The sequence below is a fragment of the Cornus florida genome, unplaced genomic scaffold, assembly GCF_030987335.1.
Source record: "Cornus florida cultivar Cherokee Brave unplaced genomic scaffold, ASM3098733v1 CherokeeBrave_3.0.0_Hap2_Chr03, whole genome shotgun sequence".
Classification (NCBI taxonomy): domain Eukaryota; kingdom Viridiplantae; phylum Streptophyta; class Magnoliopsida; order Cornales; family Cornaceae; genus Cornus; species Cornus florida.
The window spans coordinates 65,124,431-65,268,609 of record NW_026775573.1 but is presented as its reverse complement, the minus strand read 5'-3'; the positions used below and the strand labels follow the sequence as shown (position 1 = coordinate 65,268,609).

Sequence of the window (144,179 nt, the reverse complement as noted above, 5' to 3'; positions counted from 1 at the left end):
CCTTGGCAGAAGGAGTTCATAGAGGAAAGATCATTTGATCCGCCTTACCGGCCTTCAATGGCCACATACGATTATAGAAGTTTAGAAAGAAGATCTACAGATCAAAGGATTGTTATAAGGTTTCAAAGGGAGAATGAGGCCCTCCGTTCGACAACACAGATGGTTGATTCACCGTTCACTGACGAGATCCTGAATGCTCTGAATTTGAGGAATTTTTCCATGCCTGTTTTCATTTTGTTCGATGGAACAACCAATCCGATCGATCGCGTGTATCATAATCAGTTAAAAATGGCTCTGAACACGGAGAATGATCCCCTGATGTGTAAGTGCTTTCCTACAAGCCTGGCTGGACCAGCTCTCAATTGGTTCAAGAACTTGCCGAGAGGCTCGGTGGATAGCTTCCGGAGTTTGTGTGATAAGTTCATAAGCCAGTATTTTGGGAACAAACGCCCGGCCAAGGATGTCTCGAGCCTATTTACAGTGAAGCAGTACGAAGATGAACGACTTCAAGCTTTCTTCACCAGGTTCAACCTTGTCAAGAGCATGGTAATGGAGTGTCATCTATCCCCGGTAGTTCAAGCATTCAAGCTAGCCATGAACCGGGGAACACCATTCCACACAAGCCTGGTGGTGAATACGCTGAAGACTATGGATGAGCTAAATGAAAGAGCTGATGGTTTGGTGCATTTAGAAGAAGAAGAAGCCACTCATGTAAGAAAGACGTTGATTATCTCAACAGAGGAAAAGTCCAAAGTCAAGATCTGGCAAAAATGAGCTCCGCCGCAGCGTCAAGCCTCCTGGAAGGCAAAAAAAGAGGCCGACGGAAGAATAATTGGTCACTTCACTTAAAGTCACCTTGGTGCAGTTGTACCAAGAAAACAAAGATAAGTTTCGTTCTCCCCTACCAATTAGACAACCTCTGGAGCAGAGAGATCAGTCCAAGCACTGTGCTTTCCATAGTGATTTCGGTCACCTAACCAATAAATGCAGGAACCTAAGGAGGCAAGTGGAGATGCTGATAACAAGGGGGGAGTTCGCAGGATATGTCCAAGGGCCAGTAATGGAGCAGAACCGATTGGCTGAACAAGTCAAAAGAAGTCAGAAGGCGAGCCACCATAGCGCCCAACCTATATAGATTATAAATGCAATTCATGGCCGACCTAAGCAGACCGAGGAGTCAGACGAGTTACTCCAAACACGTCTCCGTCAAGCATAATTGAAGAGGAGAATAGGCAGTGTGAATGCTCTGCATCAATAGAGTGCATCAACGCAGATAAAGTTTGACAGAATAGACCTGCTGTGAGTTCAGATCCCCTATGAAGATCCTTTGGTGGTTAGCTTGACGGTGGCAGAGTGCTTAGTGCGAAGGGTGTTAATTGATCCAAGGAGTAGTGCAAATGTCATGCTAAGAATTACGTTCGATCGGCTCAAAATCAAGCCAGAAAAACTAAAACCTACTAGAAATCCATTGTTAGGATTCGATGGAAAGCGAGTAGAACCGATTGGCAATGTAGAATTGCTTATTTGAGCTGCTGAAAGAGAACTGACTGAAAGTTTTGTGGTAGTTGAGATCCATCCATCTTATAATCTTCTGATGTGAAGAGGGTGGATTCACAGGGTCCAAGGGTCCCATCGACCCTGCATTAGGTAATGAGATGCCTGGGCCCAGATGGAAATAAAGTAATTAATATCCATAGGGATTAGGTGGCAGCCAAGGAATGTTATTCTGTAACTCTAAAAGCCGCTGGGAAGGGGAAAGCTCCCCTCTGTTCTGCTAGCCTAAGATAAAAATTACAGGAGCCTCCACCCAACAAGAATGGGGTGGAGGAGCCTTCGGTCTTGACCAAAGAACTTCTCGTTGATGTGCAGATCGATTATGTGAGGTCAGACGGAACCACAAGGGTAGGTTTAGGGCTTGTAGAGGAAGAAAAATGCCAACTAGTCAATTTTCTATCCCAAAATGCAGATTTGTTTGCTTAGAGACATACAGACATTCCAGGGATCGATCCTTCTGTGTCTTGTCATTTTCTTAACGTATATCTGAATGCCAAGCTTGTACGACAGAAGCAGAGGAGGTTCACCCCGGAGCGCAATCAGATCATAGCTGATGAGATTGACAGGTTATTGGAAACAGGATTCATTAGAGAGGTTCAGTATCCATCCTGGCTCTTCAATGTGGTTGTGGTGCAAAAGAAGAATGGAAAATGGCGAGTCTATATCGACTTTACCAACTTGAATAAAGCCGGCCCGAAGGATACTTTTTCACTTCCGAAGATTGATCAAATGGTGGATGCTACAACTGGGTATGAATGGCTAACTTTTCTGTATGCCTATTCAGGTTACAATCAAATCCCTATAGATCCGAGTGATGAGGAAAAGACTTCTTTCATTACTGAACGAGGGACTTAATGTTATAAGGTCATGTTGCTCAGATTGAAGAATACCGGCGTAACATACCAAAGGTTGGTTAGTAAAATTTTCAAGACTTAAATGAGCAAGGCCGTGGAGGCTTATATTGATGACATGAAAAGCAGAAAGAAGGACCACCATTTGCAACATTTACAAGATGTGTTTAAAGTTCTGAGGAGGTATGGTATGAAGCTGAACCTAGCCAAGTGCTCTTTCAATATAGGTTCCGGGCAATTCTTGGGCCACGTGGTCAACAACAGAGGGATTAAAGTAATCCCAGCCCAAGCTAAAGCTCTACTTAAAAATGCAGAGCCAAACACAGTCAAGGAGGTGCAAGCACTCACCGAACACATAACAGCACTAAGTCGCTTTATTTCTAAGTTTTCTGACCAATGCAAACCATTCTTCGATACAATAAGAGGTCATGGAAAGGAATCTTGGAGGGAAGAGCAGAGGCAGACACTGACCAGATTGAAAGAATATATGCGGAACCCATCAGTGTTGACTACCCCAAAACTAGGTGAAAGGCTTTTCATGTACCTCGGGGTGTCTAGTATTGTAACAAGCGCCGTTCTGATACGATGTGAAGAAGGTAAGCAGTTCTCGATGTTTTATGTCAGCAAAACATTGACTGAGCCTGGGAAAAGATATTCAAGAGCCGAAAGAGTGATTTTGTCCTCGGTAAATGCAAAGAGGAGACTCAGGCACTACTTCGAATCCCACCTTATATTCGTTCTGACCACTTTTCCAATAAGGGTGATCCTGCATAAGCCAGATTTATCTGGAAGAATGAAAAAATGGGTAATAGAGTTGAGGTCTTTTAACATAACGTATGAAACCTAAACAGCCATCAAAGGACAAGCGGTGGCTGATTTCCTGCTGGAGTGTGATGTGGCGGACCTGGAGGAGAATCCTGAAGACTCTACATGGAAGCTTTTTGTTGATGGATCCTCGAATTAGCTGGGGGTAGGAATTGGTGTTAAGTTGGTGACGCCAGAAGGCACCGCCCTGAGTCAAGCAATCAGACTCGAGTTCAGAGTGACCAATAATGAAGCTGAGTATGAAATATTGCTGGCTGGATTGAAGCTGGCCAAAGAGCTAAAGGTCAAAAGTCTAGTTGCTTTTACTGATTCACAGCTGATCGTTTGGCAAGTAACTGGTGAGTATGGAATATAGGATGAAACAATAGAGGCATATCGTTCTGCTATTATGCGTGAAGTAAAAAGTTTTGATCAGATCAAGTTCATCCTATTGCCGAGGGAGTATAACGAGGACGCCGATTGATTAGCTTGCAGTGCGTCGAGTTCTGGGGAAACATTGGTAAGAGTGATTCTGGTTGGAGTGTTGTACCAACCGTTTATCTTTGAACAATCATCAAGCTCGGATCCTTGGCAAGTGAATGTCATACCGTACGAGCCAAGCTGGATAGTTCCAATCATAACTTATATACGAGATGGTGTTCCGCCCAAGCAAAGGGATGAAGCAAGGAAGATCAGATCCAATGCTGTAAAGTATGCCATAGTACATAATCAGTTGTATCAAAGATCTTTCTCTGGACCATACTTGAAATGTGTTACACCCACAGAAGCTTGGCAGATATAGCGAACTATCCATGAAGGTGTATGTGGTAATCATTCAAGGGGAGATCTCTAGCACATAAAGCGATGACGTTGGGGTATTTTTGGCCGAACATATCGAGAGATGCAGAAGAGTTCTCTAAAAGATGCGATAAGTGCCAAAGGTTCATACCATTGATCCACCAACCACCTGAAGACTTGCACGTAATGGCCAAACCATGACCTTTCGCGTAATGGGGGATGGATGTGGTTGGCCCATTGCCAATTGCCAGATCACAAAAAAAGTACGTTCTGCTCACGATAGATTATTTTACCAAATGGGTAGAGGCTGAGCCGTATACCAGTATGACCCAAACCCAAGTAAGGCATGTCATTTGGAATAATATCATTTGTCGATTCAGCATGCCCAGATCGATTGTTATGGACAACGGGACGAATCTTGACAGTAAACAAGTGAAAGAGCTGTTTGAGGAGTATGGAATCAATCAAAAGTTGGTAGCGGTCAGCCACCGGCAGGCAAATGGTCAAGCCAAGCTCACAAACAGAACAATTTTTGCTTGTATAAAGAAGACGCTTGAAGAAGAAAAAGGAAATGGTTGGACGAGGTTCCGAACGTCCTGTGGGCTTATAGAATAACACCGAGGTGACCGACCGGAGAAAGCCCATTCGCTATGGTGTATGGTACTGAGGTAGTAATACCGGTCGAGAATCTAGTTCCAACTGTTTGAAGCTTAGCGTGGAATCAAGAGCAGAACGATAGCATGTTGAGATTCAACCTCAATCTACTAGAAGAAAAAAGGGATGTTGCAACAGTAAGGCTCGCATCATATCAGCAAACGCTTATGAACAGTCACAACAGAAAGGTGACGCATATAGATTTTGCACCTGGTGATTTAGTTCTAAAAAGAAAGGTTAAAATTGTTAAGAAAATGATGTCACCTTGGGAAGGACTGTATAGAGTTGCAGAGGCCAAAGGAAAGAGGGCATATGTCTTAGAAACCATGGCTAGAAGGTTGGTCAACAAGCCATGGAATGCCACATCTTTGAAAAGGTATTACCAATAGAAAATTGAGTTCCAGTTTGGGCGATGTTCATTTTTCAATTGTGTACTTACGAATGTATAGAACCTTAAAGATCTATAAAAGAGTATTATCTTCTTTCATATAGTTGATCGAGCAAAAGCACTTAGCAAAGTAAGTGGCAAGTGGCACTACCAGACGAACGCCAAAAACTTGCACAAAAAAAAAAAAGAAAAGTGGAGTGGCAAGTGGCATTCTAGCCAAGCGCTAAGGACTTAGCAATGTAAGTGGCAAGTGGTACTACGAGCCGAGTGCCAAAAACTTACACAAAAACAAAAAGTGAAGTGGTAAGTGGCATTCTAGCCAAGTGCCAAACACTTAGCAATGAAAGTGGCAAGTGGCACTACGAGTCAAACGCCAAAAACTTGCACAAAAATAAAAAGTGAAGTGGCAAGTTGTATTCTAGCCGAGCGCTAAGCACTTAGCAATGTAGCAATGTAAGTGGCAAGTGGCACTACGAGCTGAACGCCAAAAATTTGTACAAAAACAAAAAGTGAAGTGGCAAGTGGCATTCTAGCCGAGTGCCAAGCACTTAGCAATGAAAGTGGCAAGCGACACTACGAGCCGAATGCCAAAAACTTGCACAAAAATAAAAAGTGGAGTGGCAAGTGACATTTTAACCGAGCGCCAAGCACCAAACACTTAGCAATGTATGTGGCAAGTGGCATTACGAGCCAAATGCCAAAAACTTACAAAAAACAAAAAGTGAAGTGGCAAGTGGCATTCTAGCCGAGCGCCAAGCACTTAGCAATGTAAGTAGCAAGTGGCACTACGAGCCGAATGCAAAAAACTTGCACAAAAATAAAAAGTGATGTGCCAAGTGGCATTCTAGCCGAGTGCCAAGCACTTAGTAATGTAAGTGCCAAGTGGCACTATGAGCCGAACGCCAAAAACTTGTACAAAAACAAAAAGTGAAGTTGCAAGTGGCATTCTAGTCGAGCGCTAAACACTTAGCAATGTAAGTGGCACTATGAGCCGAACGCCAAATACTTAGCAAAGTGATAAAATTAAAAGGTAATAAGAGGATATTCAAAATTCTTTTTGGGATAGGAGTTGGTTAATAAATCATTCATTTCATTTAATTCAATTCATAACCAGTTCAGAATTACAAGGATGAAATGTCTTGATGAAATAAGTACAATACAAAAGAAAATGAAACATCTGCAGGGTGTTAGCCTGTCCTGTCTACTCCCTGAGTCTCTTAACTGCGCTCTGCATTCTCTTCCCCATCAACAACTGTCCCATCTCCTCATGGGGGAGAGTCCAGTTGGATGATCACTCCATCTTACTGGATTTCGCCCTCAGCAACAGGCGTAGGGGGACTCACGGTGGACAGAAAAGGAACATCTGGAGGTTGGGCAGATGAAGGGATAGGAATGACTTTAGAAGATGCAATCTCTAGGCATTCCTCAAATATGAGCTCGGCAGAGTGGGGTCAGGGTCAGCATATACCCCAGGTGGGTTGATCGTTAGTTCTTTGTCAACATCATCAGGGTCGGCGTAAGAACTGGTTTGACCTTCAGCAGGAGAACGGTCAGTGTAGCCGTCTCTGTATCTTTCTGCATACCTGAGGCCCCAATCCAAGAAAAATGACCATGGAGAGCCCTCATCCCACCATCAACCCTGTCAATAATGCCAAGCAGGGCTTTATGTTCATCCAAGGCTTTCTTTACAAGAGCCAGTCGTGCAGATCGTTCGTCAGCCAACAAGCGCCGGAGATTTTCTCTTTTAGCCCTCAAGGCTTCCCACTCGGTCTGTAGAATGTTTTTCTCAATCTGGAGAGCATTCTTCTCATCCTAAAGAGAGTCCACTTCTTTTTTCAGAACATCTCTCTCTCTCTCTCAGCATTATTAAACTGCACCATTAGCTCGGCGTTCTTGGTGCTGATGATTTTATTTTTTTTGTTGGCCGTGTCAAGCCCATTGGCGAGCCTGCATGCTCGAGCATTGGATGACTTGACGTGCTTCTGCATTACCATTATCCTGAATAGAGTCTGCAAGCATATACATGAATACTAATCAAGCCGAATGTATTCTCAGATAATATAATATAAAGGCACTTCTAAATTAATCAAGTAAGGAGTAGAAAATTATCTCTATAGCAGCCAGAGGAAAGTGGCTGAATGTCTCCTTTTGGGTCAGAGCCTTGGCCACTTCAATGTTGTTAGGGGACCACAGGTGTTTGTAGTAGGCCAGAGCGGTCTGGCCCTCATTGAACATAGTTTCATTGGACCTAATGATGGACCTATCCGCTCGAATAAATCGTGGAGTCCATGGAACCGCCTCGGAGGGTGAAGAAGAGGCTTCATCAGCTGCGGGAGTAGTAGCAGTTCGGGTTTGGGAGGTTGTGGATACACACACCCAGAGGGTTAAAACCCTCCGTGACAGAGGAATATCATCACGATCGGGTTCGCTATCAGGTTGGGGCCTCTTCCCTCGTTCTTTGTCTGCAGTAGATATAAGGGCATTGGAAGGGTTACTTGCCCTAAGAGTATCATTTGGATTGGTAGGCGGAGCACTAATGCTAGGGTTGATAGCAGGCACGATGTTCGATGTGGTGCTAGAAGTAGTGGCAGAAGTAAATGCCAAGGCTAGAGAGCTAGGGCGGGAGTGGCGACATTCCTAGGAGGGTCTTTCCTTTTGCTGAAAAAAGGGATTCGGATCTGATTCATAGTAGTGCCGAGGAGTGAAATGTCACTGAGGTTCTCGGACATAAGGAGTTCCGAACAAGAAACAATGTTGTTCAGAACGTATTCCTTCAGATGGATGATCCTATCCCTGCAAATGCTGTAACTAAGCTCATCATGAGAATTACCTAAAGAATGGAAATGAAAAGTACAGAAGCGAGGAATGCGAACTTCATAAGGACAGTCATTCTTTTGATTTTTGAAATTCTTATATGAAGAAATAGAACATTCACCAAAGGCGTTCGGGATGGGGTAGTCCTTAGAAGCCGAAGCAAACCAAGCCCCCTAACCCCAATTATGTTTTTCTTCCAACCTTTTTCAGAGTCAAGTTTATCTGTACATATAGATCTTTTTTCAATAGAGTAAAAGTGATAGTACATGTCGTCCAACCTGATCTTGCTGACTTTGTAACAAAGGAGGAGATCTATAATATCAAGATCCAGACCCCTATCACGGTTCAAAAGTAGCAGAATGGACAAAGCCCTAACAAAATTGGGGTTTACTTAAAGAGCGGAAAGCTTCAATCTATTAAAGACGTGGCAGAGAAAAGGGTGTAAAGGAAATCTAATAATGTTCAGATGAAGGAGGGAGAACAAAATTTCACCGGGAAGAAGACCGGTACCAGTTCTAATGTTTATATTCTTGGGACACTCCCTAATATGAATATCGTTGGGGAGTTGAAGTTTCAGGCGAAGAATAACTAAATCAATAGGCACAGTGAAGATGAACAAGACCCCAAAGGAAGTGTGTAAAGATTTCAAAAGATAAAAGGAAGCAAAACTAACCACAAGAGGACTGGAGATCGTAAAGGATGCAGCAGGACAACTAAAAAGAGATAATCTTGCGCAAGAATTCATCGAGGAAGATTTGATTCGCTTGGAAAGAGTGAACAGTGAGTTAATTGACAATGATGTATGATAGAGATAATAGAGAAAGATTTGAGTATGATCGGTTGGTCAATCATACATCAACCTTCGCAATAGCACGAATCATTGTAAAATAGGGCTATTGGTCGGGTAAGTCGAACCACTGGGACTGCGCTAGTCTAAGGCAACCTAAATGTCTAGAATCGTTCTTAGAATGATGAAGGGGAAATAAGGAGTTGTTTGTTTGTCACTAAATTGAATATGTGAAGTGCATGAAATAGAAACTTACAATAATTGAAGCGAGATAAGATACGAGTAAGAAAAACTAAGGAAGTGAATCCGTCTCCATCCCTATACACATGCTAGGCTAAATTTAAATTCGGGAAATCAACATAAACGATGGTCATGATACATAACAACCCTTGGTTGCTATAATATCCTCAAGAGGGTCATTGAATAAAAAACAAGAATAATCCATCAAAGAAATACATGCTTAAACTACCTAAACTAGGGTGTAGTCTTCAACATGCTCCCTAAGCCAAAGATTATCAAGCCCTTAATTGAATGATAAAAGCACATAAAGTTAGGAATCAAGAATAGACCATCAAAGGGGGAACCTAAGCAATGGACTATCAAATTTCTCTAACTTCATGCCATTAAAACTATTCCATGATCTCACTACCATTGTCACCATGAGAGTGCAAGCACTATGATTAAAAGAATAAACCATCTAAGATAGATAATTAATTCAACAATAATCATTAAAATACATGAAGATCCATTACAAGAAGCAAAATGCTCTAGACCATGAAAAGACCATAGGTTATACATTGAAATCCCAAAATAAAATCTACACTAGAACATGCTTACAAGGGAGGGACTTCATCACCTCCCTAGAAGAAGAGTTAGTTACCCATTGGAGCCTTAGAATGAAGAAGAAGCTTGAAGACCTCCTCCATTTTCGTGCTCCCTTCTTCAAGCTTGGAGAACTCTCTTTCTTGCTCCCTTCTCTCTCCTCTAATCTTGTAGAATGAAGCTCATGAAATGTGTGGCCTTCCTTGCCTTATCTACCACCAAAAGGTCACCAACCAACATCTCCAACCACTTCATTAAAGAGGGAAGCAAAGTGAAGAAACCAAGGTGCAAGTGGGCTGAAATGAGCCATTTCCGAAGGGCATTCTGCCCAAAATTCGAGCACTCTAAGCAAGGCCTCGGGCACTCGAATTTAGTGTAAAAATGCCCATGCTTCACTTGCTCCGCCCAGACCTACTTTGGTTAAACAGCCATAACTTTGCACTCCGAACTCCGAATGATGAACCGTTTGAAGATTTAGAAAGCTAATTCAGAGCTCTAAATATTTCATGTTTTGGTGGAGATCCAATTCTCAAGGATGGTTGGTCGAAAATGAAGATCAAGGCAGAATTTCATTGCTGCCAGGCAGTTCTGCGCGCCTCTGGTAACAAGGCCATAACTCTCTGCTCTGAGCTCCGAATGACAAACCGTTTGAAGATTTGGAAAAGTGATTCAGAGCTCTAAATCTTTCATGTTATGAGAGAAGTCCAGTTCTCGAGTTTGGAAGGTCAAAATGGCGAGCAAAGCCCAGGTTCTACTGCTGCCAGAATTCAGCATTGGCACCTTTTGTTGCTCAAGATTCCACAAGGCCTTATTCTTGTTCCATTTTGGCCAATGAACCTGAAAATGCATAAAAACATAGAAATGAAGATAATCTACATAAATTAACATACAACGGACTTTACTAATGCAATTTAGGGCGCTTGAATATATAATATTCGGCGCTTATCACACCCCCAAACTTACATTTTGCTAGTCCCTTAGCAAAACTACAATGAAAAATTTAATGAAAAGACAACCATGGGCTTGCTACTGCAAAAATATCATCCATGGCAAAATAAGATATATACATTGCTCAAAAATAACTTGAAATAGAAAAAGAGCTGGAGATGGGGTCATTGGGAAGACTACCTTGCATATATGAAGTATTGATACAAAAATTGGCTAAATACATTTCCACATACATGCATCAACATCAAAGTCTATATAAATAACTCAATTATCATCTCTTGAATGGAAATCAACTCTAGCTTCAGTGAAAGTGAATTGGATTCTCAACATGCGGCTTTTACTTTCTTTTCCAATTCCAAAGCACAAGTTTGCAAATCATTAAATTCCCTTTTAAATGAGGTCCCTAAGGCATGATTTTATTTACAAGACAACTTTTGTTGCTTGTTGACAATTTATTGTAACTCATAAGCGAAACATAGAATGGTTGTGCAATGCTGAAGTCCCTTAAGCTTTCTAACCAACCTATGTAGCAAGCGTTAGGCCAACAACTCCCAAACCAGATGGCTTTAGGGTGTTAAGTGTAGAGACACTCCATAGGGCTTAATAGCTCAAGTTGGAAAGGCTACGAACTCCAACGAACCATGTTTATTACCAGTTTATTTTTTGAATGACCGTGCAATGTTTAAGTCCCTTAAGCTTTCTAACCAACCCTTGTAGCAAGCGTTAGGCCAACAACTCCCAAACCAGATGGCTTTAGGGTGTTAAGTGTAGAGACACTCCTAGGGCTTAATAGCTCGAGTTGGAAAGGCTACGAACGTCAACTGGTCATTATTTTCTTTCCTTTTCAGTTTTTTTTTTTTTTTAGCTCAAAATAAATCATGCCAAAGATATTCATCCATTAGGTTCATCAAATCAGATTAACTAGGGCAAGGTCAAGGTCAATCAAGTTGCATGCCTCACAGTTAAGTTTCCAATGTGCATCTGTGCATTGTGAAGCTTAAAAGAGTGTCAAATCCAGCGAGAATTTAATTGAGACATTTATACAGACTAATTTGAATCTACATGATCATTTCAACTCAAATTTTCTTTATTTTCAAAAATATCAGCTGCTTCTATACACAAAGTTTTAAACATATGCTTTCATCTCCAACAGGTTTCAAATTATATTATCATTGCTTAGCAAAAATGCAAAACCAAAAATGCATAAATGCACCCCCAAACTTAAATGTCACATTGTCCTCAATGTGAGGAGACAAGTAAATCAAAATAAGAGCAAAAAAGGGGGGAAAGGAACAATAATACCAAGTGGAGTGACGACGACGTAGATGGTCAGCCATGCGAGTGTGCAAATGCGTCCCCCAAACTTGGACATGAAGACCGATCAAAACACAACTAATGTACACAGGTAAAAATCAAAACATAAATAAAAAGAAAAACAGGACTTATTTATTTATTTTTATATATATATATATTTTTTGTTATAATATTATTATTATATATATATAGTATTATGTTTTTTTTTTTTTTTTTTTTTTTTTTTTTTTGGAATGAATGGCATGCATGAGTTGGTGGTGAGTGAGAAGGTGAGGTGGGTGAGGGTGGATGCCGAGGGTGAAGGGGATAGAAGCCAAGGTGGGTTGGTTTGGGTTGGGTGGCTGCATGGTTGAGAGTGGGGAGCATGCATGGTTTGCATGCTTGGGTGGGGAGGTGTGGGTTGTTTGGTGGAGAGTGGAGAGGTGGGGATGCCGAGAGGGTGGCATGAGAGAGTGAGGGGCATGCATGCATGGGCTTGCATGCATGCATGCAGGAGGGTTGAGGTTGGTTGGCATGGTTGAGGAATTTCAGCGAACACCTGGCGTGCACCACAAAAAGGAGAAGGTGAAAATGAGTGGGGTGGAGGAGGAAACCCAAAAAATTTGGCAAGATAACAAGCTCTAGCATAGAGCAACATCAACAACAAGCAACCCAAGCATCAACAAAATCACCGGCATGCAATCCCATCCTCCTTATGATGAAATAAAGACAAGGAAAGGAGAAAAAAAGGAAGCTCACATACCTTGGGACAGAATATGAAATGGGAACTGCAGAGATGTAGGGGTGGTGGCAATGTGGGTTGAGAGGGAGATGGAGCTGCGAGGGAGAGAATGGGTTTTAAAAGAGAGAAAAGAGAGCTTGGTTCGAGCACTCGAAGGCCCACTTCGAGTGCTCGGAATTGGGGCAGAGAGTTGGGTGATGGGCTAGGGTGCTGGCATGAGGAGTTCGAGCACTCGAAGCTTGGTCTTCGAGTGCTCGAAAGTGGAGCAGTGGGTTGCCGAGAGAAGATGGGTGTGAGTTGGTTGAGGTGCAGGGCATGGTGAGGGTTGATGGTGGTTGAGGGGTGGTGAGGTTGGTTGTGAGGGTTGGTAGGAGGGTGGTGGGATGCATGCATGGGTTTGGCATGCATGCATGCAGGAGGTGAGCTGGGTGGTGAGGTGGGTGGTGAGGTGAGAGGTTTGGTGAGAGGTTTGGGAGGGGTTTGGCATGCATGCATGGGCGTGCATGCATGCAAGGGTGAGAGTGGAGGGTGGTATGAGGGAAGATGGGTTTGTATGGTGGATGAGAGAGAATTGGTTTGGTGGTGCAGAGAGGAGATGATGTTGGTTAGGGTGGGAAGGTTGGTTATGCATGGTGTTGTGCATGCATGGGGGTATGCATGCATGCATGCAGGGTGGTGATGTGGTGCATGGCCGAGAGGGTAGATGGTGTTAGAGAGGGTGATGGAGGTTGAGAGGTGTGGCATGCATGCATGGGCGTGCATGCATGCATGCAGGGTGGTTGGGAAGGATGTGGTGGGTTGGTGAGTGAGTGTGGGTTTGGTGTGTGGATTGGGAGTTGGCTGCGAGGATGGGAGTTGGCTGCGAGGATGGGAGTTGGCTTTTCGAGTGCTCGATATTGTGGCAGAGAGTGAGGGTTGGCTGGGGCATGGAATTCGAGCACTCATACCAGAATTGAGAGTGCTCGAAATGAGGGCAGTAGGTTCGGCAGTATGGGTGGAAAATTTGGAGCAATCCAAATGGAAGCTAGAGTGCTCCAAAAATGGGCAGTGAGCTTGGGATTGATGGTGAAGACATTTGGAGCAATCCAAATGGAATTTAGAGTGCTCCAAAATGGGTAGTAGCTCATGGAATTTTGGTTAGATCATTCGAGCACTAGAATCTTGGCCCAGTGAGCATTTTGAATGGATGCAATTGCTGAAACAAATGTGTCAAACTTTGCAACATCTTGCTAATGCATGAATATAATTGGAAATTTTTTTTCAAAATGTAACACATTTCCAATGTATGGATGAATTTTGAACTTTGCAAATTCATTCCATTCCAATGCAAGGATGTAAAAAAAATTTTAAACTTGGCATGCCATTCCCATGCATGGAAAGATTTTTAAAGCTTTGCATGGCAGTTGGAAAAATATTTGAAAACTTTGCATGCCATTCCATGCATCGAAAATTTTTCATGTCATTCCCATGCATCGAAAAATCATTGCAAGCAGCAGCTTCAATTCAAGCCATGCATGGAAAATTTTAAAACTTTGCACATTATTCCAATCTAATGCATGGATGGATTTTTGAAGCTTTGCATGCATGGAAAGAAATTGAAATTTTGCATGGGACAATGCATGGGGAATTTTGAAAAATTTTCAAACATTGCAAATGCTTGGAAAAATTTTAAACAGTGCAAGAATTTCAATGCATGGATGATTTTGCGAAAATTTTCAAGAATGTATTACAAATGAGACATTATGCACATGAGTAGCATTCCCAAGATCCGATGAAATTGCTAGGAAGCGATGGAAATTTCCGGGAATGAAAATTAGAGTTGAGAAGGTCTAAGAAAAATCAAATTTTTGGCTTTTCTAAACCGTTTCCCAGAAAATTTTGCAAGGCACGAGCAATTTCAAAGAGAAGGAAGCTTGGAAATTGAAAAAATTGCTTCCCTTGCTTTGCTAAATTTAATGTCGATAGCTAGACGAAGTTAGAGCAGGTACTAATCCTCAAAAATCTCGATAGCTAGACACACCGAGATCAGGTTAGTCCTCATTACCCTATACCATGTCTCTCAAGAGATTCAAGCTTCCCCAAATAGGATAATTCTTTTAAAAGCGAAGGAGGAAGAGCTTGAAGACAAAAGTGGAAAAGAGGTAGCGGAAAGACCTCAACCCACTCTTCATCCTCAATGAAGAACTTTGGATTATGGGGCTTATTTGGATTATAGGAAGATGGAGTAGGCGAGAGTGCACCTAGCAAAGGCTTTTGGAGGGTCATATTGAGCACGGGAATGCTCGACAACTTATCCTTCAAAATTTCAACATCCTTCTCACACTTATCCGGCGGTTCGGGCTCAACAACTTGAGACAACTCAAGTGAGGGAATGGGATGAGATGCAAGCTCCCAAGAAAGAGATACATTTGATGTTGACCAAGGAAGAGAATGAATAGGTGGATGAATATTAAGCAAAGAATTCACCTCCGAAATGGAATTGTCAACATTAAAATCCTCACAATTAAAATGAGCCAAACAAGCTTTTAGAGGATCCTCCATTGAAGGAGGTGTATCAAGCAAAGGATTATGTAGGGGCTGTTTTGGAGTAGGGTAGACAATCTCTACATCATTATTTTTCCCATTTTGAGCCACAATTGCTTCATTTTGATGTGGGGCAACAATTTGATCTTCCACCACCATTTCATCATTTTCACATGTAATAACCACTTGATCATTCTCATGATGAAAGTTACTAGGAGTAATCTCATCATTCATAGAATTTTCTTTTGGATTGGCCATAAATTCAAATGAAAATGTTTCCTCTTCTTCATGATTTTTAGCATTAATCCTTTGTTGAATTTGAGATATTTGGTCATCTATCATTACACTAACTTGGGACTGGTGATATGGTACCACTTGATTGATAGACTCTACTGTGGATTGGATGCTAGCAAGGGAGGCCAATAGTTGATTGTTGGAGTCCATCATTTGTGTGTGCATAGACTCCATCATTTGTTTGTTAGCAACAATTAGCTCATCCAATGGAGACGGTGGAAAAGGAGAAGAGGGCTGGAAATAATGATCATTGGGTTGAAAATTGGCTTGAAAATGTTGCCCATGAGATTGTGGGGCTGAATTTTCCATGTCATGCCACAAGAAATTTTGGTGATCTCCCCTACCCGAGTCATAACCATTGAAGTATGGATCACTACACGGTTCAGAGAAATTTGCATTTGGTTGCTCTAGATAAAAATCTGAGAATTGTCTCGTTGGAAGACAATCTCTTGTATGATGTGTATTACTAGAGCAAAAAGCACAAAATGCATGTGGTGTGTAGAATTGAGTTGGGAGATAATTATCCTCCATCTAGGAGTAATTCAACAACACACAAAGCAATCAATACAACACTTCATCACCATAACCTCCACATATGATATTCCCTTTCTCCTCAATTATCAAGACAAAAATGTAAATGGCCACGACAAGGACCGATGCTTGGAATTGAAAATACACAATTGAAAAAGCCTCGACAAGGGCTTGCAATTTATCTACTTCTAAGCTTAACACATGCACGATATTCACAATTTGAAACTAGAAGTCACGAGACTTACCTGGGGTCCTCTAGACTTACAATTTGCTAGCATTCCTACGGCGAGTTTCGAGTCCCTAGAATCTCACAAACACGAAGATGATCAAAAATACACAAGGAGTATTCACAAGACACAATATTCACAATCAAACTAAAATTAACCCTAGAACTTTGGTCGCTAAACCGTTTGCAGTCCCCGGCAACGGCGCCAAAAATTGATCGGTTGGTCAATCATACATCAACCTTCGCAATAGCACGAATCATTGTAAAATAGGGCTATTGGTCGGGTAAGTCGAACCACTAGGACTGCGCTAGTCTAAGGCAACCTAAATGTCTAGAATCGTTCTTAGAATGATGAAGGGGAAATAAGGAGTTGTTTGTTTGTCACTAAATTGAATATGTGAAGTGCATGAAATAGAAACTTACAATAATTGAAGCGAGATAAGATACGAGTAAGAAAAACTAAGGAAGTGAATCCGTCTCCATCCCTATACACATGCTAGGCTAAATTTAAATTCGGGAAATCAACATAAACGATGGTCATGATACATAACAACCCTTGGTTGCTATAATATCCTCAAGAGGGTCATTGAATAAAAAACAAGAATAATCCATCAAAGAAATACATGCTTAAACTACCTAAACTAGGGTGTAGTCTTCAACATGCTCCCTAAGCCAAAGATTATCAAGCCCTTAATTGAATGATAAAAGCACATAAAGTTAGGAATCAAGAATAGACCATCAAAGGGGGAACCTAAGCAATGGACTATCAAATTTCTCTAACTTCATGCCATTAAAACTATTCCATGATCTCACTACCATTGTCACCATGAGAGTGCAAGCACTATGATTAAAAGAATAAACCATCTAAGATAGATAATTAATTCAACAATAATCATTAAAATACATGAAGATCCATTACAAGAAGCAAAATGCTCTAGACCATGAAAAGACCATAGGTTATACATTGAAATCCCAAAATAAAATCTACACTAGAACATGCTTACAAGGGAGGGACTTCATCACCTCCCTAGAAGAAGAGTTAGTTACCCATTGGAGCCTTAGAATGAAGAAGAAGCTTGAAGACCTCCTCCATTTTCGTGCTCCCTTCTTCAAGCTTGGAGAACTCTCTTTCTTGCTCCCTTCTCTCTCCTCTAATCTTGTAGAATGAAGCTCATGAAATGTGTGGCCTTCCTTGCCTTATCTACCACCAAAAGGTCACCAACCAACATCTCCAACCACTTTATTAAAGAGGGAAGCAAAGTGAAGAAACCAAGGTGCAAGTGGGCTGAAATGAGCCATTTCCGAAGGGCATTCTGCCCAAAATTCGAGCACTCTAAGCAAGGCCTCGAGCACTCGAATTTAGTGTAAAAATGCCCATGCTTCACTTGCTCCGCCCAGACCTACTTTGGTTAAACAGCCATAACTTTGCACTCCGAACTCCGAATGATGAACCGTTTGAAGATTTAGAAAGCTAATTCAGAGCTCTAAATATTTCATGTTTTGGTGGAGATCCAATTCTCAAGGATGGTTGGTCGAAAATGAAGATCAAGGCAGAATTTCATTGCTGCCAGGCAGTTCTGCGCGCCTCTGGTAACAAGGCCATAACTCTCTGATCTGAGCTCCGAATGACAAACCGTTTGAAGATTTGGAAAGGTGATTCAGAGCTCTAAATCTTTCATGTTATGAGAGAAGTCCAGTTCTCGAGTTTGGAAGGTCAAAATGGCGAGCAAAGCCCAGGTTCTACTGCTGCCAGAATTCAGCATTGGCACCTTTTGTTGCTCAAGATTCCACAAGGCCTTATTCTTGTTCCATTTTGGCCAATGAACCTGAAAATGCATAAAAACATAGAAATGAAGATAATCTACATAAATTAACATACAACGGACTTTACTAATGCAATTTAGGGCGCTTGAATATATAATATTCGGCGCTTATCATAGTACAGTTCCCTTAATTTATAAAGAGATGGTGGACCCAATAGCCAAGACGTCAGGAGAGTAAAGAGGTTTCAAATTCCAAAGCATTGATTACTGAGCCGACCGCTCGTTCCCCCATGTAATCATCTTGAGCCACTAAACCATGATTAGTTCCCATTAATAATCTCACCCTAATTAATTAGGGAGAGATTATGGGGGCAGATGAGGATGCTAAAAACGGTGCGGTCCGGCTACAACCCACACGATGAAAAATGGGCTAGGTATGTGATATTGATCTGAACCGAGCTCTCTCAAGATAGGCCCAAGATTGAAGAATCAGGCTGAAGGCCCGCTGAAAGCAATTTGGCCCACGACTGAAGAAGCCCGGAGAATGAGCCCACCGCAAGGAGATAGTTAGGAAGCTTCTATAACATTTGTAATAGTCTATAAATAGACTAAAAATAGAGGGAAAAGGGTTTGAAAATTTCTTTAAGTGTAAAGAGATTCTATCCAAATAGAGAGAAATTTCTTGCATCTTCACAAACCGACTAAAAATGTTCGTTTGAATGAACTCATCCACGACTGCATGATCGGCGGTTTTGGTGGCCATTGCTTCAACCCATTTAGACATATAATCATCAGCCACAAGAATGTATTCATTTTTATTAGATAGAACAAAAGGACTCATGAAGTCAATACTCCAAACATAAAAAACCTTAATAACTAAGATTAGAGTTAAGGGCAACATGTTCCTTCTAGAAATTGATCCTAGCTGCTGGCATCTAAGGCATGACCTACAGAACAAGTATGCATCCCAAAAAAGTGAAGGCCAAAAGAAGCCACACTAAAGAATTTTAGCTATAGTTTTCTTTGCACTGAAATGACCTCCACATGCCAAATTATGACAAAAGGTCAGAATACTATGAAACTCACTCTCAAGAACACATCTACGAATAACTTGATCAGTACAATATTTGAATAGTTGGGGGTCTTCCCAATAATACATCCTAATTTGGGAGAAGAATTGATCATTTTCCTGTTTTAACCAAGACAAAAGAATTTTGCCTATTACGAGGTAATTCACAATATCAGCAAACCAAGGCAAATCCTTATGAGAAACCTCGAACAGTTGTTCATCCGGGATGGAATCACAAACTGGAAGTGAAGTTGAGGTATCCTCAATCAGAATTCTAGAAAGATGGTTAGCTACAACATTCTCTGACCCTTTCTTATCCCGGATTTCGTAATCAAATTCTTGAAGCAAGAGGATCCATTGAATCAAACGGGGCTTGGTTTCCCTTTTGGAAAGAAGATGTTTCAAAGCAGAATGATCGGAATAGACTACGACTCTGGAACCTAATAGATATGATCTGAATTTATCCAAAGCAAAGACAACTGGAAGCAACTCTTTTTCAGTAGTGGTATAATTCAATTGTGCATCTAAAAGAGTTTTGCTCGCATAGTAGATAACATGAGGAAGTTTATCTACTCCTTGTCCCAAGACAGCACCCATAGCATAATCAGATGCGTCAAACATAATCTCAAATGGAAGAGCCCAGTCCGAAGGATTCATGATAGGAGCTGAAGAAAGAAGAGAGCGAAGCTTTTGGAAAGCTTCTAGACATGATTCATCAAAGACAAAAGGAGTGTCTTTTACAAGTAGATTGCACAAAGGACGGGAAATTTTGCTAAAATCTTTAATGAAGCATCGATGAAACCCGGCGTGCCCAAGAAATGATCGCACTCCCCTTACGGAGGTAGGAGGAGGCAATTTAGAGATCAAATCTACTTTAGCTCTATCAACTTCAATACCTCTCTTTGAAATGATATGGCCTAACACAATTCCTTCTTGAACCATAAAATGGCTCTTCTCCCAACTAAGAATAAGATTGGTTTCCCTACAACGCTAAAGCACTAAGGAAAGATTTTGGAGACAGTTTTCAAATGTGGACCCGAAAACATAAAAGTCATCTATAAAAATTTCAAGAAACTTTTCAAGCATATCCGAAAAGAAAGACATTATACACCTCTAGAATGTTGCTGGCGTATTACATAATCCGAAAGGCATCCGTCTATATGCAAACATACCGAATGGACAAGTGAAAGTAGTTTTCTCTTGATCCTTAGGATCAATGGCCACCTAATTATAGGCGAAATATTTGTCTAAAAAGCAATAATGGCTTTAGCCAGCCAATCGCTCTAGAATTTGATCAATGAATGGAAGTGGAAAATGATCTTTTCTAGTAGCGGAGTTGAGTTTCTGATAATCAATACACACACGCCAACCAGTGGTGGTACGTTATGGAACTAATTCTCCCTTGGAATTCTCAACCACCGTAATACCCATCTTTTTAGGTACTACCTGAGTAGGACTCACCCATTTGCTATCTGAGATGGGGTAGATTATTCTCGCATCTAGTAACTTCATAACTTCCTTCAACACCACCTCCTTCATATTAGGATTCAATCTTCGTTGGAGTTCCCGAGATATTCGGGAATCCTCCTCCAAGTGAATCTGATGCATGTAAATTATGGGACTAATTCTTTTCAAATCGGCCAGACTCCACCCAATAGCCTTTTTATTTTGCTCAAGAACTTTTAAAAGACTACTTTCTTGGGAACTTGTAAAATTGCAAACAATGATCACCAGAAGGGTGTCATTTAAACCCAAGAAAGCATACTTAAGCTTTTCCGGTATTGGCTTAAGCTCAAGCTTAGGTGGAGACTCTAAGGAAGGAACAGGCAGAGTACTAGAAAGTGGTGGAAGAGACTCTAATCTAGATTTCCATGGAGGGAAATCTATAATAGGAGTGGAATCGAGCAAAGAATTCACTTCAGCTATTGAAGAGTCGATATCGAAATCTTCATAATTAAAGTGATTCAGACAAGCTTCTAAAGGATCCTTGGATAAAATAGCTGGGAGTGATTCCTCAACTAACTCATCAATAACATCAAGGAAGAAGCATTCACCATCATCGTGGGGATGATGAATAGCATTGAAGATGTTTAGCTTGACTTTTATATTTTCAAAAGATAAATCCATGGCTCTAGTCCTACAGTTAATGCAAGCATTCGCTATGGCTAGAAAAGGTTGGCCAAGAATGACTGGAATATACTTTTTGGAATCGTGGACCAGTTCTGTATCAAGAACTAGAAAATCGACCAAAAAATAGAACTTGTCCACTTTTATGATTACATCTTCAACAATACCTCGTGGTTGTCTGCTAGAATGGTCAGCAAGTTATAGAACAACCGATGTAGGTTTTAACTTTCCCAAACCTAATTTCTCATACACCGAGTAAGGAATAAGATTAACATTAGCTCCAAGATCAAGAAGTGCTCACTCTATCACATTGTTTCCAATAACGCAAGAAATTGTAGGAACACTGGGGTCTTTAACCTTTAGAGGAGTGTTATACTTAAGAATAACTCTGACTTACTCGGTAAGACAAATTTTTTTAGGAACTTGGCTTTTTGATTTTCTCTTAAGAGTGCACAAGTCCTTTAAAAATTTGGAATAGGCTGGAATTTACTTTATAGCATCAAGTAGAAGAAGATTGATTTTGACCTATTTAAAGACCTCCATCATATCTTGAATTTTCTCCCCTTGTTTACCAAAGTGGGAGGATTCCTTGAGACGTTCAGGATAATGCGCTTTTGGCTCATAAGCTATCTCAGGGTTAAGAGCAGATGAAGAAGTGACTCCACCTTCAACTCCTCTTATGGATTGTGGAATAAAACTTGAGGAAACATCCTTAGGATATGAATTATGAATGATAGGAACAATGGGAACCCTAAGCCTTTCTTTTTCTTCCTAGCCTTTCTCAACTTGGTTATCAACCACTCTACCACTCCTCAATGTAGTGATAGCCTGAACTTGCTTATGATGAATACCTGAGGAATTGGCTTCATCAATCATATAAGTTTGCCCTTTCAGGTTGGCTATTGGCTGACTAGGCAGCTTTTCATCTTCTCTTTGAGATAGAGTACTCGCTATTTGCCCAACTTGTGCCTCTAGCTTTGCTATGGCTTGTGAATGAGAATTAAGAAGTTATGTATTGGCCTTAAGATCAACTAGAGCATTGAGTACTTGATCCTTAAAAGTAGAATTTCTAGGAGGAGGTGGAAGATTAGGAGCTTGAGTGGGTTGATTCCTAAACTGAGGGGGATGGTAATACCAAATTAGTTGAAAAAATTATTTTGTGGCATAGGATTAGATGAATTTTGATATTGCCCTTGTGACTAAGGAACAGTAGTTCCTTGATTTTGATTACGCTATGATAGATTATGATGATCTCTCCAGCCAGGATTATATGTAGAAGAATATGGATTATAAGCTGGACTAGAGACTACAGCACTCATTTGCTCTTGTGGGATCTTAGATGATTATCCCAGAACAGGGCAAGTGTCAGCAAAATGGTTGGGATTAACATAGATTGAACAAACTTCTTTGGGTAAGGCAGTTTGTGGATTAACAACAGGAACGAAAACAGATGATAAGATTTGATTGAACTAACGGTACAAGGCTTCTATTTGAACGACTAACTCACTAGATTTATCTACCTTATAAAGTTTTTCAACTTTATGCATTCTAGGTGAAGACCTAGACCTAGAGGAAGAAGTATGTTTCACTGAGTTTTCACTTAGGGCCTTAAACAGTTCCCAAGCATCAGCCGGACTCTTACGCAGAAAAGCTCCATTACTGGATGCATCTATTATGTTTCTATAAGAGTCAGTAAGACCATTATAGAAAATCGGTATTAAGTGCCATTGAGCAAGATCATGGTATTTCTTAGAAGATCATTATATCTTTCCAATGCATCATGAAAATGTTCTCTCGAGATTGGGAAAATGCCATGATTTCTCTTCTCATTTGTGTGGTTTTACCTATAGTGTAGTATTTCTTCAAGAACTTCTGTTGCAACATGTCCCATGTAGATATGGAATTTGTTGGAAGGGACTGCAACCAAGTTCTTGCTTTATCCTTAAGAGAGGATTGGAAAAGACACATTCTGAATTAATTATTGGATAGAGTATTTGTGATACCCCTCGGATCCGAGACACGGGTTTATCAGGCCCAGGCCCAAACCCGAGGGAATATCAAACAATTAATATTTTATAACGAACACGGAATACAAAATGAATTAAGAAATGAAAGTTTAAAGCTGAAAAGAAAACTAAAATAAAATCCTTAAATAATTAAATACTTAAATTTGATAAACCAAATATCCATAATTTGAACAACTCGGAAATCCATCTCCAGTGGACCCCTAATAAAAATCTCACACTGAATGAAAGTAAAATGAAAGATAAAATCCAAATCCAAGATCTGGAAAGAAATCCTACATTGTCGGTAGAATGGAAGATTGTCTCTGCACAGCACGAACAAGCTCAAGCCTGGAACTGACGTACACCTGAAAAATAGGAGTGGGTCAGGCCCACGAACAAGTTCTATCCTACTACAATCCAAGCAGAGACTCGATACGCATGTACATACTAAATAGTTCAACAATAACTAATAATCCGTACATAAATATATCCACACTACTGGACTCTCGCTAGGCCATGAAGGGGGTCTCAACCTGGATATAAGGCATCACACAATACGCACCTGAGTGGGTATGAGTACCTAAACCTAAACAGGGTATACCTCAACCTTCACAGTCAGCTACACATCCAACTGCATATACGCACCCTAACCATCGACACTGAGACTCAAGCTCATGACACGGTAACATAAAAATATATCTAAACTCCGTTTCTATCCATCCACAAGAAATCCAGTAAGTCACTCGGCGTATTCAACCGTACCGACTTATATATATAAGGAGGATTGTATTTTATAACCCGTGCCCTTACTCCAAAATAGGTAGGACTTAGCAATTTGAGCTAATCCAAACCTAGTATGTCACTGTCCCATACCGGTACATACAATCCAATCCGTCCAATAGTTGATAAAGCATCGATAATAATAACAACAATATCAACAATTCCATACTAAACATAATAGAATGCATTAGCAACCATTCTTAAAAATACCAATAATTGATTCACATTGAAAATATAAATATCAATGTCAACTACTCCTTACTATGCATATTGAAATAGATAATCAACATGCTTACTTACATTCACAGTTGATAAAATAATGACCATATAAATGTCAATACCAACAGTTCCAAACCAAACATGTTAGAACAAATTAACAAACATGCTTAAGTAAGCCAATTCAGAATCCATAATTTGATCATACAGGGCTTTATTTGTAATTATGACCTATTCCCAGTTTCCATAGAATTAACAGAGCCTAAATAGATATTTTCCCACTCAAATCTATAGCATGCAAAATAAATATAAGTAATCTATTATACTTATAGTTTCCTATCCAACAACTTGCCGCACTAACCGTTAAATTTAATCATCAACTAATTTTCAGTGAAATATAAATTTTTAGCATAATTTCTATTTCCATGAACATATAATTCGAGTGGACAAGCTCTCACAGAAAATTTCTAATATAATTAAGAAATTAGAAACTCCAAATCCACACAGTCTACAAGACATTCGTAATTAACTCCATGTAATCCTAATGATTAATGCTTTTTGTCCAATTCTATGTTAATCTGGTCTTTGCATATTTATGTTTACCCTAGACCACTCCTAAACTATCCATTACAGTATTCATTCTCCACTAAAACATATTAAAATAATCACTAGGAAGCCTAATCACTGAAAAATTGGAAAAACAACCAACAGAATCAAAAACCCACGAATAAACAACCTGGAGCCGGCTCCAGAATATTGGAGCCGCCTCCAATGGCCCTGGAGCCGGCTCCTAGACCATTGGAGCCGCCTCCAGTCCAAGGAGAGCCGGCTCCAATCCAATAGGAGCTGGCTCTCTCTGTAACACCCCCACATTTTCCACGCATAAGTTGATCAGGCTTATACACGAAAAACGAGGGATATCAAAAACAATTGGCAATATACAAGCATGGAATACAAAATGATGATAATAAAAGAATTTAGACCGGAAAGGAACACTAAATAATACAACATCCATCCATCCTTTATTTAATACAGTACTTCATTACAACTTGGAAATCCTACGTCAGGGATCCCTAAATATAACCCTGAGAGTTCAACGTCAAAAGTAAATAAAAACTGAAACTGAAATACTACATAAAACTTCTACCCTGCACTGGATCGTAGGAGTAGATGAGTTCGGATGATGGTCCCACACTGCTAACCTCAGCCTTGAAACGGATACTGACCGTATCCTGAAATAACAACAATGGTGGGTCAACCCCACGAGCAAGTCCTCTCTACTATGACCCAAATCAGAGAATCAAATAAATTAATCATTATGAATCGGATGAGTACTATATCTGTATACATCCTACGGGAACTATCCGATGTATAACATGACCTCAACCAGAATAGACGGTGATCACTTAGACTCACACTAGGTGGTCAAGTGTCGCCTTTCCCTACCCGGGAAATCAGCTATTATACATGGTGTACGGTACTGACAACACAGACTATAACGAACTACACAGTGATAACACCTCGCAAAGTACTGATGAATATACTGAGCATATAAATTAGGCAACACATGCCAACAATATTAATAAATGTACCGAGAATGTCAATTTAGGCAACACATGCCAATAATATTAATAAATATACCGAGTATGTCAATTAGGCAACACATGCCAATAATATTAAACCACATACCCCGACAGCCACACATCTGTCTATCGCAACGAATGCATAAGGTATAAATGAGTCTAAACTTATTAGCCAGCTCATATGGTTCTATATGGCAACACATCCATATAATATAAATGCGACATAATTAAACAGTCCATTTATTTCCTGAAATGCACACAGCATAATAATCATGGTTTATATATCAATTAACAGTATAAACATCCTATAAGATATCATGGATAATTTATCTGACTAAAACCATGGCCTTATTTAATTTAACAGTAATGTTTGATACCATTAAATACGATAATAACACTATTTATATTTAACAATGTCGTTAAATAAATCACATTAGTATCCGTACTGCGAACGAGCCAATAAATGCTTATAAAAGATTAATCGGCCATAAGAATAAGTAACGGGTGTTAAAATAATAATTTCGTGGCCCGTTAAACCCGTAATTACCAACACAGTACCTAAAAATCCAAGTTTAAGGTTCTGGAATTTACAAAACAGGCCCTAAGGGTATTTTGGTAATTTCCAGCAGCTGTAGGGACCCCACACGCGCCCTCACGCGCCTCCCAGAGCCTCCCCACGCGCAGCCCAACCTTCCCCACTCTCCCACGCGCCTCCACGCGCGTCTGGCATCAGCCACACGCTCCCACGCGCGCGCACGCGCTGCCACGCGCGCACTAAGGGTGCCTTGCTGACGTGTCACTTCCTGGTTGGTTGGCTGCATCCGGATTCCGTACTCGCGTCACACCGGATCATCTCACCCTATCTTCCCTCCATCCAACGCCCACAGATCCGGGTGTACCGCGGTATCATGGACCGCGATGCACCGGATCAATCAGACTCCACTAATGGCCAGGATGCGCGCGTACACCCTCCTATGGTGCGCCGCGTTGCACCGGATCACTCCGGTCGTCTCCCCCACTGCCGGCGACCGGAAAACTCGCCGGAAGGTCGCCGGAAATTGCAGAAAATGCCCGGAAAAATCTAGAAAATTCTAGAAAAATCCCTAAAGTCTTATTTAATTATTTTTAGCCATTATTAATTTCATAGGACATTAAATAAATATATACCATCCTATATAATTAAAATTCCATTAATTTAACAAAATAAAATTAATTATTTATTAACCTCCTAACCTTGGCTCTATGCATAAAAATAAGCTAAACAATTAATTTATTAATTCAAAGGGGAAAAGTAGATAATAACTTGCCTTTTTGGATTTAAAATAAATCCGCCGGTCTGCGCGTAGTCGGGTAAAATTGCCTACACCGGTCCAAACTTCTTTCTCTTTCTCTTTTCCTTTCACTCTTATAAAATAGCTCTCTAGAATTTATACTTTGCTTCTAACTCCCTTTATTTTCTTCTAAGGCAAGCTAGTTAATTTATATACAAAATATATAATATAAATACTACAAATATCTTATTTATAATAACTTCTCACCCATTTCTCATACTCCTACCTATATGGCTTTAAGACAATGCTATCTTTAATCAAGATATTTGATCCACCATTCTACCATAGTAAATGAAATTCTATCCTAGTATTTAATTTTTCATCATTACCTTGATTTAATACTAATATTATTATTACTAATATTATTATTAATAAAACTTTTATAATTATTATTATTATATTATTATTAATATTATTATTATTATTATTATTATTATTAAACTAATATAATTATTATTATTACAAAATAATACATTATATCATCATAATACTATATAACACAAATATAATACTTTACTTAACTAATAATGATTAATATAAGCATAACCAACAAATAAAATTATTAATAATAATACATGCATATTTACATGAACAAATTTACTATTTTAACATACACAATTAATTTACATGCACAATTAAATGAACCTAATATAATAATGTAGTATGCACAAATAAATAAAATTAATTAACCTAACACAAAATTAATTTAAATACATTCTTTAAAATTTCGGGGTATTACATTCTCCCCCCCTAATAAAGGAATTTCGTCCCCGAAATTCACTACATACCTGTATTAAAAAGTTCTGGATACTTGGCACGGATAATATCTTCCCGTTCCCAAGTAGACTCTGTAGCACTATGATGGCTCCACTGTACACGTACTAATGAAATAGTCTTCGTGCGCAGTATCTGATTCCTACGATCGAGAATACAGTAAGGTTGTTCCAAATAGGTTGCATCGGGTTGCAACTCAATCTCACCCACATCAATGTGTTGGTATTGATCTTCATCCCGTAGAAATTTTCGCAGCATAGATACATGAAAAACATTATGTACTCTATGAAGATTATCTGGTAGAGCCAGACGATAAGCTACTGCCCCAATCCGATCTGTAATCATAAAAGGACCCACAAAACGAGGCGATAACTTACCCTTTGACCCAAACCGCATTACTCCCTTCATAGGAGAAACCTTAAGCAAAACCTGATCACCAACCTTAAACTCCAAAGCACGAGTTCGACGGTCAGCATAACTTTTCTGTCTGCTTTGAGCTGTACGCATCCGATCCCTAATGATAGCGATCTTTTCTGACGTGTCCTTAATAAATTCAGGACCCAAAAAGCTGTTCTCACCAACTCCAAGCCAACAGACAGGAGACCTACACGGTCTACCGTACAAAGCCTCAAATGGTGCCATACCAATAGTTTTCTGATAACTATTGTTATAAGCAAACTCTGAAAGCGGCAAATATTCCTCCCAATTGCCCTTAAAATCAAGAACACATGCCCGCAACATGTCTTCTAAAATCTGATTAACTCGCTCAGTCTGTCCATCTGTTTGAGGATGATAAGCAGTGCTAAGATATAGTTCTGTACCCAAAGCCTGCTGAAAGCTCCTCCAAAATCCTGATACAAACTTCGGATCTCTATCTGATACGATGGACAATGGTACACCATGAAGTTTCACCATTTCTGCAATATACAGCTTAGCATACTGTTCTGACGTAAAGTTTGACCGAACAGGCAGAAAGTGAGCGGACTTGGTCAATCTATCAACAATGACCCAAATAGAGTTGTGATTATGCTGTGAAGTAGGTAATCCCTCTATGAAGTCCATGGAAATACTTTCCCATTTCCACTCTGGTATGGGAAGTGGCTGTAACGATCCTGGCGGTCTCTGATGATCAATCTTAATCATCTGACAGGTGCTACATTTAGAGACAAAGATAGCTATATCTCTTTTCATGCCGGCCCACCAAAACTGGCGTTTCATGTCCTGATACATCTTGTCTCCCCCTGGATGTACGGAGAACTGAGAAGTGTGTGTCTCTCTCATCACCACATTTCTCAAATTGTCAGCTGAAGGCACAATTAAACGTCCCTTGTACCTCAATCCTCCATCAGTCCCTATAGAATAAAAAGGAACATCTCCGGAGGCTAACTCCGAAACCCGATCAATACACTGTTGATCTAAGAGTTGCGCTTGAATGACCTGATGAATGATAGAAGGAGTTACTACCACACATGCCATAAAAGCGTCTGCTAACTCATCAACAGTCTTCAAAGCATCCCACTCTGTTGTAAACAAAGCTGAAAGGCTGACATATGGTCGGCGGCTGAGTGCGTCTGCTACAACATTCGCTTTCCCTGGATGATACTGAATAGAGAAGTGATAGTCTTTCACGAATTCCAACCATCTGCGCTGTCTCATATTCAGTTCCCTCTGTGTGAACAAATACTGTAGACTCTTATGATCGCTAAACAATCGAAAAGTCTCCCCCAAAAGATAATGTCTCCAAATACGCAAGGCAAAAACCACTGCGGCGAGCTCTAGGTCGTGAGTCGGGTAATTAAGCTCATGAGGCTTAAGCTTCCTAGACCCATAAGAAACTGGTCGCTCTTCTTGCATCAACACACAACCCAAACCCTTCAGAGAAGCGTCGGTAAATACTAAATACTCGATTCCACTCTGAGGTGTGGCTAAGACAGGTGCAGAAGTTAACTTACTCTTCAATTCAGCAAGAGCAGTCTGACAAGAATCATCCCATACAAATGGTACATTCTTCTTAGTCAGATGAGTAAGTGGACCCGCAATTTTGGAAAATCCCTGGATGAACCGGCGATAATACCCCGCTAATCCCAGAAAACTGCGAATCTCTGTCGGTGAGGTAGGCTGTCCCCACTCCATAACGGCCGCAACCTTGGCTGGATCTACTGCTAACCCTTCTTCTGACACTACATGTCCCAGAAATTTGACCTCTTTCTGCCAAAATTCACACTTCTCAAACTTCGCAAACAACTGATGTTCTCGAAGTGTCTGCAATACTGTGCGTAAATGTCTGGCATGGTCCTTCTCCGACTTGGAGTAAACCAGAATATCATCAATGAAAACAATGACAAACTGATCTAAGTATTCTCTGAATACTCTATTCATTAAGTCCATAAAGACAGCTGGAGCGTTCGTTAAACCGAAAGGCATAACACGAAACTCATAAGATCCGTACCTCGTGAGAAATGCTGTCTTTGGAACATCTTGTTCTCTGACTCGTAGCTGATGATAACCAGACCTCAAATCGATCTTTGAGAAGTAAGTAGCTCCCTTCAACTGATCAAACAGGTCATCAATTCTGGGCAACGGGTACTTGTTGCGAATAGTGACCTTGTTCAGTTCTCTGTAATCAATACAAAGACGAAGAGATCCATCCTTCTTCTTTACAAACAGTACTGGTGCTCCCCATGGTGAAGTACTCCTGCGAATAAATCCCTGGCTGAGCAACTGTTGAATTTGATCTTTCAACTCTCGCATCTCCACTGGTGCCATTCGGTACGGCGCCTTAGCAATAGGCGTAGTGCCTGGAGCTAAATCAATAACGAAATCTATCTCTCGACTCGGTGGCAAGCCTGGAATTTCCTGGAATACATCCTGGAATTCCTGTACTACCGGAATGCTGTCGAGAGATACCGCAGTCACTTCCTGTGAGTCCTCCTCAAGAACGAATAAATAAGTGCTAGGCCCTCTATCAGGTTGTGGTACAACAAGAAGATACATCTCCTGTCCTGGTATAGAAAATACAATAGACTTTTCGTAACAGTTAACCTGAGCATGGTACTGAGATAACCAGTCCATCCCAAGTATAACATCATACGAATGCATATCTAATACTAACAAATTTGCAAGAAATCGAAGCCGGCCCATATCTATAAGGATATCACCGCTATACTCTCGTAAAATTGCACCAACTCCCAATGGTGTATAAATATTAAGAGGTTGGTCACATAACTGAGTCGTCATACCAGATAAGATAACAAAAGATCTAGACACAAAAGAATGTGATGCACCAGTGTCAAACAGTATACGAGCAGTTCTACCATGTATAGAAAACATACCCTCAATAGCCTGAGGAGCCTGCGCATTATGTGGCATGAAGTTATAAACTCTGCCATGATGCAACTGCTGTGGAGGTTGTCCCGGAGGAAATGGTGGTGCTGGAAGTGCCGGAAAATTCTGAACTTGCCCACGTGGCATCGGTGGGGCCGGTAGAGGAAACGGCTGATTAGGTCTCGGCTGCCCATACTGTCCCTGCTTAGCTTTGGGACACATCTTGGCCGGATGCCCAATCTCTCTACAGTGATAACAACGTCCCGTAAAAGGACCTGCCTGCCTTCTCTGTTGATTTCCCGACCACTGTTCCTGTCCGGTCTGAGGTATCCCACCTTGTCTACCCTGATTAGGGACTCCATCCCTCTGCACATCTGGGTTTCCTTTGTTTTTCTTCCAAGGTGGATGTCCTTGAAATCTGCCCCGATCATTGGACTTGGCACCACTGCTGCTTCCTTTCTCCACTGTCTGGTAGTCTCGGTTAGTCCGCTTATCTCCCTTGGACTTCCGGTAATCACTCCTCATCTGGCAGTGCTGTAAGGCGGCATTAACCACCTGGATATAAGTAGTATATGCCGGACTACCTTAGATCACTACTTTAATCGGCCATATCAACCCCTTCACAAAGCGGTCTCGCTTCTTTTCTTCCGTATTGACCTCCTCTGGTGCAAATAATGACAAATTAATGAACTTCTGTTCATACTCAGCCACAGTCATATCTTCCTGTTGCAGATCCAGAAATTCAGTCTTCATCGCTGATCTTACTGACATAGGAAAATACTTGTCGTCAAAGCGAGTCTGAAATTCAGCATAAGTCAATCTGGTCCTATCTTCGACAGTAGTAATAGACTCCCACCACTGCAATGCATTGCCTATCAGCATAAACGTAGCCAGCATCTGTTTCTGCACTTCGGTACAGATTACCATCCGAAGATGACGCTCGCTCTCCTGTTTCCACTGATATGCTAACAAGACATCTGTGGACCCTGCAAATGTCGGTGGATTTCCCCGGATGAACGAGTGACGAACTTTGTCCCATGACATTGGCTGTGCCACTGGTTCAGGAACAGGTACTATCGGAGGAGGTTGCTGGTTTCGTAGAGCAGATGCTACTCCTGCTGCCACAGCTCGTGCAATGATGTCAGCAACTTGAGGAGAAAATTCCTGATTCTCATTTTGAGTTGGGGAGATACTGCGATGACGGTTCGCATTCCTTGTCCCACGCCGAGACATCCTTCTTTTAAATTCAGAAAAATCTAACGTCAGTACATTATCATGGACCGACTAAAAGAATACAAAGAACCCTAATACTTAGGCTCTAATTATCAGAATACACAACGCGGAAGTATAGTAATCACAGATCCCTAAGACACTCGAACCTGGAATGCTCTGATACCAACTGTAACACCCCCACATTTTCCACGCATAAGTTGATCAGGCTTATACACGAAAAACGAGGGATATCAAAAACAATTGGCAATATACAAGCATGGAATACAAAATGATGATAATAAAAGAATTTAGACCGGAAAGGAACACTAAATAATACAACATCCATCCATCCTTTATTTAATACAGTACTTCATTACAACTTGGAAATCCTACGTCAGGGATCCCTAAATATAACCCTGAGAGTTCAACGTCAAAAGTAAATAAAAACTGAAACTGAAATACTACATAAAACTTCTACCCTGCACTGGATCGTAGGAGTAGATGAGTTCGGATGATGGTCCCACACTGCTAACCTCAGCCTTGAAACGGATACTGACCGTATCCTGAAATAACAACAATGGTGGGTCAACCCCACGAGCAAGTCCTCTCTACTATGACCCAAATCAGAGAATCAAATAAATTAATCATTATGAATCGGATGAGTACTATATCTGTATACATCCTACGGGAACTATCCGATGTATAACATGACCTCAACCAGAATAGACGGTGATCACTTAGACTCACACTAGGTGGTCAAGTGTCGCCTTTCCCTACCCGGGAAATCAGCTATTATACATGGTGTACGGTACTGACAACACAGACTATAACGAACTACACAGTGATAACACCTCGCAAAGTACTGATGAATATACTGAGCATATAAATTAGGCAACACATGCCAACAATATTAATAAATGTACCGAGAATGTCAATTTAGGCAACACATGCCAATAATATTAATAAATATACCGAGTATGTCAATTAGGCAACACATGCCAATAATATTAAACCACATACCCCGACAGCCACACATCTGTCTATCGCAACGAATGCATAAGGTATAAATGAGTCTAAACTTATTAGCCAGCTCATATGGTTCTATATGGCAACACATCCATATAATATAAATGCGACATAATTAAACAGTCCATTTATTTCCTGAAATGCACACAGCATAATAATCATGGTTTATATATCAATTAACAGTATAAACATCCTATAAGATATCATGGATAATTTATCTGACTAAAACCATGGCCTTATTTAATTTAACAGTAATGTTTGATACCATTAAATACGATAATAACACTATTTATATTTAACAATGTCGTTAAATAAATCACATTAGTATCCGTACTGCGAACGAGCCAATAAATGCTTATAAAAGATTAATCGGCCATAAGAATAAGTAACGGGTGTTAAAATAATAATTTCGTGGCCCGTTAAACCCGTAATTACCAACACAGTACCTAAAAATCCAAGTTTAAGGTTCTGGAATTTACAAAACAGGCCCTAAGGGTATTTTGGTAATTTCCAGCAGCTGTAGGGACCCCACACGCGCCCTCACGCGCCTCCCAGAGCCTCCCCACGCGCAGCCCAACCTTCCCCACTCTCCCACGCGCCTCCACGCGCGTCTGGCATCAGCCACACGCTCCCACGCGCGCGCACGCGCTGCCACGCGCGCACTAAGGGTGCCTTGCTGACGTGTCACTTCCTGGTTGGTTGGCTGCATCCGGATTCCGTACTCGCGTCACACCGGATCATCTCACCCTATCTTCCCTCCATCCAACGCCCACAGATCCGGGTGTACCGCGGTATCATGGACCGCGATGCACCGGATCAATCAGACTCCACTAATGGCCAGGATGCGCGCGTACACCCTCCTATGGTGCGCCGCGTTGCACCGGATCACTCCGGTCGTCTCCCCCACTGCCGGCGACCGGAAAACTCGCCGGAAGGTCGCCGGAAATTGCAGAAAATGCCCGGAAAAATCTAGAAAATTCTAGAAAAATCCCTAAAGTCTTATTTAATTATTTTTAGCCATTATTAATTTCATAGGACATTAAATAAATATATACCATCCTATATAATTAAAATTCCATTAATTTAACAAAATAAAATTAATTATTTATTAACCTCCTAACCTTGGCTCTATGCATAAAAATAAGCTAAACAATTAATTTATTAATTCAAAGGGGAAAAGTAGATAATAACTTGCCTTTTTGGATTTAAAATAAATCCGCCGGTCTGCGCGTAGTCGGGTAAAATTGCCTACACCGGTCCAAACTTCTTTCTCTTTCTCTTTTCCTTTCACTCTTATAAAATAGCTCTCTAGAATTTATACTTTGCTTCTAACTCCCTTTATTTTCTTCTAAGGCAAGCTAGTTAATTTATATACAAAATATATAATATAAATACTACAAATATCTTATTTATAATAACTTCTCACCCATTTCTCATACTCCTACCTATATGGCTTTAAGACAATGCTATCTTTAATCAAGATATTTGATCCACCATTCTACCATAGTAAATGAAATTCTATCCTAGTATTTAATTTTTCATCATTACCTTGATTTAATACTAATATTATTATTACTAATATTATTATTAATAAAACTTTTATAATTATTATTATTATATTATTATTAATATTATTATTATTATTATTATTATTATTAAACTAATATAATTATTATTATTACAAAATAATACATTATATCATCATAATACTATATAACACAAATATAATACTTTACTTAACTAATAATGATTAATATAAGCATAACCAACAAATAAAATTATTAATAATAATACATGCATATTTACATGAACAAATTTACTATTTTAACATACACAATTAATTTACATGCACAATTAAATGAACCTAATATAATAATGTAGTATGCACAAATAAATAAAATTAATTAACCTAACACAAAATTAATTTAAATACATTCTTTAAAATTTCGGGGTATTACACTCTCCCTCCTCTTCTTTGTGTTCTCCTCTCCGGTCGCCGTTTACGCCTCCGACACTTCACAGTATAGGTTTTCAGGGAGTTTAACTTAATCCCAGAAGATTCCAAGCATTAATTTAGTCCTTATTATGCTACTAATATGGATTAAACCAAGAATTAAACAAGAAAGTTCAAAGTTTAAACAGTTTACAATTTTAAAGCAAATTCCGTTTCAGTGAAACTCTGAACATGAAACAGCTAACGTTTTATTTTTTTAAACATGTAATTCATCCTGGAACTATTGAGTATGCAAAGAACACGAGTATAAGGGAGAGAGTAAGGTTAGAACTTGCCTTTGAGATCTTTGTCCAAAAATCTCTACGCCGTCTCTAAAGTTCCGATGAAAACCAACGTGAACCCTCTCTGTTCTTCCTTTGTCTCCACAGTCGTATAGGTTTTGTTATGTTTCTCAAACCCTAACCAAACATCTAACATGTATTTATAGGATTTTACTAAACCCTAAGCCCCAACTGAAAACCTAACCGGCCCATCCAACATACTGAGAAACCTACGACGGCTTACACACTGATTGTAAAACCCTACTTATTAAATCAAGACACTTACCAATTTAAATTTACAATAAAGAATTAAATATAACACCATTTCAATTAAACACATAATTAATGTAAATAAATCAAATAAATTAATTAAACCCAAAGAAACAAATAAACCAACCAATTACTTCAAAGAACACAAATAAGGCAAGGAAATCAAATAAATAAAAACCAATTAAAACATATGAAAACATAATTCAAAACAATTAATGAACCAAAAACAATTAATGAACAGAAAACAATTAACCAAAATACTGAGACTATCCTTTTGAAAATTAGGGGTATTACAGTATTCAACTTGGCAGTCGAACACAATTCCAAGAATACATCCAAGTGCTTATAAGGATCCTCTGTTGCAAACACATGAAAGGTAGAAAGCATTTGGATCATAGCAGGTTTGATCTCAAAATGGGTTGCATCAGTATCTGGAAAAACAAACATGAAGGCCGAGGAAGTGTATGTGATAGGAATAAAGTGATCCCTCAATTGTGGTTGTGGTGGACGAACAGGGGGAACCCGTTCTCCATTACCATTACCATTATTACCTGGTGCATTACAATTATCAGCCATGTTATCAGAAAAACTACCTATTGAATTCAAATATCTTTTAAGTTTCCTTAATTGACTAAGAGTTCTCACGATTTCAGGATCATGCACTAAATCCACTAATCCTAACAGTAGCAAAAATAAAGTATTCCAAGTAACAGAAAACAGTAAAAACTCACAGATGGTTTAACAAACCGAAGCTTTTTACCCCTTAAGCGTCTTTGTCCTCACTTCTAAATTGTACCTGAAAAGAAAAAGAATTAAGGTGAGATATCAGAAAGTCCAAAGACTGGTAAACCAAAATAATCTAATTAAAAACTAAATTAAAAACAAATCTCCCTGGCAACGGCACTAAAAATTGATGTGTCTAATTTTACCACTAGCAATAAAATGATTCTGTGTAGGATAGCTCTATGTAAAGAGGATGTCGAACCCACAGGGAAATGAGATTTTGTGTTTAGCTTTAATTAATTCTTTTTTGTTCACAGGTAATTGGTTGAATTGTTGTATTTGTTGTCACAATTATAAACTACTGAGAGTAAACTAAATTAAGCTAAATTAAACTAGAGTGATAAGAGAAAGAGATCTTAGGGCTTTAACTTCACCACAATCATCATACTATGGTCAATTGTATTAACTCTGGGAATTTAACCAATTATGTTTGTAGATGAGTTGAACTTAATAACATTCGTTCAACTCGAGTTTTAAAGAGAGATGTTTTACAAAATTCAGTTAACTATAACCTATCTGCGGTTAGCATGGACTATCCACCTACCTACTCTAACTACTTTAACTACTTTGCAAAAAATCCATCTTTCCTAAGCGTAGATTATGAAAACATTCTTTTATAAACAACATTGGAACAATTATATGACCTCTATTCTCATGGGCGGTAGGGCTTTGCCAGATACCGTACAATAAGATAGGTTGAGAATAGAAGACAAACAATTACATTTAAGAAAAGGTAATAATAGTTTGTAATCTATTAAAGTATGAAAACCAATTGAGTTATCTCAATTGCTCATAGTCATATAATCAAGAAAATATAATATATTAAAATAATCCCAGAGTTAAGAACAATCAAATCATAATACTAGATTGGGTTACATCAGTGCCCTAAGAGAGGAATTAGCTACTCATGATGATGTCAGATATCATCTGTGTTGGAGTTGTCTCCATCTTCACGGACAGCATTTCTCTTCTCAGGATCTTCACTTCTAAGGTTATGGAAACCCTAAAAGTCACCACGCTACCAGCCTTCTGAATAACACCGTAAAAAGAACTTAAAATTTTGGACTTCTTCTATCAAAGGTTACGCCTTCTTTTATAGAAGAAAATAAAGATCTGGAGAGCTTTTAGGTCTTCTGGCCCATCTAGGATGAGATACGGCTGATAAAGAGAACAATCCCGTACTTTAAATCTGACATGTCATGGAAGGCTCGAGCTTTAAAAACAGAGGCACGAGCTTTAAGGTTCAGGCTCTAGCTTAAAGGACAAGGCTTGAGCTTCTCTGGATTGATGCTCGAGCTCCAAGAATTGGTGCTCGATCTTCACTTTGACACTTAGCCCATTTTCTTCAACTATTTTTCGAAGCGTCTTTTTCTTCAACACTCAGAATATTTTTGGGGTTGAAATATTTTAAGATTGCTCGATCTAAGCTTATTGGGCTCAAGCACTAGATACCAGGCTCAAGCATTTGGGACTCACGGCTAGAGCCTCAAGTAATAGTGCTCGATCCTGGAGGTGAGGCACAAGACCTGGGAGCATAGCCTTTCAATTAAAATTAACTCTTCAACTTCCGATGCCTCATGCTCGAGCTTGAGGGTCAAGGCTCGAGCACCCTTAGGTAAGGCTCGAGCACCCTAAGTTGGGGCTCGAGCATCCCAAGTTGGGGCTCGAGCACCAAGGTATAAGGCTCGAGCTTCAATGCCTTGTTGACTTTTCTTCTTTTCTTTGTTGTAATGCTCAAGCCTTAACACTTAGGCTCGAGCTCTAGGGCTTGAATTTCTTTAAACTTCACCATTTCAGGTCTCGGCTTGCTCTAAATGACCGACAAGGACTCTGTAAGCTTTGATATCACCATAAAATCCCAGTTTTAACCATTTCTCTGGAAAAGTACCTATAAACACACACTAAACATAAATTAGTGTAACTATGGATAGAAGTAGCACTTTAGGCCTTAACATACGTATATTTAGGGGCTCGAATATGCATATATTCGGCGCTCATCACCTCTCTCTTGCTATCAACAATCTGTTTCCTTATATCTTCATTCTCTCATTTTGCTGGATAAGCTCCTTTGCTAGCTTATTGATTGCTTGTTTTTCTTTCATGGTTTCTTTGACCATCTTTTTCAATCTTTCATCGTCCTTTTCAACCTCTTGTACCTGTTCATTATGAATTTCATTGTCTTCGCAATCTGAAATATCATAGTCAGATAAAGTAACAACATGAGAACCTCTATCAAGAAAAGTGACAAAAGAAAAATCATTAGTATCATCCTGAGGAGAATCGTTATCACTTAAAGTAGAATTTTCAGACATAGAAACTTTCATTGTTTTTCCTTTATTCCTATCTTTTTGTTCTTTCCTAGGACTAAGACAAACATTAGATGCGTGACTTTTGCCACCACAATTCCAGCAAGTGAATTCAGTTTCTTTTGATTCTTCTACTTTCTTTTCATTAAACCTAACCTTTAACGTCTTGTCAAAATTTTGAGGATTAGCCATGTTGTTATTCCTTCTCCTTTGTTGTCTTTACAAGATCTGAGTGAATTTCCTTGACAAAAATGCAAGATCATCATCATAGTTATCATCATAGATTTTAAAGCAAGATTCTTCTCCTTCTGATTTAAATCAAAGTTCTGCATCAAAAAAGATTTTAATGAACCTACCATCTCAACAACTTTACAGGTAGTCAAATCCCATTATTCAGTGATGGTTTCAACTCTAATCTAGAATCTTTTAGTTAAAGACTTTAAAATTTTCTCACAAATTTTCTTGTCACTAACTTTTTTACTTAACTGATGCAGTTCGGAAATTGTTTCAAGAAGTCTAGAATAAAAATCAGAAAATGTTTCATCTTCTTTCATCACAATGTTCCCAAAGTTATGAGAAAACATTTGAATTTTGGATAACTTTACTTTTGAAGTTCCTTCATGAGTAACCTATAAAATATCCCAAGCTTCTTTAGCAGTTTTACAATAAGATATTCTAGCATATTTAGATGGAACAACAGAATTAATAATTGCATATAAAGCTTTGCCATCATTACGCTCAGTTTTAACAGCAGTAAAAACAAAAACATCTTTTAACTCTTTAACTACTTTACCATCCAAAGTTGTATCTACTGTAAGTGGTATATAGCCAGATTCAACTATTGCCCAAATTTTACCACCAGAATTTTGCAAATAGGCTCTCATCTTTGATTTCCAAAAATTGTAATTATGTCCTTCAAATAAAGCACCACGTTGATTAGAATCGCCTTCTTTCAATGCATAAGACATGAATTTGAAAACAATTTTTAAAAAGTAAAACAAAACTTTCCAACAATAATCAACTTAATGTATAGAGATTGGCTCTGATACCAATTTGTGAGTCGTACGCAGCGAAAAATACTTAGAAAGTTTTGATTATTTAAAAACAAATCTGTGTCTTTACCAACTTTATTTATTTTAGCAATTAATAAATCAATATCATGCCATAAAAAATAAAGCAAAGTAAAGTTAGAGATGACACCAGGATTTTAGCGAGGAAACCCCAGTTGATAAAATATGTCAACTGTTTGTATAGGAAAAACCTCATGGACTATGCAGTCCAAAGTAAATTGATCCATTATGCTTGAAACAAAATGCACTGAACTTTGACTCTGGCTCACACCCTATCGTTCTCCCAAACACCAATTACAAACAATCCACGCGCTTTGCGACTTCCCATCCAATAGCAACTTGACCTCAAGTTTATGCTTAATATTTGTAGAAGAGTAGCAGGTAGATTAGACAACACTCCACAAATGCTCCAACCCTTTCAAAGTGTGATCGCTTTTACTTCTGTTCTTCAATCATCTGAATTCGATGTAGAAGAAGATCTGCTTTCGTTTGATCAATGTAGATATAACTGTATGATCACAATCAGGATTTGAACACCATAACTCTAAACTCACTATACGTTTATATGCATGTGTTCTAGAAAGATGTTAGAAAAATCAACTCTGATTTTCTGCAAAAATAATCTTCCTAAGGCTTTTAAGAATAATGAATTTATATAACAAAAGCCGTGAATAAACCTATGTGTATGACATGGTTTATATAAAGGTTTGTAAAGTCCTATTCCTTCTGAAAATAAAGGAAATTTCATGCATAGGACTTGGAAGGAAAGTTGGATAAAAAATGAATCAAACAGAACAAGGTAACTGAAAACCTTTTGCAAATAGGACTTCTGGAACCGGTTCCCAATCTTAGTACCAGTTCCTAAAGGACAATGGAGTTCTTCGAATCTTAACTTTTGAAACTGGCTCCCAAATTCAGGTACTAGTTCCCACTTGACAGAATCTAATTTGGACTTGGATTTTCTGTTTTTGGAACTTCCGGAAAATATACCATATAGGTATTTGTGTTGTAAGTGGGAAACGATGTCCTAATATGTTGTTCTTTCCTTTTCGATGATCAATAGTACTTTTCTCTTCTGAACAACCTTTGAATTCCGCAGTCGATGTCGAATCTGATATGGTAACTGAAATTACAACTCGACTAGGACTTGTTTTGTTACTGAAATATGTCAATTATAAAAATATATCTCACAAATATTTCTAACACTTGGCTATTGTAGGGTTCTTAAAGAATCCCAATGTTATGCTATAATGTTTTCCAAAGATTTACAAGGTACTTTTGGGATGCTATATCAACATCTGGAATTTTGTGATCCATTACATCATTGATCGAAGAAAACAGAGGATGATTTTTTGAGTTCCAGATGACGTACATCTAACAATTCGGATGATGCATGTGGGATTTACGAATCTTAGGTTTTCTATTTTTATTTTTTGGATCTTGACTTCGGATGAGAGTCTCTTGTGGACATGCAATTTACGAATTTTGGATATTTTTTTATTTTTGTTTGTGCATCATTATTTTATTTTTCTTTCTTTATTAATTTTTAGGTGATCACATAATCATATTATGGTGATAACGGGAGGCGTTGTTCTAACAAAGTGAAGGTAATGTTTATTGTACATTTTTCTATTATTATTATTTTTTAAAATTATTTCATAGTGTATATGAATCTTGTTAGTAGAAACTTTATAGACATTTTATAAATTATTAATCATATATTTCCTATTTAAGTAACATGCATTACTATTTATTTGCATTTAAAAAAATTTCTGTCACTATAGAGTCTACCTCAATTTGACTAATTTATAGTGTATGTGTAAATTCCCCACCTCCTCTTTCATCTTCATATAATAATTACGCAACACCTTTGTATCCTTCTCCACTTAGCCAATTTTACCAAAAACATTATTGTCGGACTCAAAATCTACTTTTAAAATTGTGAAAATAGAGTTACGCGGGTGTAGAAATAGTTAGTTGATTTTAATTGTGATTAACTCCTTGAATGACCTAGATCTGATTATTAGGTCAACTTGCTCAATTTATGATTGAATAAATTATATGATCAATTTAAACATTCACAATCACAAATATAAATACTGTAAAGTAATGTAAGTAAAAGTTTACAGAGATTGCACCAGGATTTTTAGCGAGGAAACCCCAGTTGATAAAATACGTCAACTGTTTGCATGGGAAAAACCTCATGGACTATTCAGTCAAAAATAAACCGATCCACTGTGTTTGAAATAAAGTATATCAAACTTTGACTCTGGCTCATACACTATCGTTCTACCCAACACCAATTGCTGACAATCCTTTGGCTTTGTGACTCCCCGTCCAACAGCAACTTGACCTTAGGCTTACACTTAACAATTGTAGAAGAGTAGTAGGTGGATCAAACAACACTCCTCGAATGCTCCAACCCTTTCAATGTGTGATCGCTTTTACTTCTGTTCTTCAAGATTTGAACTTGATGTAGAAAAATTAAATCTTGCTCTTCATATGGAATATCTGAATCTTCAATATAGCTCCAATTCCGATGAGATAGAGAGCACTACTAAATCACTCATGAATATATGTGTATGCTCTCATAAATAAATTCAGAACAATTAGATTTGATTTTTTGAATTTTCTCTCTCTAAAAGATTTTCTCAATATAAAGAATTGATTTTCCCTAAAGCCATGAATAAACCTAGAAGACTAATAAGGTTTATATAGAGTTTATAAAGTCCTAATCCCTCTAAAAATATGAATAATTTCGTGCATAGGACTTGGAAAGAAGTTGGGATCAAAAAGGAAACATTCAGCAAAAAGGAAACTAAAATCCAAGTGCTACTAGGAGACCTTAAATCGGTTCAAAGGGGTTGAATCAGTTCAAGATGACCAGTAAAGAATCCCTTGGATTCTTGAACTAGTTCAGCTCCCTTGAACTGGTTCAAAATGGCCAATCTTGAAACTTAGGCAATTCTGTTGATGTTGAACCTGTTCGATAAATCTTGAACCAGTTCAAGATGGGCAGAATGTAAAATCTTGTTTAAAACCTTTCAAAACCCTTCCTAAATGTTCTCACTACTTCTCAAACCTCCTTAAAGCATTGTTCTCATCATCTCAGAGTGTAGTATATCATAAACACTTTAACTTCTTCAAATCCGCATCCTATCTTCAATCTTCAAAATTTTGAACCGAAAAATTACAACTCGATCGAATTTATTTTGACAACGAAATTAGCCAAATATAAAATATATATCTCACAATCTCCCCCTTTGGCAATTTTGTGAGAAAATCCTAAAAATAATTCAGCAATCTACCCAAGCAGGAAAGTAAATTACAAAGATTATTAAAGGAAATAAACTGCATAATTTTTTTCTTAAACTTCATGAAACTTCAACACATGTATCAACCTGTAATCTGCACATTAGCTCAAACACAACTACCCATGAAGCTTAATCAAGAAAATAAACACAAGCATAAAAACAACAAATTTTAATTAATGCCTGAATATCAACGCAATGTAAACACAAGTAATGATAACAATGGTTCTTCTCCCCCTCAATACAAAAAGTTCTCCCCCTTAATGCAAAAAGTATCTCTCCACCGGAATGATAAGACTCTAAACTCTCTCCCCCTTTTTGTCACAAATGAACAAAGGTCACAAAGAAGAAATATCTTAGAAGTAGGAAGCAACCAACTATATAAATCTTGTAAATTGAAACCAATGAGAATGTAGACTCCATAAGATTATATGTATCAAAAGAAATAACCAAGATAAATTCTTTTAAGTTCCACAAACTTAGTAAGTGTAGTAAAATCACCACCAAGTTCCAAAAACATATGATATGTCAATTGTTCAGATTTCAGATAATAAATCAATGATATCACATATCCTTAGAAATCAAACAATCAACATGTGCAAAAAACCATTTTTTTTCTCCTTTTGTGCTCCGTTTTTCTTCTTGCACATTGGCGGCTTTCATGCTTATGGGCAGTCAGCTCTTTCTCTTATTTCCATTTGTTTCGAGTCAAGGTAGCTTTCGGACAAATTCCAAAGGTATCCTTTTTTCACCTTTTTCAAAACAGCTAATATTTTTCTTTCTTTTTAAAAAACATTTTATTCCAAGCTGTTTTTCAATTTTCTTTTCTTTTCACTCTTTTAGTCTAAAACACATAAATAAAGTTTAAATTCCAAGACAATGATCAATCATATCAACATTATCTTTGACCAAGACAATGACATCATACATAAGTAAATGTACTATCAATGATTCATTTACAATACGAAATAAGTAAGCAAAACCAATTTCATCAATTCATAGCCATTGTACGCTTTCCACAGATAATCCATGTGTCATTAAACTCCTTGTATTCAACATACTCAATCAATATGGTTTGCTTAACTTTCCAAAAACATAATCTAGACTCTCAATATATGCATGAAAATCCTTTTTAGACTATATTTTTGAAATGCGTCTAATCAAGACAACATACACCAATAGATTTCCTAAAATGAGAAAAATTAGGAGCATCTAATGGTTTAGTGAGAATATCAATCAAATTCTGACTAGTATGCATTTTTTCCGACGACACGACATTTTTGTTCAACAAGTTCCCTAAGAAAGTGATGTCGAATGTCAATGTGCTTAGTCCTAGAATGCAAAACTGGATTCTTTGAAATATTAATTGTCCTAGTATTATCACAAAAGATAGCAGTAGTACCTTGATCAACTCTATAATCCAGAAGCATTTATTTCATCCAAAGCAATTTTGTGCAACAATTCCCAACAACAATGTATTCAGCCTCACAAAATGATAAAGATATGCAATTTTGCTTCTTGCTGTACCATGAAACAAGATTAGTACCAATATAGAAACAACCACCTGAAATACTCTTTCTATCATCCTTGTTACTAGCCCAATTATCATCAATATAACCTGCAATCTCAGAGTTAAATTTAGAAGAATAACGTAATCCATAATTCAATGTACTATCGAAATAACGAATAATGCGTTTGACTGCAAGAATGTGTTATTCTCTAGTGTAATATTTCTGAAATTCATCACTTTCTATTTTTCTAGAATTTTCCGTTCATGCGAGGGCATTTTTGTCTTTTCACGTTTTACGTACCGAACACCGTGTGGTGTGCCGGGTGTGTCTAAGAGATGATTGGGATAATTCATTAAGTTTAGGACTCTTTGAAATGTAAGGATTGCCATTTCGGCATTTTTCTATTTTCCGAACCGAACGGTCCGGTGTGACCCACTACCGGAATTGTTGCATACAGGGATTTTAGTTGGGTTCATTGGCATCTCATGCATTTTATTTAATTTAATTTATGTGGGTTTTATATAGTTTGTATAAATATATTTTTGTGTGGTGCAAAAAGGTGATGAAGAAAAAAAAATAAAAGAAAAAGTGGTGGGACCCACCTTAACCAATTGAGTGGCCTAGAGACCACTTTGGTCTCATTCCTTCTCTCTCTCTCGTAGCTCACCCTCTCCCCCTCTTATTCTTTATTTCTTTTTCTTTTTACAAGATTCAAACTTAGATTTCTCCCTTACCAATTGGAGTTTTTAGATGCCGTTTGTGGCAAATTAAAGAGCGCGTCGAGATCTTCAATTTGATTGGAGCAAAAGTAGTTTTGGTGCACCCTAAAAATTTCAAATTCTAGGGTTTGGATTGGGCAAATTGGGGGTTTTTCATCTAAGTAAGGTAGGGGTTTCTAATTCCCAATTTCTTGTTCCTTTGTGAATTTTCTTTCCATAATTGTTGTCAAGCATGTCTAATTTGAATTGATTGCTTTAAAAATGATGTACTTGTTGTATTTGAAACCTATTATTATGTGTATTGATTGAATTGTATGAAAAAATGCCTAAATGTTAATTTCAATGCCCATGGTGTTTATTAGCTTGCTAGAAATTGCTATGTGGAAGCATGTTAAATTGGATAGTATATACTCCTTTATTTTCGTAGTAATGGCAAAGTATGTGACATACATTCATAGCATTGGGCACGAAGAAGGGCAAAATGATGTGATTTGAAATGAAAAAGGGCTTGGGAAAATATTTTGATAAAGTGGTTTTTATGAAAAACTCGGATACCAAGGGGGTACCGAGGGTCCGTGGCGTTAATGTAGCCTAGAGGAAACTAGTGAAATCACCCTAGCGTGGTTAAGCTATATAGGCCCCAAATGACGCCGTGGGGTTACCAAGGGTCAGGGACAATAGCCAATCCTTCTTTCGTGTCGCCAAGGGGTCACCGAGGGACGGGTTATGTTAACGGTTTGAAAAGTGATGGATTGATGGTTTTGAAAAATGGGGACTGACATCCATGGCACTGCATTCTTGGCACGACATTGTTTGTTTTGAACTTGAAAACTTGTGTTATATTCTTTCCCGGTATAGCATGACCCCCAATCTCTATTCCTATTCATTGTTTGGATTCACGAGGTCACAAGAGGTGTGTCTTAGGCACCACCTACTAAGCAAACTTTACTCACCCCTTATTTAACATTTTTCAAGACTCAGAAAGGAAATAGTAGACGCAAACCCTTCACAAGGCTAAGGAGGATTAGAGATCCATTTTTATTACCTTTTGTGTATTTGGATCCATTCTTTTATAAAGTCCCAAAACCTTAGTAAAGTGTATTCACTTTGCAAAATATGGCCGTGTATTGTAATTACAACTTCTGATGGTATTTTGGAGTAAAGTGAGACTATGTAATTATTTTATAATGAATGGGAAAATGAAGTATATTTTGATCAATTATCGATGACCTTTAATCATATAATGCTATGCTCTATTGCCGTGAATTCGGAAATTGGTTGCAAAATAGGTCCAGTGTAGGTTTGGTTTTCATTGAGCACAGTCAGGGACATTCCAGAGAGTTCAGGGGTATGGAGCCTTGTTTCGGCCGGCTAAACCTCACCATCAGTCGACCGAAACCCTAGGTTTGGCTGACTAAACCTCCTTCACCAGCCGACCGACAGACCATTTTGGAAAGTCCCGAGAGCATATTAGTTTGAGAATCATTTCAGCCGGCCGACCATGTAGGTCAGCCGACTAGTCCAACCTCATCAGCCGGCTGACCAGGGGTTATCAGCCAACTGATTCTTCCCTTTTGACTTGCACATTGACCATCTTTGTAAAATGGTGCCTTTAGAGTATTTTGGAACCGGAACAGACTCGTGTGTTAGGTTTTGACATAGGTTTGGACGGTGTTACTCCTAGTTGGCCTCAGGTTCGGGTAAAGACCCGGTTAACGGTTCGGACCTACGGGTTCGGGTCGTTACATCTAGGATCAGCTTAATACCTAGCATAAACACCTACACTAAATGAAATATCTAGCCTAGTTGCTGCCAAATATAATAAGCTACCAATCATACTCTTATAAAAGAAATGATCAACCTTGTTAGGATCAGAGTCTTTATCCAATTTGGATGAAGTACTCATAGGAGTTTGAACACGCTTTGAATCTTTCATACCAAATTGATTAGCTATCTCCTTTGCATATTTTGATTAAGATATGAAAATCCTATCATCAAGTTGTTTCACTTGGAGACCTAAAAAGAAAGTCAATTCACCAGCCATGCTCATTTCAAAAGTATTAGTCAAATCTTTAGAAAAATTATAAACAAGGTTATCACATGTAGCACCAAAAACAACATCATCCACATATATTTGAGCAACAAGAAAATCTTTTCCTTTCCTAAAAATAAACAATGTTTTATCTAATCCTCCTCTTCTGAAGCCCTTGTGCATTAAATAAGAAGTTAACTTCTCATACCATGCTCTAGGTGCTTCCTTTAAACCATAAAGAGCCTTTTTAAGATGAAACACAAAATCAGGATTATGTGGATCAATGAAACCTTTTGGTTGTTCTACATAAACTTCTTCCTACAAAATACCATTTAAAAAAGCACTTTTCACATCCATTTGAAACAATTTAATTTTTTAAAGTGACATGCAAGAGCAAAAAGAAGTCGAATAGACTCAAGTCTAGCAACAGGTGCAAAAGTCTCATCAAAATTAATTCCTTCAACTTGAGTGTATCCTTGTGCAACCAATCTAGATTTATTTCTCATCACAAGACCATGTTCATCAAGTTTATTTTTAAAGATCCATTTGGTCCCTATGATATTAATATCACTAGGTCGAGGCACTAATTCCCAAACATCATTTTTTACAAATTAAAACAATTCTTCTTGCATAGCCATAAGCCAATCAGAATTTTGAAGAGCTTCATCAACATTCTTAGGTTCAAACTGAGCCATGTGACATGAGTGTCCTATGTCATCTACAATGCATGAGTGTCCTAAATAATCATGAACTATACTTCTAGTACCATACTGATCCCATGGACCTATCACTTTGTCAACTGGATGACTTGATCGAACTCTAGAACTGCTAGATGTCAGAATATCTAAGGATGGTGCAAGAATTCCTATAGGTTCATCAGTGGTGACCTCTAATTCTTCATCCTCATCTTTTTTAACCTCTTCACCTTCTCCACCTAAATTCTCAACTCTTTATTCCTCATGAATTGTAGGTTTTTTCCTTTTTCATGCAATTTCAAAATTAGTTTTTTCTTCATCAAGTTGAGAAGAGGTTATCTTAGATTTTGTATCATCAAATACCACATTTATAGACTCCATAACCACTTTGGTTCTAAAATTAAAAACACTATAAGCCCGACCTTTTTGTGAATAACCTAAAAACACGCATTCATCACTTCTAGAGTCAAATTTTCCCAAGTATTCCCTATCTCTAATGATATAACATTTACTTTTAAGGACTCTAAAGTATTTAATAGTGGGTTTTCTATCATGCCACAATTCATATGAAGTCTTTTTAGTTCCAAGCTTAAGATAAACTCTATTTAGGATGTGGCAAGCAGTACGTATTAATTCAGTCCAAAAGTGACTTGCAATTTTATTCTCATGAAGCATGGTACGTGTCATACCTGTAATTGTCCTATTTTTCATTTCCACTACATGATTCTGTTGTGGTGTTTTAGGTGCTGAAAATTCATGCTTAATGCCATTCTTATCACAATATTCAATAAACTCCATAGGTTTGAATTCACCTCCATTATCGCTTCTAATCCGATTAATTCGATAACCCTTCTCATTTTGAATAAGTTGGCTAATAGACCTAAAATTCACAAAAGTATCAGATTTTTCTCTCAAATTGTGATACCCCCGGATTTCCGAATGCGGGTTGGCCAGGCCCACGCCCGAATACCCGAGGATATCAAAACAAATTGATAATAAACGAACACAGAGTACAAAAGAATAAAGAAGAATAAATAAAATGCTGACAAGAAACTAAAATGATAATCCAATAATAAACCTCAGAATACATTTCCATTAGTTAATAAATTCTTCCGATACAATTAATCCTCCATTAATACAACTCGGGAATCCATACTGTATGGACCCCTAGAAAAAAATCTGAACTAGAACAAGTGACAGCAATAACTGTCTACATCAGAAAACTGAAACGTAAAAGAAACTCCTATGTAGACTCCGGAATAGTGAATTAGACTAATCCCTGCTCAGCAAGAATAACCTCTACTCCTGACGAACACCTGAAAAATAATGGTGGGTCAGACCCACAAACAAGTTCTACTCTACTACAGTCCAAGCAGAGATTCGATACACGTATACATCCTAATCAATCCAACAATAACTAGTAGTTCGTATATATATATATACACACACTAAAGGAACCTCACTAGACTATAGGGTTGTCTCAACCTGAATAGTAGGCAACATGCAAAATGCACATATAGTGGGCATGAGTACCTAGACCTACCAGGGTACACAACTATACTATATCTAGCTACACATCCCTGGCGATATACGCACCCTAACCACTGATCCTGAGACTCAAGCTCATATCATGACACCATACTTATATATATATAATCTAGTAACCATCCTATCCCATATAAATTAATCCTCCATAAGTCATTCAACTTGTTCAGCTGACCTTACTTAAATATAAGTAGGACTTAACATTTTAGTTAATCCATTTCCTTATATAAAATAGGTAGGACTTAACTGATAAGTTAATCCATCCATAGAATGCCACCGTCCTATACTGTTGCATTAAACCACACAATCCAACTATTGATGTAAAAATTAAAGAAATACATAAAACATTCTAGAAATAACTATGATAATATGATATCAAGTTATCACATAATATGAATGACTTATTATTTATTTAAGCTTCCTATATCATATGTCCTACACAAACTGAATCTTATATATGATGATATTTTATTATACTGTCAAACAAGCATTGTCCATATCCAATTCATCCTACATATTTAATCTCAATTACTAAAGCATTTTAAAAGATTAAATCCATTCGTTTGTTTAAAACATTCAAATAGCAAGCATCATTATGATTGAGTGTATTTAAATTTATTTAAACCCAAACCTAGTCCCTATTTAATGTTCAGGAATTCTAGGCATGTTTCTATATTCCATCATTTTACAGATATGAAACATACATAATTCAAACATGTAAAAATTCACACCAGAAATCAAATCAAAATCATGCATTTATCAATTCATAACACAAGAACAAATATGAATCAATTTCATAAAAACCTATGTTTTAATCCAATTAAACATTCATAATTATTTAATTTTATGTGTTTAATAAATCCTGGGATTTCGTAGGCATGTACAGCAACACGAATCAAAGGGAAAGAGATAGAAGAAGAACTTGCCTTAAACTTTCGGATCGAAAGTTAAACTTCTTCTTCATTGATTTTCTCTCTACATGGTTTTTTTCCTCATTCTTCATTTTCCTCCTTCCCTCTTTAATTCTCTCTCTAGAATATATAACGTGAATATTTCTAGCCCCCTTGTACAACCTATAGCTATATATTTATAGGTTAAATAAAATAACCCTAACCCTTTTCCCAATCCAAGTCAACTTAAAAAAAAAAAAATATTAAAATATTAAAAAGGTAAGTAAAATGTGTTACGTATATAATTTATGTATATCTTTATTAAATAAATAAATTATACACATCCCATTATTTATTAATAGATTATCCAATAATATTTAAGTTACCATAATATTATAAAGTAACTTAAAACATAACACGTATCAAATCTATGTATATTTTTATTATTTAAATATAAAACATATATATAAGATTAAATATTACTACCCAAGTTACCATAAAAGTAATTAATAAATTATTTTCCTTTTTATATATATTAAAAAGGTAAGTAAAATATGTTACGTATATAATTTATGTATATATTTATTAAATAAATAAATTATACACATTTCATTATTTATTAATGGATTATCCAATAATACTTAAGTTACCATAATATTATAAAGTAACTTAAAATATAACACGTATCAAATCTATGTATATTTTTATTATTTAAATATAAAACATATATATCAGATTAAATATTACTAACCAAGTTACCATAAAAGTAATTAATAAATTACTTTCCTTTTTATTAATGTATATAATATAAATCTATATATGTACATACACAACTATCCATGGGTAATAATCCACACACATCCAACCTCATATCCAAGTAGTCCATTGGACCCAATTGGTTGGCCCATTACTACTAACCATAACCATAAAAGAAAAATAAAATAAAACAATAAAAGAAAAGAAAACATTTAATTTACAATTAATCAAAACACCATTTACGCACATAATCTAATTAAACAATTAACACATAAACAAATATAAATAATACATAGACACATAATCAAATAATCAAGAAATACCTAATTCAATTAAAGACATAAGTAATTAGTTAAATAATCAATTAAATACAATTAAAACAAATAAATAAATACCGAGACTATCCTTTTAAAATTAGGGTATTACATTCTTCCCCCTTAACAAAAGGAATTCCGTCCTCGGAATTCGCCCTTACTTTCTTTTATTATGCTTAGAAACTGTGAGCGAAATACATCCTCATATTCCTAAGTAGATGCAACCTCACTATAAGGGCTCCACTTAACTCCAATATACCAAGTACTATACAGGGTTCCTATATTTTAAAAAAACACAATAATCATACGATGCGTATGTTGTATCAACGTAATCCTCCTATGTCGACAAGAAAATGATTTACATACCTCCAAGTGTCATAGAATATACGCACAAACTCCTATGCACCCAACGGTAATAATTTGGTAACGCTAATTCAGAGGCAACTGCCTCAATTGCGAAACACGATCCTCTAAAAGTCAATATAATAAGTAAAATTGACATTTCTCCAAAAATCGCCGTTCTTCCTACATGGAAAACAAAACGAGCAAACTACTCCCTGATAGAAAAACTCTAGTATACGAGTTCAACTATTTACAACATCTCACTGTCGCCTCCCAACTGCACGCAGTTCAGTACGAAGGGAAGTATCTCTTTTCGACATATTTTTAAATGAAGTCAAGGTCTGATTGTACAACCCTTACTTTCATTTCCAACCAACAAATGAGAGGTATGCATTGTGAAAGATACAAAACCTCCAAAGTTGTCACACTAACCACCTTGTGCCAACAATATCACAGATAAAATTCTGACAAGTGAAGTAAACACTTCCAATTGTCCATGAAAATCTAGGATATACGCCTCAAACATATCCTTTATGGTCTAATTTAATCTCTCGATTAATTACTCCGTCTATTGATATGAAGTAGAGCTGCTGCTCCAAAATCTTCATAAAGCTCCTTCGAAATAGTACTTTGCATCCACTAATATGGATATCCACATGTTATAATACCACTATCACTGAACTATAGAACTACTATAAAGTTCTAAAATAAGCATCACTCAAATTTATGTCCTCAAGCGATCTTTCTCACTCCACCACTCGGATTTCATATGGAAAATTAAAATTTCAAATCAATGTCGATCCTTCCCACGGACTGTCACTCCTATTTAATTCAACTTCCATATTTGTTGTAGGAAGTGGCTAAAGATTCCTACGATATCTAATGATCAGCTTTCCACCTTTGTAGCAGGTGTTACACTTAGGGCAATTATATATGCATCCTTATCTGTATCTATTCACCAAAACCGACATTTGATGTCATGATGTACCTTCTAACCATCTGAGCACACCGAGAAAAATTATAAACTTTCCAGCTCAGTCGCCCGATTGTCATATCACTATTTACAGAAACTTCTAAATCCTCCTCGAGTACCTTAAACTCCATCTGAGTAAGGTAATACCGTCTCTAAGGTCAACTCCAATATTTAAAGTTGACATTCTCAACTATCGTAGTAATAACAAGTGTTATTATTACACTTGCTATAAATGCATCTGATAACTCAACAACTAATCGAAAGATTTAAATATTCTATCGTTTGTTGAGAGCATCCATTTACATCATTGCTTCCACCAGACGGAACTTGATATAAAGTGTGAATCACCACTGTAATCTATCTAAACCGTCTCGTGATCCATTCTATTCCTATGAACTGAAGTCCTACCAATTTGAAATAAACAAGAATCAAGCTGACCTAATGTATCAGTCAACTAATATCCCATCCAGAATCCTGACCCCTTGTGTAAAATTAGAAATCTCGCAACTAAATCCGTAAAATGCTCTCTCATTTCCACTTTAGTATAGGAAATGGCTGCAAATGATCTAGTGATCTTTGATGGTCCATCTTTACTATCTAATAAATATTAGACGTGGAGATAAATCACTATGTCCTTTCTCTTGCCTATCGTGAAGCATTATGTTTCCACCAAGATGATGAACTAAAAGTTGTGAAACTCAGTCCGTGCATCCTCCATCCAATTTGTCTATAGAAAGTACCGTTAGTCTGGTACCACCAGCTTTCGTCTGTACCCAACGTTTAAATTGGAGCATCTTCAAAAGCGAATTATGTAACTAAATCTATCCACCACTGATCCGTGATAAAACTTGCCGATATTGAAAATCAATTGGTAATTATATTTATCAATAGTCAACTATGACTTTAACTTAACAAAAGTCAACAAACTATAACATTTCCATACATACCATGCACCTCATCTTTATATAAGTGTTTGTTCTCACCATCTTGTCTTTGACACACCCTGCTTCTTTAAGACAAGTTAATGATAATCCGACTTCTTTGTCTAACTTCAAAAGAATATGAAATCTTTCCATCCTCTACATAAGTCATTAATTTCCTTGCAATAGCTAATTGTTGCAAATTGTGACTAAAAAAAATAATAATTCCATATTATTTATGGAAATGAAGAGACTTAGTTTCCTCCTCCTTGTGCAACACCGGCAAATTCCTCCTAATGACAAACCCTCTTGAATAAATTCTTGATTAAGAATTTACTGATGAATATTTATTCAGTCTCCTATCCTCACTCGGTGTCATTCCAATAAGTACTTAATCCAATACTAAATCCTCCTTCCGACTTGGTAACAACTTCTGAAATTTTCAAGAAGATGTTCAGCAAATCCTGCATCTTAGATTAATCATCGTGACATTACAATGATCTTTATTTACCACCATCTCACGCATCCCAAAATATTAACAACCACCATTATCATGGCGTTGTAATATGACACAAATCCATACCTAGAGTAAAGTAAATCAAACTAATCATACTAGATTATTTGACTCACAGTGATGGTTTAACTATCCCATCCCAAACAATATACTAGAATGACGCATGTCCAGGTCTAATTGATTGGCTAGAATTATGAGTATCTACCATATCCTACGATCGCATGCTCATAAATCTAGCGTAAATAATGTTATTACTCCATATTATTAAAACAATAATTGGTTGATCACACACTTATGTCCCTAACTAAACCACATACCAAATCCCGAGTAATTAACAAAAATAATTAAAAAAAAAAAAAAAACACGTATGATAAACACAATAAAACAAAATATATTCCTACTTAAGACATCGTTCTTTCTAGAAAAGAAAGTCTCCTTTGAAATCAACCTTACCAAATTGTTTCACAATCTCTTTTTATAGTTTCGTAAATATACATCCAACCTCGAAACATATCCTTTAAAACATAGCTTAAAAACATAAATGTTTGCCTAAGCAAATATCAATGGCTTAACCCTCATCCTTCTTATATGCGGAATGTAAACTGTCTAACTTGGCTTTTTAAAGCGAATTAGAACGTCACAACATAATACTAATGCCTTCTTGTATGTGATTTAAAAATTATGTATTTCATTCTGATAAGAACACATCCAATCCCCAAACTCCTGAACAATACTTCTTATATACCTTTTTAGAGATGATAAGAAAACTTAATTATTTGTAAATTGATCAACCCCAATTCTACTAATAACATTCGCTATACTACTAGTAATTCATATCACCTCGCGCGATCATCTATCTTCAAGATTTAGTACATTCTCTATTGGATACACATAAATCTCCTCCATTAGGATCCTCTTCGGCTTCCACTCCTCGTTTGTCTCCTTTTTAAGATCTACTGAAGTCGTGTTGGCCCCGATATGCGGCGACCTATCATGTACACCTAAATCCTTCCTTGGCTTATACTTTTAAAGTTATGCCAAACGAACCAAAATCATCGATCCCTAACTCTGCCTTCTGGTAACGAAATCGATAACGTACTCCTTCGGGTCTTTATCGCTTTCGCCTTAAACCCATCCTTTTCCTAGTGCCAACCATTCCATAACTACAGAATATGATTGACATCAGCTCCTCCTAACAAACCGTAAATAGAGTACAACGAATCCTAATATGGGCTCTAAGTTTTAAGATACGCAACGCAGAAGTCACATAACGAAAGACACTCCTAAAAACACTTGAACCTGGAGTGCTCTGATACCAACTGTGATACCCCCGGATTTCCAAATGCGGGTTGGCCAGGCCCACACCCAAATACCCGAGGATATCAAAACAAATTGATAATAAACGAACACAGAGTACAAAAGAATAAAGAAGAATAAATAAAATGCTGACAAAAAACTAAAATGATAATCCAATAATAAACCTCATAATATATTTCCATTAGTTAATAAACTCTTCTGATACAATTAATCCTCCATTAATACAACTCGAAAATCCATACTATATGGACCCCTAGAAAAAAATCTAAAATAGAACAAGTGATAGCAATAACTGTCTACATCAGAAAACTGAAACGTAAAAGAAACTCCTATATAGACTCCGGAAGAGTGACTTAGACTGATCCTTGCTCAGCACAAATAACCTCTACTCTTGACGAATACCTGAAAAATGATGGTGGGTCAGGCCTACAAATAAGTTCTACTCTACTACAGTCCAAGCAGAGATTCGATACACGTATACATCCTAATCAATCCAACAATAACTAGTAGTTCGTATATATATATATACACACACTAAAGGAACCTCACTAGACTATAGGATTGTCTCAACCTGAATAGTAGGCAAAATGCAAAACGCACATATAGTGGGCATAGTACCTAGACCTACCAGGGTACACAACTACACTATATCTAGCTACACATCCCTGGCGATTTACGCACCCTAACCACTGATCGTGAGACTCAAGCTCATATCATGACACCATACTTATATATATATAATCTAGTAACCATCCTATCCAGTATAAATTAATCCTCCATAAGTCATTCAACTTGTTCAGCTAACCTGACTTGAATATAAGTAGGACTTAACATTTTAGTTAATTTATTCCCTTATATAAGATAGGTAGGACTTAACTGATAAGTTAATCCATCCCTAGAATGCCACCGTCCTATATTGGTGCATTAAACCACACAATCCAACAATTGATGTAACAATTAAAGAAATACATAAAACATTCCAGAAATAACTATGATAATATGATATCAAGTTATCACATAATATGAATGACTTATTATTTATTTAAGCCTCCTATATCATATGTCCTACACAAACTGAATCTTATACATGATGATATTTTATTATACCGTCAAACAAGCATTCTCCATCTCCAATTCATCCAACATATTTAATCTCAATTGCTAAAGCATTTTAAAAGATTAAATCCATTCGTTTGTTTAAAATATTCAAATAGCAAGCATCATTATGATTGAGTGTATTTAAATTTATTTAAACCCAAACCTAGTCCTTATTTAATGTTCAGGAATCCTAGGCATGTTTCTACGTTCCATCATTTCACAGATATGAAAAATACATAATTCAAACATGTAAAAATTCACACCAGAAATCAAATCAAAATCATGCATTTATCAATTCATAACACAAGAACAAATATGAACCAATTTCATAAAAACCTATGTTTTAATCCAATTAAACATGCATAATTATTTAATTTGATGTGTTTAATAAATCCTGGAATTTCCTAGGCATGTACAGAAACACAAATCAAAGGGAAAGAGATAGAAGAAAAACTTGCCTTAAACTTTCGGATCGAAAGTTTAACTTCTTCTTCATTGATCTTCTCTCTACAGGGTTTTTTTTCCTTCTTCCTACTTTTTCCTCATTCCCTCTTTAACTCTCTCTCTCTAGAATATATCACGTGAATATTTCTAGCCCCTTTTTATAACCTATAGCTATATATTTATAGGTTAAATAAAATAACCCTAACCCTTTTCCCAATCCAAGTCAACTTAAAAAAAATAAATATTAAAATATTAAAAAATAAGTAAAATATGTTACGTATATAATTTATGTATATCTTTATTAAATAAATAAATTATACACATCCCATTATTTATTAATGGATTATCCAATAATATTTAAGTTACCATAATATTATAAAGTAACTTAAAACATAACACGTATCAAATCTATGTATATTTTTATTATTTAAATATAAAACATATACATAAGATTAAATATTACTATCCAAGTTACTATAAAAGTAATTAATAAATTACTTTCCCTTTTATATATATTAAAAAGGTAAGTAAAATATGCTACGTATATAATTTATGTATATATTTATTAAATAAATAAATTATACACATTCCATTATTTATTAATGGATTATCCAATAATACTTAAGTTACCATAATATTATAAAGTAACTTAAAACATAACACGTATTAAATCTATGTATTTTTATTATTTAAATATAAAACATATATATCAGATTAAATATTACTACCCAAGTTACCATAAAAGTAATTAATAAATTACTTTCCTTTTCATATATGTATATAATATATATCTATATATATACATACACAACTATCCATGGGTAATAATCCACACACATCCAATCTCCTATCCAAGTAGTTCATGGGACCTAATTGGTTGGCCCATTACTACTAACCATAACCATAAAAATAAAATAAAATAAAATAATAAAAGAAAAGAAAATATTTAATTTATAATTAATCAAAACACCATTTAAGTACATAATCTAATTAAACAATTAACACAAAGACAAATATAAATAATACATAGACACATAATCAAATAATGAAGAAATACCTAATTCAATTAAACACATAAGTAATTAGACAAATAATCAATTAAATAATTAACAATACAATTAAAATAAATAAATAAATACCGAAACTATCCTTTTAAAATTAGGGGTATTACACAAATATGCAACAAAAGTAAATCTAGAAAAATCATCAACCATAAGAAGCATATATCTTCTTCCTCCAATGCTATCAGGTGTCATACTACCCATCAAATCCATTTGAATCAATTCTAAAAGTCGAGAAATGACTTTATGAATAAGTCTCTTATGTGACACTCTAGTTTGTTTTTCTAATTAACATGGACCACATATTTCATTCTTAGGCATCTTCAATTTAGGCAAACCTCGAACAAGATCATTATTAAACAAATTTACTAAATCATTAAAATTCACATGTCCAAGTCTTTTATGCCATAAAACTGCCTCATCAGTAACTGCAGAAAAACACATTAGTGAAGGATCTGAAAATACAACATAGCAATTATTATAAGTTCTAGTTCCTTTCAAGTTGCATTCACCTTTTTCATTTGTTACAAAACACCCTTATTGAGTAAAATTGACTTGAAACTCCTCATCACAGATTTGACTAATACTCAACAGATTAGCAGCTAAACCTTTAACATATAAAACATTATTTAACTCCCTAATTCGTGAAAATTTGATCTTACCTTTACCACTTACAGTAGAAGCATTACCATCACCAAAAGTAACAATACCAACCGAGCATTTCTTAAAAGTGGTAAACAATGTTCTATCCTCTGTCATATGCTTAGAGAAACCACTATCAAAGTACCAACCACATGGACCAAGTGCTCTAAGTGCTATGTGCATGGCAAGGCATTTAAAATTCTCTTTCTTTACCCAAACAATTTTAGATTCATTATGCAATGACTTCCCTATTGTTCTAGGCAAAGTGTCACAAAGCTCAACAGTACATCCTAATCCTCTTCTTTCTCAAATTTGAACTCTCTAGATTTTTCAATTTCTTTCCTAGTTTAATTTTTCTTTTCCGACACTTATACTTGATATGCCCTTTTTCACCACAAAAATGATATGTTAAAATAAGTTTAGGAGAATTAGAAATAACACAAGGTTTAGTTTCAACTTTCACAAAAACATCTTTAGATTTCTGAAAATACAAATCCTTAAAATTTGATGTCAAATCTTTGTTACTCCTAACATTCTCAACCACTCATTTCAACTTATCAATTTTGAAAGTATCAATATCAACTTTTTGAAAATACTGTTTTGATTTAACAAATTAATTACTCAAATTATCAATTTTAAGTTCCAGTGATTTATTAAACAAATTTACTTTCTTCAGCTCCGTTTCCAAAAAATCAATTTTATAAAGAAGATTTAAATTCTTATAGCCAATTTCTTCCAAATTCTTATTAGTGACAGAAACTTCTAACTTATAAATATCTCTATTAAGTTCCACAAGATTCAATTTTTCTAACAAATTTTCAAAATCCTTTTTAAATTTAAACCTCTCAATTTGCATGCTTATGACAGAATCAAAAATAGGAGGTAAAACATCAACAGATGAATTTTTAAACATGATGCAAAAATCAACAATAAATCAAAAAATATGATCTACTCTGTATATCGAGTAACCCACTCTGACACCAAATTGTGAAAATAGAGTTACGTAGGGTGCGAAAACAGTTAATTGATTTTAATTGTTATTAACTCATTTAATGACCTAGATCTGATTATTAGGTTAACTTGCTCAATTTATGATTGATTAAATTATATGTTCAATTTAAACATCCACAATCACAAATATAAATACTGTAATGTAAAGCAAGTAAAGATTTACAGAGATTGTACCAGGATTTTTAGTAAGGAAACCTTAGTTGATAAAATACGTCAACTGTTTGCATGGGAAAAATCTCGTGGACTATTTAGTACAAAGTAAACTGATCCACTATGTTTGAAACAAAGTATAATGAACTTTGACTCTGGCTTACACCCTATCGTTCTACCAAACATAAATTGTTGACAATCCTCTGGCTTTCCGACTCCCCATCCAATAGTAACTTGACCTCAAGCTTATGCTTGATATTTGTACAAGAGTAGCAGGTAGATCAGACAACACTCCTCGAATGCTCTAACCATTTCAAAGTGTGATCACTTTTACTTCTTGTTTTTCAATATCTGAACTTGATGTAAAAGAATTAAATCTTGCTCTTCATACGTAATATCTTAATCTTCAATATAGCTCCAATTCTGATGCGATAGTGAACAACACTACTAAATTACTAATGAATATATGTGTATGCTCTCATAAATAAATTCAGAACAATCAGATTTTCTGAATTTTCTCTCTCTAAAAGGCTTTATCAAAATATAGAATTGATTTTCCCTAAAGCCATGAATAAACCTAGAAGACTAACAAGGTTTATATAGAGTTTCTAAAGTCCTAATCCCTCTGAAAATGTGAATAATTTTGTGCATAGGACTTGGAAAGAAGTTGGGATCAAAAAGGAAACATTCAGCAAAAAGGAAACTAAAATCCAAGTGCTACTAGGAGACTTTGAACTGGTTCAGAGGGGCTGAACCGGTTTAAAGTGTGGGCGGGTTCTGGTTATTGTTCTTACTGCCATGTCATTCTTAGCCATCTGTTTTGATTCAACTTGTCATTGTCTTAGGATTCTCTCGGTGATTGACATTGGGTTAATATGCCAATTCGTTTGGGGAGTGTTACTTAGTTCTTCATTTTTGCATTCCTTCGGAAGACCTTTAGGCTTTTGAAGTTGTCTTTTCGCACCTTATGGTTTGTCCCTTGGTTTGATCTTGTTCGGTTCTTTTTTGTCTGTTCTGGATTTCAGGGACAAAATCCATTTAAGGAGGGTAGGTTGTAATGACTCTGTCATTTTTCCTTCATTTCCTTTTTCTCAGATTTTCATGGATATTTTTTTTCCGTTGATCTTTTACTTTCTGTGTTCAGTTTCTCATCACTTAGTGTCGTCTTGAGTGCTCTGGAATGGTTTCCGAGACTCTTTCCTTTGGATTGACAACTTCCTTTAAGGACCGCGTCATTTCCACATTTTCATTTTTTTGATACTATTCATTTTTCGTCCTTTTCCCTATTTTGTCTTTTTCTCATTTGTCACTTTTTGACACAACCTCACTTTTTGTGTTCGGAGTTGGTTTTTGACTTCAAGTACCTTCATTCTAAGTGGTTTCCACGAAATACGTATCTTTACTTTTGCAGAAAAGTACTCTGATTACTCCCGGTGTCCATAAGGACATGGATGCACAATTCTTCAGAAACTTTTTCCTTTCTTGGGGTATTTTTCGTAAATATCTTTTGAAGATATTTTATTTCAGGGGTTTTCAAGAAAATATTTTTGGAAGATATTTTCATTCTAGGTCATTGTGTAGTTTTTAAGCTATTGCTAAATGCCCTGTTTTGAGCCTGGATCCTCGTATGAGATTCATTTTCACTTTTTGTCAAGTCGTGTACTCTTAGAATTTCCTTCTGATCGTTTTCCTTCAGTTTCAGGATTTCTGACCCCGGTTGCCGCCAAACTTGTTCGGGGCATATCTTTTTGCTCGGGACTCGATTTTCAATGCCATTTTTTCCATTATTCATCTTTTCTTATTTTGGTTCTCTTTTGTTCACGGAGTTTTGCCGTTTGAGCTCGTCTGCTCAAATTTCACTTTTCTGAACCCGACAGGGCCCGTTCGGGGCACATTTTGAGTTTTTCTATAAATAGGGGGTCTTAAAAGAAAAAATCAAAATTTTCTCTCTCTCTTTCCCTTCTCTTGGCCGGATTCCATGGCAGCCATTGGCTACCACCTTCTCTCTCCTCTTTTGAGCTTTTTCTCTTTAGTGAAACGCCGTAGTGCCTTAGTGTTTTATGTTCGCCTTGGCGAGGCCTTCGATTCCACTGATTGGAATCTCGTTGTGGCCATTTTTTGAGTTCAGGTTTGAAGTCAAGTTGTGATTTTGATAGGGCTTCCTTAGAGTTAATGATCATCGTGTTGTCCCTGACAAAACCACGAAGTATCGTCGGATTCGGAGCGGTTTCATTTTGGTGGCTTTTGAGATTTTCATCTCAAATTGAGGTAGGGGGTGTCTTAGCTTTATATTAATGTTGTATTAATATTTTAGAAGTTTATATAACTTGTATGCATGCTTTGGTTTAAGTTCTAGAATTTAATTTAATTATTTTCTATGGTTAAGATTTAATTCTCATGGCGATATACAATTTAGAATTAAATTGTAGCATGCTATAAAATTTGGCTTTGGTATGTTTGTTAACATATATTAAATTGGGATTATTTGAATAAGAATTGCACTTTTTATTTAATAATTTCTTTTTGTGAAATTTTAATTCTCATGGACGTACCTTGCATGAAATTAACTTTTGATATGCTTTTAAATTAAGTCTTGACATGTTCTTTAACATACTTTAATTTGAAAGCATTTGGATGAGTATGAAAATCTAGAGATTTTAATTAAAAGGATTAATTAAAATCTATTTAATGGTTCCATTGGCTTAATTAAGTTTTTAACTTTATATTTGGGATGACTAGGACTTGCATACTAGCATATATTAATTTGGACCATTTGATGTTATTTTAGAAATTAGAGATTTGATTATCATGATTTAATTAAATTTCATTTTTTTATTTCAACAGCCTAATTAAGTTTTTGAATTGATATATGTAATGATCAAGCTATGTTGTATAACATGTGTTAATTAGGGATCATTGATTGGGATTTGAAAATTAGAGAAATTAATAAATTAATTTAATTAATTTCTGTTTCTATTACATTACTGATTTAATCATGTATTGATATTGGTAGTATGTTTAAAGCATAATTTTAGACTTGTAATGGATTCATAAGCTTATGTTTTAAATGTTAAATTATATTGTTATAGCGTGTAACGAATCGCACACTGAAGATTCGACATGTGATATTGTTATAGCGTGTAACAAATCGCACTCTTAAGATTCGACATTGTCATCCTGTAGTAGTTGTGGATTTAGAGTATGTATTATGTGGTTTCAACCTACTTGTGCATGGAATTTAGTTTCGTGCTTTATATATATTTCGTATATAAGTTGTTAACTTATTTATTTTGGAGTCACCTGGGACATTGTTACTGAGATATGGTTAGAGTTTGGCTCTAGTACGGGAGGTATGAGTTCTCCCTATTTTAAAATGCGCACTAGGGTGGTATTCATAGCGGGTTAGTGCCTAGAATAACCGTTTAGGTCTCAGCTTTATCTGAGATTTGATGTTCAAGTCTTTCACTATTTGTTTTCGCATTCAATTCCATGTTGACTACCAATGTTTAATTGTGTTTGGCTATTGGCGATTTAATGTTGTTAAGTACATTCAGGCATTATGATTTCTAATGAATCATTGTAGGTTTTGATGTTGTTAAGTACATTCAGGTATTGTGATTTTAAAGAATCATTGCAAATTTTGATGTTGTTAGGTACATCTATGCTATATTTTTCAAATGCAACTTAGGGATGATCCTATAGATTCATTTGGAACATAGACGTTAGGTGGCATGACCCACTTTAGCTGTTTTTGCATTTTAGATTTCAAGTTGATGACTTTGAAAATCTATATCTTGTTGCTTTGTATAGTATGAACTTATGTTGTCAGGAATTGCATGAATGATGTGATTTATACTAGAAATGATCTAAGGTTGCTTTGGATGCTCCCTGAGTCTCACCTTTGACATAGATGTTAGGTGGCATAACCCTTTTGTATTGTTTCACATTAATGTGATAATTTTGTAAAACGTTAGGTCTTTACATGCTCATCTCCTATAAGTAGCTTTATGTTACTCACCCCAAAGTTACCAGGGATATTTTTTAGGTACATCAAGGTTGAGATTCTTATTATGCTTGGGAGATTAGTGGACTTGAAGGTTCCATTTTTGTGAAGGTTGGCTTGAAATGCCATTTGTAACCTTATTTGTCAAATGTGTATATTTGATTTTAAACTTGTAACGTGTGCCTAAGCACACTTTTTGATTCTCAGTTTATGTATATGATATGTGGCCAAGGGCCAAACTTCTTTTGAAATTTCATAAATGTCATGGATGTTAAATTGTCTTTAATGAGAAAAGTATGAAAACTAAGATTTTCACATGTCTATTTTGCACCGGAGTATGCGTTGTATATGAAATTCATCCTGTAGCACTCATTTGATATGTATGAGGTGTGGCCAAGGGCCAAACACCATTTTGATTTCATTTTTATGCCATGGTGTTGTAATTCACCCTTGTTAGGCAACTTTATGAAAAATTGAGGTTTGGGAGGTCATATTTTGCATTGGGGTTATTTTGAGGCCGTAGGCCATTGTAGCGCATCTAAAATTTCATTTTTCGTATGTGTGCATGATCATACTTCACAAAACTCTTAAGTTGTAACTTTTGACCTATTTTTGGAATGATTTATAAATTTTATGCAAAAGTTCATGCATTGTGTAAGTTTCAAGTTCTCTTTTGATTTAGTATGTTGTGTATGTTAGAGTCAGGCTAGGAAATGTTTTTAAACTTGTTTTGGATTAATTAGAATACATGCATAGTGTAACGACCCAGTCATTTGCCTCCCTTTCCTTTTTCCTGAAATTTTACGAATGAATTTTTTTTCGTTTAATTTTCTTTTCTGAGCTCTGTTTCGTGTCGCTTAGTGTCATCTCGAGTGCTCGAAATTGGTTTCTGAGACTCTTTCATGTGAATTGACAACTTTCTTTGAGGACCGAGTCATTTTCGCATTTTCACTTTTCGGACACTATGCGTCTTTTGTCCTTTTCCCTGTTTCGTCTTTTTCCCTATTCTGTCTTTTCCCCGTTTGTCAAATTGTTGTCACAACCTCACTTCTTATGCTCGAAGTTAGTTTTTGACTTCACGTGCCTTCATCTTGAGTGGTTTCCTCGAAATACGTATCTTTACTTTTGCAAAAAAGTACTCTGGTTGCTCCCGGTATCCATAGAGGCATGGATGCATAATTCTTAAGAATTTTTTTCATTTCTTGGGGTGTTTTTCGTAAATATCTTTTGAATATATTTTATTTCAGGGGTATCTAAGAAAATATCTTTTTCATTTTGGGACAGTTTCGCAGTTAACCCTTTTTGTAGGGGCCATTGTGCAATTAACAAAAGTTATTGCAAAATGTCTCGTCTGGAACCTGAATCTTCGTACAGGATTCATTTTCACATTTCGTCGAGTCATGAACTCTTAGAATTCCGTTCTGGTCATTTTTCTCCAGTTTCAGAGTTTCTGGTCCTAGTTGCTGCCGAACTTATTTGGGGCATAACTCTCTACTCGGGACTCAGTTTTTGATTCTATTTCTTCTGTTGTTCATATTTTCTCATTTTGAATCTTTTTCGTTCACGGAGTTTTGCCGTTTGAGCGCGTTTACTCAAAATCCACTTTTCCAGACCCGGCGGGGCCCTTTCGGGGCAATTTTTCAGACTTACTATAAATAGGATGCCCTAAAGTGAAAAATCAGATTTTCACTCTTCTTCTCCACCTCTTGGCCGGCAGCCATGGAAGCTCCTTGGCTGCCACCCTTTGACCTTCTCCTCCACTTGATTTCCTAAGTGAAATCTCTTCGGCCTTTACGTTTATCGCTCCCCTCGACGTGCTCTACCATTCCCCCTTATTAGAATTCATTTCCAACCATTTCTTGAGTTTGGGTTTGAGGTCAAGTAGTGATTTTCATGGGGCTTCCTTCGGATTCATGTAGATCGTGTTGTCCCCAACAAAACCCTTCGATTTCGGCGAATTCAGGACACTTTTTTTCAATGGGGATTTGAGGTTTTCATCTCAAATTGAGGTAGGGGGTGTTATAATTTAAATTCTTGCTATATTACATGCTTATGATGCTTATACAACTTGATTACATGCTTGGATGTAAAATGTAGAGATTTTATTATTTATTTTTCTTGTAAAGGATTTAATTTTCCCAGTTGTACATACCTTTGTTTAATCATGTGGCATGATAGAATACTACCCCTTGATATAAAGATTGACATATATTAAATCTAGATTATTTGGACAAGAAATGAAAATTTTATTTAATATTTATTTTGAATAAAATATTAAATCATGTGGTCTTCTCTAGCTTTAAATCAATATGTGATAGCATATTATATTAGGCCCTAGCATGCTCTTCAACATAGATTAATTTGGGAGAAATCGGAGAAGTTTTGAAATCTAGTAATATTTAATTAATTAGATTAATTAAATTGGTCCGAGTGTACTATTCACTCCATTGAAAATTCGACTTGAAATTCTTGATGTACATGCCGTATAGTTTCACATATATTAAATCTAGAATATTTTATTAGGTTTTGAAACTTTTCATTTATTATTTTTCTTGTATTAAAGTTTAATACTCAAGGCCGTAACTTGCATGAAATGTACTTGTATTGTGTTCTTAAATCAAGTTATGACATGTTGTATAATATATATTAAATTGAGGTCATTTGGATGACTTTCAAATTCTAGAGATTTTAATTAAATGAAATAATTAAAATCCATTTAATGGTTCTATGCACTTGATTAAGTTTCTAACCTTGTATTCATGATTATCTTGATAAGTTCCTTCACATGTATTACATTGAGCATAATTGGATAAGTTTGAGACTTACACTTACTTGTTTTACTTGTATGGAACTTAGTTCACTTAGTTGTAACTTGTATTCCATGGAACTTTTAGCCTTTCACATGTAACTAGACCCCGTGTATCTTGGTTTCATTAATGTACTTAATGAACTTGCATCATTGTCTTGGAATGATTTAATTATCCATGTATTGCTTAGTAAATAATTAAATCATTAATCTTATACTTGTGGTATTTTTGCATCGATGGATTTTATGTGATATATATCCTAGTTTGTAGTCTATGTAAATGCATACTATGATTTCTTGATTTCACATGCCATGTTAGTTGAGAACTTAGGGCATGACTTGTATGTTTCTAAAATCTTGATTGTGTATGAAACGCGTGTGTTTAATGCATTACTTGTGTCTTAATGCTATCTTGACTTGCACAACTTGTTGATTTTGGAAACTTGGTGATATCAATCAAGATTGACATGGCTAGGACTTGGTTCTAGCACGGGGGAATGTCCCTCTACACTATAGTGCGTACTTGGGGAAGATACCTATGGGTTAGTAACCCTAAAGTGATCCAAAGATTCCGGTTTTCTATAGTACGCACTAGGGAAAGGTACCCATAGGTTAGTAGCCCTAAAGTGATCCCAAGAGTACGGTTTTAATCCGGGCGATATCCGAGTTTCCACATTGGTTGATTTCACTCTTGAAATTTCAAGTTGCTATTCCTTGAAATTTAAACTTGTCGTGTATGTGAAATGCTCCAATCTTGTTTCATAACATAGATTTTATGCCTCATTCATGACTTCACTCCTTAAATTTCAAGTGTCGTATTCCTTGAAGATTTAAAACTCGCTTCATGTTATATGAAATGTTCCATCCTTATTAAATTGCATATATGTTATGCCTTGTTCTTGGTTTCATGTATAATTCTTACCTTGTTAATTGGAATGTCCCAATCGTGTTTTATTTCATTGATACTATGTATTATCCTTGATTCTATGTACTTTTCTTATCTTGTTAATTGAAATATCCAAACCTTGCTAAAATGCGTAGATATTATGCCATGTTCTTGATTTCGTGTATTAATCCTATCGTGTTAATTGGAATGCTCCAACCATGTTAATTGCATTGATAATGAAATCTTGTAGTCTAGTATCTTTTCGTCATGTTGTATGGAATCATTCTAAATCTTGCTTAATTGTATTTGATAATGCAATTCATGTTAACCTATGTTCTAGCATCCTTCTTGTCATAATCTTGGATTATCCTAACTATGACTTGTTTCGTGTGTGTATATATATCATGATTCTTGTTGCTATTACTCCATGGTAGCTTAGGATGATCCCTGAGTGTAATCTTTGACATAGACGTTAGGTGGCATGATCCCTTTTGAATTATATCATGTTAGTTCTAAAAATCTTTAAGAAATCGAGTCGATGCATGCTTATTCTCTACAAGTAAACTTGTTTACTCACCCCGAAGTTACTGGGGGATTTGATCAGGTATGAAGGCATGGTTTGTGATGCTTGCTGTTCGTTGGGATGGTTTCTAGCTTTTCATTTTCTATTTCATTCAAATGTTAGCGTGGAATATTATTTTATAGTTTTTTGTAATAAACTTGTATTATGTGCTTAAGCACACTTTTTGATATTCATTCTATGTATATAATATGTGGCCAAGGGCCAAACTTCATTTGTAATCCTTGTATATTGAAAAATGATGAACTTTGCCTTTAATGAGAAAAGCATGAAAACTTCGGTTTCACTATGTCATTTTCGCACTAGTGTGTGCATTGTGTATGTAATTCATCCTTTAACATTCATTTGCCATATGTGAGGTGTGCCCAAGGGCCAAATACCATTTAGTGTTCATTTTTGCATTTTAGTTCACATATTGCATTTTTGGGCTAAATGGTAGAAACCGAGCCTTTAAGGGTTCATTTTCAAATTGGGTGGTGTAAAGTGTGTTCCAGCACCTCTACTAGGTCTCATTAATCTTGTATGAAGTGTGGTCAAGGTCCAAACGGTCATTTGAAACCATTTCCTAATTTTGGTTTACATATTTTCCATTTCAAGTCCATTTTTGCCTTTTTGGCCATTGGGGGGTCGAATTTTGCATCGATGGTATTTTTAAGTCGTGAACCATTGTAGCACGTCTTAATAGGTAAGTTACACTTGCGTGCACATTCGTTTCAACCTAGAAATGCATTTAGGGCCAAATGCATACTTAGTGCAAAGTTGCATTTTTTGAGTTTTTGACCCTTTACTGATCTAGGGGCATTTTGGGCATCTTACTGTGTGTTTTTTTCATTTTCTCCCACTTATTCAGGTAGAAAACTTGATTTTGGGAGGGGTTTCTTTTTCATGTTTTCCCAGAAAAATTCGTTTGGTAGCCCATTTTCGCTCTTAGTTGTAGGTAGATTCTGAAAAATTTCATGTAGTAGATTTTTGGGTCCATCTTGACCTACGCTGTTCAAGGGGCATTTTAGGAACTTTACATCGTGTTTTTTTTTGTTTCTTTTGTGATGTCGGGTAGAAAACGTGATTTTAAGGGGGGTTTCTTCTTCGTGTTTTTCCATAAAAACTCGTTTAAGGGTCCGTTCTTAGCCTCAGTTCTGGAAAAAAAAAATAATCAAATGTTACTTGCTGTAAAAACACTATTCGTGCCCAGATTTCTTACCCGGAAAATAAGTTGATTTTTTTTAAAACTTTGAGGCTTCATATCTTCATCATCCGAATTCCAAATCAAGTGATTTTTGAGTCTAAGTTTATTAACTTTTGCTTGTCTATCCAAAGGTATACACGGTTGCATCCAATTCTATCTAAAAAGACTATTTTACCCCTTGTAAAGTACCCTTATCGCACTGATTTTAAACTCAAAAGTTGATTTTTTTAAACCTTTGACGTTTCATATCTTCTTCATCCGGACTCCGAATCAAGTGATTCTTGAGTCTAGATTGATTAGTTTTTCCTTATCTATCTAATGGTATTCTCAGTTGCATCTAGTTTTGTCTAAAAAGACCAGTTTACCCCTTGTAAAGTACCATTGCCGCACTAGTTTTAAAAAACCAAAAGTTTGATTTTATGAAATTTTGGAGTTTCATATCTTCTTTAACCGGACCCCGAATCATGTGATTCTTGAGTTCATCTTGGTTAGTTTTTTGTTGTCTTTCTAGTGGTGTGCTCGGTGGCACCGGAATCCATACTTTCAAAAATAACTATTTTGCCCCTGGGGGCTTATTTGTCATATTTTTTATCTTTTGCTTTCGTATCAGTTCTCATTGAGTTCCACGACCTCATGGAAGGTCACTTTGACTTCTTAGAATCTTGTTTTCTGTTTTCGCTTTCGCATTTCGGATCCGTTATCGGATCATCCTTACGGTTCATCACAGGACACGCTGGCCTAAAAACCAGGGTCACCACACATAGCATCAAGGTTGGATCGAGTGTATTTTTCACACATTACAGCAGCAGTTTTTTGCTGCTATCTGCATTGTCGGTCGGCTAATGAGGGCTATCAGCCGGCTGACACATCCTCGAGGAGCCATTCTAGTAGCCATTTAAGGAAAATCATCATTTCGGCCGACTGATGATTGGGGTTCGGTCGACCAATCCTCCCTGAAGCCTTCTATTTAGGGGATCATATCTTACTTGTTTTAAATCCAAATCAGGTCGTTCTTAAGTCTAAATTTAAGAGCTTGAAGTTATCTTTTCAATGGTACCAACCACATATCAAAACTCTACATGTAGTGAGAGTTATCTTAGTTTTAGTGAGATAGGTTCATGGTATCTCCTAAATAAAGAAGGCCACTTTGTTTTAATTTCATATCTTTTCCGTTTGGACTCAGAATTAGGCGATTATTAAGTCTAAATTTATTCATTTTTCATTGTCTTTCCAATGGTGTTCATAGTGGCACTCATTTCAGTTTGAAATGACCATTTTACCTTTGGTTCATTTCTATTCAGATTTGACATTCTTGCTTCATTGCTTGGCTCATTTGAGTTACGTGGCTTCATAGGGAGTCATTTTGGTGCCTTAGGGATGACGTACATCTCTAGTGGCCATTTTGCATCTTTCACATCCGCATTTTGGATCCGTTAGCGGGTCATTCTTTCGGTTCATCACTGATGCACCGGATTGAAAAACTTGGGCTGTCACAGAAGGTTAGGGAAATGAATCTACCACAAACCATATAAACATATTTGCTTGCAATTAACTTGGGGAACAACTTATGTATGTGATCATGATATGTAAAAATACATGATTGCTACATTATCTTCAAGAATTTCATAAAATCAAGAATTAAGTATAATCCATCAAAGTTTTACATGATTTAACTTCCTAGACTAGGGTATAGCTTAAGACATGCTCACTAAGTTATGGACTATCAAATTCCTCAATAAATATGATGAGAGCACATAAAGTCAAAAACTAAGCATAATCCATCAAAAAGGATCCCTAAGTTATGGACTATCAAAATTTTCATACAACATGCCATTAGAAACCCTTTCATAATCTCATCTCCATTCTCACTATGAAGATGTTAACAATATAATTATGAGAAAATACAATCTAAAACAAGATAATAAGTTTAACACAATCATTCATTGAAATGAAGAGCCACTACAACTTGTGTAAATCTCTAGACTATGAAACTATCTTATACATACTTCATTCCCCAAATTAAAATACAACTAGAGAATACTTACAAGGAAGGGCTTCATCACCTCCCTAGGAAGGGAGTTAGTTACCCATAGCTGCAAGGGAGGAAGAGGATGAAGAACTTAGCCCTTCCATTTTCGCAGTTTTTAAAAAATGTAACCAATAAGCTCTCCAAAAAACTCAATATTTCTGTCTATAGAATTATCCTCCAAAAATTTAATAATGTTTTACAATGATGCAATCTCACTAAAATAGGCAAAATATCCTACCAAACCCCCTTAATTTCATGGTCAGTACTCCTTAGAAGAAGGAAGACATATCCCTTCAATCAAGGGAACAACATTGGTTAAAACAAAGAAGACCACTCATTGTTGTCTGCAAATTGGCGAGCACTCGCAGGGATTGGAGGGGCCCCGCTGGGTGCCATGGTGCTGTCATTCGTACGTAACAAAGGGGCATCCTGGGGTTGTTGTGGCAATTAGCGGCCGACCACAGGAACTGGCGGGGCCACGCGAATTCTAGAGGCTACTGGAATTTCATTCTTTTGAATTCAATGCCTCAAGTCTAGCTTGGCGGGCGCTCTTAGGATTTGTACATGAGGTTGGCGGGCGCCGGCAATGGTATAAACTAGGCTCAAAACTTCTTCTCTTAAAATGACCTTGGGCTTGGCCCAATGACTCCATCTTCCTTCTTAGGCTTTGCAAAATGTGTCCATGAGTTCATTGGACCAAATTTGCTTAGCAAACATGTAAAGCCCCGGCCCGGCATGCCTTGCTCTTCAAGAACCCATAAAACCTCATTTTTATTTTTGTTTTAGAGGAATACACCTGAAAATATACAAAAACACACAAATGAAGATAATCTAAACAATAAAACCAAATAATGGACTTAACTAATGTAATTAAAGGCACTTGGATATGCAATATTCGGCGCTTATCAGATTAGCCTTCTATTTTGTCGAGGCCGGATTTTGGGGACGAAATCCCTTTACGGTGGGAAGGTTGTAATGACCTGGTCATTTTCCTTCTTTTCTTTTTTTCTGATTTTTATTTTTATTTTTATTTTTTGTAACCTTAGGGTTTTGGAGACCCGAGGTATGGTTCTGAGTTCGGTTTTGAATTCGGATTGGACTTCCAACTTCACGTGCATCTACATTATTTGATTTCCATGAAATTTGTAGTGTTACTTTTGTGGAAAAACATGTTACTTGTTTACTTTTTTCGTTGGGATATAGATGCATGGTTTCTTCAGAAACATTTTCGCATTTTGAGGTAATTGTGTAATTATCTTTTATAATTATTTTTCATCTTAGAGACCTTTTTGCAATTTAATTTGTGAGATATTTAGAGGAGGGACCTTTTCGTAAATTTTATTCTTAAATATTTTGGAAGAGGGACATTTTTGCAATTACTTAAAGTGTGTGTGTGTGAGAGGTAGTGTTAGCTTTGCATTTAGTGTGTATGTGTGAGAGAGAGGTAGTGTAGGTGTGTGTGTGTGTGTTTAACTATCTAAATGAAATATGAGTGAAGGAATACACATTTTCATTTAGTCTTCATCTCTTCCACACTTTTCCTCTCAACCACCATTGAAGAACCTTGTAACCTAGACTTGAGACATTGATTTTGGTCCCCTTCCTCACACATTTTGGCTTCGTTTTTGGAAGACTTTAGCTATCCCTCATCCTCTTCTATAACACCCTTAAACGGTTTTTGGTTTTAAGCTTGTTTGCCTTGGATTATAAAGATTATATTCTCTATTGAGGTAGGGGGTTGTTGTATGTTTATATTCTTAGTGTTTTAGTTGTTTTGGGGCTTAATATATATTGATTAGATGCTTAATGAATTGTTATATGGTATATTAGTGTAGATTCTATATACTTGACTCAGGGTTTTTATGATTCAAGGCATGTATAGATTATTTATATTGTGTAGAGATATCATTGTATTTAGTGACTTGTTGAATTGTACCTTATATATGTTGTATAGCATGTTTAACAATTCAAAGTATGTGGAACATGTATATCTTGTTATAAGTAAATTATTTCATTTGCTATATTACTAAATTTTAGAGATTTTTGTTGTGATAATGAACTCTTATAGAAAATTACATTAATTCACCTTGCAAACTTATTACTACATTGTGGTAAATTTAGTACTTGTGGTTACTATGATGGTGAATTGATTTAGCATGATATATGATATCATTGTCTTGTGTAGCTTATGTATATATACCTTGTATAGGTGTATTGTTTATTTACAATATCATTAATGTTTACCTTCGAAGCGTATTACTAGATTGTTGTATAATTAGTAATTGTGGCTTATAATGGTAACTTGATTTAGTTGTTATATAGAACCCTTGTTTTGAGTAACCAATCGCGCATTGAAGACTTGGCATTTCGTATGCCATTTTAGACTTGAAATTCTAGGACATGGTTTGTGTAGTTTCACCCTACTTGTGCATGGAAGGTGGTTTCGTGTATTATTATTTGAGTATGAGTTATGAACTTGTTGATTTTAAAAAGCTTGTAAGGACATGATAAATGATAGGGCTAGGGCTTGGTCCTAGTACGGAAGGTATGAGTTATCCCTATTTCATTAGAGTGTGCACTAGGTAGTACTTTGTGGGTCGTAATTACACGGAATAACTTATATGGTCTTGAGACCACATGTCCTAGTTTTTCCACCTACTTGATTTCGCATTCAATTCCAAGTTGTTAATCATTGATTACTTATAGCTTTTTATTTGGTGCGTGAGGTTTCATTTACGTTTAGTATACTTATGCTTGTATACTTGTGCGTTGTATATCTCGTTTAAATATTGTATAGTATACTTGAGATTGTATACTTGTGTATTGTATTTCATTTCAATATTATTTCATTTCTATTAACATGGTCACTTAGAAAACATGATTTACCGCCGGAGGGAGGGGGGGTCACTTCATAAACTTTTTCCAAAAAATGCCATCTTAGCCCTCAAAAACCATTTTTTTTTTTTTTTTAAGAAACTAGCTGGTATGAAGCAGTTCTGAGCTGTAGTTCAACTGTACGAGTGGGCCAAATCTCGTAACCGGTTAGATGGATTTTGGCAGCCTTGTTTCCATTCTATTTTGCCATCTAACCGGTTAGATAAATCTTCTAACCGGTTAGATGGTCTTGTGTTGCATTCTTTAGACCTTTTTCTTCCGTTGGCCATATTTTCTTCGTTTTGACTCCGAATCAAGTTATTCTTGAGTCTAAATTTATTAATTTTTCATTGTCTTACTAATGGTGTGCATGATAGCATCATTTTACCCTTAGACCTTTTCGTGTAGGGTTTTGAAACCCTTGTTTCCTTCTGGCTTCCATTATGTCTCGGGACTCCTCGAGAAGCCAATTTTATGTCTCGGGGATAATGTACATCTCTAGAGGCCTTGTTTCTTTTTCGCTTCTGCATCTCAGATCCATTATTGGATTAACTTTCAGGTCATTATAGGATGCACTAGTTTGTAAAACCAGGGCCGTCACAGAGTCTGGAGAAATTGCCATTCTTTTAACATTCAATCTAGATGAAGTTGCATTTATTTCAACATTATGCATTTGATATGAGCTAGGAGCTAAAGTGTATAGACTATCTTTTAATGCACCAGAAGGTATAATACAACCATTCAACTTAATTAAAATAGTTTTTCCAAAAGTGAAATTATAGTTTTTACAAACCATCGATGAAACTGAAATCAAATTGCGCCTAACACATAACGCATAAAGACAATCTTCCAATACAAGACTCCTCCCACTATCAAACTGCATATGAACCACTCTCACTAGTTTAGCTTCCACCTTGGCATTGGATCTCATATGCAAGTATATTTCTCTTTCATTGAGGCTTCTGGACTCCTAGAATCCCTGTAAAAAAATGCAAACATGATTAGTGGCTCCAAAATCTATGCACCATGAATTTATAGATTCAACCACATAGCATGCCTCAACAACGAATATACCTTTTCCTTTGCCTTGCGTGCAAAGTGTTCGGCAGTTAGGCTTCCAGTGTCCCGGTTGACCACAAAGGAAGCATTTCCTTTTGTCTTCAACCCGCACTTTCTTCTTCCCTTTTTTCCTTTTGAATCACTTTATTTGGCACTACCACAGTTTGGGCATCATCTTTCTTCTTCTTTTTGCCCCTCCTTTTGGGCCTAGAAGTGCATGGTCTAGCAGACTCAGTGTAATTGATAAATGCACCCTTACTTTTGATTATCCCTTCAAAAATTACCAACTCATTCGGAAGTTCAGCGAGTGTGTACTTAAGCTTATTCATTGAATAATTAACTCTAAAAGAGTTGATTGAGTCTGGCAACGAGGCGATAATCATGCTAACATGAAGCTCACCATCTAAGTTGCATCCAACTTAGAGTACCTTGGACCATCTTAGTGATCATCAAGTTTGTCATAGCATTTAGGCATGCACTCTTACCAACTTGCCCAAACATTTCTTTGAGGTTAAGCATGATGTCAACAGAAGTGAGATAATGAAGATGTTGACTTTAGAGCAGATTGAAGAAAGAATGTAGCACCTAGTCATCTCATCTGCTTTATTCCACTTCTTAAAAGCTTAAAGGTCCTCAGGAGGATCCTTAAGCAAAGGTAGAGAAGGTCGGGGAGTAGTGAGCATAAAATTGAACCCCTCATATGTGAATATAATATCTAGTTGCCTTTTCTAATCAATATAATTTGGTCCAGTTAATCAATTATCTTTCAGTATGTTTGTAAGTGGACTAAATGGACTAGTCATCATAAATATGAAAATAAAAACATTCATACAATAAATAAGATGAATAAAAATAATCATGCATTTATATTAAAATAAGACTTGTTAACCATATAGCAAAATAAATTTCAATAATATAAGAGTTCATTATTTGTATTAATTGGTAATTTATTATCGCTATTGGTGTACAATCTTTATTTAATTAATGTGAGTCCCTTAACCACGCCGCATGAAAAATCGGACAATCAATATGACAATAACTTATCCGGTTGGCAGAGTTCATTATTGTTATTGAGGAGAAAAACCCATCATTTCCATATCTCTTTAGACAATGCCTTATCTATATATGAAATGATTCCCGATTATGTTTAGCCTTTTTAAAATCACCTAGTATAGACCACTCCGTAGGGGAGCTAACATTATTAATTTTAGATTAAGTATATAACATTATTAATGCTCCAACAAAAAATAAATTATTAAATATATTGCCATTATAAGCTAGACTCTTTAAATCATGCATGGAGCTTTATTTTTAAAGATCTAATTACAATGAGCATTTAATAATTTTATTTTTGTGAGATGACCATTTCTATAATCTCAGTCTCTTTAAATCATGCATCGAACCTTATTTTTAAAGATCTAATTACAATGATTATAATAACGAAGGTCATGAGTTAATGTATAAAAATCTCCGCTCTCACTCAATTTTTAATCATTCATGATTAGGGTTTTCCATTCATTCACATACATGATATAATGCATGCAAAACGTCTTGATTTTAATCCAATTAAATTTAGAAAATATTTGGACTTTAAATGATTCACTAATATTTAATTTGAGGCACACTTTTAAAAATAATACTTCATTTCCCTTTAAGTGCCCTCTAATTAATTAGTAATCAAATCCAATTAATTTTCATAATAGAATTAATATAAATCAAGTCATTTAAATAAATATCATGAATCTAATGCATGAACAATAATAATTGCAATTATATATATATATATATATATATATATATATATATATATATATTGTAACGTTACTGATTTTTTCTATTTTCTAATTTTTTGAATTTATTTGACTTCTCTGGATTATTTTAATCCTTGCCTCGTTTTGCGTGCCACACGGGCCTAAAGGGGCGTTTTGGTCAATTGTTGAGCCGAGGGTTTTAAAAGTGTATTTTCAATCATTTTAAGTCAATTAAAAGTAACGGTTTCATTTTTAGATTTTTTTCAAAAGTCGGGACGATTTTCGGACTCGGGAACTTTCCCTAGTTTTCTCATCTTAAGTGAAGGGCGTTATTGGCATTTCACATGTGTGTGTGTATATTTATATGTATTCTTTGAGAGGATATTTTGGGGGTAGGCATGTTATTACAATGGAAGACCATGGACTAGGAGGTAACTTTGCCCAAAATTAGTAATCCACAAGAATTGGACAAGTGGCACATTATTGGCCTTGGAAGCAAAGTGAAAAATTAACCTAATTTCCTCCTCCTTTTCATTCAGCCGAGACTACCTATCTCTCTCCTTAGTTTTTCCTTTTCTTCTCTCTATATATCTATACATCTATATACACATATTTATCCATTGTTGCAAGCTTGATTTGAGGTGTTTAGAGTGAGGTTTTGGAGGTGATCAAGAAGGGATGTTGGAGAGCTTGGCATGAGCTTTCATTAGAGACCAAAGGTGCAAGGGCTTGGAGGATTTCGAAAAAAATTTTGGGATTTTTCTTCTATTTAAGGTAGAGTTTATCTAATTGTCAATTTCCTTGGAATTGGTTGTTAATTAGATGACTTTCCCTCCTTTGACATGCCAATTTGATCTTAATTGAATAATGAAGATTTTAGAGTTTTGGTTGATGCATAAACTTTGTCTAATTAATGTGTTTGATGGAAATTAATTGTTTATCTTGTGTATGAATTTCAATTGACATGCTATGAAGTTGCTATATGGTGGATTATCTCTATTACTCTTTGTATAGTCATTTTGATGTATGTAGAAGCATGTTTAAGTGTTGGATTATCTTGTTATGGTTGTGAAATTGCTTATTGGATAATGAAAGCATGATGAGAATTTGAATGGTTGAAATCAAAATATTTCATATGCATGTCAAGAGGGTATTGATGGGTATAAAAGAGGTGAGGGTGTGAATGTGATGTGTGGATGTGTGGATGTGTGGAATGGTGAATGAAATATGTGGGTGTGTAGGAGTGTGGAAGTGATGCGTGGACACACGATGGTATAGACGGAATGTGTGATTATGTGACTGTAGAGTGTGATGTGTGGTTGCATTGGCATCTTGTGCATAGCATTAAATATGATGGTGTGTGAATTATTAAAAAAATCGAGGTGTCGTATGTGAATCCCTCGTATGATCCCCGTCTCTTTTTCCTATTCATTGCCTGTAAGGCATGTAATTATTTACCGTGCTTGAGGAGATGCCACCTAGGTATTCTCTACTGAGCCTTATGCTCACTCTTCTACTTATTATCATTTTTCAAGGATTAAAGATGAGCCGGTGAATAATATACATCCATGGACATCAATGTAGATAGGACTTCACTTTTATTTATACCAAAGCTATGTAAATTTTGGTCATAGAGGCCTTACTCTTGTATTTAATTCCTTTGAATTTTGTATAAAATGAGACTTATGTAATTCGGTCTTTAAATGATGTATTGGAACGTGTTATGTATTCTACAAAAATTTTATTATCAATATGTATTATTTTTGCAACATGTTAAATTATTGGATTCATTTTGTATATGGGCCTTGGAAAATGAAATTAAGTTTTACTCACTCAAAATCAATTTGTGTGTATTTTAAGTAACGTGCGGCAAATTGCGTTAACAACATGATGGTTGGTGTTGCATTAGGTTTTGAAATGTATATAAATTTGTACGTGAGAGTAGTGGCGTTAGTGGTTGGTTATTGAGTGTAGATGTATATTGGTCTCCCTTGGACAGTAAGCAACTAAGTGTATATAACCCAAAATCAGTCGACGTATAGCGTGAACCGGTAGACGTATAGTGTGAACCAGTCGACCGGTATCCTGGCAGAGAGTTTGTCACTGTACACTTCTCAAACCAGTCGACATGTACATCCACACGTCGACCGGTGATAAGCGCCGAATACTGTCTATTCAAGCGCCCTAAATTACATTAACAAAGTCCATTAATTGATTATTTTATGTAGATTATCTCCATTTGCATGTTTTTGTACATTTTCAGATTAAATTGCAAAAAGGAAGCAAAAATGATGCCTTGTGGAATTTTGAACAAAAAGGGTGCCAATTCTGAAATTCTGGCAGCAGTAGAACCTGACTTTTGTCCCCATTTTCGACCTAGCAAACTCAAGAACTAGACTTACATCATAACATGAAAGATTTAGAGCTCTGAATCAGCTTTCCAAATCTTCAAGCGGTTCATCATTCAGAGTTCGGAGTAGAGAGTTATGATCTTCTTACCAGAGGTGCGCAGAACTGCCTGGCAGCACTGAAGTGCTGCCTTTCTCCCCATTTTCGACCAACTAGACTTGAGAATTGGGTCTTCATCAAAACATGAAGTTTTTAAATCTATGAATCAGCTCTCCAAATCTTCAAACATATCATCATTCGGAGTTCGGAGCACAAAGTTATGGTCATTCTTCCACAGTGGGTCAGAGATGGGCAAGAATTGCATGTTGCTCATTACACTAATTTCGAGTGCTCGAGACCACCCTTCGAGTGCTCGAAATTCTGGCAGATTGCACTTGGAAATGGCTCAATTTCAGCCATTTGCACATTGGTTTCCTCAATGCCATCTTCCTTCTTTATGAAGTGGTTGGAGGTGTTCCTTGGAGGAGAGAGAGCCTTGACTTGAGCTTGATAAGAGAGAGGGAGGACCACATAGATGTTATCCTTCATTTTTTTACAAGATTAGAGGAGAGAGAAGAGAGCAAAGAAGGAAGTGTTCTTCAAGCCTAAAGAGGGGAGCACGAAAATGAAGTTGGAGGCCTTGCTTCTTCCTTCATCTAGAGCTACCATGGGTAACTAACTCTTCCTCTAGGGAGGTGATGAAGTCCCTCCCTTGTAAGCATGTCCTAGGGTAGTCTATTTTGGGGGATTGCAATGTATATTTCTATGGTCTTTTTCATAACTAAGAGCCTTTCATTTGTTGTAATGAATGTTCATATATGTATGGTTGATTTCTTCAAGTTCATTATCTTGATTGTTAGGTGATGTCTTGTATGAATCTTATTGCTTGAGTTTTCATAGTGAGAATGGGAACAAGGTTATGAAATGGTTTCATGGCATGTTGATAGGTGACTTTGATAGACCATTGCTTAGGAAATCCTTTGATGGTGTATGCTTAATCTCTAGCTCCATGTGCTTCATCATTTTGTCAAGAACTTGATAGTCTTTCATTTAAGTAAATGTGTATAAGCTACACCTTAGTTAGGTAGTCTAAGCATGTTTACCCTTTTGATAGATTATACTTGTTTGAGACTTAATGTACTTCTTGATCAATTACATGGCAACCATGTGTTGTTATGTAATTCTTGACCATTATATGTTATTTTTCCCCTTAATTAATTCTAATCTAGCATGTGTATAGGGATGGAGACGGATTCATCTCCCTAGTCTTCTCTACTTGCATTTCACCTCTTTACATTCCTTGCAATCTACTAGTTTATGCATCTTTACATTTCTAGTTTAGTGACAAACAAACAAACCCTTATTACCCCTTATCATTCTAAGAATGATTCTAGACATTTAGGTTGCCTTAGACTAGCGCAGTCCCAGTGGTTCGACTTACCCGACCAATAGCCCTATTTTACAATGATTCATGCTATTGCGAAGGTTGATGTATGATTGACCAACCGATCAATTTTTGGCGCCGTTGTCGGGGACTTGCATACGGTTTAGCGACCAAGGTTCTAGGGTTAATTTTAGTTTGATTGTGAATATTGTATTTTGTGCATTTTTTTCGTGTGGTTTAACCATTTTTGTGTTGTAAGATTCTAAGGACTCGAATCTCGCCGTGGGAACACTAGCAAAGCGTAAGTCTAGAGGACCCCAGGTAAGTTTCTTGACCTTTTAGTTTCACATTGTAAGATATCGTGCATGTGTTAAGCTTAGAAGTAGTTAATTTCTTTGCAAGCCCTTGTTGAGGCTATATTATTGTTTTAATTCTGTGTATAAGCATCGGTCCTTGTCGTGGCCATTTATTTTCTGTCTTGATAATTGAGGAGAAAGGGAACATCGTATGTGGAGTTGTGGATAATGAATTGCTTTGTTGATTATATGTTGTGCTGTTGATGTTCGGTCGTAGGTCACTCTCTCTACCCACAATCGATTCGCCCATTGATATCAATTCTCTTGAAAGAACTCTTAGAAGAAACCTTAGGGAATCTACTCTTACAAGGGATCTTGAAACTGAATTTAATACAATGGGAGATAATATAGGAAATTTGGGGAATGAAAGGGCTGAAATTCCTAATATCGAGCCAATGACTCTTAGAGATCATTTCATCCCTACCACCTATGCTTCTCCTTCTTGCATAGTAATGCCAAACATCGATGCAACTCAATATGAGATCAAATCAAGCACCATCCAAATGCTTCCATCATTTCATGGCTTTGATAATTAAAATACATATAAGCATCTTGATGAGTTCCTTGAAATCTGTTCGACCATCTGGTTGAGAGGTTTTCCGGACAATGCACTCCATCTCTATCTTTTCCCATTCTCCCTAAAGGATAGGGCAAAATATTGGTTGAACTCCCTCGCTCCCAATTCCATTACTTCTTGGGCTCAATTGCAACAAGAATTCCTTAAGAAGTATTATCCGGTGAGTAAAACCAACCAAATGAGGCGTTCCATTCTAAGCTTTTCTCAAATTGATGGAGAACAACTCCATAAGACTTGGGAAAGGCTACAAGATCTTCTTCGGAAATGTCCTCATCATTTGATCCCAAAATGGCAATTAGTGCAAGCTTTCTATGCCGGCTTGACCGAAACCCATAGATTCATGGTTGATTCTTCTTGTGGTGGGATGTTCATGTCCAAGAATGCGGATGAGGCTTGGACCCTACTTGAGAATTTAAGCGAAAATTCACTTCAGCATAATTCTCGTAGGGCTCCGACCTCAACCATTGCAAAGAACACCAACGCTTGTCAACCAAAATCAATAAGGGAGGATCATCTCAAGTGGATGCCATAGCTCATAAATTCTACCAATTGATGGCACCACATCTTCCTCCTTCATTGTCTCAAAATTCAGCAAGTTCAGTTTGTGCTTCATGTACTAGTCTATTCCATCTCTCGGAAGATTGCCCCACACCGGAGCAATTTCCCAATCCCAACCAAGAGTAAGCTAATGCCATGTTCTCAAGGCCCGGGCATAACCCGTATTCCAATACATATAATCCGAGTTGGAGGGACCATCCGAATTTTTCATGGAGGCAACAAGCCCCACAAAATTCCCAATTTCAAAATCAAGGGCCTCAAAATCAACCCTTTTCTCAATATCAAGGTAGGCCTTTCCAAGCCTCTTCAAGCTACCGTCCTCCTTACAATCCAAATGTTTCCAATCAACCTCCTGTGTGTCCAACTGACGAGATAGTAGCTGCAAACAAGCAAATGATGGAATCATTGAACAAGCAAATCATGGACTCTAATAAGCAACTCTTGACATCTTTGCAACCTACTCTCCAAATGGTTCACTCCCATACTCAATCCATAGCTAAGCTCGAAAATTAAGTGGGCCAAATAGCTAATTCGGTGAACCAATTGCTCCAAATGGACAAGGGTAAGCTTCACGCTCAACCTTTTGAAAATCCTAGAGGAATGCATGTGATTGATGAAACCCCTCCTCCGAGTGGACCGACTCATGAACAAGTTTAAGCTATCACCACCCTTCGGAGTGGTAGAGTGGTTGACAACAAGGTTGATGGAGACACAAGTGAGAAAAACCCTCCTTTGAAAAATCCAAATCCAAGCTCTTCTAATCCAAATCCAAGCTCTTCCAATCCAAATTCTTGTCCAAATACCATTCACGGAAATCCCACACATGTCACCCCAAATGTGGAAACTACTTATGAGCCAAAAGCTCCGTTTCCTCAACGTCTTCAAGAGTCGACACATTTTGGGAACAAGAATTGTAAAATTCAAGACATGTGGGAAGTTTTCAAGCAAGTGAAGATTAACTTACCCCTCTTGGATGCTATCAAGCAAATCCCTCCCTATGCAAATTTCTCAAAGATTTGTGCACTCAAAAGCGCACTTCTAAAAATCATTTGCCAAAAAAGGTGAGGTTGACTGAAAATGTTAGTGCTATCATTCAGCACAGCACTCCTCCGAAGTATAAGGATTCGGGTGCCCCCACAATCTCTTGCGTCATTGGTGACAGAAAAATCGAGAGGGCCCTCCTTGACTTAGGAGCTAGTGTGAATTTAATTCCATATTCAGTTTACCTACAACTTGGTTTGGGAGATCTTAAACCGACTTCCGTGGTTTTGCAACTTGCCGATAGATCGGTCAAGCATCCATGAGGCATTCTTGAGGATGTTATCATCAAAGTGGACAAATTCTACTTCCCAGTAGACTTTGTGGTTCTTGATACGGAACCGGTCCATGACCCAAAAAAGTACATTCCCGTGATCCTTGGTAGGCCATTTTTAGCCACGGCTAATGCATCAATTAATTGCCGAACCGGGGTGATGGACATTGCTTTTGGAAACATGCAAGTCAAACTCCACATCTTTCATGCAACTCAACATCCCTCCAATGAGGATGATTGTTTTTTTGTGGATGTCATTGATGAAGTGGTCGAAGAATCTTTCCCCTTCATTTTAAGCAAAGATCCTCTTGAAACTTGCATGTCCCATTTTGACTTCTCAAACTTTGATGTTGATCAAGCCATTCAAGAAGTCAATTCCTTGCTTGATATTAATGCTATCATGGATGTACCTCCTTGGAAAATTCTAAAAGAACCACTTCCCTAACTTTCCACTACTCCTCCGGTCCCATCATTGCTATCTCCGCCACAACTTGAGCTTAAGCCGCTCCTGGCCCATCTCAAGTATGTGTTCCTTGGTCCAAAGCAAACCCTTCCGGTCATCATTGCCTCGGACCTTCAAAAAGACTAAGAGACCAACCTTTTAGCGGTGCTCCAAGAGCATAAAGAAGCTATTAGTTGGACAGTGGCAGATTTGAAAGGAATTGACCCCTCTATTTGTATGCACCGCATTCATATGGAGGATGACGCAAAGCCTACTAGAGAGGTCCAGCGCCGGTTAAATCCAAATATGAAGGAAGTGGTCATGAAAGAGGTGATCAAATTGCTAGATGCGGGAATCATCTACCCTATCTCTGATAGCAAGTGGGTGAGCCCCACACAAGTTGTGCCCAAGAAATCCGGTCTCACCGTTGTTGAAAATTCAGCGGGTGAGCTCGTGCCACAACGGACTACCACCGGGTGGCGTGTGTGCATTGATTACCGGAAACTCAATTTGTCAACTAGGAAGGATCATTTTCCACTTCCATTCATTGATCAAATCCTAGAAAGGTTAGCCGGCCAAAGCTTTTATTGTTTTCTTGATGGTTATTCCGGCTATAACCAAGTGGCAATCGACCCCCAAGATCAAGAGAAAACAACATTCACATGTCCCTTTGGTACGTTTGCCTATCGACACATGCCTTTTGGGCTTTACAATGCGCTGGCAACGTTCCAAAAGTGTATGATGTCTATATTCTCGGATATGGTTGAAAAGTTCTTGGAAGTTTTCATGGACGATTTTTCTGTATTTGGGTCCTCCTTTGACTCGTGTCTCAAAAATTTGTCTTTGGTGCTCCAAAGATGCAAAGAGACGAATCTCATTCTAAGTTGGGAGAAAAGCCAATTCATGGTCCAAGAAGGCATTGTTTTAGGACATGTCATTTCTAAAAGGGGAATCGAGGTAGATAAGGCAAAAGTTGAGTTGATCTCTAATCTTCCTCCTCCGAATTCCGTCCGTCAAATCCGTTCTTTTCTTGGCCATACCGGATTCTATCGTCGCTTCATCAAAGATTTTAGCAAAATCTCACGGCCCTTGTGTAATCTCTTAGCCAAGGATGTTCCGTTCAATTTTGATGACGCTTGCATGGAAGCTTTCATTAAACTTCGCACTCTTCTCTCATCTGCCCCAATCATGAAACCGCCTAATTAGTCTCTTCCCTTTGAGATCATGTGTGATGCATCCGACTATGCATTAGGGGCGATTTTGGGCCAACGTGTGGATAAACTTCCGCATGTCATTTATTATGCCAGCAAGACTCTCTGCGATGCCCAATTGAACTACACCACCACTGAAAAAGAATTGCTAGCTGTGGTGTACGCCTTGGATAAATTTCGCTCTTATCTTCTTGGTTCCAAGGTCATCGTCTTTTCGGATCATGCCGCTCTTAGGCATTCGTTAGCGAAAAAAGAGACAAAACCCCGTTTAATTCGATGGATCCTCTTACTTCAAGAGTTTGACATTGACATCCGGGACAAAAAAGGGACCAACAATGTTGTCGCCGATCATCTCTCTCGCTTGCTTATTGAAAAATCTTCCGAATTCGCAGCCATCCGTGATTCTTTTCCGGATGAGCAACTTCTTCAAGTTTCACATTCCAATCTTCCATGGTTTGCGGATATTGTCAACTATCTTGCGATTGGCAAAATTCCAACTCATTGGTCCAAACAAGAGAAGGACCGGTTTTTCTCCCAAGTCAAGCATTTCTTTTGGGAAAATCCGGAACTATTCAAGTATTGCCCGGACCAAATCATCCGGTGATGCATTCCTGAAACCGAGGCCACAAGCATTCTAAATTTTTGCCATACTCTTGCTTGTGGAGGCCATTTCAATGCCAAAAAGACCGCTAACAAAGTCCTTCAAAGCGGATTCTTTTGGCCTACCTTGTTTCGGGATGTATACAATTTTTGCAAATCGTGTGAACGATGTCAAAAACTTGGATCCATGTCCCGAAGAGACATGATGCCCCTCACTAACATTTTAATTGTTAAAATTTTTGATGTATGGGGGATTGACTTCATGGGACCATTTTCATCTTCTTATGGCTATGAGTACATCCTTGTAGTGGTGGATTATGTGTCTAAATGGGTTGAAGCCGAGGTTACCAAAACCGATGATCATAAAGTCGTGATCCAATTCATTCAGTCTCATATCTTTAGTCGTTTTGGTATGCCCCGAGCAATCATTAGTGATGGCGGATCTCATTTTCGAAATCGTTATCTCAAATCCGTCCTTGCTAAGTATTCCGTCATTCATAAGGTTGCTACACCTTACCACCCTCAAACGAGTGGTCAAGTAGAGATTTCTAACCGGGAAATTAAGCACATTTTGGAAAAAACGGTTAGACCGGACCGCAAAGATTAGTCATTAAGGCTAAACGATGCGCTTTGGGCTTACCGGACATCTTATAAGACACCCATTGGCATGTCGCCATATTGACTTGTCTTTGGCAAAGCATGTCATCTCCCGGTAGAATTAGAGCACCATGCTTATTGGGCCATAAAAAGGTTCAATTTTGATCTCAATCAAGCCGGCTCTAATCGTGCGTTGTAATTAAATGAACTTGAGGAAATGCGTAATGATGCATATGAAAGTGCCCAAATTTATAAGGCAAAGACTAAAGCTTTTCATGACAAACACATCGTCAAAAAGTCTTTTGCCCCGGGCCAAAAGGTTTGGCTTTTCAATTCCCGCTTGAAACTCTTTCTCGGTAAACTCCGGTCAAGATGGGATGGTCCATACATTGTCACTACTGTCTTTCCTCATGGAGCAATCGAACTTCATGATCCTGCAAATGGATCACTCTTCAAGGTTAATGGCCAACGGCTTAAGCCTTGCATTGATGGCACAATCCCAACCCGAAAAGTTGAGGAAGTCCTTTTGACGGACCCAATTTATGAGGATTAGTGCCAACTCTAACTTCGTCTAGCTATCGACATTAAATTTAGCAAAGCAAGGGAATAAATTCTTTCGATGTTCTAAGCTTCTCTACCTTCTTAAATTGCTCGTGCCTTGAAATTTTCTGGGAAATGGTTTCGATAAGCCAAAAATTTGATTTTTCTGAAATGCTCTTTAGTTGTGTTCCACAATTTTAGACCGGCTTCTTAGACCTTCTCAACTCTTGTTTTCATTCCCGGAAGTTTCTGGCTCTATCGGGCAATTTTCTTAGACTTTCGACTTGGCCCTCACATGCATAGCCTCTTCTCTTCCTGCATTGTTGGATCATGATTCCTAAAAATCATCCATACATTACATTGATGTTGCAAAAAGTTGAAAAGTTTCTTAAATTCATTCATGCAGTAGAGAGTAGTTACAAGGTCTCAAAATTTTCCCAAATTTCATTCATATATTCATTGGCGGAAAATTGCACAGTTTGAAAAATTTTCTAATTTTTCCATGCATTGCAATGAGGTATAGAGTTGAATTTTTCAGCCTTGCATTCGAATGACATGATGTTGCAAAGTTTAAATTTTGTTGCAATGTTTCAAGTTAAAAACATATATTTTTTTTATGCAAAAATTTTGCATTATTATTATTATTATTAACAATAATAATAATAATAAATTTTCATGAACTTGAAACATTGTCTCAAAAAAAAAAAAAAAAAAAGAGAAGCAATTTTCATTATTCATAGGAATTCCATTGCAGCCATGAGCTCATAACTTCATGCATTCATTCATCCATGCATTCAAGTTGGTTGAAAATTTTGTATCCCATTATCATGCATACATAAAAATGATAAATCTTCAGGTTCACAGTTTGCATAAATGCATGCATGCATTGCATTCATGCATCCTCATCCATGTGGTCCAAGTCTTTCATCCAATTTGAGTCCATGCATCCCATGTTACATTTCTTTGTTGCAATCATCCATGCAAACTCATTGCCTTCATATTGCAACATTCAATTTCCATGATGAGCAACTTCATTGCTATGCTTATTGTCTTCATTTTGAGCAATCCCATTTCCCATTTGAGTGCTCGCAGCTTTCAAAGCATCAATCCTAGCCTACTGCCTTCATTTAGAGCACTCTAGCTTCCATTTGGAGTGCTCTAAATTTTCAGCCCTTCATTTGCAGCCACTGCCTCATTTTCGAGCACTCTCAATTCTTGTTAGAGTGCTCGAATTTCCTGCACTACCATGCCAAGCCCACTACCTTCAATTCGAGTGCTCGCAAGCTCAGTTCGAGCACTCGAATCTGCTTCCTCACTCTCTTGTCAACGTCCCAACCCCTCCACTCACTTCACTGCCCCATTCTAAAGCACTCGAAGCCAAGCTTCTAGTGCTCACCGTTCCTTGAGTCCTCTCACCCCAGCTAACCGAGCCACTGCCCCATTTTAGAGCACTCGAATTCCAACTTCGAGTGCTCGAGCCAACTTACCCTCCTCTCTTTTAAACCCCGAAGCCACCCCAACACCTCACTCTCATCACCCCCTCTCGGCTGCAACACAACTCCACCATCATCCCTCATCCTCACACCACCATGCAACCATCTCAACCCCACCCGAGCACTCAACCTCCATGCTAACCTCCTACCTCATCAACCTAACCACACACACCACCACACTCCACCCCAACCTTCATCACCCGACACCACCACACCTATACCAACCATCTCAATCAACCATCTCTCACCACATACCACCATCTCTCACTTCCACCCCACCTTCCCAGTTTTCATTCTAATTCATGCATGCATTCAATCCATGTGTCTCCATTCTTCTTCTTCTTCTCAAGGTATGTGAGCTTCCTATTCTTCTCCATTCTTTGTCTTTATTTCCTTTATAAGGAGGATGGGAATGCATTATGGAGGTTGTGTTGTATGTGGTTGATGCTTGCTCTATCATAGAGCTTGGTTTGGTTGTCAAAAATTTTGGTTTTCATCATCCATCCCACTCATTTTCACCTTTTCCTTTTTGTGGTGCACGCCAGGTGTTCGCTGAAATTCCTCAACCAAGTCCACCTCTCTAAATGTCTCGTGCCGGTCTTTCTCACCCTCCTAGACCCTCTGCGGGTGCACGTGCTGTCAATCGTGAGCGACCACATGATCCTTGGGTTGGCAAACAACTCAACTACGAGCTTTCTTTTCCGCTCACGGATGCCTTTGACATTCTACCCACTACTTCGTGGGCTGTAGCCGAATTGACTAACCGGCGTCTGCTGTACATTTGCGCGCCCTTGCCAGGGTTGCCTACCCCCGTGTAGTGCGCCTCTTCTACCAGAATCTCCAATGCCCTGAAGAGCCACCCATTTCTCTCACTACATCCATTGATGGCACTACCTATGCTTTCACTATGACTGACATCATTCAGGTTTCTGGTTGCCCCATTGAGTGCCCCGCTGACCTTTTGGACCCTACTAGCCATACGTTGTATGAGCAGGTCGATGATATGACTGTCAAGCAGGTAGTGGCCGCCATTGGCAATGTCGACGATCCTAATAGGCCTCAGTCTTTTATCCGCAAAACCAATCTTCCGGAACGCCTCTGGTTCATTGACACTATTTTCAAGCACAATGTCTGCCCTTTGGCGCATAGCACCGAGCGTAAGGGCCTCCTTTTGCAAGCCTTATATGCCATGGACCAAGGCCAATGGTTCTCCATCCCGGAGCTCATATAGACCACATTTATGAAGTTTTGGCATGACGCTTATAATGCACAGGCTCCGCGAGTTGAAAATCGGAAATTGCCTTTGCCGTTTTTCATCACTGAGCTCCTAAAGCACAAAGGCTTCATTGTTCCTCCCCATGAACCAAAAGGCGAAAAGATTAAAAATTTTACCAAGCGCCGGTGGATCAATGTTCTTAGCCATTCTAGTACCCCTCAGCATGCTGCACCCCTGTTCATCCAAGCTCCACCTCCTCCTCTTTCTGAGGATGCTTCCATAGCAGCAGCCGCTGCAAGGGTAGAGCCTCCGGTCGACTCTCAGCAGGACCAGGCTTTCATCCGGGCTAGCATTGCTGGCATTCATGAGCGGATGGATTGTTTTAAGAATTCTTTGTCCGCGTACACTCGAACTATGTGTGCGACTTCTTCACGTGCCGAAGAAGATCGTCGTCTTGCTGCTGAAGACCGCCGTGTCGCAGCTGAGGAACGTCGTTTGGCTTTCGCCGAATGGCGTAAGACTCAATCTCTCCCCCATTCCATCCTCGCCCGTTTACCCTCTGGCCCGTAGCTTGTTGCGAGTGTTGGACCTTATCTTTTTGTTCATATGTAAATATCTCTCTTGTATCTTTTGTTTTACTTTTGAACTTTCAGAATTTGCTATGTATAGGTTGCTCTAGTAGACGTGATCCATGTACAGCTCTTTTTGTAATCATGTGAACTCTTTTTGAAATGCAAATTCTCTCTTTTCTGTTAACTTTATGTACATTATTTTTCTGTATTTATGCTTGTATTTTTAATACTTTTTCTAGTTGTCTCTTTTTGTTTTTCATGATGCTATCTAGGTTGTGCGGTCCAATTCAAGTTTGGGGGTTCTTCTCACCATGCCGTTTCCTCCCCCTAGGTATTTTTGTTCCTTTTTATACTCTTTGTCCTTTTTGTCTTTAACTTTCATCCATGTCCCACATTGAGGACACTGTGTCGTTCAAGTTTGGGGGTGCATCAAAGCATTCTTGGCATAGTTTTGGTATCATATTTTTGTAAAGCAATGATAGTGTAACTTAGGACTTGTCGGAGACAAAGCATATGTTTAATACCTTGTGTATAGAAGCAATTGAGAAATTTTTGAAAATAAAGAAATTTGAATTTGAAGTGATCATGCAAATACAATGTAGTCTGTATAAATGCCTCAATTAGATTCTTGCTGAATTTACACTCTTATAAGCTTCACAATGCACAGATGCACATTGGAAACTTAACTGTGAGGCATGCAACTTGATTGACCTTGATCTTGGCCTAGTTAATCTGATTTGTTGAACCTAATGGATGAATATCTTTGGCATGATATATTTTGATGTAAAACCAAAAAAAAAAAAAAAAATATGAAGATGAGAAAGAAAGAAAATAATGACCAGTTGAAGTTCGTAGCCTTTCCAACTCGAGCTATTAAGCCCTATGGAGTGTTTCTACACTTAACACCCTAAAGCCATCTGGTTTGGGAGTTGTTGGCCTAACGCTTGCTACATGGGTTGGTTAGAAAGCTTAAAGGATTTCAACACTGCACAACCATTTTATGTTTCACTTTTGAGTTATAATAAATTGTTAACAGGCAACAAAAGTTGTCTTGAAAATAAAATCATGCCTTAGGAACTTCATGTAAAGGGGAATTCATTGATTTAAAAACTTGTGCCTTGGAATTGGAAAAGAAAGTAAAAGCCGCATGTTGAGAATTCAATTCACTTTCACTGGAGTTTGAGTTATTTCCATTTAAGAGATGACAATTGAATTATTTATATGGACTATGATGTTGATGCATGCATGTTGAAATGGTTTTTGCCAATTTTTGTATTAATGTTTCATATATGCAAGGTAGTCTTCCCAATGATCCCGTCTCCAGCTCTTTATCTGTTTCAAGTTGTATTTGAGCTATGTTTATGTTTATTTTTGCCATGGTGGATATTTTTGTAAAAGCATTCCCATGTTTTTCATTACATTGAGCTTTGCATTTTGGTTTTGCTAAGGGACTAGCAAAATGTAAGTTTGGGGGTGTGATAAGCGCCGAATACTGTATATTCAAGCGCCCTAAATTACACTAACAAAGTCCATTAATTGATTATTTTATCTAGATTATCTCCATTTGCATGTTTTTGTACATTTTCAGGTTAAATTGCAAAAAGGAAGCAAAAATGATGCCTTGTGGAATTTTGAACAAAAAGGGTGCCAATTCTGAAATTCTGGCAGCAGTAGAACCTGACTTTTGTCGCCATTTTTGACCTAGAAAACTCAAGAACTGGACTTCCATCATAACATAAAATATTTAGAGCCCTGAATCAGCTTTCCAAATCTTCAAGAGGTTCATCATTCGGAGTTCGGAGCAGAGAGTTATGATCTTCTTACCAGAGGTACGCAGAACTGCCTGGCAGCACTGAAGTGCTGCCTTTCTCCCCATTTTCGACCAACCAGACTTGAGAATTGGGTCTTCATCAAAACATGAAGTTTTTAAAGCTCTGAATCAGCTCTCCAAATCTTTAAACAGACCATCATTCGGAGTTTGGAGCACAAAGTTATGGTCATTCTTCCACAGTGGGTCAGAGATGTACTCATTACACTAATTTCGAGTGCTCGAGACCACCCTTCGAGTGCTCGAAATTCTGGCAGATTGCACTCGGAAATGGCTCAATTTCAGCCACTTGCACATTGGTTTCCTCAATGCCATCTTCCTTCTTTATGAAGTGGTTGGAGGTGTTCCTTGGAGGAGAGAGAGCCTTGACTTGAGCTTGATAAGAGAGAGGGAGGACCACATAGATGTTATCCTTCATTTTCTTACAAGATTAGAGGAGAGAGAAGAGAGCGAAGAAGGAAGTGTTCTTCAAGCCTAAAGAGGGGAGCACGAAAATGGAGTTGGAGGCCTTGCTTCTTCCTTCATCTAGAGCTACCATGGGTAACTAACTCTTCCTCTAGGGAGGTGATAAAGTCCCTCCCTTGTAAGCATGTCCTAGGGTAGTCTATTTTGGGGGATTGCAATGTATATTTCTATGGTCTTTTTCATAACTAAGAGCCTTTCATTTGTTGTAATGAATGTTTATATATGTATGGTTGATTTCTTCAAGTTCATTATCTTGATTGTTATGTAATGTCTTGTATGAATCTTATTGCTTGAGTTTTCATGGTGAGAATGGAAACAAGGTTATGAAATGGTTTCTTGGCATGTTGATAGGTGACTTTGATAGACCATTGCTTAGGAAATCCTTTGATGGTGTATGCTTAATCTCTAGCTCCATGTGCTTCATCATTTGGTCAAGAACTTGATAGTCTTTCATTTAAGTAAATGTGTATAAGCTACACTTTAGTTAGGTAGTCTAAGCATGTTTACCCTTTTGATAGATTATACTTGTTTGAGACTTAATGTACTTCTTGATCAATTACATGGCAACCATGTGTTGTTATGTAATTATTGACCATTATATGTTATTTTTCCCCTTAATTAGTTCTAATCTAGCATATGTATAGGGATGGAGACGGATTCATCTCCCTAGTCTTCTCTACTTGCATTTCACCTCTTTACATTCCTTGCAATCTACTAGTTTATGCATCTTAACATTTCTAGTTTAATGACAAACAAACAAACCCTTATTACCCCTTATCATTCTAAGAATGATTCTAGACATTTAGGTTGCCTTAGACTAGTGCAGTCCCAGTGGTTCGACTTACCCGACCAATAGCCCTATTTTACAATGATTCGTGCTATTGCGAAAGTTGATGTATGATTGACCAACCGATCAACCGGTATCTTGGCAGTGAGCTAGCCACTGTGCATGACCCAAACCAGTCGACGTATGGATATCTATACGTCGACTGGTTTTTCTGTTCCATACATTTTTTGTTTAGTTTCCCAAATTATCCCTCTTGTCACCTATTAAAAGTTACAAGTATTTATTTTATGACCCAATAAGACTCAATAATTATATTTTAATCACGGAAAGGACTAAATTGCCCAGACTTTATCTTATATATTACGTGATATAAGTAAAAGACTATTATACCCCTGGAGTCTCAAAATAATAGTATTGTGACGAATGACTATCTTGTCCTTGTTGGATTTTAATATATTAATTTAACGTGAAAGGTCCATTATACCCTCGGATGATTTTGGGTCGCGTAAGGGCCCGTTTAATGATCCGGATCCAGTGGATTTGGGTCCTTACATATATATATATATATATATATCATGCATTTCATCATCACATGAATAAATAAATAAATGAAAGATAAAGCAAATAAATAAATAAATGGCCAATGGATTTAGTTTTTAACATTTAAAAACTAAATAATTACTAAGTACTATAATTATTGCACCCCATTATCTCCCACTATCTTTAAGTATTGGAGAATAATTTTAAAATCCACGTTGGGGCAATAATTCACAATTTAATGAATGAAAATAGCACAATATAATCATAAAAAGCAAGTCTGCTCGTGAATGTTCTCAATTTATTGTAGATCCCTAATCTAGATCATTTCTCCTATGATCTCCTCCTTCTTGGTAATGATCTTACCTTTATGAATCACCTATAAACTTTAATGAATGACCTTGGAGACAAAGCTTGTGAGAGCCTCCTTTAGATGAGAATCCTAACTCTAAAAATCTAGAGAGAGAAAATATATTTTTTTTCTGTCTTCCAAAATCATGTAAAAAGGCATAACCTAAAATATACATGGACATATGTATATATAGACAAAATAAAAATAAAAATTGAAGACAATATATTTCTCAATCTCTAAAATTCATGTGACATCTCAAATCTAATGGGCCTCCAATATTAAGTTGGGCTATGGGTGAGAATCCCTTCAATTTACTATCATCTTACTACTATTAATTAATGATTGGCTTGGTCCATTATACCATTGACTCAATTCAATTAATTCATAAATCAATTTCTACTCCACTAAAAGAAATTAATTGGACTCCAATTAAATAGTAAATAACCTATAAGTCAATGTCGCATTTTGACCCCTCTATGCTTAATTATTTAACGGATTATAACGCCATCTATCCGACTTTATAATTAATACATTTATTTTGGTACATTTGATTATTTCTGACTTGATCACAATAAAAATTTATTTGAAAAAAATAATAATTTAGTAAATTAATACATAAAAAACATTTTATCGATTTAAAATAAATGAAGGCTTTCGTATTTACTTTGTGATCAATCATAATTAATACAAAATAAATACAAGTAGCAATGATGCAAATATTGAGAATATAACCCTCTAACTATTATTTACATAACTACCCAAAGTGCCGGTCTTTAGATCCGGAAGTTTCTGCCAAACAAATCAAAGTAATTACTAATTAATAAAAGAGATTATACTTATCTCATGCTTGAGGGTCAAATGCCATGACAGTGATAGAGAGCAATTGAATACGACGAGTCTTGCAATATATCTCAACCTATCATGGATTCGGTTCAAGTCTCTGTTAATTAAATGTCCATCCATAATTACCGACTTTGAACCATTTATGATTACTATTTATAACCTTATATTAATTGTTATTACATACATATAAATGTATCTTTTAATCAAATAGATACAATCAATTTCATAATTAATCGAACAAATAATACATTACATTCACCAATTGTACAAGGAACAATGACTTTTACGGTCCAAGCAAGAATTTTATATGCTAGGCACATAAATTCCAACAAAACACCCAATGTGATAATTTGAAGGAAGGAGATTTGTTGACAATTGCCCCTATGGTACTGCAGCCTTAATTTTCATCCAAAAAAGGAAGGAGAGGCTCAGTTTGCCCGTCATATAAAAATACCTAACCCGCTTCATCTCTCTTAGCGCGAGTTTTCATCATCAGAGTCAGAGCAGGCCCTTCCACTGTCTTGTTCTTGTTGAAGGATTTACGTCATATTGATCAATCTTTCTCTTAAGAGGAGTAATTTTGTCTACCAGCACTGGTACTTCATACGGCGTCATGATCTCAGGTGGGTGGCATGGGTCGTAAGGAGTTCAATTTAATTCATCTTTCTCGTACACAAGACGGATTCCCCACTTCTTTTCCCGCAACGTCTCGGTACCATGAACCACCATTTGGCAGCATTCATTTAGACTCTTACCCGGATGACAAATAATGTAATGATTTGTAAAAAACGTCAGCCAGATATGTTGGGAATCAATGTTCGTACCCACGGTAAACTTACAGAATTTGCAGGCAGCACCATGTGATTCATTATTACCGTCTACGACCCTGATATATATACAAAAATTTTTGTATACGGGTACGAAGTCCAAAACAACGCATACAGCAATCCCCAAAAATCTCTTGTTGTACCAATCTGGAGGCAGTTGCAGAGATGCTTTAGTACCCAAATACTGATGGCTGAACCACTTTGGTATCTCTCTTCCAGGTAAAAGAATACCAGATTCATAATCATTAAAACAGCGATCCTATTCCAAAAAAACAAGTCATTCATTCAAATAAATATACATGTGCATATATATATGTGTGCATATAGATATATATATGTATATAGATAGAGGAAGAGAGTTACCTTAAGCGCAAATTTCAGAGCATTTATCAGCAACATATCAACCACCTTTTCACTCAATTTATTCTCTAACAGCTTAAAGCAATTACTGAAAAAGACCAACGAGAGTGGCTTTGAAGACAGATCTCCGACACTTGTTAATGAGTGGCAATCATCTGCATATATTTCAGAAATACAAGATGGAAGCTCTGGTAATGCTTCTAGCATCTGGCACCCAGCTAACACAATGGTTGTAAGTTCAGAAAGCTGGGAGATGCTTCCAGGTAAACTAGCAAAATTGTTACTTCTTAAATTCAACTTTGTAAAAGAGGATAAGCTGCTAAGGTCATTGGGGATCCCTCCTTCAGACCGATTGCAATCACTAAGATCAAGTTCTCTCAAGGAATATAAACCTGTTAGGGAAGGAAGCGCCAAACACAGAGAATCTTCATGTTTCCTTGGTAAAAACCGAGATGAAACAAATGACTCCGACATTGTTCCCTTGCATCCACTAAGGGATAACACTCTAAGGTCTTTCAAAAGATTTATAGAGGACGGAAGTCGTTTGATAGCAGTTTTATTTGCATGAAGCTCCTCTAAACATTTTATATTTCCCAGGCCTTCTGGCAATTCCTCAAGTTTTGAACAGCCAGAGACTATAAGAGTTTTCAGACATTTCAACCTAAAAATGGTTTCTGGAAGACTTAAAAGGTTTTTGCATTCCCTCAAATCCAACAAAGTAAGGCTGATGATCTGTTCAATTGACGACGGCAGTTCCCTAATGGCCGTCCTATCCAAATAAACTTCCTTTAGACCTTTCATATTCACCAATATTTCCGGAAACTTTTCTAGTTTTGAACAGCCAGAGAGTTAAAGTTTTTTCAGACATCCCAACCTACAAATGGTTTCTGGAAGACTCCTAAGGTCCCTGCATTCACTTAGATCAATCAAAGTAAGACTGGAGAGATTTATAATCGAGGAGGGTAGTTCTTTTATGGCCGTCCTATCCAAATGAAGTTCGGATAGACATTCCATTTTAACCATTATTTCCGGAAACTTTTCTAGTTTTGAGCAGCCAGATAGAATAGAAGTCTTGAGGGATACCAGGTGAATACTGCTTGGAAATATCTTAAGATGTGTGCAATCTCTCAAAATTAAGAAAACAAGCCTTTTTAGACCTCCAAGGGATTGGTGAATTTCCACCAAACTCGTACAATCCTCAAGAACCAGTGTCTCCAGATTTGGAATAACTCTGAAGTCCGGGATCCTGGATAGCCTATGGGAGTGACTAAGGTTGATGACCTTCAACTCAGGCAGAGGCCGTTGAAAGAAATGAAAAATATTAGAATAACTGGCTCTAATGAACACAACATTATATTCAAATCACTATAGTTAAAATACATAATATTATTTATCATACCTTTACTTTTTTCCAAAGTTGATTAATGCTGCTATAACACATGCTAAGTTCAACAAGATTCTTTGCCTGAAAACTCGCTGGCAGACAGTCTGAAGGGTATGCATGCCAATCAAGCCACCGCAACTCATTTGGAAGATGCGCAGGGCCTTTACGGAACACCACATTATGGAATTTGAGCAGCCTTAGTTTCTTCATCTTTGAGAAGGCTTTAGAATTAAGGTCAACAACTCTTGATTCAAGCAGTTCCAAGACCATGCCTTCAACTTTTCCTGTCCCCTAACAACCAAGAGCACAAAGCATAACTTCAAATATCAAATGTCTGTTAGGATTACAAAATGTTTCTTCTTCAATAAAATGTCCGTTAGTAAAAAGGCTGCTTTTTCACAAGCCATCATACCGTATTTTCTGCCAATACATAACAAGCATCCTCTTGAAACCACAACCTGCTACATTTCCCTGACTCTTCAGATTCTTGACGAACAATATACCAGCCCTTTTCTTGTACCAAATCATGCATCCAAAACTTGTGGCCTGAATTAATAGTTATGAGACACCTTTGAATGAGAACACTTATTCCAATATCTGGGTGGAAGCCGCAACTGTCGAGTATTCTTGTTACAAAATCCTTTCCTTTTCCTTTGAAGAAACATGCAACGTCGAGGAAAATTCTCTTCTCCATTTCGTCCAGTCCATCGTAACTGATCCGAAGCACTTTAAGAATTTCTTTGTTAGGAATTTTATGTAGCTTACTTAATGCATTTTCCCATTGCTTCACTGTCTACCACATAGAAAGGAACCCAAAATTGTAAGAGCTAATGGAAGGCCACAAGTATAGTGTACTATGTCCACTGAAAGTTCCACGTAATCTTCATGTGGATAACTTTTTCTGAAGGCTTTTGAAGAAAAGAGCTGGATAGCTTCAACAAATTTCAATGCCTTTGCTTCGTATATTTCAGTCACTCCATGACTGATTAGCAGTTGTATGTCTCTTGTTGTTATGATGATTCTGCTTCCAGAACCAAACCAATCATGCTTTCCAGCTAATACTTCTAGTTGTTTCACTTGATCCACATCATCAACAACAATAAGGACCCGCCTGTCACATAGGCTATATTTTAACATACCCGATACTCCACCAACAGTAGTCTTTATATTACTTCCATTGAAGAGTCCCGAAAGGAGTCGTTCTTGTAAAGCTTCCAAACCGCCATTACTTGCTGAAGATTCTCTGACATTTGCAAGAAAACATCTACCTTCAAACTTATGGGAGATCCGATTAAAAACGGCTTCAACAATTGTAGTCTTTCCTATACCCCCCATTCCCCATAGACCTATAGAGCGAACACCATCCAACTCCAGACGTAACAATGATTCAACTTCCTTCACACGGGACTCTATGCCAACCAGATCATTGGCAACAGTTGGATATGAATGGTTCAGTTTACTGAAATTCTCTTCAATAATTTGCTTCATGCATTTTGACTCATGCCTGCAAAGTTAGAAAGTTGCCTGTATGGTAAGTTGGAATAAGTCATAGACAGAAAATTAATAGATGTAGTGATAAATTTTGTTTTTGCAACTAAACATACCCAAATTGAATACATGTAAATTGGATGGTTAAGATTAATAGAAAGAACAATAATAGATCAAAGTGTATTGACACAACGACATGTTTTAGCTAGATTGACCTGGTTCACACACTAGATATCTTACTTTGGTAAGTACATTTATTACAAATAACAAAAGTGACTGTCTCGAAGAACTGAAAGAATTGTTCGCCTTTCAGGTTTGAAAGTGCCATTTGATACCTTTCAAGCGACAGCAGAATTAGCATACTTTTGGATAGATAAACAAAAATTGAAGTTTATCCAAATGTAGGTATAGAAATTCAATTGTTGAATATTTTAATATTTGGAATTACGACTGAGTTCAAGTGACATGAAGAAGCAAAAGATATCAGGTCCAATCAACAACAATATTTTTTACCCCTTCTGTGTACAGATATATAAATAAGTAAAGTAACACGTTATCCCATCTATCTATTATTACCCCCCAGTCTACACACCTTCTAAAAGTTAGCTCGATCCACGTACTGTCATGTGCGTGCTCAATTGCATTTAAAGGCATTCCATATTTCCAGTTTAGACTTATATTTGGTTTACGAAAATTCTTGTGGAGGTAAGGAATCCTAGTTAAAAGAGGAATTGTAATTCTCGGTTTAGAATTATGTAAAGAGATGCTTAGTTTATGAGTTGAGATTTTTGAAATTGAAAGAGATGTAGCTTGCGAGGGAGTTCATAGATGTGTGAGGGTCTCTGGTCCTCTATTTCACACAGTTCATAGAGACGTGGTTAGTAGAATTGATAGAACACCGATGGCAGGCCAGTACGAAGGCTCGTGGGGTGGTACATGTGAAAAGCTCGGCATTGGCCACCACACCCAAAAGGGGGAGGTAGTGCACATGCAGTCCGGTATTGGCTGGGTATTCTCGACTGTCGTAAGTTTTTTCACAAAAAAAATAGTGAAATCTCTTAATAACCTAGACGTAGGCCAGTTATGCCAGACTACGTAAAAGCTTGTGTTCTTATGTGATTGTTTTCTTATTTGTTCTTCGATCTCCATGCGTGTTCACTTCTGCAGTCCCAATAGTTTGGTTAGGCTTAGCAGCTGCCTTCTATTTTTCCATTTAAATTCTTCAAGAATAAGGTGATATCCGTGATCTATTTTGCAACAACCTAATGGTTAATGGAATTTTTTTTTTTTTTTTTTGCATTTTACCCTATTATTTATTATAGGGTAAGTGCAAAAAACCCCCCATTGTTATGATATACAAAATGTGCAAATACTGTAAAAAAAAACTTCCTACATTTTTCAAATTGAGCAAATAAGGACAATTATTCTATTGGTGAAGTGTAAAAAAAAATCCGTGATTTATTAACCGATTGCACAAAATCCCCCTATACTAAGAACCCCTTGAACTATGAAAAAGTATAATTAGGGACAAAACGTAAAATTTACATTTTTGCCCTTAATTGAATGATGTCGTTTTGTTATGTTTTTATGTTGCGTTTAGTGTGTAGGAATGAAATGGAATGGAAATGGAAATGGAATGAGAATGGAAATGAAATGGAATGGCCATTCTCATTCTATTGTTTGGTTGTAAATATGAAATGTGTAGGAATGGAATGATAATAACCATTTTAGTGTTTGGCTGGACCATTTAAAATTTAGAATGGAATAAATTTCAAATTGATCGAGTTCTCCAAAATATCCCTCGTAACAAATAAATTAAATTAACAAAATGACATTCTTTTATAAATTTCTTCAAAATAAATGGTGGCGGTGGTGGATGGTGGTGACTATTGTGGTGGAGGTGGAAAGTGATAGTAATGTAAGTGGTGGTGTTGCAAGGCGGCGGTGGTGGTGGCAATAGTGGAAGGCGGTGGTAGTAGTGTGGTTGTGGTGGTGGAAGGAGATAATGGTGTAGGTGACGGTGGTGGAAGCCATTGCAGGTGACTGTGGTAGTGGTGGTGGAAGGTAGTTAAGGTAACGGTGGCGGTGGTGGTGGAAGACGGTGCAGGTGGTGGATATATGGTGGCGGTGGTGGTGGAAGACGGTGCAGGTGGTGGATATATGGTGGCGGTGGTGGTGTGTAATACCCCTAATTTTAAAAGGATAGTCTCGGTATTTATTTATTTATATTTATTGTATTTTTTTAATTGTTTAATTGATTATTTGACTAATTGTTTATGTGTTTAATTGAATTAAGTGTTACTTGATTAATTGGCTACTTATCTATGTGTTATTTGTATTTTGTCTAGGTGTTATTTGTATTATTTGTTTAATTAGATTGTGCACTTAAATGATGTATTTGATTAATTGTAATTAATTATAAATTAAATGATTAAATGTTTTATTTTATTTTATTTTATTTTATGGTTATGATTAGTGGTAATGGACTAACTAATTGGGTCCCACGGACTACTTGAATAGGAGGTTGGATGGGTATGGATAATTACCCATGAATAGTTGTATATGTATATATATAGATATATATGTATATACATATATATAAAAAGGAAAGTAATTTATTAATATTATAGTAACTTTAGTATTAATAAATAATCTGATGTATATATTTTATATATTTAGATAATAAGGATATACATATATTTTATACGTAACATGTTGTAAGTTACCTTTTTAATATTATGGTAACTTTAGTATAAATAAATAATCTGATGTATATATTTTATTTAATTAATAAGGATATACATAGATTATATACGTAACATATTTTAAGTTACCTTTTTAATATTTTCATTTTTATTTTTTTTATTTAAGTTGACTTGGATTGGGAAAAGGAATAGGGTTATTATTTAGCCTATAAATACACAACTATAGGTTGAAAAAGGAGTGAAAATATATCACGTAATATATTCTAGAGAGAGAGTTAGAGAGAGAAGGAGAAAGAGGGAGGAAGGAGGAGAAAACCCTTTAGAGAGAAGATCAAGGAAGAAGAAGTTTAACTTTCAATCCGAAAGTTTAAGGCAAGTTCTTCTTCTATCTCTTTCCCTTTGATTCGTGTTTCTGTACATGCCTAGGAAATTCCAGGATTTACTAAACACATAAAATTAAATAATTATGCATGTTTAATTGGATTAAAGTATAGGTTTTTGTGAAATTGGGTCATATCTGTTCTTGTGTTATAAATTAAAAAATGCATGATTTTGATTTGATTTCTGGTGTGAATTTTTATATGTTTGAATTATGTATTTTTCATATATGTAGAATGATGGAACGTAGAAACATGCCTAGGATTCCTGAACATTAAATAGGGACTAGGTTTGGGTTTAAATAAATTTAAATACACTCAATCATAACGATGCTTGCTATTTAAATGTTTACACAAACGAATGGATTTAATCTTTTAAAATGCTTTAGCAATTGAGAATAAATGTGTAGGATGAATTGGATATGGAGAATGCTTATTTGACGATATAATAAAATATCATCATGTATAAGATTCAGTTTGTGTAGGACATATGATATATGAGCTTAAATAAATAATAAGTCATTCATATTCTGTGATAACTTGATATCATATTATCATAGTTATTTCTGGAATGTTTGATGTATTTCTTTAATTATTACATCAATTGTTGGATTGTGTGGTTTAATGCACCGGTATGGGACGGTGGCATTCTAGGGACGGATTAACTTATCAGTTAAGTCTTACCTATTTTATATAAGGGAATGGATTAACTAAAATGTTAAGTCCTACTTATATCCAAGTCAGGTCAGCTGAACAAGTTGAATGACTTATAGAGGATTAATTTATTATATAAGGGAATGGATTAACTAAAATATTAAGTCCTACTTATATTCAAGTCAGGTCAACTGAACAAGTTGAATGACTTATGGAGGATTAATTTATACTGGATAGGATGGTCACTAGATTTTATATATATAAGTATGGTGCCATGATATGAGCTTGAGTCTCAGGATCAGTGGTTAGGGTGCGTATATCGCCAGGGATGTGTAGCTAGATATAGTGTAGTTGTGTACCCTGGTAGGTCTAGATACTCATGCCCACTATATGTGCGTTTTGCATGTTGCCTACTATTCAGGTTGAGACAACCCTATAGTCTAGTGAGGTTCCTTTAGTGTGTATATATATATATACGGACTACTAGTTACTGTTGGATTGACTAGGATGTATACGTGTATCGGATCTCTGCTTGGACTGTAGTAGAGTAGAACTTGTTTGTGGGCCTGACCCACCATTGTTTTTCAGGTGTTCGTCACGAGTAGAGGTTGTTCGTGCTGAGCGGGGATCAATCTACTTCATTCTTCCGATGCTACATAGGAGTTCCTTTATGATTCAGTTTCCTGTTTTAGAATACTGTCATTTGTTTAGTTTGGATTTTCTAGGGGTCCACACAGTATGGATTCCCGAGTTGTATTTTGGAGGATCAGTTTTATCAGAAGAGTTTATTAATTAATGGAAATATATTATGAGGTTTATTATTAGATTATCATTTTAGTTTCTTGTCAGCATTTTATTTATTCTTCTTTATTCTTTTGTACTCTGTGTTCGTTTATTATCAATTTGTTTTGATATCCTCGGGTATTCGGGCGTGGGCCTGGCCAACCCACATTCGAAAATTCGGGGGTATCACATGGTGGAAGGCGGTAGCGGTAGTGGTGGTGAAAGGCCGAAGGCAGTGGCAATGGTAGAAGGCGGTGGCGGTGGTGAAAGGTGGTAGTGGCAATGGAAGGCAATGACGATGGTGAAAGGCGGCAGTATTGGTGATGGTAAAAGGTGGTAGTGGTAGTGATGGAAGGTAGTAGTGGTGGAAGGTGGTGGTGGTGGTGAATGTAGTGGTGGCTGTGGTGAAAGGCGATGGTAGTGACGATGGTGGAATGTGGTAGCGGTGGTGAAAGGCGATGGTGGTGGTGGTGGCTGTGGCAGTGATGGTAGGGGAAAGTGGTGGGCGGTTATGAAAGTCGATGGCGATGGTGGTGGTGGAATGCGGTGGTGGTAGTGGAAATCGGAGGTGGTTGTGGTGAAAGGCGGAGGTGGTGGTGGTGGAAGGTAGTAGTAGTTTTTAGACTTGGAACATTAGGGCTTTTTGGAAAGTTGATTTTTTTTAAAAAAAATTTACTTAGTTCATAGGTTTAGTTGTGGAATGAATTTTCTTTCTCACGAATGGATTTTTATTCCAATGGAATGACCATTCTCACTTTAAATTGCATACTAAACAAAGGAATGGTTGAAATGGACATTCCATTCCATACCTGCACACTAAAACGCGACATAAGTTTCATATGCTAATGTGGCCCTATAATTCCCTCACAAGAAAATGGATAACATAACTTTTTTTATCACAAATTAGTATTGTTTAATACCCAACTTCATTTTTTGACGGTGGCGGTGGTGGTGAAAGGCAGTGGAGGTGGTGGATATATGGTGGCGATGGTGGAAGGCGGTAGTGGTAGTGGCAGTGAAAGGTAGAAGGCAGTGGCAGTGGTAAAAGGTGGTGGCAATGGTGAAAGGTAGTGGTTGTAGTGAAAGGCGGTGGTGAAAGGCAGTGGTTGTGGTGAAATGCGGTGGCAGTGAAGGCGATGGTGGTGGTGGAAGGCGATAGCGGTGGTGGAAGGTAGTAGTGGTGGTGAAAGGCAATGGCGGTGGTGAAAAACGGCAACGTTTGTGGTGGTAAAAGGTGGTAGTAATGGTGGTGGAAGGTAGTGGTAGTGGAAGGTGGTGGCGGTGGTGAAGGTGGTCGTGGAAGGTGGTGGCTATGGTGAAAGGCGATGGCAGTGGTGATGGTGGAATGTGGTAGCGGTGGTGAAAGGCAGTGGTGATGATGGCCATAGCCATGGCGGTGGTAGGGGAAAGCGGTGGGTGGTGGTGAAAGTTGATGGCGATGGTGGTGGTGGAAGGCAGTGGTGGTGGTGGAAATCGGTGGTAGTGGTGGTGAAAATCAGAGGTGGTTGTGGTGGAAAGTAGTAGTAGTTTTTGGACTTGGAACATGAAGGCTTTTTGGGAAGTTGATTTTTAAAAAAAAAATTACTTGGTTCATTGGTTTAGTTGTGGAATGAATTTTTATTCTCACGAATGGATTTTTATTCTAATGGAATGTCCATTCTCACTTTAAATTGCATACTAAACAAAAAAATAGTTAAAATGGACATTTCATTCCATTCCTGCATACCAAAATATAACATAAGTTTCATATGCTAATGTGGCTCTATAATCCCTCAGAAGAAAATGGATAACACAACTTTATTATCACAAATTAGAGCATCTCCAACCGTTAAGTGTATTTTTTTTGTGTAAATCTGATCTATCATGATAAATTTACACAAAACTTTTGTATTATTTAATTTTAACTCCAACAGTTGTTTTATACTTTTGTGTAAAAATATATCTCCCAATGACAATTAACCACATGTCATGCCAGGACCCCATATAAATTTTACAAACCAACCTAATATATAGTTAATTCTTTAATGGAACTAGAAAGAAGGATGAAAAGGAAATATGTTGATCTGGCAGTATTTTACACAACCTTTTTACACATTGGTGATGTGGCAATGTATTTTAACAGACTGCTGGAGATGGAAAAATTTTACACATCATAGGTAGCAGTGTATATTTTACACAAAAAGTTATTTTAACAGACCGCTAGAGATGTTCTTAGTATTGTTTAATACCCAATTTCATTTTTTGCCAAATCACTAAACAACAAACTGCTGGAGATGGAAAAATTTTACACATCATAGGTAGCAGTGTATATTTTACACAAAAAGTTATTTTAACAGACCGCTAGAGATGTTCTTAGTATTGTTTAATACCCAATTTCATTTTTTGCCAAATCACTAAACAACTCCTAATCTTATACCCGTCTCTCTCCAACCATTGTGATGCCACCAACCCTCTAATCCTCCTCCCCCCCCCCCCCCCCCCATCTCTCTCTCTCTCTCTCTCACTCATCGGCAATTCCTGGATTCGCCCTTCTCTCTCTCTCTCTTTTTGCTCTCCTTAATCCGCATCAAACGTGACTTCGCCTCCACCTCCGACAATGATAAAAATTGAAGACGACTTTTTATCTTCTTGATCCGCCTCCAACTCCGTCAATGATAAAAATTGAAGAAGACTTTTTTCTCTTCCTGATCCGCTTTCAACTCCGGCAACAATATAAATTGAAAAAGAGATCAATGAACAAGGCATAAATGTGAAAAATATTTTCGAAAAGAGCCCCAAATCATTCAACACAAAGTGAACAATAATGATGAAAAGAACGAAGATGATAACGACTATCAGATCCGACCTATTTTTCTGATCTTCAACTGTGATTCGCTATTAGGTCATGCCAGAAGTGAAAATTATGCTCCTTCTATAACCATTAGACTTTTCTCCATATTCAATTATTTCAATTCTTATAGTTGATTCAAGTTTTATTTATTTATTTGTTTGTTTGGGGTGCTAAATTTGATTGTATCTTTCATGGAGTTTGTATTGGTGTAGAGATATTAGGTTTTTGATTTTTTTCCTATCTTAGACAAGAAGCAGAGAAATTAGGTTTTTTTTTATTTTTTCTACCTTAAAAAAAATTATCGGATTAAATTCTTCTTTTTTTTCTATTGAAATTAAGGTTTTAATTTTGTTTGGATGGTGGAGGAAGAAATGCAGATAAAGGATTGTGAGGGTTTGCCAGATCCGACGAAGGTGGGTGGAGGGATACAATTAAAAACAGATTAACCCATATACCCTGATTGTCATAAGGGCAATATTGTCTTTTACAAATATCGGTTACTCACATGACCGGAATAGTAAAAGCTTAGGGTATTTTGCAAAAAAAATTAAATAGTTTACGAGATTTTTGCACTTTACCTTTAGATTAAAATACTTAAAATGCCTTAAAGTCAAAATAAAAATAAAAATAAAAATTAAAAGACAAAAAATAAGTAAATATTTAAAATAAAAAATAAATTAAAATGAACTAAATAAGGGCATTTTAAAATTTTTATTTTTTATTATTTATTTATTTCTAATTTTTATTTATTTATTTATTTATTATTATTTATGTTTTTAATTTATTTGTAATGTATTTATGTTATTAATTTTATATTTTATAATTATTATAAAAAAACTAAAATTTCGTAAAGGATATTTTGAGATTTTTTTATAAACAAAGTTTATCAAAATTGACGACCAAGGAGCAATTTGCTACAAATATTCAAAATACATGGATTTATATGCACTTTATAAACAAAAATGGTTCTTGCACATTATCGTATCGGTCCCACAACACGCACACCATTCAAGTCAGGAGTGCAGTTCGAAAGCGAGATTTCAAGAACTTACCTTCCAGATTTCTACCAACGCCGCTATGCCCCTTGAGGCTCCTATATTATATATATCATTATTATATTATTTATATTATATTTTTGAATTTATACATTGCAAGTATATGAAATGGACATTTGATCAAACAATTAAATCTACAAAAATGAATTTCAGTTACAAAAAGTAATTGAATGGTATAAAATAGTAAGTTTTTCTCTCATTTTGTTTGGTTAAATAAAAAATAAAAATAAAAATTAAGAAAAAAATGATATTGAAGGATTTAATTATGTTAGACATATACTCATAAGTACCAATTATTTTTTTCTTCTTCATGTTTTTCTTTATTGAAAAGTATGGTAATATATGTAATAGAAAATATAAGATAAAAAATAATATTATTCAAAAAGGAAAAAATATATATATGTATAGAATCTTTTAACTAAGGGTGGTCATGACTTGACATGGTGGGGTGTTTTAAGAAAAAGTTTCTTAGCCAATTTTGTCCAGTTTCTATTTTTTATGTTTAAATTCATGCTGAGATTCAATAAAACATCAAAAGGCTAACTAGAAAATAGAAGTAGACTAGAATTCTGGAGATTACCCATTGGCTGTATCCGGTACACTAACTCCGCTAATATTGGCTGCTTCTTCAAGAGCTGTCCTCCACCTCTGCACCTTCTCCATGTTACCACTGAAAGCCTTTTCATGATTCTCAAAGGCTATTCCAAAGCTCCCTGTTTGTTTCCGCACTTCTGAAGGCTGAACATCATAGAAGATTGGGATAACTGTTTGTCCCAACTTCTTCTTGCATTCAAGGATTTTAACGAGTTCATTCAAACACCACTTGGAGGAAGCATAGTGTTTGGAGAAAACGATAAAAGCGAACCTTGATTGTTCGATCGCTTTCTCGAGTGTGGGTGAAATTTCGTCTCCACTTCGGAGTTCTTCGTCATCTTTGAAGGTGTAAATTGAGTTATTACTCAAAGCATGATATAGATGGTCTACAAAGGTTTTGCGAGTGTCTTCACTTCTAAAGCTCAAAAATACCTCATATTTCCAATTAGGTGTAGGGATAAAAGAGGAAAACGGTCTGTTGGTGCTGTTGGAAGCCACTGAGAGCCAAAAAAGATCGTGATTGTGTGAAGAATTTGAGATGTAGAAGGAACACTTGAATGTTCTTCCCGTTGTGGTGTTTATATATATCTATATAAAGTCATACGCACACTTCCAGGCAATGATTTTTTTTTTTTTTTTTAGTCTTCCAGGCAATGACTTGCAGTAGTATATATATTAAGTAACCCATATAATAAAGTGCTCTAATAAAGACATTCCCAACTTCCAAGCAATGACATGTTTCGCGACCGCCCTCTAATAATTTTCTGAAACTTCCAGGCTGTTTCTCGAAAGGCCACACATATTTTATTCATGTGTCGGAGATTACCTAATAAATTTTCGGTACCTACAACCTCATTTGCGATCCGGCCAATGATAAGCACCTAAGTTTTTCCTATAATACTGTACACATCAGCCCATCTAATAGAAAAAGGAAGTAGCGTTTCCAACTTTCTCTCTCTCATTTCAAGTCCCAAAATCAGATTCAAAAAATTTTCTCCCTGAACGATGCCTCTTCCAAATTTGAATCAAAACTCTAAACCTTCTCTCTCTTCTCTTTTACAAAAGAGTAATGATCGCGAGCGCGCACTCGCAATAGCACCAATGAGCTCTCGATTTAAATCGTTGAATTCAAATGGATTGAGATTAGGAATAAAACAAATGTTTTTTTTTTTTTTTTTTTGGTCTCCCTTCTCTCTCCTCTCTCCTCTCTCTCTCTTCAAGCTTTCCGTTTCTCCCTCCTCAAACTTTCAGACTCTCTCTGTTTTCTCTTTCTCTCTAGCTTCATTTTTTTTCATTGTCTTTTTTCATCTTCATTACTTCCGGCGAAGAAGAGAGAGGGGAGTGCAAAAACGGCGGCCAAGATCCTCCTTTTCTAGCGAGGAGGTGGCGGTGAGCAAAAAGAGTATAGCTTGGAGTGATGTTTGCGATGCCAGCTGATTGACTTGGACGACGATGAGGATGTGCCTGCGGCGACAATTCTTGAAGTGAATCAAAGAGTTTCTTCTTATTCGGAGACGAAGGTTTACACCAGTGGAGAGCTTGGCTGTGGATGGCTCGGCCGTAGAGGACTCGCAAAGGCTGGTGAGGGCTCGGCCGTGATGAAAACGGCCTCGGCTGTGGGCGACGGGAAAACGACAACTCAGCCCCGCTGAGCTGCCTTGCAAACCCACCATCCACCTTGTCTCTGCTGCGAACCGTCTTTGTCACCAGCGCTGGCTGGTGCAGCATCGCAAGCCCACTGCGATTCAACCACATCGGAGCACTGCTGACGTTCTGTTAGGATTTTTCCATATAAAGTTTTTAAAACTTCATTTTACTATTAAATTAAAGAGGTGTGAGTAAATTTGAAAAGGTGTTTCTGATAAGGGTTGTGTCTATTGGTTAGAGGCACGAGGTAGCCTATAAATATATGGTCTCTTTGATAAGTGCTTAAATGTTGCACATTTCAGCACCTAAACTAAGGTATTTTAGTCCTTGCATCTATCTTATTTTCATGTTTTAGTTCTAATTTATGTTTTTGTCAATTTCAGGTCAATAAGGTTCAAATGGACTAATTTTGGTTCACTAAAGCCTTTTTGGAGTGAAGCAAAGACATTCGGAAAAAAGTTCAGAAAATGGCAAAAAGAGGTCGCAGCTTATTGCTCGTATAATGTGCTTATTCTTTAAAAGCGGTCAATTCTACCTTTCTCGGCCCTTTGATGACGTTCCCAAAGATGAAGAAGCAAATCAATTAGCCCGGGGTCAAAATGGAGCTAAATAAGGTGTAAAAGGAACTCTGGGGGATCGATCCCCCACTATTCATAGAACTAAAAATGTCCTTGGGAGATCGATCCCCCAGCCCCTGGTAGCATTACGGGATTTATATTTTGATGGCTACCGGATTTTGTCTTTTGGGCTTATTTTTGTAACTCATGGGTTTTAATAGAGTTTGTTACTTAAGGGAAACAAGCCCATTCTTTTTAGGGTTAGTTTTTCATTATTTTAATTGGGAGATATTATTATTTTGATTATTAGGTTTTATTTTTCTGTATCGTGATATCGAGATTCTCTCTGAAAAACACGAAAGAGGAAAAAAGCTAGGGTTCTTAGAAAAAGCACAGAGAAGAAGAAAAACCCAGAGAAGATGAAGCAGATGATGGAACTTGTTCTATCTTCGACTCTATCAAGCATGAGTGGCTAATTCTTCTACTTAGGGTTAGATAAACCCTAAGCATGTAACCTAATTTCTCTCTCTTTTTACTTTTTAGGGATTTAATTGTATTTGATGTATAGTCTTGAATAATATAATTTAATACTTTCATTTGATTATTTATGTCAATATCATGTTGTCTTATGTGTGTTTGATTGGTAATCAAGTTCTACACTTGAATTCTTTGTTAATTGATTCTTGTGATGGCTATACATGGTGTTAATTAGTTGTATTTGTGTTTTGATTTGATGGAATTTGCTTCTACTAGATGGATTGCACTACACAGTTTTTAATTAGGTTAAGTTCTTGTTGAATTTAGTTAATTTCAGGCTTAATTAGTTTAATTGCACTTTCGTTCTTAGGTAAGTAGACAATCCATGCTTGTGTTTGATTTCTATGCTTATTGCCACAATTTACATTATCCTCTAGATTAATATGAGTTAAAATTGCTAATTGAATTGATGGACCATGCTTTGAATTGCTGAATTGATTCACACTTAGTTAATTGTCATTAGGTAAATGATTCAAACTTTAAATTGATGTTTCGTACTTTTCATTGCAATTGTTTGCCACATTTAGATTATACATTTTATTTCTCCAAATTAGTTGAAAGTTAGTGAGTTAGGGAATGTGCTTAGTAGTGAATCCTATACCCTAAATCTCTTTCTAATATTTTAAACTCCATTATTTTATTACAATCATTTAGCTTAAAATTAGTCTAATCACAAAACCAAACCTTTTTAGCAATCACATAAGCACTAAAGTAGAATTCAATTCTGGAAAACCTAGAATTGTTTAGAGCTTTTGGGACGATCCCTGCTCACTTCATACTCCATAGTATAAGTGTTTAGTGGTTTTATAAATTTTAAAATATGGTGCCCACTTGACATTATTTCTAAACCTAAAGTGTTGTGCATTATTTTGTACACACGCTCGGTCGTGCCACTCTTCAACAAAATAATTAATAATAAACTTATATCCTTATATGTCCCTTCTTTATTCTCTTTCTGCAACCTATATATTATATTATTTTCTTATCTTTGAGTATTTGGGGGCAACATGACACTACAAGGCTGGTAAATATTCTTCTGTGAACGTGTGCATAGAAGATACTGGAGTTGTATCTTGGAGCTTTTCATAGTCCTTACAACCTACACATAGAGAGGCTGTAAAGGCTTTAGGACAGCGTATACTGTATGCCTGTCCATTACACAGGCCAGAAGTTTATTTACTCTTCTCTTATTGATTTTATATATTTTACTGGCCTATTACTTTATATATTGTTTTATTTATACTATATATATTGTGGTATGACTACACCATGATATGAATATATAAGTGTTTTAGTCAAAATGAATTTTGATGAGATTATGTGCATTGGAAAGGAATAGTTTATAAGAATGAAGCCGTTTTTAAATGTGGAACTCTTTTTTCATTCTGAACCTTTTTCATTTGAATTCTAAAAGAATTATGACCTGTTAATAAAATTACTGAAAAATCACGTCTTTTAGAAAAGTTGTATACGGGTATAATCTGGAGACAGTTTTCTTCTGAATTTTTTAATATCCGTATATGAAAGAGTGAAAAGTCATGTGTCTTTGCACAAACATTTAACCTAATACTCTATTGTTCTTAAATCCGGAAGAATATTAGACAAAGTTTAGTTTAATATATCTCTTGGATATCTATATATTCATATAGTTATAGTTATCTATATATTCATATAGTTATAGTTATTTAATTGGTTAACATTAAAATTATTTTATTATGAGCTGTGCATTGTTATAATTACAATGCTATTTTGGAAACTCTGAGTAGGTGTTGGGAGACACTAATTAAATTACTTTAAACTATTATTACAGTGTGGTCTCTTACTAGTAGATAATTTCTTACTAAAAATAAGAGACATGATTTATAACCGTTAGTTGAATTAACCGAAACTCATTCGGAATGGTTATTACCTTTGTATAACAATGAAAACTCACATCGTTTTACTAATGTGATTATCTTAAATTAAAATTCTATAAGGTTGTTGTTTCTATCTACAATCGTTATTCAAAGTCGCGTCTTTTACAAAAGTGTTTAAACTGTAACTTCTTTTTTCATTTTGAATTCTAAAAAAAGTTATCTTCTAGAAGTTAATTACTGTTGAATAAAAATATGAGGAAAAGAAATAAATCGCGTCTTTTAGAAAAGTAATCTAGTGAAACTAAATCATACAATGTGTCCATATTACACCTAGTTACTAAGTTATTTACTTTGATTGGGAGTGAGATTTAATTAATCTTATTGGAATATCCATCTTTGAAATTATTTCTAAAAGTTTAAAAGGAAAAAGAAAAAAAAAATACAACATATATATATATATATATATATATATATATATATATATCTGCTGAGTGGTTAGAATTCACGCTACGTGTTTGTATACGTATACATGTATATATATAATTATTATTTCACTATTACTAATTATATTTGGAATTCATTATTAATTTATTTTTAAGTAAAATAAATTAATGACATTAAAATATGAATTAAAGAGGAGTTTGACTGATTAAGTTTTTTATTTTAGAAGAATACGCAAATAAGAAGGGTGACTATATTCTATCCCAATTCAACAAAATTTTCTGTGTTACGGAAAACTTAATAAAGTAGGCTTTAATTTTTCAGCCTGAATATCTGATCTATGTAAGTGACTGTCGTATCATACTCATATTTGATCTATGTAGTCATGATATACATTATACAACATATAGCGGTTTTTGGGAATCAAGAATATTAGGATTCAACTTAATAAATGCTCTAAGTAACTACTATATGATACCGTAGAGATATATATTTGTGTACTAGATATATATATATATATATATATATATATATATATATGAAAACGCATAGAAAATATTAGAAAAAGTAATTTATAATGTTTTCGTGCATTAATATATACTGATCGAAAAGTGCAGCACCCAGATATCATATAGAAAGAAATATATGCATATACATCTATTTTAGATACTGTATTAATATGCAATTTAAAATAATATGGGCCGGGCTATGTGTTATTAGGATATGGTAGAGAAAATCATATGAATTTAGTTATAAAATTTTGTTGGATGTAATTATCTTAATACCTTGAAATGTGGGGTAGTATATATAGTGCAAAATTATATGCTTCATTATTGTGATAATGGGAATGCTCTTGTTTGACATGAATTAAATATTTTCAGTATGCTATTCTATGCAAAGGGTGGATTATAATTTTATTTCAAGAGAAATTTATACATGTGAGCTAATTGTTGGTTGTATTGTTCCAGTCTATGAGACAGGTTAACAGTTTGTAAAATAAAATCACTGATCATTAAAAGAGAGTTGGTGTGCACATGTGCCGTAAAAGACTATTGAAAACTAAAAGACGAAAAATATTTCTATCTAGGACCGTAATCCTAGAAGTGTCGAGGGGGATGGGCCTAGGCCCTAAGGAAGTCATCTTCGGAAGTAAACCGTCTTTTGTGATTGGAGATCCATGAATTAGGTTCAACGGGTAGAAACAATCCGTACTGCGTGATTTATTTACAGCACTATATTTTTGGGAGGTTTCTCATGAAGATCAATTCCTACCCATCCCTATGGCACCAGTGTTGCTTAGTGTGACGTTAGGAAGGGCATTGCCCTGAATGAGCCCGAAGCAAGCAAACTTTTGCAAGGTATTGATCACATGTACCTTTGGAGGACTCACCTAAGCGAGAGTAGTCGTGAGGCCGCGACTATGAGAATTGAGCTATTCTTTAGTAACTCTCATGAGAATCAAGATACCAGCGTATGACCATTAATAACGTTACACCACTAACCAAGTCTTAAGTCAATATTATGTGTGCTACATGTTGAAGTCTAATTAAAGGGACCGAGTTCAAGACCTAGTCTCTCGGGTTCCTCAGATGGAGACAGTAACACTAAGTGTGAGTTCAAGTCCAGAAGGCTCTTGCACTTATTGCATAATATTCAGTTGCCCTAATTATTTTATTTCTTATATACTTATATTTTCATATGTTCTTTTAAAGTTTTAAAAACTTGTGGGGGACTATTAGGTTTTTTCCATATAAAGTTTTTAAAACTTCATTTTACGGTTAAATTAAAGAGGTATGAGTAAATATGAAAAGGTGTTTCTAACAAGGGTTGTGTCTATTGGCTAGAGGCATGAGGTAGCCTATAAATATATGGTCTCTTCAACAAAATAATATATGATAAACTTATATCCTTATACGTCCCTTCTTTATTCTCTTTCTGCAACCTATATATTATATTATATTCGTATCTTTGAGTATTTGGGGGCAACATAACACTACAAGACTTGGTAAATGTTCTTCTGTGAACGTGTGCATAGAAGACACTGGAGTTGTATCTTGGAGCCTTTCATAGTCGTCACAAACTGCACGTAGGGAGGCTATAAAGGCTTTAGGACAGCGCATACTGTGTGCCTCTCCATTACACAGGCGAGAAGTTTCTTTACTCGTCTCTTATTTATTTTATATATTTTACTGGCTTACTACTTTATATATATTGTTTTATTTATACTATATATATTGTGGTATGATTATACTATAATATGAATATATAAGTGTTTTAGTCAAAATGAATTTTGATGAGATTATGTGAATGAACTTAAATATGAGATTGTATAAAAATATCCAAAATCTCCAACATGTTCATCCACAACCCATCTTGCCCACTGTTTTGTCAATCGCCGACGTGCACAAGCTGCTGTCCCTCTCCTCACTTTCTCTCTCCTACCTATCTCAGTTCTCCAACTCTTCCATCATATCCCAAATTTTCAAGGCAGATCTCACCATCTCTGAAGCAAAAAAACAAAACCCAAAACCATCATCACCCATTACCGCAATCAACCTGATCCGAAGAACTGGAAATCCATCACCACCGATTTTTATTTTCAGTTTTTTTTTTTTTTTTTTTTTTTTTTTTTTTTTTACCCATCACTGTTTGAAAAATAATAATAATAATAATAATAATAAAATTTCATTTTCTCTGGTTTTCAATTTTCTATATATATATATATATATATAAGTACAGAATTGATGCAGGAGTTCTGAAAAAAATTAAAAAAACAAAAAACGAAAACAAAAACTACAGTGAACAGTCGAGCTTACCGCAGCCCACCGGTGAGTAGGAAGAAGGGGAATTTGGCATCCACAAACTTAGAGAGAAAGCATGGTGAGAGAGAAAAATAGCCGACAAAATTTGGCATTTGTCTTCACTTTTCTTTCGAATCCCTTGCCACTCGATATGTTTGCTTAGGGATTCGAAAGAAAGGCTCGCAATAACATTATAGCAGCTCCATTAGTGCTCTATTTGGCAAAAATGGAGTAGTTTTTGGAGATTGCATGCTCCAATGGAATATGGGAAAAATCGGCCCCAAATTTAGGCTCTTGATGGAGGTCGCCAGAAAACCAGATTTGGAGGGCGATTGGGCTCACTTTTTGTGGGCTTATTTTTGTTCTCTTTTATTTTTTAAATTCAGGCCAGAACACTGTACGAGCCCAGATCATTGTTCCTAAGAGCATGTTTGGCTGAAATAAAAGCTAAAATTCTCATTTTTGGCTTACTTTGGTCTCTGTTTTTTTTTTCCCTCAACATAATTGAACCAAAGCGCTGTTAAGGCACTATTTGGTTGACACAAACAGTGCCTAAAAGACTTTTTTGGGCAAAAAAATAGTTTTAAAAAATTGGAAAAAAATTGATTTTTTTTTTTTTTCGTTTTTAAATTTTTCAATGTTCCTATTGACATTATAGTCGTTTTAAGTACTGTTTGGCTGACCCAAATAGTGCCTTAACGACTATATTGGTTAACCAAATAAAAAAAAAATTTATTTGATTTCCCTAACAAATTGAAATTTATTTTAAAATATGATTTTTTTATTAAAAAAATATATCTTTGTTTTCACTATAAATTAAGAGGAATGTAATAATGATGAGATGAACAAATGGTTATTTATATAACATGAAAAATATAGCCGTTACAAATATAGCCGTTAGGAAAAAGTTAAAAAATAAATTTTATTTTAATTTTAAAAATATTAATATTTTTGAAGAACGCAAATGCATCGTTGGAGTACATGCGATAGCTAAAATTTGGAGACTTTAAAATGCTGACGTGGTTATGGGAAATGCTTATGCGGCTATTGAAAATGCTAATGTGGCAAATTCGGAAAGCCAAATTTTAGATAGTCTATTGGAGATGCTCTTAGTCTTTACAAAATCCCTCCCCCTTAATTTTTGTGTCACCAATTTCTAAACCTTCTCTCTCTTCTCTTTTTCAAAATCCCTCCCCCGCAATTTCTATGTCACCAATTTCTTAAAATAATGCAGACTTGTAATATATATATATGTAGGTGCACAAAATCGCCGACCGAACACTGAGGTTCAATTTAAGAATTTCAATGCTCGAACACTCAATCGAGAGCAGTGGAAAATTGCTAGATACACAAAAATATTCTAAAGGGAAAAGAAGAAATATATTGATGAGAACAGTCTATGAGTGACAGTAGAAATAATGAGATCAAGGAAAAATAATGACAAATAGAGCCGAGTGTACCTTTCATTTAGGTCTTACCCTCATATTTATATCTGTACAAGGAGATTTTTAAGGGACCGTTACAAATCTTTCCATTCAATGTGTACAGTTGTTATTGATTTCTTGCCATGGCGTTACTTCCAATTATGGTGATTAGGACTTTGTTTTGCGCTTCTATGGACTCATTGATCTTGGGCTCGAGGGATGCTTGGAATCTTATTTTTGGTTATTGGGCTAGGCTATCCGATTTGGGCTTCTTTCATTCAGGCCTGGTTCTTTAAGCTGGCCTCTCTTACTTAATTGGATACACGTGCAGTTTTATGAGTGGTGGGGAAATTTCCCTCCACACTTTACCCCCAATTCAGTTTATGAACCAAGTTCGTGTAAGGAATTATAACTAATTTTTGAAAGTGGTGGGGTTTCTATTTAATGCTCATCATTACCATTTTAAGGTTTCGTGACTTAGGGCACCATGTTGCCGCCTCTTGGTTGCATGCATTGTGCCTTTATATATCCAACTTCTATCATCGTGATGAACTGTGCTTGTGAAAATATTCGCCTTTGAAAATTTTGTCTGCGATAGTTTAGGTCTCATGCCCATTGCTAAGGTCAATCCTTTCCTTCTTCGCTTTTACTTTGTTGATTCTCTATCTTTACTCTATTATTTTCGTCACGAGTCAAGAAAGCAGTGAACATACTCCTAGTGTTAGGATGTCCAATTCTGAATCAGAGACGCTTGAGGTTAGTGTGAACACTCTGAGCTCTGTTGATATTGTAGAGAGAGAATCTCTTTCTACCCTTCAATTGAGAAAAAAGAATAGGGCTCCTCATAATGTTACCTTATAAGAATATCCTCCTGATTTAAATTTAAGTATTGGTTAGGGTTTAGGAGAGGACGAGATGCTCTTCTCCGCTAGTCAATTGTCTACTTTTAGATTTTCCCTAAATCCTTTTTACCTTCGAGTATTTTATGTTTTGAATTTAGCCGCCCCTCTTCAGATAAACCTTAATTTCTTCCGCATCCTTTCTTGCCTTCTGGCTTTGAATCGAGTTTAAAGGTTGACCTTGAATTTTGCTAATCTTCTCTTCTGCTATTCAATAAATAGAATAAAAGGCAAAGAAGGTACATATCATTTTCACTCTAGGACGGGTAGGGTCCTCTTTTTGGGTCTTAATACCCTTGATAACGAGTGGATTAAAAGAACTGTTAAGATTGGAGGAGCCTGGCGCTCTCTCTTTACTCAGGATTTCCCTGTTCGGGGAGCTTCCATACCCCCTCTGTCTATGGGTTCAATGACTTGGGTGAGTCTTCTTGCTTTGTTTGCGTGGTCAAATAGTTATGTTTTATTTATGATTTCTTGGGTCATGAAACTAATCTATTTCCTTCTAAATTTGCAGACATCCGATTCGAGTATTTGCAATCGAAAGTTTGGAATAATATCCCCTCTGCACGGGTCCTCCTTTCCTCTTCTCTTCTTATGGCGATCTCCAAGAATCCTCCTCTGATCATTCAAGGTTCTGAGAGGCCCATCAATCTTGACGCTTTTGATCTTGAAACCGGACCTGTTTCTTCTGTTCATCCCTCACTTTCTATATCGGCAATGGAAATTTTATCTCCTAGGGCTCGTCTTACTAAAAAGAAGAGGGAGGTGGCTACTAAGCTAGCTCAAGAGAGGAAAAATGTGCTAATTGAGGCGAGTAAAACTTTCACGCCTTAAAATTAGAAGGGGGTTTCATCTGAGCTAACACTTAAATGGCATTTGCCGAAGGATGCCCCTGTTCCAAAGTCCCCCAAGCTCATGGATGGGGTCTTTAGAGGTAAAGGTGCCCTTACTGGCATTGCAACTGTCGATGGTTCCGGCAGTGGCAATTTTTTGGGGTCCACCGAGAAATGGTTTCCCAAGATGTTAAAGGCCAACGGCTCCGGTATTACCCTCGGCAATTCTAGGGCCAAGGATCCAGAGATTATGATGGGTTTGGCAAGAGGAATGTGGCCTCCTAGAGATAAAATCCTTCAACAACAAATAAGTGTTGATGATCTCCTTTCTCTCGCTCCTTAGTCCATCATGGAGGGAATCAATTGACTCCTTTTTTATTCGCCCCCTTAATAAGATGATATTCTTCTTTGTAGAGCTCTTTCTTGATGTTCGCCATCTTGTTGAAGCTCTCGGCTAACTCTCTTCAAGTAAACCAGTCTGTTGCTCTCCAGTGAAGGGTCAAATTTTTAGAAGCCTCCCTCAAGGATGCCCAAAAGGAGGGTCTGGAGAGGCAGAAATTTGTTGAGTACTTTGGCAAGAGGGCCAAAAAATTAGAAAACAAGGCGGCTAAGTTGGAGCTACAGCTTAGGAAAGCCAACTCCATGCTTTAGACTTACAAGGATGGAGGTCTGGAAATGTTCATGCGATTTTTTCAAATTGCCAATCTTCGCTATGCCAAGGGATTCAGGCTTGGCTTTGCTTAGGGTTAACTTCCTCGGGAAGAAAAGGAAGAACTTGTTGTTTTGCTGAAGGGCGAAATGATCTTTAAGGTTTTGCCCCCACTCCAGTACCCATCAAGCTCCTTAGGTGATCATGTCCTTGCTATTGTTGCATGCCTCCCTCCTTCTGGTTCTGCTAGAATGCAGCTAGTTGATGCCTTTCTCGAGAATTTCACCAAGAAGGGGGGTGCTCCTATTCTGGGTGATCGTGCCTTTTTTGTAATGGAAATTTTTTTATTATTATTTTTTTAAATGGACTTCCCTTGTTATGTTCAGCTCCTTATTGCGTGGTGTTTACCTTCCTGGTTCTGTCACTTAAGATTGAACTTATTGCGTATTTTTGGAAGGGTGAACTTAAAATGCCACGCCCCTTTTTGTTTTCTTTTTGCGATTAGTTCTTCGGGCCTTCGTATTTTGTTGCGATCGGCACTTAAGGCCGTTCGGTTTTTTGGACTTGGCCAAAATTTTTTGTAAAGATTTGATATAGTCTTCGGGCCTTCACCTTTTGTTGTAATAGGCACTTGGGGTCGTTCGGCTTTTTTGGACTTAGCCAAATTTTGCAGAGATTTGATTTGGCATTCGAGCCTTCGCCTTTTGTTGCGATCAGCACTTCGGGTCGTTCAGCTTTTTGGACTTAGCCAAATTTTTTACAAAGATTTAATATAGCGTTTGGCTCTTCAGGCCTTTGTTTTTTATTGCGATCGACACTTGGGTCATTTGGCTTTTTTGTACTTAGCCAAATTTTGCAGAGATTTGATTTGGCATTCGGCTCTTTGGGCTTTCACCTTTTATTGTGATCGACACTTAGTATTGTTACCCAAATATTGACTCTAGAGAAGGGTGAATAGAGTCTATGGCAAACAATGGCTAATTTTCAATTTTAATTATTTTACAAATTCTATTAAGCACCTTATAATAATTATGCAATAATCAAGATATAGACATAAGCAATTAATTGCACAATAGTAAAAGAGATAAAGGAAGAGAAATTGCAAACATTCACACGGCGATTCTAGCGAGGTTTGGAAACTCCTACTCCTCGGCTCCAGACCCCTCTTGAGACTTCCCAATCCACTAGTACACCTTCTTACGGGTAGAGAACAAACTCTTACATGAAGTAACTCCTTGCTTCACCTTGCTAAGAGAACAACCTTCATCACACCAACCCTTACAAATTGAAGCTAGCTTGCTTCTTCTTCCGTGGGCCACACTACCTCTTACAAATTTGAAGATCAGATTTGTTGCATACAAATATATCTCTTAAAGACTGATATGCAAATATTAGCTCACAACTAAAGTATATATTAGTCAAGGCAAATCAAAATCCCGTAAGAAGGTGTACTAGTGGATTGGGAAGTATATATTTTTGATATGCAAATATTAGCTCACAAATATTGCCTTGAACCCCTTGCACAACAGCTATATGATGTTTCTTTATGGTAACAACACAAAATCCCGAAGTCCCCAGCTCTATTTATAGAGTTCTGATGCAGCTATTCAAAAATATAGCTGTTGTGCAAGGGGTTCAAGGCAAAGTAGCTGTTTAAATCAGATCAGGACTTACATTGGTTGACCGAAACAACTTAAGGTCTGTCCAATGCCCTATTTCGGTTAACCAAAATAATATTTCAGTCAACCAAAATAATATTTCGGTCTGCCGGTTGTGAGTTTCAACTTAGTATGGTTACTGCCCAAAATCCATGAGATACCGATCGCCCGATATCAATTACCTATTCAATTCAGTCTGCCGAAATGAACTGTTTCAGAAAAACTGCTACTTCAGAAATTTGTTCTAAGTCAACAGATTACACAGTTTTTCTACAGGACATCTGCAATATTTAAGTAAATATCTTTACAGTATTTATATGTCCATTTACTTTAACTCTACAAGGTAAATAAGGAAGTACCCCCCATTTGGATTCAATAAAAAATATAAGAAAATTAAAATCCAACTAAATCAAAATGTAGAAATTCAGTTTTAGTACAAATTTGGATTTCCGACAGTTTTGGTAAAAATGAATCATTATGTAAACCAATGTAGACTTGGTCATAATTCTAATAAAATCAGTTTAGGCTATTTGAAGTATAAGAATTTATTACCGGGAAAAATTATTTTGAAATAATCATTATTTCAAAATTCCATTTTTCACACATAGCCAAAAATACAGTTTTTTATGACGCACATTCTAGGGTCCTAATGTCCGTTACCAGCTCATGGTAATGAAGGCTTCATATGACTTAATTGTTGGCCAATATGAATCATGTGATTGATGTGCATGGTCTTAGCATTTTTAGCACAAGTGATGAGTTCTTTTAAAACTTATGCAAGCTTGAACTAACTCATTATTTAGAAAAGATTCCATGTCAATTATATATGAATGAAGTGCATAGTCTATTGCCAATAAATATAGGAACATATAAATGATGATATGATATGCATGATCGTATAGAGATGAGCTTCAAATGGATTCATGAATAATTTGAAATTGAATCATAAACATTCACCATTCTATCTACCCTTTTCTTCAAGCTTTGTCCTTGGGCTTTGAGGTAGTCTTGTTTTCTTCCTTTATTTGAATTGCTTTCTTGCTCATTATAGTCCAAGCTATCTTTGGATGGACTTTGCATTTAGTTCTTTGCAACTTAATGTCTTCTTTGTATCCATTGTTTTCCTTGATGTGATCTTAAATAATGGAATACTTGGAATGATCTTTATAGCTTCATTGAGGTCATTCTTTGAATGTGAATAATATATATAACACTCAATGTAAACATTAGTCCTTGAACACCATTAATGGCTTATTATCATCAAAACCTCTAGATTAACCTTGGATGGAGTCCTTAAGGTCAACAGGTGCCATTCGGCTTTTTTTGACTTCGTGAAATTTTTTGCAAAGATTTGATATGGTGTTCGGTTCTTCGGGCCTTTCCTTTTGTTGCGATTGGCGCTTGGGGCCGTTCAGCTTTTTTAGACTTAGCCAAACTTTTGCAAAGATGTGATATGACATTCGATTCTTCGGGTCTTCACCTTTTGTTGCGATCAACAGTTGGAGTTGTTTGGCTTTTTGGACTTAGGCAAATTTTGTAAAGATTTGACTTGGCGTTCGGCTCTTCGGACCTTACCCTTTTGCTGCGATTGGCACTTGGAACCGTTCAGTTTTTTTTGGACTTGGCCAATTTTTTTTTTTTTTGGGTCTGGGCCTTGTTTCCATATTTGAGCTAAAAAGGGATTGCAAGGAGTGTCAACTGATAACAGCCTACCATTATCAGTGGGCTCTCCTTGGCAATTTTATAATCAATGGGCCATACTTAATTAACATAAAATAATTTATTTTTTTATTTCACGTGGGACATAACTTGACTTAAAAGAAAAATACCTTCTTTATTGAGAGGGACCATATGGCCGTAAAAGGTACAAATGACATCGTCTTATTGATAGTACCTTTGGAAATGCATTGCATTACAGGGTTTGTCTATTTCGGCTCCATTCGGGAATTGGAGCCTGTAAGCCCCTTTCCAATTACATTTGAAACTTGAAATGGCCCTTTTCCAGTTTAGCTCCAATTTCTGCATGTGCCCATCTGCCTTCACTAGTATGAGATCACCTGGATTGAAGCTTCTTGTCTGACTTTTTTGTTATAGTTATTCATCAATTTCTGTTGATAAGTGGCTAACCTAATTGTTGCTGCTTCTCTTTTTTCTTCTAAGAGATCCAAATTGTGCTTTAACAACTATTTATTCGTTTCCTGCCCCCATGCCAAGTTTCGAATGGTTAGGCCGATCACTTCAGTGGGTATTACCGCTTCGGTTCCTGTGGGACGTCTCGGGGTGGTACGGTATACACAAAGGATGTTAGGTAGTTCGTCCAGCAATTTGCCCTTCTTCTCCTCGAGCAGCTTCTTGATACAGGCGAAAATTATCCTGTTAATTATTTCCACTTGCCCATTTCCCTGGGGATGGTACACTCACAACAACTTTTAGTAGATCTCGTACTTATCGAAGAACTATTTGGTGTGCTGATTGTCCAATTTTTTTTCATTGACCATGATAATTGAGCATAAGATTGTGAATCTACATATCAGGTTGTTCCAGATGAACTTTTGGACTTATACATTGGTTACTCTTACGTACGCCTCTGCTTCTACCCACTTAGTGAAGTATGTAAGATATATATTTTTTTGTAATTGGCAAATTTTGATGTCAAAACAAGTCCGATCGAGTTGTAATTGCAAGTTACCATATCAAGATCGAGATCCGCTGTGGAATTGGAAAGTTATTCAAGATTGATATACTAAGATCATCAAAAAAGGAATGAACAACACTTTAGGAAGAGATCTTAGAAAGTTAGGACACTTTTTATACTTGGTATATTTTCAAACTTACCAACACAATATTTTTCTAAGTGTCAGGCCTTCATTGTTCAAGAATGGCCAGAACCAGTTCAAGCTCTTTGGAACTTGGAACCAGTTCAAGAATCATTCAATTTCCTTCGATTTTTAACTGGTTATCTTGAACTGGTTCAACCATTCTTGAACCGTTTAAGGTCTTCAGCAGAATTTGGTAAACTTAGTTTCTTGTTCTGTTTCTTCTTCCTACTTGGTTTAGACTACTACCAAAATTCCTATGCACGAAAATTACCTTTTTCTTATGCATGTCTAGGTCTTTGAATATTCTATATAAACCTTGATATTCATCTAGGTTGATACGGCTTTAGCACTACAACTTCAGATTTCTTAAAAGCCTATTAGAGAGATATTTTTGTAGAAAATCAAAGTTGATTTTTCTGTCTTTCTTTCTAGAACACACACATAAACATAAGAGTGAGTTTAAAGTGTTGTTCAAATTCTGATCGTGATCAAAGTTCATTGAATATTGCATCTACGATGATCAAAAAAAGTAGATCTACTTATTCTATATCAAATTCAGATCTTAAAGAACAGAAGTGAAATGATCACACTTTGAAAGGTCAAAGCATTTGAGAAGTGTTGTTTAATCTACCAGCAATCCTTCTACAGAGATCAAGAGTAAGCCATAACACCTCTATTACAACTCATCCTAAATGATAACTTGAACCTCTCATCCCACTAAATTAAAAGGCTACCATCCAACGATCACCTCTTAAGCATCCCTAAGATGATACAAACATAGTGCGAGAGTATACCTCACGTTCAACACTCCCTATGCAGCAATGCCATGCTAAACATCTTACTGTCTCCTCAAAACTAACTACATGAACGAGTGTCGCTTGCTCATGCCAAAATGTGTGAGTGAGTGATTCAAGGAAAGCCTTTTTGGTTAAATTTAAATTTATAAAAACCACTACTACTACTACTAACGTAGCAATAGTGAGTAAGGATCATCCCAAAGGATTTGCAAGGTACTACGGAATTGAATTCGAGTTAGTAAGTCGAATGATTAAAGAGAGGTTTGGTTGGTTGAATTAAGCTAATGGTTCAATTAAAAACATGCAAATTAAGAGCAATCTAAAGATTAAAGTATAGAGAATGAGAGAGAAATCTTAGGGCATAGAGTTCACCACTAGGCTTTACTTCACTAAACATTTAACATTTGTCAATTTAGAGGGATTTCATATTATAAAACAAGTGTGTGTGTGCCATTAATTGAAATACTAAGCATGGATGGCAAATTAAGCATAAATTGTCTAATCAATCTAGTGAATAGCACAACCTATCAAATTAAGTCATTAACCATTCAATAAACCCACAATTAATACACACACAAAAATCTAGAGAAATGTACTACTTGCACTCATAAGTATGGATCATCAAACAACAAAAATAGATTGTCCACCTATCTAGGAATTTAAAGCAACTATACTACAACTATACCAATGACAAGAAAATTAAACTAATTAATCTAAGGAGGTAGCACAATTCATCAAGAAATAAACATAATCCATCAAACAAACCACAAGAGTAATCAATTAAGCACCATACCTTGACCATCACTAGATTTACAATTCCAGCACACATAGACATGCATTAAACTCATAAAATCTAGTGTAAGCACATAACCATTCATTCTAACATACATAGACATATGAATAAAAATAAAAGATCAATTGAAAAAATTAATTCATACAAATCATGTAGAACTCAAGATTTATATATAATCATGGTCAAAACATTATTTACAACATAAATCCCCAAAAATCACAAAATACTAGGTTTAAGAAGCAAGCCTAGAGGCTATCTCTAACCCCAAGAGAAGGATCTAGCCACTCATAGTTATTGTCATCCAACCCTCAAAGGCTTTCTTCAATGTTGGCATCATCTTCTTTCTCTTTGCTTTGCTCCAAAAACCCTAATCTAGAGAGAGAATATTATCTAAAAGCTATAACAAAAGTTGGAATGACTAATGTAACAAAAATCTTGGAACCCTATACAATTGGTTCAATTTTAATTAAATACAAGCCTCTTGGAGTAGGCAACAAGTCAAAAATAGGCCTTTGATTGGTACAATATCGCAGTTACAAAAGTTGGTGGAGTTCAGGCGCGCTTGAGAATTAAACAGCTCACTGCTAACAAGGGCTTTGATCGATCAAAGTTGGCGTCAATGGATCGAAGCTTACTTCGATCGATCAAAGATGACGTGGCAAAGATATTTTTGACAACTGGAGACCTTATCCACTGAACTGGCACCGCCTTCATTTCGATCGATCCAAGAGATCTTCGATCGATCAGGACATCCTTTGATCGATCGAAGACCATCCAGTGCAGTTTTTCTGACTTTTTTTAGATTTTCTCCTTAACTCCAAAAATAAGTTAATAGGCTCTTTTTAGCATGTTTGAACCTTATTAACCTGAAATAGACAAAAACACAAATTAGAACTACAACGAGAAAGTTAGATAGATGAATGGACTAAAACACCCTAACTTAGGTGCTAAAATGCATCACATTTGAGCACTTATCACATCTCCAAATTTAGATATTGCTAGTCCCTAGCAATGAACTACAAAGAAAAGATAGAAATAAACAACTATATAACTATAAACTAGAAAGCAATGAAAGGATAACGCCACTTTCGTAGGGAACACGATTGTATTTAGCGTATGCAACAAGCCTTTTAAACCCCTAGGTTACCCCTAGTGGACGAGTGAAGTCCTGTGAGGGTTTCCTGAAATGATACCCACAAACATTAAACTTTTTCTCACTAAAGAGGCACTAATATATAAAACAAGCATTGGGAGAAAACTACCTCAAGTATCTAATTTTTCCACCATCTCTAAGCAACTCTCTAAAATTTTGACAATATGCAAGCAAATATGGTCCTCCACACATCAAGAGAATGATTATGTAAATCAAAACAACTCTAAAATCCTTTTTAAGTGAACCGGTATCAAATATGTTGTTATCTTAACCAACTAATGAAATGGTCACAACTGGCGTCAAGCTAGCACACAAATCTAGTACCAATCATCAAGACAAAGAGTGAACTTTTTATTAAAGTTTCATTCAACTAGGTGCAGTTATTCTTTCCACTCGATTTTTTTTTTATTTATTTATTTTTTAATGATCAAAGATAGAAGCATGGTGCAATGTAGTGATCTCTTAAGCTTTCCAGAAAATTCATGAAGCGAGCGTTAGATCAATGACTCCCAAACCAGACCGCTTTAGGGCATTAGGTGTAGAGACACCCCTAAGAACTTACAAGCTCAAATCAACTAGGTTACAAATCAAAACAATCATCATCTAATCATTTCTTACTCCTCACCTTTGGTAAGAAATCCTCACTTTTTTTTTTCTTTTTTTTTCTTCTTTTTTTTTTTTTTTTTTTTTTTTTTTTTTTAACCTAGAGTTTGGGCCCTCCACCTTTTGACGCGAGAAATTCAATACTTGATGAGGCTAGAATCCTGGCTACTTAGTGAAAAGGGTTTGTTGTCCACCTTTATCAAGAATGAAAGCTTCCAAAGCACTACTAGCTCAATTGGGATATAACCAAATTAATAATCAACAAAGCATGTACCCCACAAATAAGTGCTAGTGTGTGCCTATGCTAGTGTAAAATCCTATCGTAAATCTCAAAACAATCACAAGATCAAGATGATGTAGACCACAAATGCCAGTAAGATATCAATCTTTCGAAAAATTTACTACTAGATGGCATTCACAATGCATACAAGGAGTATTAGACTCTCAAGTCAATAAAATTTTAATTCTAAGTATCATAACCCTCAAAAGATCAAAATCATAGCTAAAACTCTCAAATTATACCACATGCATAGAAAATAAGTGCGACATGTTAAAAAATGTTAACACACCCCCAAAATTAATTTGTGCATTGTCCTCAATGTACAAAAATGGCAACAAATAATGGAAATAGTATACCATAAGGGTGTCACAAATATGACCCGGCAATGGAAGCTTAACATTGGAAAGCGCATTCCCAAACTTAGATTTCAAAAACCTGTCTGAAAATGGTCACACTAGCAACTGTCAAAGCATATGCATCAATGATATCAATGAGAGATGGAACGAAAAACTGGGCATAAATCCATGGCATATAACAATATAAAGCTCAGAATATCCAAAACCGAAATCAATAATGTCATAAATCCCAAAAACCCATGTATTTAAATAAATCCAAAACCAATATCCAAAATCAATGTATCTAATGTAGTGCAAAATAATATTTAAAATAAGTGCAAAGCATCAAAACAGTGCAAAATATCCCAGAAATATCAATGTATCAAAATGTATCAGATCATGGAGTAAGTAATAGAGAGAGAAAGGTGGAATCATGGGGAAGCATCTGGCGCAAGCATGTCTGCAATGATCTGGAGCATATCTGACATCTCCCGGCTATGTCGACTGAGAGACGTCTGAATGTCTGTCCGCAAATCTGAAATGTCTTTCCTCGCATCCGCTACACCTCTCGCCAGATCGTCAGATCGCCTAGCTAAGTCATCATGCCGCCTCGCTAAATCATCGTGTTATCCCATCATGTCAGCTCTGAAAGAAGTAAAATCTGAATGTAATTGAGTTAGGTCAGCTTTGTGGCTGGAATCTGAATTGGCATGACGGGAGCGAGTGTCGACCTAGGGCATCTGCTCTGTAGAAGGGACATATGAGGGGTCGGCCTGCTGAGATGGATGGGGAGGAAGAAGTGGACCTGGCTGTGATGTGGACGTGGAAGTAGTAGTATGTTACCTCTATCTAGGTCAGAAGGAAAAAGGTGATCCCTGAGATCCCTCGTCTGCCTCCTCCTCTATTCTCTGCTGAGCTCGCTGCCTTTTCTGCTCTCTATTCTTCCTATTCTTCAAGCAAGCATTATAGGTCTTGGTCCACTATTTTTTATCATACACCCTCTTCTCTCTCTACTCTGCAGGCTTTGCAATCTCAGTTGGGTCAAAGGAATAACCCTGGTCATTCGTTCAATATCTGTGTGATAAGATGGCCAAATGGTAAAGGCCAAGCATCAGTTCTGGAATTGTACTTAAAGATCAGATTGTCCGAGTACTTGTGGATAATTTCCTAGATGAGAGCAGGAATAGATATCCAGTAGCCTTGACTCAAACTGTATAGGGCCTTCAGAATCCCCTCCCACCTTTGTGTACCATGGCTTGAAGGAAAGGCATTAAGATGTAGCATAGAATCTAAGAACCAGTAGCGCGGATCAATATTAACCCAGTCTGCAAATATATTGCCTTAGTAGGCAGCCTGTGGAGAGAGTGTAGCAACCATAATCATCTCAGTAAGGTAAGCTGGACTGATCGGGTAAAGTGGATCCTTAGAGTCAGCGACCATTGGTGAGAGATGGGGACATGTGCAGGCGGCAGCAATGGCAGGGATAGAAATATCAATATCCTGACCATTTATAGTCGTGTTCATCAGCTGGCAATCATCCTCATCCATCCGGAGGTGCTGGAAAAATAGAGCAACCAACCGAGGATAAACTATAGTGTCTGCCGGAGTCATGATAGCATCTATGCCCCTACAGGTGAGCTTTGCAAACGACCACGTTGTCTGCTCTAACCCGACAAATAGCTCTCTGTCAAATCTGAATTCCAGCTCCAATTTCCTACCAAAGAAATAGAGAGTAGGCACTGCCTTGATAATAGGGCCCTGGGCCTCCATGAAAGATAGCTCTAAAGATGCAGATTTAGACGCAGTAGCCTCAGACGATGAAGATGATTCCTCCGCTGGAGATGCAGAAGACTGTGTAGCTATGGTTATTCTATTTCAGGCAAGAGTCTTTTACTTACGCTACATCTGCAAAAGCAACAAGTATAATTCTATACACGGGTATAAAATGAGGTAAGCATCTAATAAGAAAACATAAAGCATGCCTGAGTCAAGTAGAAATAGAAAATAGACATATAAGAACATGCTTGTGCAAGAAGTAATCAAGATAGCTTCAAGAATATCATTCAACATGCTTCAACAAGATAAGAATAAATTATGGCACAATAAGCAGTCTCAGATACGTAAAACAATACAATGATAGCATAGATGTGACGACCTTGGATTTTTCAACCTAGTGTGTCTTGTGATGACCCAAAGCGGATCCAAAATGCGGAAGCAAAACAAAAATAAGTCTATAGAGATGTACGTTATCCCTAGGACACAAGAATGGCCCTTCGAGGAAATTTGAGACTCAGCGAAAGCAAAACGAAGACAAGGGTATCAAAACCCTACCAAAAGAAAGACCAATGGTAAAATGGTCATTTTACCCTAAGAGGAAGGAATTTGACTTCCAACAAGTCAAGTGAGATCAAAACATCCAAAAACATCATTTGGTAACTTCACATGAAGAGAAGTGAAATCCCAAATGAACCCTATCTCGATTCAAACCAAAACTGGCACCCTCCCACTAAAATAAGGATATCTCAAGCTATGAGAAGAATCTGAAACTAAAATTTATACCATTGGAAATAAAATAAAAAATGAATGAAGTTAGACTCAAGAATCACTTGATTCGGAATTCGGATGGAAAAGATATCAAGTTCCGAAGTCGAATGAAGGAAAACCCTATTCCGGTTAGAACCAAATTCTGACACTACCTTATTAAAACATGAATAACTTGAGTTACAAATGGAATCTGAAGCTCTAATTGGTACCATTGGAAAGCTTATTCCGACGCGGTCTATTTAGACTCAAGAACGGACCAATTCGGAGTTAAAACAAGTGAGATATGGCCCGTTGAAGAAAAGTGTCTGGAGCATGAACAGTACTCGCGGGCGCCTGCCCAAAAGTTGCAGGGGCCCACCAATTGCGGCAGAAACCAGCGGGCACCCGCCCAAAAGCTGCAGCAGCCCGCCAAATGCGGCAGTGGCATGGGCTGGAACCTCCAAAAATGCAGAAACAGTGTTTTTAGCAGCAAATTGAACTTGGAGCGCGGTTTATGAGGTCAAGATAACATTTTTCGGAAAAACACGAAAAAAAAATTCCCCCTAAAATCACATTTTATATGTGACAAAGTTGAGAACAGAATTTATTTCCCAAAAGAAATCCCCAAAATGCCCTTAAGGTCAGATTTTTTAACAAATGGGTGAAATGAGTCCATAGGAGGCTCAAAACACAAACGAAAGGGTTTTTCATGAAAACAATCATGTACGCAAACGTAAATAGTATTTTTGAATGCGCGTGAATGATCCGCGGCTCCCGGAAATGGCCGAGTCAAAACCGACCCCCCGACGGCCAAAAAGGCAAAAATGAACTTGAAATAAAAAAAAATGAAAACCAAAATCATAAAATGGTTTCAAATTACCATTTGGCCTTTGGCTACACTTCATACATGACTAATGGGATCCTACGAAAGAATCAATATGGAATTCCCACACCCGATGCAAACATGGTGAAGCAATAACTCAACATTTTTCAATATATTCAAAATATTCCATGAAGTCAAAAATTTACATAGGATACAAATTACTTGTCTTTGACCTCTGGCCTCAACTCCTACATGTCAAATACATTGTAAAGAGTGTACTCATGTACACATTCCATACATGGAATCAAATATACACATTTTGTAATATAAGGCTACAAGTGGCATTCCAAGCCAACCTGTACAAAAATTAAAAACCTTCAAGTCTACAATCATTCAAGCAATAATGAACATCATGAACCAAATCTTCGTACCTAAAACAGCCCCCCAGTAACTTCGGGGTGAGTAAACAAGTTTACTCGTAGAAAATGAGCATGCATGACTCGATTTCTTTAGAAATTTTTACATTGACTTGAAACAATTCAAAAGGGTCATGCCACCTAACGTCTATGTCAAAGGTTAAACTCAGGGAGCATCCTAAGCTACCTCAGAACATTTCTAACATATATCACATCCTTCGTGCAATTCCAAACGACATAAGAGCATGCTATACAAGCAACAAGATGAAGGTTCCCAAATTTATCAACTTGAAATCTAAGGTACGAGAACAACTAAATATAACCATTTAGCATAATTAGAACTTCTAATACAATGCATCAAGACATAGATTCTCAAAGTTATCAACTTGAAATCTAAAATGCAAAAACAACTAAATATAACAATTTAGCATAGATGTACTTAACAACATCAAAATTTACCATGATTCATTGAAATCATAAAGCTCAGATGTACTTAACAACATCAAAATCGCCAATAACCAAAACCACAAGTCACAATTAAACATGATTATCAACTTGGAATTGAATGCGAAATCAAATAGTGGAAGACTTGGACATCTAAGCTCGGAATTCTGCCGAGACCTCAACGATTATTCCGGGCATTAACCCGCAGGGAAGACCACCCTAAGTGCGCACTATCTCAATTGGGGAGAACTCATACCTCCCGCACTAGAACCAAACTCTATCCATGTCACTTGTAACAATAATGTCCCAAGACTTCAAAATAAACCAAATAAGTTCACAACTTATACATAATTTATATAATGCATGAAAATACCTTCCATGCACAAGTAGGTTGAAACCACACAATCCATGCTTTAGAGTTTCAATTTTAAAATGGCATACATAATGTCAATTACAAAGTGTGCAATTCATTACACAAGGCAACAATATATCCCATAAAGAAAACATATTCTTATGAATATAAATATAACAACAATGTTATCAAATGCTCAACACAAAACCAAATGAATACACAACAAGTCCAAATCCATGATTTGAATATAAAAACAACTTCTAAAACACAAATAAATCTATAGAGTCATTAAATAGAATTTAATTAAACAAGATGATTAAATTCTCTAGATTTCAAATCAATTTCAAATAATCTCAAATTAATATATGTTAAGCAACATATCATGGTCTTTACATATATCAAATCAAAAGTGCAAGATGAACAAGATATCATCAAATAGAATTTAATTAATTTAAATCAATTAAATCTCTAGATTTCAAAAGTTGTTCAGATGATCTCAAATTAATATATAGCAAACACTAAGTCATAGTCATATCATATATCAAGCCTAAAATGGAATACAAATAAAATACAATTAATTAGAATTTAAATCAAATTAAATTTATTAAATCTCTAAATTTGAAAACTCATTTAAATCTTACCAATTTAATATATAACAAAGATCAACTCATGGCCATACCATTTACCAAGTCTAAAATGAGTTATATGCAAGTTATGATAAATCTCTAATTTCTCAAATTAACAAAAGTCATGCATACAACTTATATTTCATACAAGAGCAAGTAAAACAACTTAGAAAATAAATTATAACACCCCCTACCTCACTAGAGAAGTGTCTCTCTAGAATTCAAGGCAAATCAACACAAGATGACAAACTTTTCAAGGGTTATGAAGAGAAGGATGAGGGAAACAAAAAGTATTCCCAAGATTAAGCTTGGAAATCAATAGAAGGCTCTCAAAAATCAAGGTCAAAGCTTAAGGCTTTAAGCTCCATCCATGGAGGCTAGGGTTTATGGTAAGGAAGCTAATGACATAATGTGAAAAAGTGTGAGTGGAGAAATTAGAAATCCTCCACTCACTAGGTGATCCTACACCATGGTCAACACACACATCTATGGTCAATTGCACAAAAACCCTTTTTTAAAACCATAATCCCAAAGTGGCCCAAAAATTAATTGTAAGACTTAATTTGGAACGTACACTTGTCACTCATCCAAGCATCCATTGTAGGCTTAATCCCAAGCCTACACTTGTCAACCATCTAAGCCAACAAGTGTACCTATCCTAGGTCAACAAGTGATTAAATCTCCACCCTCCATATGTCCTCATCCAAGGCCTCAAAGTGTTTCCACACAAATGTCAACAAGTGGACCAATGAGAGTATGACACTTGTCACACTTTTTCAGAAATTGCAAAAAGGTCATTTTTGAAAATATCTTCCAAATTGAATTACAAAATGGTCCCTAAGACGAAAAATAATTACTTTACAGTAATTACACAAAAATTCCAAAAGTTTAGAATATTACTAAAAGGTTATGCATCTATACCCTTTACAGAAAAAAAACACTTAGCATGTTTTTTTACAAAAAGTGAAAATACACATAGCATGAAATTTAAATATCGTGGATGCATGTAGAACTGGAATCAAATCCGAACATGAAAAGTGAGATTGTGCCAACAAAGTGACAAACGAGAAAAAGACGAAAAGTGAATAGTGTCACAAAAGTGAAAATGTGAAAATGACTCGGTTCTCAAAGGAAGTCGTCAATCCACGAAAAAGAGTCTCGGAAACCATCCCCGAGCACTCAAGATGACATTAAGTGGCGAGAAACCGAACTCAGAAAGGAAAAGATCAATGAAAAAAAAAAAAAAAAAATATCCGTAAAAATTTGAGAAAAGGAAAGGAAAGAAAATAATCGGGTCATTACAATAGAGAGCAGAAAAGTCACTTTTGGAAACATTTAAGCGAAAATGGGATCAAAATGACAAATATAGGATGTGATGTGCATAAAGGATGCAATGTGCGTTCATAAACCTAAAATTCGAGAAGACTTTGCAATTTCATGGCAAGTAGACCCTAGGATAACATCATATCAATTCCTAAGTAAGAATGTCTACATATTCAACATTTAAGACCAATAGAACAAACAGGATGATATAGAGAATATGATCATAGCAACTGTCTACCTAGAATTCAAGAATCATGTATATCATGAAATAAAGATTAAGTGAATTGCACGATTGCAAAACACTTCAATCCTAGGCATGTTATGACACACGAGTTCAAAAATGAATCCTGAATATGGTATACAATTATATGGCATGTATCTTAATGATGCACAAATATCAAAATCAAACTCCAATCACAGAAATATCTCGTACTCCATTTCAACAAAATCAACAACCTATGATCACTCATGGCTCGTGACCCCCTCTAAGCAATATATAAGCAGAAAATTGATCACTTATGGCTCGCGACCCCCCTTTAAAGCTTAAATGAAGCAAAGAATGGTCAAAGACTAAGAATAACAATAAACTTACCCTTTTTTGAATTAAAATCATGACCGGCAAAGAACCTCGGTCTCAAGCCCTTACTAGCTTTTCAAAAATGGGACACAAGTGTATACAATCAAGCAAATGGCATTTTAAAGAGCAACTTTCCAAATTCAAGACAACACACCCCCAAACTTAGTTCTAATGACATTTTAAAATTCAAATTATGTTCACAAGTGGGTACTAAGGCAAAAGAACAACAATGGCATCCCATATATGCATTTTGAACTCTAAACATTCATTTCCCTCCCCCAAACTTATTCAAAGATCAATGCAGCAAGGATTTATTCAAAATAAGAACCTAAACTTTCAAAACCAACAATGTGACAAAAGTGTGTGCAAAATGTATATATACAAGCAGCGAGTTGCAATTTATTCCAAAATGCACACAACTATTCAAAGAAGATCACATTTGGCAAGTTTCAAGTTTATTTAGCAACATTAGACTCTTAGACTTCAAAAAGTTTGGTTTAGAAGGGCAAATCAACACTTCATTCAAGGGAAGTTCAAAATCATGACAAGTTGAGTCAAAAGATATCAAACTTATGCCCTAGCATGGCAAGAATCAAGAACTGAGCACAAACAAGTTTAATAGCACTTAGCACATGCATTTGGATGGAAAGAAAACAAGCGGAACAAGTTTCAACTCATTTAAGGGCATTTTGGTCAACTTTGAAAATTTTCAACACTTTGGGTCAAAATTGGAATTTTTGAAAACTTTGGGATCCAAAACATTCACATACATTGTAGATAAGCATCATAACAAGAATCATACATTGAATATTCAACAAATGAAGGAATTAAGCAACTCGACTTCACATTTTCGAAACAAAGTTCAAAAAATCCTTTTTACATTTCCGAAAACAAAAAGTGTGATCACAAAGTAATTTTAAACATTCAAGAATCATTTTGCCAAAACAATGTACCTTAATCATGAGCAATCAACAATTAAGATCAAAAACTTGCAAAGAGATTCCATTTGAAACACATTTATGCATTTTACATTGACTTTGCATTTTCAAGTTTCAAAAGCACAAGTTTCAAACTCAAGTCATACTTTCATGCATTTATAACAACTTAGAAACAAACATCCATGCATTTCCACATTAAGTAAAAGAAATCAAGTCGGGGGCATGCTCCCCAATATTCAACTTCATATGCCATTGCAATTTTCAAAATTTTCAAGAAATTATTCTAGTTTTAAAATTTTCCATTTCAATTCAATTCTTTAAAACCAATTCCATTTTTACAATCCCGCTTCCATTTCCAATTACAAAGCAACCATTTCCATTTTATGACATTTAATTCCAAATTCCCTTCACAATCTAAAATCTCAAAACAATTTCCAAGAAAAATGTTTTATTTTTCAATTCAACTCAAAAATTTCAACTTTAAACTTCTTTTTCAATTCCGATTTAAATCCAAAAAAATAACCAAGTGCCATTTAGAGATTTTAAAACCAAAATCCAAGTTTATTTTTGCAAAAATTTGACATTAGTTCCTCTTAAATATTATACATGCCACCAAATTTTTCAACAAAGGCAAAAATAGCATACATTTATGGAATCAAAATCAAATCTAAACATATAAAATTTTAAATCCCATACTTCATTCATATCAAATCAAAAGGGACATAGCCCACAACACAATCCATATGTAAGCCTATCCTCCTTTGAATTTAATACACACTGCCCAAATGAAACAAATTCATAAATATCATTCAAGTGAAAATGCCCAAACTCCACAGCAATAGACAAACTTCAAACATTCAATGTTGCCCCAATCCTCCATTCACAAAGTACCCAGCTTCAACATCACAGTAATTAATATCACGGTGCAAAAGTATCATCACAGGTGCATTTCAGTACACAAGTCCATCCATATATTTTTTTTTTTTTTCCATTTTTTTTTTGATTTTTCAAGTCCAGTTTCCATGATTGAACACATAAATATATACAAACATATATTCAAAGGAAAATAAATCTAAAATTGAAAAAATTAAAAATAAAGAAAAATTAAAATAAAAAACAAAAAGAATGAATTTTCACATACCCTACTCGAAAATGAGAAGAGGAGACGGAGAAAGAGATTTTTGGGATGAAACCAAGAATTCCGGCCTAACCGTGGCCTGAAGTGGTAATCCTAGGACTCACCAGAATCTGCAGAAACTCGCCGGAAGTTGCAGAGATCCAGCCGGTTTGAATCGGCCTCTCCTTGGCCTAAATCGACCAGAGATCGAAATAATAAAGAGAATAGAGAGATTGGAGAGCTCGAGATGAATGAACTCGGCCGAAGGCCAAGAGTTCGCCGGTATCAATGGAGAATGGCGGCAGGCTTGGAACTCCTTGGGCTTCATCGAAAATGAAAGAGACGAAGGGGGGTGGTCTTGGGGTTTGATACTCGCCGGAGTGAGAGTGAGAGGTTGGGAGTTGGGAGATTGTGAGATTATAAGAGATTGAGAGAGAAGAGGTTCGGGGAGAGAGAAATAGAGGGAGGCTGAGGGTTAGAGAGGAAGGGAGAGAAAGAAAAAGAAAAGAAAAAGGATGAGAGAAATAATAATAAAAAATTTAGGGTTTGGGAAGGCCAATGATCAGAGTACTTTTCTCAGAATTTGAAAAGACATAATCTCGATCCATCAAAGAATTTTTCTATCGATTGAACACTTATTTCGATCCATCGAAGGAAAAAAGGAAGAATTTGACACAAGTTCGATCGATCGAAAAATTTCTCAATCGATCGAAACAGTTTCGATTGATTAACTGGAAGATGAAAAGTCTGAGTTTAACAGCTTTGATCGATTGAAAAGTACTTCAATCGATCGAAATGATGAGATCCTGAGAGCAATTTCAAGGCAAAATGGGCATCTGTAGAATTTGATCGATAAAAGAAGAGTCTTCGATTGATCGAAGATGACATTGAAAATGCAAAAAAATGCTTAAAATTGCCCCGATACTTGAATGATCAACTCAAAACATATCTAGACGACGTAGAAAAGAACAAAAGAATAAATGAGGGAGGAATAGGGTCGAAAAACCCTACGAAGTATTAGTGTTTAATGTCTCTAACAAGACGTTGAATTCTTTTAGCCCGGATCAAAAATCTTATTAGACATCCCCTTCTCAACGGGGTGAATTGAACTTCAAATCCCACCCAACAAATCATTCCCAAAGGAAAATTGTTGGATTTGATTTAAGTATGCTTGACGGCTTTTGATCAAAAAAACTTTTGGGCTTCCATGCCCTTTCAACATTGGAATTTAAAACGACATCTTTTGAAGATTGATTCAAAGGCAAAACATTTGATTTTTCAATAGAAGGAGATAACTTATTTTTGTCAACTTTGCTTACAAAACTTTTTTCCACAGCAAAAATCTCTTCATGCTTGTCCATTGAATTAGGGGTTGGATTAAATATATTCAACTTCACTTTCATGTGGCCAAAAGAAATCTTTATTATCCCTATCTTATAATTAATGTTGGCATTGGTGGTAGCCAAGAAATAACCGCCAAGGATAACGGGCACTTGGCTCTTTGGATTCGGAACCGATTCCGTGTCAATGACTACGAAATCAAACGGGAAGAAGAATTTATCAATTTTGATCGAAACATCTTCAATTGTACCCCGGGACTTTTTGATAGATCGGTCAGCTAGTTGCAAAACTACCGACATTGGCTTTAAATCGCCCAAACCCAATTGGACATATACCGAGTAGGGAAAAAGATTCACGCTCACCCCTAAATCTAAAAGAGCCTGATTAATGACATTGTCACCTATAATGCAAGATGTAGTGGGTGAACCAGGGGCTTTAAATTTGGGTAGAGTGTTATGTTACAAAATATAGCTCACTTGCTCGGTAAGGACAACTTTCCTTGGTGGTTGGCTCTTGTTCTTTCTCTTTAGAGTGCATAAATCTTTTAATAACTTGGCATAGGCCGGAATTTGTCTAATGGCGTCTAAGAGAGGAAGGTTTATTTTAACTTGCCGAAACACATCAATGATTTCATTCACTTTGCTTTGTTGTTTTTCAAAAGATGTGGATGCTTTCAAAGAATCCAAAAATGGAGCCTTTGGCTCAAAAGATTTTTCAAAAACATTTGATAAAGAATTCTCAACAATAGGGTCCTTTGTACTAAGTGAATGAGGATCTTATTCTCAAAGTCATCCTAAAAGTCCCGCTTTTGAGGAAAAAGTTTTATTGGTTTTAGGTACTTGGAGGCTAACACTCAATTGTTCATTCTCACTCACAATTAATTTCCAAGCTAGAAACCCAAGTAAGGTAAATAGCTAGCATATTGAATGTGAGAGAAAAATGAAAAATGCCTCTTAATCCCCCACCTAAGCAACAATTCGTAGTAGAGACAACTTCCTCAATGGAAGATCCTTCACTTGAGCAAGTTAATGCGGTGACCACTTTGAGAAGTGGAAAGGTGATTGATAATCAAGTTGATGTTTCTAATGAAGAGAGTGAATCAGTGCAACCTAGTGTTGACACCCGTCCCGTTTCACATCCTAGATTGGGAAAATGAGAATTTGAAAATTGATTCCCATTGGGAGCTTGATAAGGCGGACGATAGCCTTAAGAATTTTGACCTTGCAAATGAGGTGGAACATACTTCCCTTGAAAACTACCTTGGGGAGGATTTGAACCTTCCCCTTGATTTTTCTAAGAGAAATTGGGGTGGTTTCTCCACCCGGGATTGTAATGATTACCATGAGGGTTATTCCCTTGATTCACAAATGTGGCATTGATTTATTCATGATGCTTATAATGCACATGTCCATGGGGACAAATGAAAGTAGTATGTAACACACTTAAACATGTCATGCAAGACTCACTAGAATGATGATAATGAAGGGAGGAAGACACTTGATGAGCCGAATTTTGATTGATCAAAAATTAATCAAACCTTTGAGTTAAAGACTTCACCTCAGCAACTATGTCACTAGAATTTTTCATTTGATATAAGCTTGAATTCTTTCTTCCTCCTACATTTGCTTTTCTACCATTTTTAGAGGACAATGTTTGATGCATTGAGTTTTCACTCATGCTTTCATATAGTCTCCACTCATCATCCTCATGTTTATCCAAATAAGAACCTCTCATTGAGGCATCAACCATGCCTTTATGGTTATCCGACAAACTTTCATAGAAATGTTGAACTATTTGCCACTTAAGAATGTCGTGATGGGGACACTTCCTAAGAAAATCATTTAACCATTCCCATGCCTTATGTAACATCTCCCCATCCCTTTATGAAAACTCACATATTGAAGTTCACATGACATTGGTTTTGGGAATGGGATAATACTTTCTCAAAAACTCTTATTGCATTTCTGCCCAAGAAGTTATGGAAAGAGGTTTCAAATTATTAAACCAGTACTTTCCCTTGTCTTTTAGGGTAAAGGGAAAAAGTTTCAACCTTAAAACTTCTTCCGACATGTCCGTATACTTTACGGTGGAACAAACTTCAAGAAATTCATCCAAATGTTTATAAAGTTCCTCATTGGTTAGCCCAAAATAGTTCGGGAGCATTTGGATGGTTTGTGGCTTAATTTCATAATGATATGCTTTAAATGGAGGAAATTGAATGAATGTAGATACATTATACTCATTAAACACATAATGATCTTTTAAAGCCATTGGAGGATTTGCAATTGGTGGCTCTACACAAGCTCCATTGTTAGCTTGGACAATGAGAGGTGGAGGTGGCACAAAGAATGGCCTAGGCATTCCAATTGGAACTTGGCCTTGTGGTGGAAGAGCAAAAGGTCTAGGCATACCTAAAGGAATGTGCATATTATCATGTTGTTGTACATTAGGATGGAGTATACCTTATTGGTCTATATGACCAAGGTCTTCAATATGATCGTCCATTGATGCAATGGATTCACTTAAATTGCCCCTACCCCTTTGACGATGGCCGCTTGTATACACCAAAATAATATAGTGAATGTGCGGTTCAAGAAAAGCCTTTTAGGTCAAGTTTAAATTTATAAAAACCACTACCACCACTATTATTAATGTAGCAAGAGTAAGTAGTGATCGTTCCAAGGGATTATACGTGTTAGAATTTAACTTCAACTCTAGTGGATCACAAGATTGCAAAGGAGAGATTGATTGTTTGATTACACTAAAATTCAATTAATTAAAATGCAATTAAAATAAAATAAGCTGAGATAGGGATTTAAGAGATAAGAAGTGAGGTTTTGGGGTGCATTGGAATTGCCACCAAGCTTGTTCACCAAACCACACACTTTCAACTAATTTGGGGAAAACATTCTTGTGAACAAAATGCAACTACCAATTGCAATATTAAGTATGGACCATCAAATTCATGTATGAATTGTCTACCTAACCGACAAATAAACTAAGTGTAGTACAACCTATCAATTCTAAGCATGACCCATCAAACTAGTCACAATTGTAGCACACATCAATCTAGAGAATCATGAAATTTACAATAATAAGCTATGGAATACCAAATCAAGTAAAGATTGTCTACCTACCTACAAGCATGAATTAAATTGTAGAACAACCCATTAAGCATAAGTATAATTCATTAAATTAATTGACAAACCCATTCAATGAATACCATGCATAGCCATCACTAAATCCTTAATTAATCCTACATAGACATGTAACCAACATAGAAAAACTAGTATAGAGATTAATTCCCAAATAATCACACATAAGATAACATGTAATCATAAAGAGAATCAATAGGAAGAATTTAACCATATGAATCATGTAAGACATAATTCCCAATTTAATCACACATAGACATGTAAATAAACTAGAGAATTAATAGGAAGAATTAAACCATAGAAATCATAGAAATATTACCAAGATTCATTTTATTCACAAGGTTATAGCACTAATCACAAGATATTATTTCCCAAAAAGTATGAAAAAGATAGAGGTTTAGATTACAAACTTGGGGTTCATCCAAACCCCAAGGAGAAGTCTAGCCAATTATGGAAGAGGTGGGTGTGATCGTAGATCCCTCAAGGACAATCCCCAAACATGGCTCCATCTTCTTCTTTGTTGAATTCTAGAGAGAGTGTGTATATAGATCTAGAGATGTGTTCTTGGTGCCTCCACTCTTCTCTTTTCTTCTAACCCTAATCTCTAACTTTTCTAGAGAGAGAAAATAAAATTGCAATCTAATAAAATTGAAGACAAAAAGATATATTACAAAATAGTTCAATTCCCCCTTTATAAAAGGTCATTTTCTTAGTCACTAAGTCAGAAATATAGCCCCAAAAAAATCTAATCCCGCAACTATGTGGTAGGTGGAGTTCGGACGCACGGGAATAAAACAGCTCGCTACTAGCACATTTTTTATCAATCGAAACTTCGATCGATCCAAAATATCTTCGATCCATCCAAATTTTCAGCATTTTTGACCTTTTTCTGGATTTTTCTGAAATCTTCTAGGAACCATTGTTTGACTTCAAAAAGGCTGTAACAGACCATTTTTAGACCGTTTAAACCTTATTGATCTGAAATAGACAAAAACGCAAATAAGTATCCAAGACATGAAAGTAAGATAGATGAATGGACTAAAATACCATCGCTTAGGTGCTAAAATATGTCACATTTAAGCACTCATCACACCCCCAAACTTAAATATTGTTAGTCCCTAGTAATGAACTACATGGAGAAGAAAGAAATAAACAACTATACAACTATGAACTAGAAAGCAATGAAATGATAGCGCCACTTTCATAGGGAACACGATTGCATTTAGCATATGCAACAAGCCTTTTAAACCCCTAGGTTACCCCTAGTGGACGAGTGAAGTCTCGTGAGGGTTTCCAGAAATGATACCCACAAACATAAGCTCTTTCTTACAAGAGAGGCAACAAAATAAGCATTGGGAGAAAACTACCTTTTTCCAAGCAATCTCCTAAAATCTCAACATCAAGCAAGCAAGTATGGTACTCCACACATCAAGAAAATGATCATGCAAATCAAAACAACTCTAGAATTCTTTTAAGTGGACTGGCATCAAATATGTTACTATCTAAGCCAACTAAAGAACTGATCACATCCTTACCCTCAAACTAGCACACAAATCTAATACCGATCATCAAAACAAAGAACGGACCTTTTATTAAAGTTTTATTCATCTAAGTGCGCTTATTCTTTTTACTCGATTTTTTTTTTTTTTAACTATCCTAGAGGATCAAAGATGGAAGCATAGTGCAATGTAGTGATCAATTAAGCTTTCTAGCGATCTATGAGGTCGAACGTTAGGTTAATGACTCCCAAACCGGACGACTTTATGGCATTAGGTGTTTAAACACCCCTAAGGACTTACAAGCTCAAATCAATTAGGCTACAAATCAGAACAACCTCCATCTAATCATTTCCCATTTCTCACATTTTGGGAGAAGTCCTTACTTTTTTATTTGCTTTTGTAATTTTTCTTTTTTTTTTTTTTTTTTCACATTCAATTATTAACCTAAAGTTTGGGCCCTCCTCCTTTCGATGCGAGATATTCAGT

At 36.6% G+C, this 144,179-nt stretch overlaps 1 long non-coding RNA gene and 1 pseudogene across 1 annotated transcript; both read right to left on the bottom strand.

The window, feature by feature from the left end:
* Window positions 1–48,127: 48,127 nt before the first annotated feature.
* Window positions 48,128–110,232, bottom strand: LOC132301695 (TMV resistance protein N-like; annotated as a pseudogene).
* Window positions 110,233–126,326: 16,094 nt separating this feature from the next.
* On the bottom strand, window positions 126,327–138,287 carry LOC132300695 (uncharacterized). The gene is made up of 2 exons (XR_009480533.1): window positions 137,723–138,287; window positions 126,327–130,464 (listed from the first exon to the last, which is right to left on the bottom strand). It is a non-coding gene; the product is annotated as an uncharacterized LOC132300695 (long non-coding RNA).
* Window positions 138,288–144,179: the final 5,892 nt, after the last annotated feature.